Genomic DNA, 144,179 nt, shown 5'->3' with positions numbered 1-144,179 from the left:
TAGATCCACTATGGACTGGACTCTCACACTATTATGTTAGATCCACTATGGACTGGACTCTCACACTATTATGTTAGATCCACTATGGACTGGACTCTCACACTATTATGTTAGATCCACTATGGACTGGACTCTCACAATATTATGTTAGATCCACTATGGACTGGACTCTGACACTATTATGTTAGATCCAATGAATGAAAACTATTTTTTGAATACAAAACATTATGGCCGTTACCGAAGAAACATTTCCCGAATTAGCCACACCGTTTTATAAGTTGTAGGGTTCAAAGCGTAGGAAAAATTTAACGGTTTGTAGTCCGAAAAATACGGTAATAAGTGCTAAATAGTGTGCGCAATTATTAGTGCGCAATTGATAACAATTGCAAAAGTGGTGCAGACCGCCCTATTTAAGTGAGATTTTTTTTGCGAGTAGTATAGCGGCTGTCACCATGGCAACGCTACACATTCATGACCTCACATGCTCCAACGGTCGAACCGAGGCTGTTTCATTGTGTTGTGGAATATGCAGCACACACAAGGAGATACAAAAGTGCGATCTAAACAACAGAACTTATAGCCAAAGGTGCGCTCTGGAAGGCGTGTCTAAAATGATCCAGCCGCAAAAAAATGCATATTGCGAGAAGTTTTTTTCACAAAGCCATTAAAAAGTCACCAAAACTAATCAATTTGTTTTAATCAGCTCCTTAAGTCATTCAGCAGCTATACAATTATACAATGATATTGTTGAATAGACGATATGTCTGTTTTTTTCTGATAATATGTTCTGTAATATGTTCTGTAATATGTTGAAATGCACACAGATGGAGGATTCTCACTTCACCGTCTGTCTGTGCATTGCGATTGGCTCCTTTCTCACAGCCATTTGTGCACGAACGGGCTAATTTCCATTTATTTTTTAAATGTACTAAATAAAGACGCACAACTATGTTATTTATGTTAACGGCCTCTCTTTGCATATAATGTACATTTTCTGCTGGATCTACTCTCTATTTTATGCTGACCTCTTGCGTTGTTTTGCTGCAGCTGTTACATGTACTGTAATATTGTACATGGTAATTGGGATTTTTTATATATATTGTACATATTATATAAAAATATAATATAATATCCTATTTTTAATATATAAGTATATATGATATACTGTATATATAATATGTAAATATTACATATATGTTATATTTGATATTGCTACTATGATACATTGTTAGTCTACTTTATACCTGCATTATCCTTTCCATCCTTACCCTTTCCAACCTTTGTAACTGAGCTACTGTGTGGAACAATTTCCCTTGTGGATAAATAAAGTTTGTCAAAGGGTAAATCCCACCTAACTTTATCCTTGTCCACACACACACAATGGTCGTTTAAGACCCCCTCCCATCCTCCGTCCGCCAGCGCAACGCGTCTTAGTACGCATGCGCGGAAAATGTGCACGTCATAGTCACCTCCAGTGTTGCTTTGTGTGCAAGTTCTTAAATTAAATGTAACTCATCTGAACAATATCCAGTGTTGTGGTATTTCAATTAACTGGAATCCAGTGGGCTGTGGGGCCCTATTGTATGGGGCCCTATTGTAGTGAATCACACCTGAGACATCATAAATTAATCAAATCTTTATTAAACACGTGAAAGTACACAATGTGACAAAGATCGTTTTACAATAATCAATCTCGGGATGTAGATATCTGGTCAGGAATCTCCTCACTCTTTTGCCTTCACCTTCATTGGTCATTCGTTTTTGGTGACTTTATATAATCTGGACCTAGACGTTGAGTCTGCGACATACATGGCGGACAATAACTGATACAGTCTGTTTTGTCAGTCCAAAAGCAATCGCTGTTTTCCGCAGTCTTCCCTCGACGGCCAGGTAATACAAAGCACACGCTACCTTTGTTTAATCACATCCACGGTAGCCCGCATTCTCGTTGTCTCTCCTTCGACAAATGGACAAAGTTTTTCGGTAAGTAGAATCACAGCTGACCTGGACATTCTAAAGTTATCTTGCCGTCTGAGAAGTGTTGTATCCCAAATAGCTGCAATGGCTTTCTCTTAAGGTATTCAGGTGTGATTTCCACAAGCGTCTGGACATGTAGAGGAAGGAGAAACGCGGGCATATCTGGATGACTCACCTCCATACTTCCAGTGGTGAGCTCCGAGCTACGAAACCGCTTTATTATGAAGCTGGCTGTGGCGCGTTCTTTCTGACGTCACTTCCTGTCCAAACTCAATTTGTAAACGATCAATGAGTCCATACAAAGCTGTCATGATCTGTGGTCTAGATCATGTTTTGTTTAGTTATGTTCTGTTTGTTTAAAACTCCATAGTTCCTGTTTTTACGCTCCCTTGTTTGGTCACCATGACATCTGATAAGTTTCACCTGTCCTCATGTGACTCACGCACCTGTTTCAATCATGACATTATTATTTAACCCTTGTGTGGTGTTCATATTGTTGTTACTCAGCCAGTGTTTGTGGGTCTGATGGACCCGTTGCATTTTGTGGCTTTTAATACCTCACAATCAAACACTTTTATGTTAAAATACTGACTTATCCCCAAAAACATCTGTATTGAAGTGCTTCGAGAGGCTGGTAAAGGAATATATTGTCTCCAGACTTCCCCCCACATTCGACCCATACCAGTTTGCTTATCGCCCTAACCGCTCCACAGAGGACGCCATCTCCTCTGCACTCCACCTGAGCTTAGAACATCTGGAAGGAAAGGACACACACGTGCGGGTGTTGTTTCTAGACTTCAGCTCAGCATTCAACACCATCATCCCGCAGCACTTGGTGAGCAAACTGGCCCCCCTTGGATTCAGTACACCCCTTTGCAACTGGCTGCTTGACTTCCTCACAGACAGACCACAGTCTGTGAGAGTGGGCAACAACACCTCCAGTGCCATCTCCCTGAGCACCGGCTCCCCCCAGGGCTGCGTCCTGAGTCCGCTGCTGTTCACATTGATGACCCATGACTGCTGCGCCAGGTCCACTACTAACCACATTGTGAAGTACACGACAGTAGTGACAACAAAGACATGGACTACAGGGAAGAGGTGAAATATCTGGTTGACTGGTGCAGAACCAACAACCTGGTCCTGAACGTCGACAAGACCAAGGAGATCATTGTCGACTTCAGGAAGCACCAGTCCAGCCACGCTCCACTCTTCATCAACGGCACAGCGGTGGAGATAGTAAGCAGCACCAAGTTCCTGGGGGTGCAGATAACTGACAATATAACCTGGTCCCTACACACTGGAGCTCTTGTAAAAAGAGCTCAGCAGCGCATGCACTTTTTGCGTCGGATGAAAAGAGTACAGCTCCCTCCCCCCGTTCTCAGCACATTCTACAGAGGCACTATAGAGAGCCTGCTGACCAACTGCATCTCTGTCTGTACTGGAGCATGCAGTGCCTCAGACTGGAAGTATCTGCAGAGAGTGGTGAGGACGGCGGAAAAGATCATCAGGACTCCTCTTCCTCCTATCCAGGAGATCGCAAAAAGCCGCTGCCTGACTAGCGCTCAGAAAATCTGCAGGGACTCCTCCCACCCCCACCAAGGACTGTTTTCACTGCTGGACTCTAGAAAGAGGTCCGCAGCCTCCGTAGCAGAACCTCCAGGTTCTGTAACAGCTTCTTCCCTCAGGCCGTAAGACTCTTGAACGCATCATAATAATCCCCTCAATTCCCCCAAAAAATGGATTAACTCGCTGGAATATAAAGACAATATAACATACATCCATAAACGTAGATGCATATGCAAAAGTGCAATATATTTATCTTTACAGTAATCTATTTATTTATATCTGCACCTTATTGCTTTTTTATCCTGCACTGCCAACCAGCTAATGCAACAAAATGTTGTTCTTATCTGTACTGTAAAGTTCAAATTTGAACGACAATAAAAAGTAAGTCTAAGTCTAAGACCCACAAACACTGGCTGAGTAACAACAATATGAACGTTGCATGGAAATTTCTCTGCCAGTTTCTGCATCCCACAGGGATTCTTCTGTGTTTCTGCACCTGCGGTTCCCACACAAGGTTGCAACATTGTTTGTCAACACTGTCTGCGCTCATTTTGTCGCACATTTGACCCTCTGATGTTCTGTGTACCTACGCTCTGTCCTCCTCCTGTCTAGGCCTGCTGTGTGTGTGTGTGTGTGTGTGTGTGTGTGTGTGTGTGTGTGTGTGTGTGTGTGTGTGTGTGTGTGTGTGTGTGTGTGTGTGTGTGTGTGTGTGTGTGTGTGTGTGTGTGTGTGTGTGTGTGTGTGTGTGTGTGTGTGTGTGTGTGTGTGTGTGTGTGTGTGGTACACAGAACATCAATTTCCACACTTCTATTAGCCCCGGGTCCAGTGGACCCCGGACATCTTATATGTAATAGAAATGCGTAGGGGGGGTGTATGGTGTGTGTTCATTAAATATGTATTCGGATATATGTTCTTCACAGAAAATGAGCCAAAGCCAGTGAGTCTCAGTTTGAAAAAATAATTAATTGTATCATTTTTCTTTTAATAAAAATCGAAAACGGGTCCCACAGACCCGAACACCACACAAGGGTTGAGTCTGTTTTGCCAGCGAGTCATCCTGGCGACATTACTCTGTTCTTGCTCTTTTCAGGATAGTAACATGCTTGTATTCTTGTTCATAGTTCATGCTGCTCTGCTCATGTCACAGTAAGTGTTGTTTGTATTAAAGGGTTGATGAGGCGTCATGAAGCGTTTCGACACATTGCAAAACTGTATTGATACCGTGTCGATACTGTGTCACTAAATACTGACATCTGCTGGACATTAAAAATCCCTACAGGCAACCTATGGACCGACTCAACTGACACTGATTTTATGACCTAGTATATACAATAATATAAACCAAGTCATTGTATTTCATTTAGGATTATTTCATATCTTCATTTAAATAAGAATATATTGTTATCTTTTTTAGATACAGTCAATAAATAATGTGAACATGTATCATAACATGGAAAACGAAGAGAACATGTTGTGAATGAGGATGCTTGTGGACTGGGGATGTTTTTTTGTTTTTTTTTACACATTTTTATGAAGAAAAAACGGTTTTTCCAACGTATTAAATGATAGACGATTTCTCTTAGTTATTATTTCTCCGGCTGTAGAAAAGACCCGCTCACAGGCAATGTTCCTTCTAATTGTTCATGTGTCTGAGCAAACACAAAAACTCCCTGAGCATTCAGTGGAGCACATGTGAGCAACATCACACGTGGCAATACAAGCAGCACACCTGTCTCAAACCAATCTTTTATAATAACACTCAAATGAGAGGAGTCATTTTCATGAGATTATTTTGTAATATTAGTGATTTGGCCCACTTGTAATGAAAATAAAAGAAACCTTGTTTTTCATAAGCTATGGATTAGTATTGTACAATATGTCTGGGTGGGGGTCCTGCTTTGGAAATTATTTGTACCCCTTTCAGAGTTCACATTTAGTTCCCCTTAAACATCCTCATGTTGCACAATGAAATGTAAGCATGGGATGAAGTGTGCATTCCTGTTACTTTCTCTATAAACATCATTCCATGATTAATATCAATAAATTAACATTGATAATAAATGACAGTAGAATAAGAACACGTATGACTGAGGAGTCATAGTGTAACTTTGTGTGGTGTTTGAGCTGTCCGACTTTTTGTGTGGCCATAAACGCACCAGTGGCTTAGTGGTATGCGTGTTGGTGACAGATGACAAGTTGGTTTTGGCCTGGTTTGTACGGCAGAAAAGGACTAGTTTTTCGAGATAGAAGTTTTTTACTCATGTTTTTGGTGTAGTTATGGCAGAATATAAACAGTTTTGCTCAATAAAGTGATCGATATAATTCCTGTCCTCGAAGCATCTCAATAGACGTTACAATAATTGAATGGTGTTGACGAACACCGTTAGGGCCGTTGTTGTCACTGTCACTCAGAGTTGCATTGCAAAATTACACGGAATAAATGTGTTTATTTTGTTTAGAATTCAGATGGGTTTGATTTGTTGCGCGGCATATATTTGCTGTGCGCAGAGCACGCTTGAGCAGTGCGCAATTGCGCAGGCGCGCACCTTAGAGGGAACGTTGCTCACAGGGCACAGAGGAGGCGGGAGTGCGACACAGTTCGCGTATCGGTCACGTGACCAAAACAGCTCATGATCGGTCACGTGACTTTCTAAAAGCGGTACGCGCACCGACACAGGGTTTCGCTCTATGAGCTTGACGCATGCATCGGTGTTGCCGGACCCATCACTAGTTGTTTGTTTTTCATAGTTTACGTCAAAGTGATAGTTTTGTTTCCTTAGCCAAGTTGTGCCTCCGCTGTGAGCGCTTTTTGTTTGTACCCTTTACAGAAAGATTAAATCATGTTTTTACCTGCAAGCCTTGTCCGGTCAAGTCCGTTTGCGTCTCGGGAAAACAATTCTCGCAGTAATTTGCAAAAAAGTCCACGTCATGACACAAAGCTAAGTGCCGAGAAATACACGGCGCACTTACCCGTGTAAAAAATTGTCTGAGGTGGGTGACCTTAAACGATGGTTTGGAGTGGCTAAATAATTATTTGTTTAAGGGGTGTAGAGGTTGCCCTCTAGTGGGTTCTTCAGACCACCACGCACTGCCAGGAATTCAGGGTATAACACTGTTTTATTTTGTTCTCAAGGTGCGAGCCTTTTGCTTCCCAGCAACAAGTCTTTTCTGCGTCTGCCCAGCAGCACCTCCAACTCTAACTACTCGTCTCATCACGGCTGCTGCTAATCAAGGCGACAGGTGATTCGATAACAAGGTCCACCTGGGCCATCTACGCACCTGTCGCTGTCTTCGAGGCCGGTCCTGGCAACACCCCGTCCCGCGGCAGGCCCGCAGGCCACGCCCCCCTTTACAAGGAGTTATCCAGCTTAGTGTAGACATAGCCTAAGTCTAAGTCTAAGTCTAACAGCAGCCGCAGAACAGTTTCAATCTTGATGAATCACATTGCAAGTGCAAAATCATTATATTTACTCCCAGTATTGTGGGTATTAGCATATATTTTCCATATCCATGAAGACAGACACACTAAATGTATTACACTCTCTATTTTCCTCATTTAAAAGATGCAATCCTCTGCACAAGAGCTTAGTAGATCATCTTTGCGTGTGCTATCAAGCTTGGAAGTATTTTAATACACACAAATCTTTAGTAAATCGTCTTGTTGTGTTATTATTATTACAAAGACAGAATTCAGATTTTTTTTTGTTTTACTAACAGAAACCGAGTTTTACAATGCATCTGATTTTTTTCAATGACTTGATGCTAACAATGATATAGCTTGGAGAATAAATGGTATCTTAAATGTGACACAAAGAAGAGGAAGGAGGGGGTCAAAAGAGGTCATTGCGGGGAGGAAACAGTGACAGGGGGTTTTGCATTGGATGAAAGGGTCATTTGTTTGGGGGAGTGGGTCATGGTTGCTGGAGGTGAAATGCCAAGGTAATGTGACAGGCTCATGAGAGTGATTTCAATGGGCTTTCATAAAAAGTGTAAAAAATTGCCCACAGCGGATGTTTGTGTGGCGGCGGAGACGCCTGCCTTTTGAAATAAAAGGAGCTCTCAAGATGAATCAAAAGCTTTATTAGGTCATTGGTATCAAACATAGAGGCGACTTCATACCATACACACATTGACTTTACTTAGTTGTGGCATGTTCAGCTATAATTAACTGGAAATATTTGTTTTGAGTTTAATCCATCCATCCATCCATTTTCTACCGCTTGTCCCTTTCCAAGATGTGCAAATGGTAATGTAAAAGGGGCCTAGCAGGACCCTATATGTAGATCATGCGCTGTGCGTGGGGACCCATGATCCATGGGGCGCCCAGTTTTGTGTAAATAAGCATATTTAAACTGTAAATGAATGAATGACAGAGCGCTTCATATGGAATTTACTGTCTAGCCACTTCCTGCCTCATCACTGATAAGAATATAACAGCATATTTTCCTGAACTTTTTGTACTGTCCCGTGGCGTGCAGTTTTAGTGCCCGTCTTGTAAACGACCGTACTAGGTTAGAATGCCGGCTGTGTCAGGATGTGCCAGGGAGATATGCAGATTTATGTTAAAGTTGTTATTTTGTAAAAAAAAATCATACTTGCCAACCCTCCCGGTTTTACTAGGAGACTCCCGATAACCTCCCGGAAGAAATTTTCTCCCGATAAACTCCCGGAATTCAGCCGGAGCTGGAGGCCACGCCCCCTCCAGCTCCATGAGGACCTGAGTGGGGACAGCGGCGACAGTCTGTTTTCACGTCCGCTTTCCCACAATATAAACAGCGTGCCTGCCCAACCACATTATAACTGTAGAATGATCGAGGGCGAGTTCTTGGTGTCTTATGTGGGTTTATTGTTAGGCAGTTCCATTAACGTCCTCCCAGCGCGGTAACAACACACAACAACAGCAGTCACGTTTTCGTCTACCGTAAAGCAGTTCGTCTGCCGTAAACAGCAATGTTGTGACACTCTTAAACAGGACAATACTGCCATCTACTGGATAGCCTGCGGAACACTGAAATTCAAGTATTTATTTTATTTATATGTATGATAAAATATATATATATATATATATATATACATATATATATATATATATATATATATATATATATGTATATATATATATATATATATATATATATATATATATATATATATATGTATATATATATATATATATATATATATATATATATATATATATATATATATATATATATATATATATATATATATATATATATGTATATATATATATATATATATATATATATATATATATATATATGTGTATATATATATATATATATATATATGTATATATATATATATATATATATATATATATATATATATATATATATATATATATATATATATATATATATATATATGAAATACTCGAGTTGGTGAATTCTAGCTGTAAATATACTCCTCCCCTCTTAACCACGCCGCCAACCACATATATATATGTATATATATATATATGTAATATATATATATATATATATATATATATATATATGTATATATATATATATATATATATATATATATATATATATATATATATATGTATATATATATATATATATATATATATATATATATATATATATATATATATATATATATATATATATATATACATATATGAAATATATATGAAATACTCGAGTTGGTGAATTCTAGCTGTAAATATACTCCTCCCCTCTTAACCACGCCGCCAACCACCCCCCCTCCCCCCCACCCACCCCACCCCACCCCCCACCCCCCACCTCCTGAAATCGGAGGTCTCAAGGTTGGCAAGTATGACAAAAATAGATACATTATTGAGCAATTTATTTCCCATGAATTTGTTCTACTACAAAACTGTCACGATCCGTGTTAGTTTTGGGGTTGTTTCCTGCTTCCCGTCTTTGTTGACTTGCAGTGACTACACCGCTGTTTCTGAGCGGCGTTCTACAAAACTGCTCTTGATTAGTGATCAGGGCACTCGCCTGCCTGTGATCACTAATCAGGAGGGTTTACATGCTAGTGTCCCTGTCCTTGCTACACTGGTTTGTTGACTAATGTCCACGGTGTGCCTTTTGATTTTTGCCTGCTTAGTGCCTAATTGAAGTACTTTCTTATATTTGCATGTTGCTTACCATCTCTGCATATTGGGGTTCAGTCTCATGACATTAAACATGCATCAAATGTAATTAAAGTTCTATTAAATAAGTACAAAATCCAAAAACCAGTGAAGTTGGCACGTTGTGTAATTCGTAAATAAAAACAGAATACAAGGATTTGCACATGTTTTTCAACTTGTATTCAATTAAATGGACTGCAAAGACAAGATATTTAAAGTTTAAACTGAGAAACTTATTATTTTTTTGCAAAAAATTATTAACTTAGAATTTAATGGCAGCAACACACTGCAAAAAAGTTGGCACAGGGGCATTTTTACCACTGCGTTACATGGCCTTTCCTTTTAACAACACTCAGTAAATGTTTGGGAACTGAGGAGACCAATTTTCCATTCTTGCTTGATGTACAGCTTAAGTTGTTCAACAGTCCAGGGTCTCCATTGTGGTATTTTAGGCTTCATAATGCGCCACACATTTTTAATGGGAGACAGCTCTGGACAACAGGCATGCCAGTCTAGTACCCGCACTCTTTTACTACGAAGCCACGCTATTGTAGCACGTGGCTTGGCATTGTCTTGCTGAAATAAGCAGGGGCGTCCATGGTAACGTTGCTTGGATGGCAACATATGTTGCTCCAAAACCTGTATGTACCTTTCAGCATTAATGGTGCCTTCACTTATGTGTAAGTTACCCATGCCTTGGGCAGTAATACACCCCTATACCATCACAGATGCTGGCTTTTGAACTTTGCGCCTAGAACAATCCAGATGGTTCTTTTCCTCTTTGTTCAGGAGGACACCGTTTCCAAAAACAATTTGAAATGTGGACTTGTCAGACCACAGAACACTTTTCCACTTTGCATCAATCCATCTTAGATGAGCTCAGGCCCAGAGAAGCTGGCAGCGTTTTTGGGTGTTGTTGATAAATGGCTTTTACATTGCATAGTAAAGTTTTAACTTGCGCGTACAGATGTAACGACCAACTGTAGTTACTGACAGTGGTTTTCTGAAGTGTTCCTGAGCCCTTGTGGTGATACCCTTTACACACTGATGTTGCTTGTTGATGCAGTACCGCCTGAGGGATCGAAGGTCTGTAATATCATCGCTTACTTGTAGTGATTTCTCCAGATTCTCTGAACCTTTTGATGATATTACGGGCCGTAGATGGTGAAATCCCTAAATTCCTTGCAATAGCTCTTTGAGAAATGTTGTTCTTAAACAATTTGCTCAGGCATTTGGTCACAAAGTGGTGACCCTCGCCCCATCCTTGTTTGTGAATGACTGAGCATTTCATGGAAGCTGCTTTTATACCCAATCATGGCACCCACCTGTTCCCAATTAGCCTGTTCACCTGTGGGAATTTCCAAATAAGAGTTTGATGAGCATTCCTCAACGTTCTCAGTCTTTTTTACCACAAGTACCAGCTTTTTTGAAACATGTTGCAGGCATCAAATTCCAAATGAGCTAATATTTGCAAAAAATAACAACGTTTTCCAGTTCGAACGTTAAGTATCTTGTCTTTGCAGTCTATACAATTGAATATAGGTTGAAAGGGATTTGCAAATCATTGTATTCTGTTTTTATTTACGATGTACACAACGTGCCAAGTTTTGGGTTTTGTACAAGTATGTGTCAATGAAAGGGCATTTTTGACTGTTCCTCATTTGACTGCATGCAATATTTTATTTTATTGTTATCATTTTATTGCTGTTAGGATCCACTGCCCGGATCATAGTTTGTTTACGTTTTCAAGTCACATGTGTTTTCAGCACCTTCTGTTTGTTTGTTTCTGTTGCCATGACGGCAGATTGTGCTCAGCTGCCTCTGGTTAGTGTTCGAGACGCTCACCTGTTGTCCGGGCACTAATCAGAGGGCTATTTAGTCTTTGCCCTGGCCTCACTCGGTCTGGCTTCCTAATTTGCTTTTACGCAACAGCTAACGACCACTTTGTTTCCTGCTAGCTTTCATGCTATGTTATTTTTGCTTGCTAGCTCCCACGCTAGTCCCTTTGTTTTTTGTCTTCCGTGCTATGAGCACGTTTTTGTTTTTTCCTGTCTGATTTATTTGCTGAAATAAATCATTTTCCTACCTGCACGCTGTGTCCGAAGCCGTCTGCATCCTTGGGAGAACACCTCGCACCACGATGCGACCAGGTCGTTACAGTAGGAAGCCAGCAAGAAAAGGTTCTCCCGCAGCGAGCACGTTGGAGGAGATGGACGAAGGTGCGTGGATGGTGTTGCGAGCGATGGAGGCGGAGACTCTTCGCTATTCCCCCTCGGAGCGCCAGGACCTGATCTGGGGTCCTAACGGTAGATTGGTCCCAGTCAACTCCGTATGGCCCGAGGACATCGCCACACCCCCTCACCACCGGACGCGTCAGCGAAGACGGAAGCCGCCAAAGAGGTCTTCACTTTGCTGCCAAGACGCGCCACTTCCTCAGACTCCTCCACCGGTACACAGCAAGCTACATTCAGCCCAAGATTCCCCTCCTCAGATGTTTGGCAACCCAATTGACCATTTCGCCAAACATTTCTCCGACTGGGCTGTCAGTCACCTGGACAGCAGCGACAATGACGTCATTCCGTTGACGCCCCCTAATGACGCGCTTTCTGAAGACGCGCCCCCGTCCTTTTCTGATGACGTCACAATTCAAGATTATTTTTGTCCATCTTCTACTCCTTTTGGTCAGCCACTTCCTAAGGACTTTAATTCTAAAATAAAACATTATTAGGACATTTTTTTACAAACCCGCTCACCAGGTTTGTCAATGTCCTCCAGGACTCAATCTCCACCCCCAGTGTCTATTGCCCCGCCCACTACACAGACTTTTTTCCCTTGTGCTCCCACCCAATCTCAAGTGGGGGGTGAGAATAGACATTTTGGACATTTTAAAGGGGAGGAGTATACCCCCCTCCTGACCTCCCTCCACCCACCCTTGAAGACGGTTCCAAACCGCAAGGAGCGCGTCTGGTTTCCGCTTCTTGAGGGGGGGGCTAGTGCTGGGAGCTGTGCTAGTGGGGTGGCACAACGACGCTCTGCTAAGCCGCAACCTCCTGCCCGGCCACCGCCACCAGTTTTTCGGCGTGTTAAGCCGCAACCTCCTGCCCGGCCACCGCCACCAGTCCTTCCGCGTGCTAAGCCGCAACCTCCTGCCCGGCCACCGCCACCAGTTTTTCGGCCTGCTAAGCCGCAACCGCCAGCTAGGCCACCTGCACCTAAGCTAGCGCCAAGGCTAAGGCTAGCACCAGCTCCACCACAGGTTCCAGTACCTGCACCTCGGCTGGTTCCCACACCAGTACCTGCACCTCGGCTGGTTCTCGCACCAGTACCTGCACCACGGCTGGTTCCCACACCAGTACCTGCACCACGACTGGTTCTCACACCAGTACCTGCACCACGACTGGTTCTCGCACCAGTACCTGCACCACGACTGGTTCTCACACCAGTACCTGCACCACGACTGGTTCTCACACCAGTACCAGCACCACGGCTGGTTCTCGCACCAGCACCTGTACTACGACTGGTTCTCGCACCAGCACCGGCTGCCACGACAGCGACTCCGGCTGCCACGACAGCGACTCCTGCTGCCACGACAGCGACTCCGGCTGCCACGACAGCGACTCCGGCTGCCATGACAGCGACTCCTGCTGCCACGACAGCGACTCCGGCTGCCACGACAGCGACTCCGGCTGCCACGACAGCGACTCCGGGTGCCACGACAGCGACTCCGGCTGCCACGACAGCGACTCCGGCTGCCACGACAGCGACTCCTGCTGCCACGACAGCGACTCCTGCTGCCACGACAGCGACTCCTGCTGCCACGACAGCGACTCCGGCTGCCACGACAGCGACTCCGGCTGCCACGACAGCGACTCCTGCTGCCACGACAGCGACTCCTCCGGCTGCCACAACAGCGACGTCGACTCCTCCGGCTGCCACGACAGCGACGTCGACTCCTCCGGCTGCCACGGCGACGTCAACTCCTCCGGCTGCCACGGCGACGTCGACTCCTCCGGCTGCCACGGCGACGTCGACGCCTACCGCTTCCACGGCGACGTCTCAGCGACCTCGAGTGGTCCGGCTGCGCAAGCAGCTCTCTCAGAGGTCAGGTAATGGACGCCAGTGGCGCAAACAGCAGCGACACCCAAGATGTTGTCGTAGAACTCTCCGGCTACTGAACTTCTGGCGCCACTCACGCCCACCTTCTCGGTGTCCACAAACATGGCCTTTCCGTGGTCGCCCGCCTCGCCTGCGGCAGCGGCGAATCGCCACCGCCACTTGACTCGTCCCCGGTGGATTCGGGGACACATGGCCTGGCGACCCACCACCAAGTCCTCCCCCCGCCCGCCCTTGACTCGTGAACTATTGCTTGTTTTTTTTGGGTTCCAGTTGTTTTTTTGTTTTCAAGGGACATCTAGAATCTGTCCTTTTAGGGGGGGGGTACTGTTAGGATCCGCTGCCCGGATCATAGTTTGTTTACGTTTTCAAGTCACATGTGTTTTCAGCACCTTGTGTTTGTTTGTTTCTGTTGCCATGACGGCAGATTGTGCTCAGCTGCCTCTGGTTAGTGTTCGAGACGCTCACCTGTTGTCCGGGCACTAATCAGAGGGCTATTTAGTCTTTGCCCTGGCCTCACTCGGTCTGGCTTCCTAATTTGCTTTTACGCAACAGCTAACGACCATTTTGTTTCCTGCTAGCTTTCATGCTATGTTATTTTTGCTTGCTAGCTCCCACGCTAGTCCCTTTGTTTTTTGTCTTCCGTGCTATGAGCACGTTTTTGTTTTTTCCTGTCTGATTTATTTGCCGAAATAAATCATTTTCCTACCTGCACGCTGTGTCCGAAGCCGTCTGCATCCTTGGGAGAACACCTCGCACCACGATGCGACCAGGTCGTTACAATTGCATGTTATTGTATATTTTTTAAATGTAGGTAACCAGGGACTGCAGATGGAAATTATCTGTTAAACTATAATCTGGTGCAGAACATATCTGTCTTTGAGCTGCATGTCTCCGTGCATTGTCCCTTCAAATGAAGACTAAACTCAATCTAAAGGTTGAATGTGGAATCGAAATCCATCCATCCATCCATTTTCTACCACTTCAATCGAAATCTAAATGTCAAATATACATGTTGAATCTAAAGCCACCAAAATAGGAGCGCAAGACAAGAACTAAAACACTACACAGGAAAGCAGAAAAAACTCAAAATTAGTAACGGCGTGATGTGACAGATCGTGACAGTACACCTACTTTGAGACAAGAGCTATATTGATGCATGTTTGGTTATGGTTTAAATTCATATCCAACAATTGCAGCAACGACTTTTTACTGTCAACTTTTTTTAATGATTTCTGCTGGTGGTGTGCCTCCGGATTTTTTCAACGCAAAAAATGTGCCTTGGCTCAAAAAAGGTTGATGAACACTCCTATACAGTATAAACTGGAATTGATTACATAGCCAAAAGCTTTGCATTTGGTATGAGTGTCATGGTTGAATAGATATATTTTGAACTCGACAAATCAAGTTTAAAGGTCGTGCTCACCAGTTTGTGTGATCAAAGATCAATAGGAATAGTTTTTAAGGTCTGAAAGCATTCAATTATACTGCAGGTAACAATGTGAAAATTTAGGCCCGCAACCTGAATGTGCTTGCATGTCCAGACGGAGGCTGATGAAAGCTTTACATCTGAAGGACGGTCAGCAGAGGAGGCGAGCGAGGAGAAGCTATCAAAGGCAGTCCAATTACTTCAGGGAGCTGGAACGCCAAATGTTCTTTAGCCATACACAGCAAACCTTTAATCTCTCACTGCTCCCTGCAAGCTCCTGGTGATATCCCATGAGGGAACAAAAAATAGATTTGTCTAATCTATTCTCTGCCCTCTTTTTAAGAAATGACTGCCCTGCAGAGACCATGTTTTTATTAGTTGGGCTCCGGTCTGAGTGCTCAGAGGAGCTGGAGGTACCGAACAAAGCATGAGGGGGTTGGGCTAACACGGCTGGATAGATGGCAAGGGGGGAAAAAAAAAAAGTGAGAGGCGCATGATGAAAATGAAAAAAAGCTGTCTCGATGAGAAAAGAGAGATGGGAAAGGCTCATCAGTTTTTCTTTCCGTCATGCTATAAAAGAAAGATGGAATCAGAGGGCTGTCAGGTGGGGGGGGAAGAACCGTTACCTGCCTCTTGTAATGGAACCAGGACAGAAGGAGAATGACGAACATCATTTTTCCTTCACTGAAAAAGCTGTTGGCTGTCAAAAGAACAATAGCGACCCGCCTCAATGTTTTGTACGCCAGCGTGCTAACAGGCCTTCTGGAGCTTTTAGTACAAGCTTTCATGGGGATTGCAATGCTCAGAAACATCTCTTTTTTTATAGACAGTCAGGTACACAAGTGTTTGGCATTGGTGTTTTTATGATTTTGCCCTTATTTACACCGTAGTGAATGTGTAATGTGCGCCATTTGCGCCCCCTAGAAATAAAATGTATAAAGCACCATACAATGAAAGGCCTACTGAAACCCACTACTACCGACCACGCAGTCTGATAGTTTATATATCAATGATGAAATCTTAACATTGCAACACATGCCAATACGGCCGGGTTAACTTATAAAGTGCAATTTTAAATTTCCCGAAACACTTCCGTTTGAAAACGTCTATGTATGATGACGTATGCGCGTGACGTCAATGGTTGATACGGAAGTATTCGGACCCATTGTATCCAATACAAAACGCTTTGTTTTCATCCCAAAATTGCACAGTATTCTGGACATCTGTGTTGGTGAATCTTTTGCAATTTGTTTAATGAACAATGGAGACTGCAAAGAAGAAAGCTGTAGGTGGGATCAGTGTATTAGCGGCGGACTACAGCAACACAACCAGGAGAACTTTGAGGTGGATAGCAGACGCGCTACCGTGAGTACAGCTTTGGCTTCCAAACATTTGATCGCTTGCCCGTACGTGCGTGTCGCTATGTGCATGTCACGTACGTAACTTTGGGGAAATATATGTTGCTTGCCGACTCTGATGGCGGCCGGGGTGTCGTCGAAAGCTACAACGGCCGCCGCCGCTGCCGTCCCGTAGCTAAGTTAGCTTCAATGGCGTCGTTAGCAACACCATTGTTAAGCTTCGCCAAGCTGGAAATTATTAACCGTGTATTTACATGTCCATGATTTAATAGTATTGTTGATCTTCTGTCTATCCTTCCAGTCAGGGGTTTATTTATTTTGTTTCTATCTGCATTTGAGCCCGATGCTATCACGTTAGCTCAGTAGCTAAAGAGCTTCGCCGATGTATTTTCGTGGAGATAAAAGTCACTGTGAATGTCCATTTCGCGTTCTCGACTCTCATTTTCAAGAGGATATAGTATCCGAGGTGGTTTAAAATACAAATCCGTGATCCACAATAGAAAAAGGAGAAAGTGTGGAATCCAATTAACCCTTGTACCTAAGTTACGGTCAGAGCGAAAAAAGATACGTCCTGCACTGCACTGTAGTCCTTCACTCTCACTTTCCTCATCCACAAATCTTTCATTCTCGCTCAAAATAATGGGGTAATCGTCGCTTTCTCGGTCCGAATCTCTCTCGCTGCATTGTAAACAATGGTAAGATGTGAGGAGTCCTTCCTCCTGTGACGTCACGCTACTTCCGGTATAGGCAAGGCTTTTTTTTATCAGCGACCAGAAGTTGCGAACTTTATCGTCGTCGTTCTCTACTACATCCTTTCAGCAAAAATATGGCAATATCGCGAAATGATCAAGTATGACACATAGAATGGATCTGCTATCCCCGTTTAAATTTTAAAAAATCATTTCAGTAGGCCTTTAACTGTAAAATACAGCAATTTGCGGACTATAGAACACTTTTAAATAATACATGCACCTGACTAATTTGTGAGCAAAACATTTTTTTCTACATATATTTGCTGCACAAAAAAACATGAAATATTTAGGTGCTAGGTTTTGTTCACAAATGTAACAAAGGACAGTAACTGTAACCGAACATAAAATAGCCTAACGGAGAAGTCATTGAGCGGGGTCTTTGTCCTTCTCTTACTCCTGCTGAAACTGCTGAAGTCATCTTCTTCGGCGCGCGTCAATCAAGCCTTTCAGGCATGTTTACTTTTTCAATGGCCGGGTCGTTTGTCTTCGGCTTTGGGGCTGCGTCTTGTGCATAACGGTGCTTCTTCTCCTTGATAATGGTGAGTCCATAACACGCTAAATGGCTGACGGAATGATTGCGTGAGTGTGTGAACAATTTCACTGGTCCGATGTGACGAGGCTAGATTTATCAGCGGCATGATAAGCCTGAGAATTCGGAAAAATCATTGTATGGCTCGCAGGGTTCAACGCGTGGGGGGAAATGAGCTGCCTATAATCCCAAAATCACAGTACATATTTTCATTCAAGCAAAGAATCCTGCGCATTGATTTGATTGCATATTTCATAAACACATTGTAAAATACTAATTTAAACTGACTTTAAACACTGGAAAAGTCTAATTTGTTATTTGTAAAATGAGACTTTATCATGAAATATAATTATTTCAATCTTTCAAAATGTTATATGTTTACTATCGTACTAAAATAAAGCACATAGATAGGTCACCATTGTGTGGGATTCTTTCCTTGGGCACTCAAATTTGCAGAATGATACGTGAGCAAATTGACTGGTTTGTTACGCCCAATTTAGAGTATGGCTGTACGAGACGTTACAGAAAAACCAGGTCACTTTTTTGTTAAAGTTGGAGTCATACTGTAGGAAAACCGAGGTCCTTGTGTATTTTATCGCGTAGGAGTTTGGCCTAAAGACCAAAGAACGGGAATACAGTTGTACCTCAGTTCACGAGTGTCCCAGCTCACAGGTTTTGGGGATAAGAGCCATGCAGGCTGCGAATAAAAATGTGCGTTACAAGTCTCTGGGTAGTGAGTGTCACAGCGGAATCCTTAAGATCCGACAAAAACTGTTACGTACGGCGGGGGAAGGAGACGACACAACGGCAGGGATCAGTTCAATAGGTTTATTGATACTGATGATGCGTTGGGGTGTGTATGCTACTCTACTTGAATGGTGCAAGACGATGTGTAGAATTAACAATGTAAATGTTACCAGAGGTTGTTGTATGTGCGTGTTGGATGAATCCTTCGTCAGACCGAAGGGGAAAGGCGAGAAGACAGTCCGTGGGCAAGCGAGAGGTCGGGGGCTGGAGAGAGGCGACGAGGTCCGTGTCCGAGCAGGGGTCGAGGCTCGAGGGAGGCAGTCCAGAATCCGGTGGGAAGCCGAGGCACACAGCTCGATCACGGGAAACAGAGGGAACACCGCGGGGAACAATGAGGACATAAGACACAGGCACAGGGAAAGCACAGAGAGGGCAAGTATGCAGAGGGAAGCCAGAGACGGGATGCTTACTACGGAGAGTGAACTACGTTCCGGCACTGGATCTTCGGGTATGCTGGTCTTTATGCCGTCTGCCCTCGTCAGACCCAGGTGCACTGAATGCAGATTGCTTGCAGCCGTGCAGGCGAGCAGGGGCGTGTCCCGGCGCTCTTCTAGCGGAGCTGCCGGCTGGCTGCGCTTGCAGCAGATGATATGCAGGATTGCGCAAAAACATTAGCTCATAGATAAAGACTGACTTAACCTTGGAACAAAGAAAGTGAGTCTGGTAAAGCGGTAAGAGTGTATCCATAAAAAATATGGAGAAGCCGCTGATGGTGTATTTGACGTTTTAGCAGTTCAAGAAATACTGTAGGAATCAGCTTTCCAAGGCATATTCTGTACATTATTATGACATTACTTCATAAAACTACTGTGGTTGTTTTACATACAATATTTTTTTAAACTAAAAGTTTTTTTTTCTAATTTAAAAGCACATTATGTGTTCAAATAGTAGTGTTTAGTTTTTTTGGGCAAGGGGGCAGTATAGAATAATGGCATTTCAATTAATTTCAAGTATTTTGGGTTACAAGCTCTGTCACAGAACCAATTAGGCAAGTAAGCCGAAGTATAGGCCAGGAAAAATACCCAGTAAGAGAAAAAAGTGACAATACATGCTACATATGTAGTGTCTTCAACCCACACAGTAGGGAAAGGCAGAGCAATAAAAAATGTTTCCCCATATTGCATATCCATCCTTCCCGTCTCTCTCTCTCTCACTTACACAGTCAGAAATCACAGCCTCACACCCAGCACCCCCACAAAAGTGAAAATGAACGCTTTCGCCACCTGTGGTGGGAGCAGAACCGGAGAGTGGGAAAGGACGTGGGAGAGGAAGGAAAGGAGAGAAGAAAAAAAAGAGAAGGGAATTGATCGGCGAGTGAGTAAGTCAGGATGCAAGGACTCTTATCAGCGTGCAACACGCAAGGATAAATCAGTTTCATTGCCTATTGGAACACAACACAGTTGTGACGTTGTGTTGCAGTTGGTCATTTTTGACACGCACAATCACTGATGACTGCTGAACTAGTTTGTCATTGTTCTGAGAGCAAGTGGGCGTGTGTGAAATGTGAGTGGAATTCAGTGTGAAGTGAAGCAACCTGCTGTATTAATGCAAAAACTCTTGGAAGAAAACAAGGATGTTATTATGTTTTTTTTTTTTACTAAAGTTATCACAGTTATCATTATTATCACAGTATTGTTGGATATCTTCCAAAAGTACACACACTAAAATCTTTGAACCAGGTTCTATTTAAAAAAGTACAAACCCCGTTTCCATATGAGTTGGGAAATTGTGTTAGATGTAAATATAAACAGAATACAATGATTTGCGAATCATTTTCAACCCATATTCAGTTAAATATGCTACAAAGACAACATATTTGATGTTCAAACTGATAAACTTTTTTTTTTTGCAAATAATCATTAACTTTAGAATTTGATGCCAACAACACGTGACAAAGAAGTTGGGAAAGGTGGCAATAAATATTGATAAAGTTGAGGAATGCTCATCAAACACTTATTTGGGACATCCCACGGGTGAACAGGTAAATTGGGAACAGGTGGGTGCCATGATTGGGTATAAAAGTAGATTCCATGAAATGCTCAGTCATTTACAAACAAAGATGGGGCGAGGGTCACCACTTTGTCAACAAATGCGTGAGCAAATTGTTGAACAGTTTAAGAAAAACCTTTCTCAACCAGCTATTGCAAGGAATTTAGGGATTTCACCATCTACGGTCCGTAATATCATCAAAGGGTTCAGAGAATCTGGAGAAATCACTGCACGTAAACAGCTAAGCCCGTGACCTTCGATCCCTCAGGCTGTACTGCATCAACAAGCGGCATCCGTGTGTAAAGGATATCACCACATGGGCTCAGGAACACTTCAGAAACCCACTGTCAGTAACTACAGTTGGTCACTACATATGTAAGTGCAAGTTAAAACTCTCCCATGCAAGGCGAAAACTGTTTATCAACCACATTCAGAAACGCCGTCGGCTTCGCTGGGCCTGAGTTCATCTAAGATGGACTGATACAAAGTGGAAAAGTGTTCTGTGGTCTGACGAGTCCACATTTTAAATTGTTTTTGGAAACTGTGGACGTCGTGTCCTCCGGACCAAAGAGGAAAAGAACCATCCGGATTGTTATAGGTGCAAAGTTGAAAAGCCAGCATCTGTGATGGTATGGGGGTGTATTAGTGCCCAAGACACATGGGTAGCTTACACATCTGTGAAGGCGCCATTAATGCTGAAAGGTACATACAGGTTTTGGAGCAACATATGTTGCCATCCATGTTGTCTTGCTTATTTCAGCAAGACAATGCCAAGCCACGTGTTACATCAACGTGGCTTTATAGTAAAAGAGTGCAGGTACTAGACTGGCCTGCATGTAGTCCAGACCTGTCTCCCATTGAAAATGTGTGGCGCATTATGAAGCCTAAAATACCACAACGGAGACCCCCGGACAACTTAAGCTGTACATCAAGCAAGAATGGGAAAGAATTCCACCTGAGAAGCTTAAAAAATGTGTCTCCTCAGTTCCCAAACGTTTACTGAGTGTTGTTAAAAGGAAAGGCCATGTAACACAGTGGTGAACATGCCCTTTCCCAACTACTTTGGCACGTGTTGCAGCCATGAAATTCTAAGTTAATTATTATTTACCAAAAAAAATAAATGTTATGAGTCTTGTCTTTGTAGTGCATTATATTGAATATGGGTTGAAAATGATTTGCAAATCATTGTATTCCGTTTGTATTTACATCCAACACAATTTCCCAACTCATATGGAAACAGGGTTTGTAGACTGACACACAATAAACTTTCATTGGCGGAAGAAACATTTAATATTGTTCAGGCATATTATATTTATTTGAGTGTTTAAATAGGTTTGTTTTGTTCCGTTTTTATTCATAAAGGTTTTAAAGTCTTTTTTAATGATACATTAAAAATTACGGGATTTATGTGCATATCCGGTTTACGTGACGTCACGTGAGTTCACTTCCTGTTGTCATTACACCTTTGAGTATAAATAGATCACTTTATTTTTTTGGGTAGTCGCAGTCTGTAAGACAAGGGTGTCAAACGTACGGCCCGAGGGCCGGATCAGGCCCGCGAACAGGTTTTATCCGGCCCGCGGGATGAGTTTGCTAAATATAAAAATTAACCTGATATTTTTGAATGAAATAAACTGCTGTTCTAAATGTGTCCACTGGATGTCGCAATAGCAATTCCTTGTATCTTTGTAGATGATGCTACATATGTACAAAATAAACCACATGATATATGTTTGTTATCTGGATAGATTGAAAGTTAACACCAATGAGTTGACTGATGAACGTTATCACATAATTTATTCAGAAAATATAAATAATGACAAATAAAGATAGAATACTATTGTAAAAAAAACAACAACAGTATGATGTATACATTTTCAGAAAATGATTGTTCTATTTTTAAACAAAGAAAACAATCTGAAGTTGTCTTTATTTTTAAGTTATCGTGCCGTGATTTTACCAGTGCGGCCCACTCGGGAGTAGATTTTCCTCCATGTGGCCCCAGATCTAAAATGAGTTTGACACCCCTGCTGTAGGGTCAACGTACACAATTATAGTAGTTGCTCAGACAGTAATGTGTTTGTATCAGTTTATATTGGGGTATGTCGTTTCTAAATGGGAAAGACGTTAAAGGCCTACTGAAACCCACTACTACCGACCACGCAGTCTGATAGTTTATATATCAATGATGAAATCTTAACATTGCAACACATGCCAATACGGCCGGGTTAACTTATAAAGTGCAATAAAGTGCAATTCGAAATTTCTTGCTAAACTTCCGGTTGAAAACGTCTTTGTATGATGACGTATGCGCGTGACGTAACCAGTGAAACGCAAGTATCGGTACCCCATTGAATACAATACAAAATAGCTCTGTTTTCATCTCATAATTCCACAGTATTCTGGACATCTGTGTTCGAGAATCTTTTGCAATTTGTTTAATGAACAATGAAGACTGCAAACAAGAAAGTTGTGGGTGGGATCGGTGTATTAGCGGCAGACTACAGCAACACAACCAGGAAGACTTTGACTCGGATAGCAGACGCGCTAGCCGACGCTAGCCACCGACCGCACGGATGATCGTGGTGAAGTCCTTCGTCCTTCCGTCGATCGCTGGAACGCAGGTGAGCACGGGTGTTGATGAGCAGATGAGAGCTGGCTGGCGTAGGTGGAGCGCTAATGTTTTTATCATAGCTCTGTGAGGTCCCGCTGCTAAGTTAGCTTCAATGGCGTTGTTAGCAACAGCATTTTTAAGCTTCGCCAAGCTGGAAAGCATTAACCGTGTATTTACATGTTAATGGTTTAATAGTATTGTTGATTTCCTGTCTATCCTTCCAGTCAGGGGTTTATGTATTTTGTTTCTATCTGCATTTGAGCCTGATGCTATCACGTTAGCTCCGTAGCTAAGTTAGCTTCAATGGCGTCGTTAGCAACAGCATTTTTAAGCTTCGCCAGGCTGGAAATTATTAACCGTGTATTTACATGTCCACGGTTTAATAGTATTGTTGATTTTCTATCTATCTTTCCAGTCAGGGGTTTATTTATTTTGTTTCTATATGCAGTTAAGCACGATGCTATCACGTTAGCTCGTAGCTAAAGTGTTTCGCCGATGTATTGTCGTGGAGATAAAAGTCACTGTGAATGTCCATTTCGTGTTCTCGACTCTCATTTTCAAGAGGATATAGTATCCGAGGTGGTTTAAAATACAAATCCGTGATCCACAATAGAAAAAGGAGAAAGTGTGGATTCCAAAGAGCCAGCTTGTACCTAAGTTACGGTCAGAGCGAAAAAAGATATGTCTTGCACTGCATTCTAGTCATTCACTCTGACGTTCCTCATCCACAAATCTTTCAACCTCGCTCAAATTAATGGGGTAATCGTCGCTTTCTCGGTCTGAATCTCTCTCGCTCCATTGTAAACAATGTGGAATTGTGATAAGTCCTTCTTCCGGTGACGTCACGCTACTTCCGGTACAGGCAAGGCTTTTTTTTATCAGCGAGCAAAAGTTGCAACTTTATCGTCGATGTTCTCTACTAAATCCTTTCAGCAAAAATATGGCAATATCGCGAAATGATCAAGTATGACACGTAGAATGGATCTGCTATCCCCGTTTAAATAAAAAAAATTCATTTCAGTAGGACTTTAATGTCTTTGGTATTCCTGTTAGCATTGAAACTAGCTAATGAGCTAGCACTAGCATGCTCCTGAAGTGAATGAGCAGTATCACCTGACTGTAAGTTTTTTCCAATTGTTATCAATCACATATATGTTTGTATTAATGGTCATTTATCGATAAAAGCTAAAGTAAAGTCAGGGGTGCCGCAGGGTTCTATTCTTGGGCCCCTTTTGTTATAAAAAATGTTCCAAATGTTTTTGTTGCTATATCTGAGTCCTGTCTATGGATGACATACATACAGTAAATATTACCATAATAAGTCGGACCTTGAACGTCTAATCAGAAACGCCAATACCACACTGGAATACGCCTGAACATGGTTTCAGATGAATAAACTTTCCTTGAATACAAACAAATAAAACTGTACTTTTTAGAAGAGTCTTTTTAGAAGCTGCTTACTAACAACATAAAAATGAAACAAGTTCCTTGTTCACAATTTCTTGGTATATCAAATAATTAAAAACATTTTCCTGAGGATAACACATTGAGTATCTGAGCAAAAAATGATGAAATCACATGGTATTTTTAGAAAAGGTTTCTCAGTGAAAACCCTGTCTCATGACGCTATATTGCAGCTCAAGAAAGCCATATTGGATTTTTATATTCCTCATACTTTAGGCAGAACATTCAGAGAATATTCTTGAGAATGAATTAAAACGTACTACTCAAGCGTAATCTGCACGGAATTTGTTCCAATAATATGCTTTAAACATGTTGAAGTACAAACCCCGTTTCCATATGAGTTGGGAAATTGTGTTAGATGTAAATATAAATGGAATACAATGATTTGCAAATCCTTTTCAACCCATATTCAATTGAATGCACTACAAAGACAAGATATTTGATGTTCAAACTCATAAACTTTATTTTTTTTTTTTTGTGCAAATAATAATTAACTTAGAATTTCATGGCTGCAACACGTGCCAAAGTAGTTGGGAAAGGGCATGTTCACCACTGTGTTACATGGCCTTTCCTTTTAACAACACTCAGCAAACGTGAGGAGACACATTTTTTTAAGCTTCTCGGGTGGAATTCTTTCCCATTCTTGCTTGATGTACAGCTTAAGTTGTTCAACAGTCCGGGGGTCTCCGTTGTGGTATTTTAGCCTTCATAATGCGCCACACATTTTTAATAGGAGACAGGTCTGGACTACAGGCAGGCCAGTCTAGTACCCGCACTATGAAGCCACGTTGATGTAACACTTGGCTTGGCATTGTCTTGCTGAAATAAGCAGGGGCGTCCATGGTAACGTTGCTTGGATGGCAACAAAAGTTGCTCCAAAACCTGTATGTACCTTCCAGCATTAATGGCGCCTTCACAGATGTGTAAGTTACCCATGTCTTGGGCACTAATACACCCCCATACCATCACAGATGCTGGCTTTTCAACTTTGCGCTTATAACAATCCGGATGCTTCTTTTCCTCTTTGGTCCGAAGGACACGACGTCCACAGTTTCCAAAAACAATTTGAAATGTGGACTCGTCAGACCACAGAACACTTTTCCACTTTGTATCAGTCCATCTTAGATGAGCTCAGGCCCAGCGAAGCCGACAGCGTTTCTGGGTGTTGTTGATAAACGGTTTTCGCCTTGCATAGGAGAGTTTTAACTTGCACTTACAGATGTAGCGACCAACTGTAGTTACTGACAGTGGGTTTCTGAAGTGTTCCTGAGCCCATGTGGTGATATCCTTTACACACTGATGTCGCTTGTTGATGCAGTACAGCCTGAGGGATCGAAGGTCACGGGCTTAGCTGCTTACGTGCAGTGATTTCTCCAGATTCTCTGAACCCTTTGATGATATTACGGCCCGTAGATGGTGAAATCCCTAAATTCCTTGCAATAGCTGGTTGAGAAAGGTTTTTCTTAAACTGTTCAACAATTTGCCCACACATTTGTTGACAAAGTGGTGACCCTCGCCCCATTCTTGTTTGTGAATGACTGAGCATTTCATGGAATTTACTTTTATACCCAATCATGGCACCCACCTGTTCCCAATTTGCCTGATCACCTGTGGGATGTTCCAAATAAGTGTTTGATGAGCATTCCTCAACTTTATCAGTATTTATTGCCACCTTTCCCAACTTCTTTGTCACGTGTTGCTGGCATCAAATTCTAAAGTTAATGATTATATGCAAAAAAAAAAATTTTTTATCAGTTTGAACATCAAATATGTTGTCTTTGTAGCATATTCAACTGGATATGGGTTGAAAATGATTTGCAAATAATTGTATTCCGTTTATATTTACATCCAACACAATTTCCCAACTCATGTGGAAACGGGTTTTGTACATTCATTGTATAAAAAAAAGACGTTGCATTCACACATTTTTCAAAAGTTATTTTTGTTGTCAGCTTGACATTCCTACGCAGGAATAAGTCAGAATAATTGTAATGTATTTCTTTGTCGTCCATCCAGTTATAAATATTGTATTAAAGTGTGTGGTCCCTTACATAGGAATTCCTCAGACACGTTCTTTAAACTTTTACCCAAGTGCACAATGTTTAAGACTGATATGGTGCAGTCGTTCTCACTTAAGGGAATTTGTGTTTTCACCACCTTTGTGTTTGTTTGTTGCATTTATTTATTAATTAATCATCTATTTTGTTTTCTTTTTTTTTTGTTTCGTGAATTTTTATGAAAAAGTATGTGATCGCCATTGCCCATTATCTTTTTTTAGTGCCCCGTCTGAATTAGGATTATGTATCTCCATACACCAGGGCTGCAACTAACGACAATTTTGATAGTCGACTAATCGCCTATCTAAACGATTAGTCGACTAATCGGATAATAAAGTGTGCACATATTCAAGGGCTCTAATTTTTTCACCGACTTTTTAAATGTATCTTAATTTATTTTTGGCATGTGCTTACAAGCAACAAAGATGACTAATTCATTCATAAATATGTATTTATACTGTAACTGTGCTGCTAATTCAGATGTAAAATAACTATTAAAATGTTGTCCATTTGAAAGAAAGGAATGGAAAACAATGGTCCGTGTACCTTCCATTCATTCTAGTTCCAATTTTGCAACGCAAATCAAAAAACAAAGTTAGGGCCGTTTTTCTTTTTTTTTGTTATATATGGCAGATTTTAAAACAAACAAAAAACGGGTGGGATTTTCATTAAATTATTGCCATAAAATTGGATTTTGGGCTGTTTTGTATTTATGGATTTTTATTTTTCCAGACAAACACAAAAATCAAATTTATGTTCATCCAAAATGCAAAAATGTGTGTTTATCTGTGTGATGACAAATTGAACCGGAAGCAGTATTTTAGCTTTCCCTTCGCGTTTAGCATGTTTTTAGCATAACGGTAACACCTTTGTTTAGCAGGAGTCCTATTGTTGTTTTAAAAAAGTGTCATTAAATAGTTGTCCAACTTTTTGTTTCAGAAATGACAATAGAAAAAATTGCCCGAAATTTGTTTTTTGATTTGCATTTAAGAAATCGAAATAGAATGAATGGAAGGTACACGGGCCAACAATCAACCTGATTTATGTGTTATAAAAAAGAAAACAGTTAAAATAGCAGCAATGAAAACAACAAAACTAAAAATCTAACTTCCTCACAAAGATACAAAGCATTTTGTGATGTTTAAAAAGCTGCACATTGGTATTTTGACTATTGGTTAACTCGGGGGTCAGAAACCCGTGGCTCTTTAGCGCCGCCCTAGTGGCTCCCTGGACCTCTTTCAGAGATTTGTGAAAATGGAAAAAGATAAAGAAAAATTTTAATTTTTTGTTTTAATATATTTTCTGTAGGAGAATAAACATGACACAAACCTTCCTAATTGTCAGAAATCCCACTATTTATGTTATACATGCTTCACTGATGAGAGTATTTGGCATCACCGTTTTGTCCTACTAATTTCAGCGATCCTTGAACTCATCGTAGTTTGTTTACACGTACAAATTTCTCAGATGCTGCCACAGAAAGACGTGTTTTATGCCACTCCTTCTTTGTCTCATTTTGTCCACCAAACATTTTATGCTGTGCGTGAATGCACAAAGGTGAGCTTTGTTGATTTCCTGGAGTGCTTATCAGGCATATTTGGTCAATCCATGACTGCACTCTAATCGATGCTAACATGCTATTTAGGCTATCTGTATGTACATATTGCATCATTATGCCTCGTTTGTATGTATATTTGAGCTCATTTAATTTCCTTTACTTATGTCCTCTGTGTATTTAATTTATATTTGCATGTCTCATGACACATTATCTGTATGTAATATTGGCTGCATTTCTCATAGTTGTTTGTGTGTCACATTGTTCCAGACCACAGCAAACATTACCCAGCTTGCAAAGATTGTATTAAATCCATTAGAAGAAGTTTCCTTATACTTGGACACACACCTTTGGCCGTTCTGAGCCAGTCATTTCCAGAAGTTATCTCATCCTGTGAGAAGCCTCCATTTTACTAATGTTTTCCAATGTTGCAAAAATGTGTAGTATAAAAATTAAAATACAACATTTCTGTCAGCTTCAGCCTTTGATAGTAGGCGAACATAGCTAATATAGACACTTACATCATGTGTTGCCATCATTATAACACTTATATGAGGCTTTTAATTATTTGCGGCTTCAGTGTGTTGTATTTTTGGTCCAATATGGCTCTTTCAACATTTTGGGTTGCCGACCCCTGGTTTAACTCTTGGCAGTTTTAACACTCTAATAGACTCAATGTGTTGAATTCTATGTTTGATTAATTCTTAAAATGTTAGCTATTTTAATCTTAAGATACTTCCGCATTGTTGCCAGTCTGTCTCTGTGTGCGTTTGTTAGTGGGCCTTTTTGACGCTGCTTTAAAAAGTACATGAATTGGTGTAGTTTAGCAGGCTGACTTTGGCTAAAATGATAGTTAAAATCATTTTTTCACACAACTTGGTCTCACATTTGGTAGCTAACTAGCTAGGTAGAAGCCAACACTCTTACTGAGGCTGAGTCCGCATCGTCCCTCCAGACGTCCGACATCATGTCCCCGCTTCAGGCGCTCCCCTATCACAGATGTACTGCCATGAAAACAAGGTCCCCTGTGCAAAATGAGCAAGGTAGTCATGTTTTTACCATGAATACGAGGAAATGTTCTTACACTTTGAATGTTATCACTGGCAATGTTTTTGCGAGTGATGACGTCACAACTATCGTCGACAAATACTGTTGTCGGCGACAAATTGTATTGTCGAAAATGTCCACTAACCGTTGCACCCCTACCATGCACAGTGTGCAGCCGCTCCCTTAAAGGGGAACTGCACTTTTTTTGGTGGAATTTTGCCACACTGTCCTTTTGGGACGGCGTGGCACAGTTGGGAGAGTGGCCGTGCCAACAACCTGGGGGTTCCTGGTTCGATCCCCACCTTCTACCAACCTCGTCATGTCCGTTGTGTCCTTGAGCAAGACACTTCAACCTTGCTCCTGATGGGCCGTGGTTAGGGCCTTACATGGCAGCTCCCTCCATCAATGTGTGAATGCGTGTATATGAATGAGTGAATGTGGAAATAGTGTCAAAGCGCTTGGAGTACCTTGAAGGTAGAACAGCGCTATACAAGTATAACCCATTTACCTATAATTTTCAATTCTTACATGAGATAAGCACCTATATAGCCTATGTATCAGCTTATATATATATATATTTTTTTTTTTCTGATTATTATTATTATTAATGTCTTATTATTTCTTTTTTTTGTTTATTTAATTGATGTATTTGTAGATGCAACTTTGTTTTTTTACTGTTTCTTTATCTTTTTTTGGGGGGAGGGGTTGGTATGGTTGGGATATAAACTAGAAATATTTTTGACATTTAGGGCAGACAACAGATATATGATGTACGTGAATATGATGTAATGGATAGGAATGTCTGATGCTGCATGTCAATAAAAATAAAAATAAAAATAAGAGATAAGCACACATAGGTTTCTTTTTTTTTAATGCATTCTAACTCATAAATAGGTCAGCGAACAATTGACTGGGAGTCTATAAAGCACTCTAAAAACCAACCAAACCTCCATCAACACATCAATATGTCATGTACTCACATGCACAGTCATAATAACATGTAATAGTTACATATTTTAGTCATTTTAAGCATACGGTGGCAGATTTCCACAGACGCATCACAATGTTTGCGATTTCTTTCAACTTCATGAGAGACAACCCTAATAAAATGATCACTTACTGTACAATGTCTGCTCTCACTTGGATGTTGACTGATGGGATTTTCCTATTTTCCAGTTTAGATGAAGAATTATTCATAATCCACATGAAGGGTTAAAAAAAGAACAACAATCGAGCATCTTCTTGTCTTTCTCGCCATCTCGGAGTCTAAGCTGAATGTAAAAGTGGACCAATTTCTCGGTTTATGGCAACAACCTTCTACTATTCAGTTGAGAGGCAATTTATAATCTATAATTACGTTTTTAGAGTTTTGTAGGTGTGGAGGGGGGTGTGGCCTGCGGGTCTGCTGCGGAACGGAGTGTGTCCGGCCTCAAAGACAGCGACAGGTGCGTAGATGGCCCAGGTGGGCCTTGTTATCTAATCACCTGTCGCCTATATTAGCAGCAGCCGTGATGAGACGAGTAGTTGGAGTTGGAGGTGCTGCTGAGAGACACGGACGCAGAAAAGACACTTTGCTGAAAAGCATAAGACTTTGCATGATTTGAGGAGAATAAAACAGTGTTATACCCACAATTCCGGGCGCTCCTGGCAGGGTGTGGTGGTCTGAAGAACCCACTAGAGGGCAACCTCTACAGTAGGCAAAACGATTGCTCCCATTAGCACCATTGCTAGCCGATTACAAATTAAAATGCAAAAACATAATAATACAAACGTGTTCTTGTCTCTCATGGTTGTGAATGATAAGCAAAATTAAATTTAAAAAAAAAAAAAAAAGTTTTTTTTTTTTTTTTCCATAAAGAAATACAATCATGTGTGCTTACGGACTGTATCCCTGCAGACTAGAGATGTTATCGGCCGATATATGCGTTAAAATGTAATATCGGAAATTATCGGTATCGGTTTTTTTATTATCGGTATCAGGTTTTTTTTTGTTTTTTTTTATTTATTTTTTTATTTTTATTAAATCAACATAAAAAACACAAGATACACTTACAATTAGTCCACCAACCCAAAAAACCTCCCTCCCCCATTTACACTCATTCACACAAAAGGGTTGTTTCTTTCTGTTATTAATATTCTGGTTCCTACATTATATATCAATATATATCAATACAGTCTGCAAGGGATACAGTCCGTGCTGCTGGTCCACTAATAGTACTAACCTTTAACAGTTAATTTTACAAATTTTCATTCATTACTAGTTTCTATGTAACTGTTTTTATATTGTTGTACTTTCTTTTTTATTCAATAAAATGTTTTTAATTTATTTATCTTATTTTACTAATTTTTTTAAAATGTACCTTATCTTCACCATACCTGGTTGTCCAAATTAGGCATAATAATGTGTTAATTCCACGACTGCATATATCGGTTGATATCGGTATCGGTAATTAAAGAGTTGGACAATATCGGAATATCGGATTTCGGCAAAAAGCCATTATCGGACATCCCTACTGCAGACTGTATTGATCTATATTGATATATAATGTATATATTGTGTTTTTTAGGTTGATTTAATAAAAATAAAAAAAATAAAACATTTTTATTTTTTTTATTTCTTGTGCCAGGCCGCGGCCCAGTGGTTGGGGACCACTGGTTTAGCTGACACAGGACGACTGAGTACGAAAAACCAAAGGATTTACAGTCGTGGTCAAAAGTTTATATACACTTGTAAAGAACATAATGTCATGGCTGCAGTTTCCAATAATTTCTACAACTCTTATTTTTTGTGCTAGAGTGATTGGAGCACATATATGTTGGTCACAAAAAACATTCATGAAGTTTGGTTATTTTATGAATTTATTATGGGTCTACCGAAAATGTGACCAAATCTGCTGGGTCAAAAGTATACATACAGCAATGTTAATATTTGGTTACATGTCCTTTGGCACGTTTCACTGTAATAAGGCGCTTTTGGTAGCCATCCACAAGCTTCTGGTTGAATTTTTGACCACTCCTCTTGACAAAATTGGTGCAGTTCAGCTAAATTTGTTAGTTTTCTGACATGGACTTGTTTCTTCAGCATTGTCCACATGTTCTCAATGGGGTTTAAGTCAGGACTTTGGGTAGGTCATTCTAGAACCTTAATTCTAGCCTGATTTAGCCATTTCTTTACCACTTCAGACGTGTGTTTGGGGTCATTGTCCTGTTGGAACACCCAACTGCGCCCAAGTCCCAACCTCCTGGCTGATGATTTTAGGTTGTCCTGAAGAATCTGGAGGTAATCCTCCTTTTTCATTGTCCCATTTACTCTCTGTAAAGCACCAATTCCATTGGCAGCAAAACAGGCCCGGAGCATAATACTACCACCACCATGCTTGTGGAGACTGACACCTGTGTTCCAGAAGCTTCCAATTCATTGCAGACCTGCTTTTTGGTGGTTCTCGGTTGACTCTTGATCATCCTAACCAATTTTCTCTCAGCAGCAGGTGACAGCTTGCCTTTTCTTCCTGATCGTGGCAGTGACAAAACTGTGCCATGCACTTTATACTTACGAACAATTGTCTGCACAGTTGCTCTTGGGACCCTAAGCTGCTTTGAAATGGCTCTAAGTGACTTTCCTGACTTGTTCATGTCAATGATTAGTTTTTTCAGATCTGTGCTGAGTTCCTTTGTCTTTCCCATTGTCGCGTTTGTAACCGAGTCTAATGACTGCCCTATTTAAATGGGCTCAGAGAAGTCAACCGGTGTTGTCAATCATAATCACTCACATGAAGTTAAAGGCCTATTGAAATGAATTTTTTTTATTTAAACGGGGATAGCAGATCCATTCTATGTGTCATACTTGATCATTTTGCGATATTGCCATATTTTTGCTGAAAGGATTTAGTATAGAACAACGACGATAAAGTTCGCAACTTTTGGTCTCTGATAAAAAAAAGCCTTGCCCCTACCGGAAGTAGCGTGACGTAGTCAGTTGTTCACCTCCTCATATTTTCCTATTGTTTTCAACGCAGCTAGAGTGATTCGGACCGAGAAAGCAACGATTACCCCATTAATTTGAGCGAGGATGAAAGATTTGTGGATGAGGAACGTTAGAGTGACAGACTAGAATGCAGTGAAAAACATATCTTTTTTCGCTCTGACCGTAACTTAGGTACAAGTTGGCTCATTGGATTCCACACTCTCTCCTTTTTCTATTGTGGATCACGGATTTGTATTTTAAACCACCTCGGATACTATATCCTCTTGAAAATGAGAGTCGAGAACGCAAAATGGACATTCACAGTGACTTTTATCTCCACGACAATACATCGGCGAAGCTCTTTAGCTACTGAGCTAACGTGATAGCATCTGGCTCATATGCATATAGAAACAAAATAAATAAATCCCTGACTGGAAGGGTAGACAGAAGATCAACAATACTATTAAACCATGGACATGTAACTACACGGTTAATAATTCTTAGCCTGGCAAAGCTTAACAATGATGTTGCTAACGACGCTGAAGCTAACTTAGCAACTTAGCAACCGGACCTCACAGAGCTATGATAAAAACATTAGCGCTCCACCTACGCCAGCCAGCCCTCATCTGCTCATCAACACCCGTGCTCACCTGCGTTCCAGCGATCGACGGCGCGACTAAGGACTTCACCCGATCACAGATGCGGTTGGCGGCTAGCATCGGTTGGCGGCTAGCATCGGTTGGCGGCTAGCATCGGCTAGCGCGTCTGCTATCCAAGTAAGTCCTTCTTGTTGTGTTGCTACAGCCAGCCGCTAATACACCGATCCCACCTACAACTTTCTTCTTTGCAATCTCCATTGTTCATTAAACAAAAGATTCACCAACACAGATGTCCAGAATACTGTGGAATTATGAAATGAAAACAGAGCTTTATGTATTGGCCTAAATTGGGGAGCCATACCTCTGTTCTACTGGCTACGTCACGCGCATACGTCATATCCAAATGAGTTTTCAACCGGAAGTTTAGCGGGAAATTTAAAATTGCACTTTATAAGTTAAACCGGTCGTATTAGCATGTGTTGCAATGTTAAGATTTCATCATTGATATATAAACTATCAGACTGCGTGGTCGGTAGTAGTGGGTTTCAGTAGGCCTTTAAGGGGCAATGCCATGAAGCTAATTTGATTTGATTGTAACTTTTCTACATCACCAAAATTGATAATGTATGTTGCTGTATGTATACTTTTGCAGATTTGGTCACATTTTCAGTAGACCCATAATAAATTCATAAAAGAACCAAAATACATGAATGTTTTTTGTGACAAACAAAGTATGTGCTCCAATCACTCTATCACAAAAAAAAAAAAAAAAAGAGTTGTAGAAATGCTTAACTGTCAATAGCACTCATCACAATTAAAAATGTACAGTTAATCGGTATTGGCATCGGTCGATCTCACGCATGATTGGTGCTGGCAGCGTAAAACCCTGATTGGCTCATATTTGTTTCATCATTGTGCTTAAATAAACAAATACAAAAATCAGTTCTTGATTTATTAACAATTTTACAATTCTTCCCAGTGCTGACAGCTTTTGCTACATACTTTGGTGTAACACAGTGGGACACAAACCCCTTTTTGTTTTCTGTGGAAAAAGGCTAATTTTGTCATGTAGAAAAACAAAACAGAATGACTCACTCCAGTCTTCAACATGAGCAACACTAGATTCAGTCTCTTGTGTATTTGTCTGCATTTCTCCCACAGGTTTCTGAGGAGAGGCAGGCGTCATTCCACGTCACACCGGCCTGCCAGCCACGAGCGGCCCAACACATTCCAGGAATATCGATAAGACACGAAAGGGCAGAATGTTTCCATTGGTTTAGAATGGACTGACGTTTGCCCGTAGTTAAGAAATCAATGGTGCATTTCGGTGTCCCCCATTACGTAAAAGCACATTGTCATTAAGTTCATGCCTGCTGCAGTGCTTCTGCTGCCAACTGAGGTCCAAAGGGTTGGGCTAAACATTAAACGTCTCCCAAAAAACAAGTCTTCCAAAGAAAAGAAAAAAAAAAGGAGACAGCTAGCACAGACAGAGCATTACACAATAAAAAAAAATCTTATATACACATATGAATGACATTTACAACAAATTGTATCAGTGTCTTGCTGGGTCCCCACAGTGGCACAAATGAGTGGTTGGCCTGGCTGAATCAAAAGCCCACATTATCACCGAGATGAAAGGCCATTTAAATGTTCCGCAATGTCCCCCACTTTGCAGTGTGTTGAGACAATCAGCCCACACAATGTGCTTCAAGGAAAAATCAGTTCAAAAGTTGTCATCTATGATTTGCTACCCCACCCAGATATGTTCTCACAGAGCGGGAGCCAAAGCAAACCTACCACAAGTACACTCAGGACATGAAAATATATATATTTATAATATTTATAGAAAATGTCTATTTAATCCGATATGTACACTTTTCACAAGACGTCTGTGGACGGCGGTCCTCAGTGGTGAAGCGCTGCTTCACTGGGCAAAAATACAAAGAAAACATTTGGAAAAATGCCAAAAAACGTGAACCCACGTTGTAAAAAAAACATCTCCCCTGCAGTGGACATATCCGAGGGCGTATCGTCACTTCCTGATGTCTTCCACCTTGCAGGTGGACGGCGGGGCGAGGGGCCACGAGGACGGTCTAGTAGATGACCTCGTACACTGTGGCCTTCTTGTCACCAGAACCTGTCACGATGTATTTGTCATCCGCTGAGATGTCACAGCTCAGGACAGAGGACGACTCCTTGGACTGCACAAAGAAATAGAACACCGGGTCATGGTTAGCTACGTATGAACGCCAACGTGCAAGGCAGTCAAGTGCCCTGCGGGAGGTTTTAGCGACCGCCCACTTTAGGAAAGAGAAAACACACTGACGTTCTTTTGACTGGTAACTTCTTAACACAGTGGTCCCCAACCACCGGGCTGCGGCCTGGTACCGGTCCGTGGATCGATTGGTACCGGGCCGCACAAGAAATTAAAAAAATAAATACATTTTTTATTAAATCAACATAAAAAACACAAGATACACTTACAATTAGTGCACCAACCCAAATAACCTCCCTCCCCCATTTACACTCATTCGCACAAAAGGGTTGTTTCTTTCTGTTATTAATATTTCTGGTTCCTACATTATATATCAATATAGGTCAAAACAGTCTGCAGGGATACAGTCCGTAAGCACGCATGATTGTATTTTTTTATGACAAAAAATAAAAAATAAAAAAATAAAAATACCATATCCCACACCCCTGGTCCGTGGGACAAATTTTCAAGCGTTGACCGGTCCGCAGTTACAAAAAGGTTGGGGACCACTGTCTTAACATACATCAAGTTCAGCAGTGGTGTATGGCAGGGATGCAACCATTATAGGAATTTAGTCAGAGTAATAATCACGGTTTCATGATTATCCCATTATTCATGCACTGTTTCTTTTTACAACAAAACATTTATAAAATCACATATTCCTTAGAGATATTGATGTGTTATTAATTACTGACGGAAATAAGTTATGAAATAACATTATAATAACAGTACAGTAGAGTTGTTCCAATACCAAAATGTTGGTACCGGTATCAGTACTTTTTGATACATTTCAAAACAAAAGGGCAATGATACCTTAAACATATGCTTCTTCTTGCAATTGAAGAACAATTTTGTCATTAAATAAGATAGTGAACATTCTAGACAACTACTCTTTTAGTAGTCAGTAAGCAAACAAAGGCTCCTAATTTGGCTGCTGACGTATGCAGTAACATAGCGCATAAATTCTGATTGTATTATTTTGTCAAAATGGATTAACCAAAAATATCAAACAAAGCACAAATATGATTCAGTTTAAGAGACTGTTCAAACTACAAGTGTTCACAAAGTACACAGAAGAATAATTATGATGGACATCTTGAACCCTTCTTTTTTTTTTTTTTTGAGATAAAGATTATTTATGTATTTATAATATTTGTTTACTTATGGTACTTATTTATTCACTTTTCTGTTACAGAGCATAAGGACATGGGATAAAATTGCTATGGTATGAAAAGGGGTAGGATTAAATAAGCTCAGCTTCTTCCTACTCTTTATTAATATAGTTGTTAAATTACTGTTAATACCTGGTTATTTTTTGTTTTAACAAGTTCCATCTACACTTCTGTTAAAATGTAATAATCACTCATTCCTTTGTTGTTTAGATACTCATTGTTTTAGGTGATACTACAATTTTTTGGTATCAATCCAATATCAAGTAGTTACAGGATCATACATTGGTCATCATACTTAAAGTTATCCTGTCTCCAGAGACATATTTCCTTACTTTATAAACAATATAAAAAAAAGACAATAGATTTTGTAATAATAAAAAATATCAATGTAATCATTGTAGTATCGACGAGATATGGCTCTTGTACTTGGTATCGTTACAGTTGATGTATCTATAGATCCAGCCATTTGTTTACTTTCAGGAACGCTCGCTTGCTGTTAGCTATTGTATCCTCCTACGGTGTGGAGTGAAGCATGATTAGTTAACTGCGGATGGATGTTATCCGCTAGCTAGTTAGGTCTTAAAGCACTAACTGTAGAGCGGTGCTTTGGTATTTATAGCGTCACATTTACGGCGTGGCGAAGTTGGTAGAGTGGCCGTGCCAGCAATCGGAGGGTTGCTGGTTACTGGGGTTCAATCCCCACCTTCTACCATCCTAGTCACGTCCGTTGTGTCCTTGGGCAAGACACTTCACCCTTGCTCCTGATGGGTGCTGGTTAGCGCCTTGCATGGCAGCTCCCGCCATCAGTGTGTGAATGTGTGTGTGAATGGGTGAATGTGGAAATACTGTCAAAAGCGCTTTGAGTACCTTGAAGGTAGAAAAGCGCTATACAAGAATAACCCATTTATTATTTATTTATCATTATTGTTTGGACGCGTTTTGGCTCAAAAACATTCTGCCTCTTATGTGTCCACACCATGTCTGCTTGTAAGTACTCCGTACGTGTGTGTTGCCGAACATGTGCCTCTGCTCCAGCATTGACGACGGCGTGCCGTAATGGCCATAAAAAAACAATAAAAAATAGTACTGGTATGTTTCAGAGGCAGTATAGTACCGTTTTTAATTCATTAGTACTAGTATAACGTACAACCCTAGAGTACAAAATAATAAATATCAACACAAAATATTATTATTAAAACATTAAAAAAAAAAAAAAAATGTATTATTAATATTGGACTAAAAGGTACTTTATTAGTCCCCCAGGGGAAATTTCTATGACTCAAGGAGTTTTATTTGCCATACTCGTACACATTTGCACATGCCTATTTATTGATTTTTAATCATCAGTTTTATGCTGTGTTAATAAATGGAATGCACACAATTATATCCCACCAGGGTATAGTGCGGATATTCTACAAGCTCCTGAATTTATGATAGTTATTACCCTTGCTATATAGACTTACAATGCCTAGACCAGTGGTTCTTAATCAGTTGATAAAACATTGTCCTTTATATTTATAAAAGCTTTTTACAAAAATCTACTACTCTGCTTGCATGTCAGCAGACTGGGGTAGATCCTGCTGAAATGTATTGAATGAATAGAGAATTGTTTTGAATCGGAAAAATATCGTTTTTGAATCGAGAATCGCGTTGAATCGAAAAAATCAATTTATAATCGAATCGTGACCCCAAGAATCGATATTGAATCGAATCGTGGGACACCCAAAGATTCGCAGCCCTAATCGCCATCCTATGATGTTGTTGGATTAGAATTATGATTAAAATTGGAATCATTCAATGATTTTGAAAATGTTAAACTATCAGTATTTAAATGACCAATAGTGCCCCTTTAACTACTTGGTATTGGATCGGTTCCCAAATTTGTATTATCGCCCAGAAATAATGTTAAGTATCCAAACAACAGAATAAGTGCTTATTACATTTTAACATAAATGCAGACAGAACCATGTTACAGCAGAAAGTAAATTAACAACAAGATTAATAATAGGTTGTAGCGCAATATACAACCACATATGTCAGCAGCTAAATTGGGAGTTGTAACTTCGTTTGACACGTATTTTGATTTACAAGCCAAATAATATATTGTGATATACACTATATTGCCAAAAGTATTTGGCCACCTGCCTTGACTCACATATGAACTTGAAGTGCCATCCCATTCCTAACCCATAGGGTTCTATATGATGTCGGTCCACCTTTTGCAGCTATTACAGCTTCAACTCTTCTGGGAAGGCTGTCCACTGAGTGTCTTTATAGGAATTTTCGACCATTCTTCCAAAAGCTCATTGGTGAGGTCACACACTGATGTTGGTCGAGAAGGCCTGGCTCTCAGGCTCCGTTCTAATTCATCCAAAAGGTGTTCTATCGGGTTCAGGTCAGGACTCTGTGCAGGCCAGTCAAGTTCATCCACTCCATTATCCATGGCATTCTATTACAGTTCCACGCTGGAAATCACTGTGCTTCCAAAAGCAGCCCACTCTTTCACAAATGTTTGTAGAAACAGTCTCCATGCCTAAGTGCTAGATTTTATACACCTGTGGCCGGGCCAAGTGATTAGGACTCCTGGTTCTGATCATTTGGATGGGTGGCCAAATATATTCGGCAACATAGTGTACATCGTTATCGCAAAAGGCTGCAATATAGGTCACAAAGTAGATTTTAGGCCATATAGCCCATCCCTAGTGTATGCTGTTGTTCGACATTGTTTCATACCTGGAATATGCTGGCTCCATAGGGAGTCCTCCATGCGTTCAGCAGGTTGTCCTTCCCTGTGCTCACAAACCATTTTCCTGCAAATACAGAATGAAAGTCATCAGAATACAATCTATAGTCTAAGCACACAATCTTCTTAGAGACTCTTGTGGAAGAACCTTATTGTATTATGACTAAATATCAACAATCATGAAACCCTAATTGGGGGCAATAGCCTGACATAAGTGATCAGAAAGTACATAATGCGGGCTCACACTTTTTCCAGTCAGACAATTATTCAAATCACCTTCTAATTACCCAAACGATTAGTTGGCTTTCGGTGTAATTAATGGTAGCAAAGCCCTGAAAAAGCATCATTTAAATAAAGCAGCTACAGTAGTTTTCGGGGTGGGTCGTGGGTGTTAAACAATAATGAAATATACTTTGTGTGCAGTTATAGTTGGCAACTTATGTGCCCATGAGCAAAGCAGTTTGAAGAGAGGATTATTTTTCTCAATGGGTAAGTCTGTTAAATAACAGCTTCCATGTTAACCCCATGGGCCCCGACAAAGTGATGTGAGCCGTTGATGTGTCTTTCACACGCGCGTGTCACTTTTTTTGTTCCTTCTTCTTGACACTGCAGTGTTAATTGATATTGTGTAATGGGTTCTATTAAGTAGTTCAGTCTCATGATAGCTGCAGCATGCCCATGGTTTACATGGTTCGTTCACAGCTGTAATACTGTGAGACCTGTAGCTTCTATTCACCTGAACCCCAATAAGACCCTAATACTTTGGTGAGTGGCAGAGGTCTACATTGATACCTCGTTTTGTTTGTAAATGTGTTGGGACCAAAAATCAATGTTTAAAGGCCTACTGAATTTTTTTTTTTAAATTTAAACGGGAATAGCAGATCCATTCTATGTGTCATACTTGATCATTTCGCGATATTGCCATATTTTTGCTGAAAGGATTTAGTAGAGAAAATCGACGATAAAGTTCGCAACTTTTGCTCGCTGATAAAAAAAAGCCTTGCCTGTACCGGAAGTAGCGTGACGTCACAGGAGCTAGTATTCCTCACAATTCCCCGTTGTTTACAATGGAGCGAGAGAGATTCGGACCGAGAAAGTGATGATTACCCCAAATTAATTAATACACGGTTAATGCTTTCCAGGCTGGCGAAGGTTAACAATGCTGTGCTAACGACGCCATTGAAGCTAACTTAGCAACTTAGCAACGGGACCTCACAGAGCTATGCTAAAAACATTAGCTCTCCACCTACGCCAGCCAGCCCTCATCTACTCATCAACACCCGTGCTCACCTGCGTTCCAGCGATCGGCAGAAGGACGAAGGACTTCACCCGATGCGTTTGGCGGCCCGGAGACGTAGGAAGTCAAGGTGAGGTCGGCGGCTAGCGCGGCTAGCGCGGCTAGCGCTCCAACAAAGTCCTCCTGGTTGTGTTGCTGTAGTCCGCTGCTAATACACCGATCCCACCTACAACTGTCTTCTTTGCAGCCTTCATTGTTCATTAAACAAATTGCAAAAGATGTCCAGAATACTGTGGAATTATGAAATGAAAACAGAGCTTTTTGTATAGGATTCTACGGGTACCATAACTTCCGTTACTCTGACTTCGTCACGCGTCACGTCATCATACCGCAACGTTTCAGCCGGATATTTCCCGGGAAGTTTTAAATGTCACTTTATAAGTTAACCCGGCCGTATTGGCATGTGTTGCAATGTTAAGATTTCATCATTGATATATAAACTATCAGACTGCGTGGTCGGTTGTAGTGGGTTTCAGTAGGCCTTTAAGATGGACAAACTTTTAAAGAGTAAATCATACACGTAGACTGTCTGCAACTTGTGGACGACAGATCAGACAGCGGACAATAAGGCTATGTCTACACTAAGTCGTTTAACCCCTTAAACGAATAATTATTTAGCCTAAGAGCGTTTAAGGTGCCCCTCCTCGGACAAATTTTTACACGGGTAAGTCAGCTGTGTAATTCTTGAATCTCCAGCACTTAGCTTTGTATGGACTCATTGATCGTTTACAAAGTGAGTTTGGAGAGGAAGTGACGCCAGAAAGACCACGCCCCCACACAGGAAGTGACATCAGAAAGAACGCGCCACAGCCAGCTTCATAATGAAGCGGTTTCATAACTCGTAGGTAACCACTGGAAATATGAAGGCGAGTCATCCAGACATGCCCGTGTTTCTTTTTCTTCTACATGTACAGACGCCGAATCATATGAAAATCGGGGCGTACAAAACCTGAGCTACCACTGTACATGACAAACCTTTTAAGATGTTGCCCAGCCAACCAAACCTTTAGTGTGGTAATAATGCAATAAATAATATTTCGTACCACAGTAGGCAAACTTGAGCGAGAGGACACAGCTTTCGTGCAGATGTAACTGGTACTTGTCAGGCTTGGTGTGGTGCAACACTTCCACATTGCTGCTCTCCATGCCCACAGCCAGCCATTCTCCAGTGGGACAGTAGCCTAGAGAGAAGATCTGAACAAAAACAAACAAAATAGATTTGTTTTAAATGTGTGAAACCTCTTAATTTTTAAATGATGATCAATTTGGAATTTGTTAAAAAAGCAAGACACAACTTTGAAGTTTGAACCGCAGCCATGCATGGGCGGGAGGTCAGGAAGTCGTCCAAGCAGTACGTCCTGTTCCTTCGTTACTCATTCGTTATTAAAATGAACAGTGGTTAACTTAACACTGACGCGACGTTAATAATGTTAACATTCTACTTAAAATGTTCCCTGATAGTTACAGGTTTTATAATGACCACAGTTCATTAGTATGTCTGTTATTCTTGTACTGTATATAACGGATTGTGTTCAACCTTGGAGGTTGAACACAATGAAAAGGAGAGATGAACATGTTTGATTAAGCTTGTCTGTACCTGTGAGGTAAAGTCGTGTTGCTGGAGCTGCCGTCCTTCTCTCAAATCCCAGGAGCGGACTGTGTTGTCCAAGCCTCCAGTCCAGAGCTTGGTCCCATCATGGGAAATGTCAATACAGCTGGCTCCATCTGTGTGGCCCTGGAACTGCCTGGAATAAGACAGGAGATGAAGAGGACGCCTCTACGGTTCTTCTCAATTCTTAAAATACTGTGAGTGGTGCGGTTTTAAGCGCCATAATATGCAAGGCATTTTTATTGACATGTTGGGAGCACTGACCTAACAAGGGTCTGATTATGGAGGTCCCACACAGCTATGTTTCCATCGGAGCAGCAGGAGAAGCAGACCTTGGCATCGGGACTTATCGCCAGTGCGTAGCAGGCTGGGGCAGAGGAGGTAAGCTCCGCCTTAATGCGTGGCGTCTGTGATGCCAAGTCCCAGATGGTCAGCGTGCTGGCCTCGCCACCCACGATCAGGGTGCGGCCGTCAGGCAACAGCTTGCAAGAGCGGATGTAATTGTCCCGGTTCTGAAGCGGAAACAAGTAGTGAGCATCGTCCAGATAAATTGAGAATATTTTCACAATCTAAAAAAATCTAACAGTTCAGAAAATCCATAGAGATAATATGGTGGTACCTCGGTTTTTGTACGTTCCACTTCTAGTCTTGATTTGGTTTTCAACGAACATTTTCGGCTATGTTTTTATCCGGTTTTTGTATAGCGTCTTGATTATTGGTTGACCAAACATTAGGCGTGACATACAACAGTAGTACCCCAACTTACAAACTGGGAGACAGCTCTTAACACAAAACACTTGTATCTAAATGAATTGAAATAAATAACATTTAAACAAATAAATAAATACATTTAAACTGCTTCTACGTCAATCACACCATCAGCAGCTTTTCTTGATTATTTTCATTGATAAATGTCCGCCAATTAGATATTAACATTTTAGACAAAATAGACTCCTGTTTCAGTATGGTGCAGACTAGCAGTGATATGCTCAAATTGCTTCGCCAAGTTGGCGACATGCTCGGTAATTTTTTGATGATTTATTTCTTTATTTCAATGAATATCATCCACATTTTTCTTTTTAGTACAGTCTTTCACACTCACTCCCTTCCATCCCATGGTTGGAAAACAAAGTTATGTCCATCTCTAGCTATAAGCTAATGCTATCGAGTAATACCAGATATTCTGGGCGGATCTTATGGCATTCACTGTAGCATTTGCTATGCCAATTAATGGCAGGGATGTTTTTTTACTGAAATTTTTTCTAGCATCTTCAAGCATAACAAATAGCAGAGAGACCGCTGTTATCTCAAAACACTTATGTTGAGGCACTCTTAAATTGAAGTACCACTGTAGCTCTCATTCTGTGGAATTAGGCGCCCAAACAAAGAATCACGTGTTGGTGATCAGTATCTGTGCTTGATTTATTGTGTACAATAGAAAAATAAGGCAATAATGAGGCGAGGAAAGCTTTGATAAAAAATGTGAGAAACACTATGGAATGCAAGAAAAAACTGCTGGTAGCAACGTATGAAGGTAGTGTGTACGGTTCTCCCCTTTTCCCTAGTCACTCATTGCTGTTCACAATAAAATGCTACAATTATCAATTTCATTGCCTGGAACGGAATCATTTTTTTTTACACCATTTAATATAGGAATAAGTCCTTTTGTTTTCATACGATTTGCTTTCCGCTGACCTTTTGTAATGGATTACAAACCCCGTTTCCATATGAGTTGGGAAATTGTGTTAGATGTAAATATAAACGGAATACAATGATTTGCAAATAATTTTCAACCCATATTCAGTTGAATATGCTACAAAGACAACATCATTGATGTTCAAACTGATAAACTTTTTTTTTTTTGCAAATAATCATTAGCTTTAGAATTTGATGCCAGCAACACGTGAAAAAGAAGTTGGGAAAGGTGGCAATAAATACTGATAAAGTTGAGGAATGCTCATCAAACACTTATTTGGAATATCCCACAGGTGAACAGGCAAATTGGGAACAGGTGGGTACCATGATTGGGTATAAAAGTAGATTCCATGAAATGCTCAGTCATTCACAAACAAGGATGGGGCGAGGGTCACCATTTTGTCAACAAATGCGTGAGCAAATTGTTGAACAGTTTAAGAAAAACCTTTCTCAACCAGCTCTTGCAAGGAATTTAGGGATTTCACCACCTACGGTCCGTAATATCATCAAAGGGTTCAGAGAATCTGGAGAAATCACTGCACGTAAGCAGCTAAGCCCGTGACCTTCGATCCCTCAGGCTGTACTACATCAACAAGCGACATCAGCGTGTAAAGGATATCACCACATGGGCTCAGGAATACTTCAGAAACCCACTGTCAGTAACTACAGTTTGTCGCTACATCTGTAAGTGCAAGTTAAAACTCTCCTATGCAAGGCGAAAACCGTTTATCAACAACACCCAGAAACGCAGTCGGCTTCGCTGGGCCTGAGCTCATCTAAGATGGACTGATACAAAGTGGAAAAGTGTTCTGTGGTCTGACGAGTCCACATTTCAAATTGTTTTTGGAAACTGTGGACGTCGTGTCCTCCGGACCAAAGAGGAAAAGAACCATCCGGATTGTTATAGGCGCAAAGTGGAAAAGCCAGCATCTGTGATGGTATGGGGGTGTATTAGTGACCAAGACATGGGTAACTTACACATAAGTGAAGGCACCATTAATGCTGAAAGGTACATACAGGTTTTGGAGCAACATATGTTGCCATCCAAGCAACGTTACCATGGACGCCCCTGCTTATTTCAGCAAGACAATGCCAAGCCACTTGTTACATCAAAGTGGCTTCATAGTAAAAGAGTGCGGATACTAGACTGGCCTGCCTGTAGTCCAGACCTGTCTCCCATTGAAATAGTGTGGCGCATTATGAAGCCTAAAATACCACAAGGGAGAGCCCCGGACTGCTGAACAACGTAAGCTGTACATCAAGCAAGAATGGGAAAGAATTCCACCTGAGAAGCTTAAAAAATGTGTCTCCTCAGTTCCCAAACGTTTACTGAGTGTTGTTAAAAGGAAAGGCCATGTAACACAGTGGTGAACAGGCCCTTTCCAAACTATTTTGGCACGTGTTGCAGCCATGAAATTTTAAGTTACGGTAATCATTATTTGCAAACAAAAAATATAGTTTATGAGTTTGAACATCCCATATCTTGTCTTTGTAGTGCATTCAATTGAATATGGGTTGAAAAAGATTTGCAAATCATTGTATTCCGTTTGTATTTACATCTAACAATTTCCCAACTCATACGGAAACAGGGTTTTTACTAACAAAATCCGAGGTACAGTATCACTTCAGTACCTCTCTAGTAAACCTGCATTGTGCGGTTTTCTGAAAGACCTCAGCGTGCCCATCATGTTAAAGTGATGTTAAACAGTATGAGCTTTAACAAGAAATACAGGCAGGGACAGGGAACGAGTCAATACTGTGAATATTTTTTGACGAATAAAACAGCACCTTGATTGCTTTATAAGACTGAATTGCACTCTTAATGCATCTGCGGGTGTTTTAGGCCATATGAACAGTATGAAGCCACAGTATCAAAATGAGAAATGGGAGGCAGTTGAGAGGACACAATGAGCTGGGTAACAGCAGACAAGGTCAGCCAATCAGAACATATTTACACAGCAGGACTTTTTTCCTCTGCAAAGGATTATTTCAGCACAGCACAGCCAGGCACTGCTGAATTACTCACAATTCGGTCCAACTAGAATTTGGAGTTAAGCTACAGTTGGATGGGGAAAACAGGCTCAAGCAATGAGCTGTCATACAGAGAGTATATAATGTATCACTGTCGCCTGGAACCCTGTGAAATAAGGCATTCTGCCATGACTTGCAAGAAACAAAGACAACTAATTACCAGACAGTCGAGTTGGGACACAGGGCTCTTGCTGCCCGGTTGGCTGATGTCCCAGATCTTCACACAGCCCTTGCCGCCCGTGTAGACGTGACGTGTGGGGTTGCTGATGGTGACAGCGCACACAACTTCCCCGTGACTCAGCGTGTTGATCTGACGAGCGTGGCGTGGGATGCCTGGGCCTATAAGTGCATCTGGAGGGAAGGGCACAGGCTGCATCTGACCGTCTGCACTCACATGAAAAGAATAAGCCCTGCAAAGGAGTCAGGGGGGAGAGGATAGAGATTAACTTTAGTCTCCTGTCATTTTGACACAGATTGTTAAAAAGATAAAATAGTTTTGTAATATAATGTCATAAAAGCTCAAATACTCACGGCTTTCCTCCTGACATGGAAGTGAGGCTAGTTGGGAGGCCTGGAGCTCTCATGTGGGGATGAGGGTCAAACCCCGCCTGCATAAACAAGTAATGAGTGGCATTAAAAACAAATTATACCGTGCTGATATAAAATGGGATGTTACAATACTCAAGTTAGAAATTATGTCACATTTCATCTGCTAGCACCCTGAAAAATAGTAATGTTTTCAGACAAATCCCTTGAAAGCCGTGGATTCTTCTCGATGGCAGACAAAGAAGCTTTCCACAAGATAACACAACTTGCTAATACTAATCAAAACCTGGGAGATTTTCAAACATGACATTCATTTTGGGAAAGAGCCTTTTTAAGCCTTTAGAATGCTAACTAGGGAACATCAAAGCCATGGGAGGGCGGCGGTTTTTGCACTTTTTCATTAAGTACACAATGAAGAGGAGCAGACATATTCACAACGAGTTATGGAAATACAGACTGAACATTTAAATGCCTCAAAGTCATTTGGTAAATACATTCTACAACAATGAGCTAAGATGGATCATTTACTTGCGTAAAAGGGTTTTGCTACAAGTATATCATGTGTGAAATGGACATTTAGAACCATGAAGATAACATATTTACAATTGGTGAGCGTCCATAAGCAGCAGCTGCAGCAGCCACGCTCATCTGAGGTGAAATAAGGCCAGGGTAGACACCCGCATTGGTCAGGGATCCATTCATTTCATGATGACCCATCATCGCAAATGGGGTGGCGTAGGAACCTGCAATAGACAGCGGTGTGCGAAGGGCAGGGGCAGCTTCAGAGGAGAAAAGATCATTTCAGTTAGTTACATACAAACTTTGTAGACAATTTAACATTTTAAATATTACATTATTTGAGTTATTTACGTGAGTCCATCATTTAATGACAGTTTTGTTGTCTTTAGCTGGACTTTGTAATAAAGTCATGTAGTAAACAGCCAATAATGTGAGCTTCCCATATAGCGGAACCATTTGCAAACTTTTAGATCGAGGCAAATGTGCCTTCATGTGCGAACCATGTCTCTGTGTACGAATTCTTCATTAATTCATTTTGTGTTCCGCCTGCAAGCAAAAAGCTGGGCACAGTATTTTAGTGAGAAGGCGGAGCCCTTCACATTTCTTGCTGCACATTGCATGACATTACCAGTCACTCACTACGGTGTGCCGTTTTTTGACAGGTTTTGTCCATTTTGAGTCCCAAAAACTCAACAGACCAGCGTTGAAAGAAAGAGAAAATTGCTGTGAAGTTAAAAAAATATATATATTTGCGAGGAGTACATTAATGGTGGTCACAAGTATGGAATAATTGACGAGGCAGACGTTGTACTACAGTAAGTTTTAATTGTGATGAGACTGGACTTTTCTCAAAAATTATACCAGAGCGGACTTATTTCACAGTGGAGAAAAAGATACTACACTTTAGTGGCACAGAGCCCACATGCACACCCCCTCTCTCGCACACAACCCAGAACCCGGCCCCCGATCCCACCCACGTCCTTCTCTGTCCTTTTTACTGCTTTCTCCTCAGCTGATTGTCAATGTTAATGTTGGTGGCCTTTCCTTTTTTAAATGTTTATTATTGTAGAAATATTGTTGTTAAAGTTAAGGATTTTATCATTTCGGATTGATTGTGAAACCACCATAGTGACTTTTGTGTGTGAGCGCGTGTTGCCAGAGCAGCGCATACAGCACAGTTCAGTTTGTTAATAAATATTAAAGTTGATCCATCACCCGCTTATGTGTGTTTGATGTACAGTACTGTATAGCACATTATATTCTGTTTAAAGTGTACAAACCTTCACTAAAATATGGACTTTTGTGAAGGCTGCAACCCATTATTCATAATTACCGTAATTTCCGGACTATAAGCCGCTACTTTTTCCCCTCGTTCTGGTCCCTGCGGCTTATACAAGGGTGCGGCTTATTTACGGCCTGTTCTTCTCCGACACCGACGAAGAGGATTTCGGTGGTTTTAGTACGCAGGAGGAAGACGATGACACAATGATTAAAGACTGACTTTTCATATACCGGTAGGCTGGTTATTTTGATAACGTACAGGCGAGCACTTTGTATTACTTTGCACCGTTGTATTATTTGTACTCTGCACGAATGCTGTTCGCCATGTCAAAGATGTGAAAGTTTGATTGAATGATTGAAAGATTTATTGTTAATAAATGGGACGCTTTGCGTTCCCAAACAGTCATCTCTGTCCCGACAATCCCCTCCGTGGTAGCAGGATCCCCTATATACTACGGTAATTACACATCAAAACCCTGCGGCTTATAGTCGGGTGCGGCTTATATATGGAGCAATCTGTATTTTCCCCTAAATTTAGCTGGTGCGGCTTATAGTCAGGTGCGGCTTATAGTCCGGAAATTACGGTACATTGTTTCTTATGGAGAAAATTGCTTCACTGTACAAACTTTTTGATTTATGAAGCCCTTTTAAGAACCAAATAAGTTTCTAAATTGAGGTTCGACTGTAAATTAGTCAAATTGGATAAACTTACACCACTACTATGGATGTAATGATATGAAAAATTCATATCACAGTTATTATGACCAAAATTATCATTGTTATCGCAGTATTGTTGAATGGGCTCAAAAAGTACTTATGCACGCACTGATATATTTAAATTTTTTAGAAAGCCCACTATTTTGCTTGTTTTGTGTTTCTTTTGCTGGCAGGTGTTGTGGTGTCTGTTCAGCGGTCCTTGAATGGGCTGTAAAAACACCCCCTTGTCCAATTCCTCCTAGTATATATATCGATCACTGTGCACAATTTTTTTTTTTCATCAATGTTTCTGTAGCATAAGAGAGAAGAGCCACCTGGAGAAGAACCACAGAGCAGGAGATGAAGGTGCAAGGGCTGTCATGGCAACAACTGGAGCGGAGGGCACAAGACCGAAGGGGATGGAGGAGTTTCATCAATGGCCTATGTTCCTTAGGGAATTTAAAGGCCTAAGTAAGTAACTGTGCACAATTGAATAACTTAGTTGCTTAGACAGCAATGTGTTCATAAAAATTTAAATTGGAGTATGTCGTTTCTTCAAGGGAAATACATTATTGTATCTTGTATTTATGTTAGCACTTAAGCTAGAACGCTAGCGCCAGCATGTCTGTGAGTTTATAAAAGTGTGGCTATCAATCACATTTTTTTGATCATTTTAATTAAAATTGTTTTTATCGCAGTTATAACTAATATAATTTATTGTGACATCCCTAATTTCTACAAATAGATTTGGTACTACCTGTTAAGAATTATCCATGTTAATGCATAGTTGTGCAGACTTTGTTTTTGTTTCCCCAACAGCCACAACCAACCACCACAGATAAATGATAAAGATAAATGGGTTATACTTGTATAGCGCTTTTCTACCTTCAAGGTACGCAAAGCGCTTTGACAGTATTTCCACATTCATCCATTCACACACACATTCACACACTGATGGCGGGAGCTGCCATGCAAGGCGCTAACCAGCACCCATCAGGAGCAAGGGTGAAGTGTCTTGCCCAAGGACACAACGGACGTGACTAGGATGGTAGAAGGTGGGGAGTGAACCCCAGTAACCAGCAACCCTCTGATTGCTGGCACAGCCACTCTACCAACTTCGCCATGCCGATAGATCAAATTCCAGTTGTAAACATTGAACACTCCCAAATACGATGGTATACATGAAAGGTTCAATAATCTGACATCGGTTTATTAAAACTTAGTCAACTAGCAACACCACAGACTTTTTTGTCGTTATGCAAAATATGTTTACAGTTCAGGGGTATGAGAGTGTCTACTACCTAATGCTTCCATTCCAGGAGGTTTGCCCATTGTCAGAGGCCTCAGTCCAGGAGTGGTGCTCGTTCCTGGTGTGGGCGCCTCATTCCTGGGCGTAGGTGTGTTGGATTTCAGGCTCGGTGTTGATGACTTGTCATTCTAAAACAACAAACACCTTTTAGGGGTTTTGCACATTTGTATTGTAAGGCCAGTCAATAGTTCTCAGCGACATGGAAAAGAAGTGTGGAAAATATCAAATGTCCTAAAGGAACACACCTGCCTGTTGAAAAAAAATGTAGATAACAAAAACCTAGGCAGTTGCGAAAACTCCCTCTGGCAAGAAAATCCAGAGTGACAATCCAAACAGACAGCTCAGTGTAATCCAATCTAACACTGACAATTCATTACAGCCATGGTTAGAGTGGTTGGCGTAGGTCGAGGCATAAACCTTTGCTAAGAAGTCGAGCTCGTTAAACATAGCTGGACAAGCTAGATGATGGCCCAAACACATAATTAAGCTCTGTCTTCTTTTCCAAATCAAGGGAAGAAAAGTCAGGGTTTCAACTTGGGGACACACATTAACAGGGCTGTAGAGAAGCTGGATGGGTGGTGAAGTGGAGTGATGTGGTCTACAAACCTCGAATGGCATAGTTTAGTGCTGTGCAATATCACAATATATATCATAGTAAGTACGACATAAATATGTCTATCGTACGATGTAGCTTTCGCTGCCGCTGTTTCACCGCTCAATAAGCTGTCTTTCTATCTGTGTGCTTCTAATTGTTTTACAGCTTTTGTTATTCCTTCTCCAACATATTTTGCAGTCTTATCAAACTTACAAAGCACCCACTTTCTGTTTCATCACCTCAATTTCAGCTAGCTAGCTGCTGAGCTAGAGAATCTAAACTCGTCCCGGTCCGAAGCTACTGTGCTCCGAATACAAGACAAACTTGACTCGGTGAAAGAAAAATGGTGAGTATGGCTTCCTTTTCTTCGTGCACCTTACTCATGGACAGGTTGGCTCTTCTAGAGGGCAGTGTCCCCCAGTTAGAGAAGAGTCGTTACGTAACTTTAGCAAGCTGACTAGCCCAGTTTGTAGCAGCCCTAAGTGGCCTAAAAGCCACTGTGAACCAGTTGAGACGCACAACAGAATTAGGCCTTCAGCTAGTCCTACACCCCTGTTTACCGGACACCACACCTTAATCATAAGGGACTCCATTACCAGGAACATACAGCTTAGTAAACCAGTTATAATTAAGTGTATTCCCGGGGCCCGAGCACCCGAGATTGAATCTAATCTTAGGGAGCTGACTCACAACAGGCCTAGTAAACACAAACGACAGGCTAATCCCACCACTAGCTATGCGAACATAGTTGTACACGTTGGCTCCAATGACACTAGGATGAGACAATCAGATATTACAAAGAGGAACATAACTAGGCCTTGTAATCTCGCTAGAAAGATGTCTCAGCCTCGAGTAGTTGTCTCGGGTCCCCTGCCTGCGAGAGGCAATGATGAGAGGTATAGTAGATTAGTCTTGCTTAACAATTGCTGGCTAGTTTTTGTTAAGAACAGGGACTAACGTTTATTGATAATTGGCCCTTTTTCTGGGGCAAACCGAGCTTGCTGAAGAGGGACGGCCTTCACTTTATCAAGAAACCTAGATTACTCGTTGAGTCACACCTGACTAACTATACTAGGGAAAGCTTGGACACAGGCAATTACAGTGTCTGTCAGCCCGAGTGAGGGGTCAGTTAAGCCAGAACTAACCAGTGCCAGGCTGAAAAATTCCTGCACAAACAGCATTTCTCATAGAATAATATATGACTCACACAATGTTTTTTCTGTAGTGACTGTGCCAGAGGTATACATGCATTCTACTGAGGAGGCAATACATGTATGTAAAGCGTTAAATCTATCGCAGCACCAAGCAAATAATCTCAAGATCCCCACCATATCAATTTCTACATGTGATCAAAATTATTTAAGGCGCACCACGCAAAATAGACTAACATTATTAAAATGAGTATTACAGATACCATTAACAAAAATGCCTCAAAACAACCTACACTGTATATAATGGGCTTTTTAAACATCAGATCATTGCCTCTCAAAGCGCTATTAGTTAATGAGGTCATTAAATAATAGCGTTAACAATCTTAACGCCATTGGTCTCAGTGAGACTTGGCTAAAAACATATTTGTTTTTTTCACTTAACAAGGCATTTCCTAACGATACGAGTGCACATATTGCCCATCCCCTGAAAAGGGGTGGAGGGGTCGCACTGATACCCAATGAAAACCTTAACCTAAGTTCTAAATATAAATCATTTGAGGTGCTTACTATGAGGTCTGTCACACCACTACATCTCCATCTGGCTGTTATCGATCACTTGCCCTGGGCCCTATTTTGGTATCAGTAAATATCTTTAAAGTTTGTTGCTGATCTAATGATGCACGAAGATCATATAATTATAATGGAAAATGTTTATATCCATATGAATACCCTATGAGCGTGGCGCTCCAGATTAGGGCTGAACGATTTATCGTTTTCAGATCGAAATTGCGATTTCAGAAGTCTCAATCTTGAGATCGTGAAGGCTTCGGTTTTAGACGAACGTTATTTAGCTCTCCTGGCTGACATGTCTGTTGTGTATATGCAGCCTGCTCGTGCTACTCTCATGCCTTGTCAAACTCACCAATCAGAAGTGGTAAACTACTTGTGAGCAGGGCATGCCGTCACGCTAACCAATCAGAGGCGGCCATTGACGAGGCTACCGCGTACACGCCCACTAACAACTTTGGTGAAGAAACAAACGTCCTGGAGGAAATGGCTGCTGCCGCCGGGTCAGAAGTGGAGGAGGATTTAGTTTTAATACAGAAGAAGAGCAGCACGTCTGTCATTTGGGACTACTTCGGTTTCGAAACTTCAGATGTGCATCAGAAACAGGTACTTTGTAAAACTTGTCGGGCCAAAGTCGCCACATCCCAAGGCAACACGACTAATTTATTCCGGCACTTGAAAAATCACCACCGGCAGTTACACGACGAATGTATGACCAAAAAGTCCGGTGAAAAGTCAACCCCGAGCGATTCAGCCCATTGTAGCAAACATACCACAATTACAGCGTCGTTTATTACCAGCCACCAGTTCACCATCAGAAAGATTGTTTAGTGCTAGTGGCAATGTTGTCACATGTCAGCGCTCATGTCTTAAACCATCAAAGGTTGACATGCTAGTTTTCTTGACCAAAAATCTGTGAAGAGTGATGTAGAGATGTCAGGGAAGCAAGTATTATTGTTAAAGTACTTTTTAGATTGTGTTTGTTCTGCACTTTACCCTGACTTGTGGTGTCAGTTTTTGTAAAAAAAAAAAAAGATAAATGCTAGTTTTCAGGAATATTATGTTCTATTGTTAACAGAATAGATGTGCAATATTTGGGTGCTGCTAAGCGGTAAATGAATGACCCACCTATTTTAATGTCTGACATATTTTTCAGAAGGGCAGAGGTTGGGTCATTTTGTTTTTGTAATAGTATTTTCTTTATTACCATTACTTTTCAATTTCACTTTAAAATATTGTTCAGGTTTCTTCCAGGGTTGAATAAAGTACTTGAATTGCTGCTATAGATGTTGATAGGCTAGCTCTCTTGAGCCATAAAAGACTGACCTACCTACTTGAGTATAAGACTGTTTACATAAGGTCAGGATCCTTTTTTTCCTTTATTGAAGTTGTTGAATTTTGTTTTTCTTATTATATATTAAGCATTGCTTTTTGTGTTGGAATTGTTTTGTATTTTATTTAACTTAAACTTTTTTATTTATCTTAACATAATTAAGGTTTTTGTACTGGTTTTAGTTCTTTAGTTTTAATAACTGCTGTTGGTCAAGAACTTTGGAGAATGTACATGCATGTTTCTTAATAAATACATGTTTGAAGCAATTCTTACCTTTTAGTATTCATCCTTGCATTACATAGCATTTAATGTTTTCATGGTATATCATTTTTTGTCATGTTTTAAATCTGTTACTGTTACTGAAGCTTGATTTGAAAAGAAATCGTGAGTCAAAATCGAAATCGCAATTTCTGTCAGAAAAATCGTGATCAGATTTTTTCCTGAAATCGTTCAGCCCTACTCCAGATCATAATTGATAGCTTCGGTACAAATAATAAATTAACCCACACATCGCAACGGTAATTCAATAGATCTATTCCTTTTCCGGGGTGTCACCACCTCTAAAGTTATGGTACTCCGGTACACTAAAGCGGTACACTAAAGGAATGTCCGATCACTACCTTGTAAAATTCGAAGTTCTGACTTCTTGTCAACAAGCTACTAATAACCACTGCTTTAGCAGCCACAACATTAATGCTGCCACAATCATAAGTCTTGCTGGCCTACTGCCTTCGGTAATGTCACCATTCCCAAATTGTGCGGACTCTATCGATAACCTCACTAACAACTTTAACAATGCCCTGTGCAACGTCATTGATAGTGTAGCACCGCTAAAGCTAAAAAAGGCCCCGAAAAGGCGTACCCGCTCACAAAAGTGACTAATGATCTATTGCTAAGTACCGTATATTACCAAATAGTAGCCTCTGCGTTTATTTCACAAAATCGATTTTGGAGACAGGCGTTTAAAAGAAGCAGGCGGTTATTTGCACAAGGCTTATATTTATTTTTGCACCAGCCTGCACCAGGCCATTATTTGGTTACAATGGTTACTGTCCAGTATTTTTTTTTCGTACAAAAAACTTTAAATGTATAGGCTATTGTAAACATACAAACAAAAAACCAAGAGATCAACATGAGGTAAGCTATCAAAAGACAAGAGATCAACAAGGCCTCAACATGGCAGTAGTGCAACAATTGTCAAATAGAATACCAATACTAAAAATAAATAAACTTTTTAAATAAAGCAGCATACAGGAAAAATAAAATTATGGTACCAAGTACTCTATAAAACCATCAAAACAATAATACTGCAGCAAACGCAACCCCAGTAGCATTTTAATCTAAATTATGCAAATAACAGCCTATGGGCGGCTATTTGGACATAGGCGGTTATTAGGAAGAGGCGGTTAATTCACAAAATGGGGTCAGACCCCGGGCGGCTATTAGGACATGGGCGGTTATTTGCTCAAGGGCGTTTATTTGGTAATATACGGTATGTATGCTGAAGCGTCGTCCGTGTTGCTGCTACTTAATCTCAGCACTGCTTTCGATACAGTCGATCATAACATTCTATGAGCTTGTATCAAAACACGTATTAATATGTCAGACTTAGCCTTTTCTTGGTTTAACTCCCATCTTACTGACAGGATGCAGTGCGTCTCCCGTAACAACTTAACCTCGGATTATGTTAAGGTAACGTGCAGTGTTCCGCAGGGTTCGGATTTTGGCCGTGCACTCTACAGCACCTACAGTATATGCTGCCGCTAGGTGGACATCATACACAAATAGAGTGTTAGCCTTCACTGTTGTGCTGATGACACCCAACTGCACATTTCTCTAAAGCTGACCAACACACCAGATTGTAGGCATCTGGAAGGGTGTCTTAATGAAATCCAACAATGGAAGTCCAGCAACTTGTTTGCATCTTAACGCTAAGAAAACGGAAATCTTGATTATCGGTCCTGCTTGACACCGGCACTCATTTAATAATACCACCTTATCATTTGACAACAAAACAATTGCACAAAGCGACTCGGTAAAGAATCTGGGTATTATCTTCGATCCAACGCTCTCGTTTGAGTCACACATTAAGAGTGCTACTAAAACAGCCTTCTTTCATCTCTGTAATATCGCATAAATTCGTCCCATTTTGTCCACCACAAACGCTGAGATCATTATTCATGCATTCGTTACATCTCGTCTCGATTACTGTAACGTATTATTTTCGGGTCTCCCTATGTCTAGCATTAAAAGATTACAGTTGGTACAAAATGCGGCTGCTAGACTTTTGACAAGAACAACAAAGTTTGATCATATTACGCCTGTACTGGCTCACCTGCACTGGCTTCCTGTGCACTTAAGATGCGACTTTAAGGTTTTACTACTTACGCATAAAATACTAAATGGTCTAGCTCCATCTTATCTTGCTGAATGTATTGTACGATACAGAATGTCCACCAAAGATCTGTGTTCTAAGAACTCCGGCTTATTAGTGATTCCCAGAGCCCAAAACAAGTCTGCAGGCTTTAGAGCGTTTTTTATTCTATTCTATTCTGTACTCTGCAATGCCCTACCGGTAACAGTTAGAGATGCTACCTCAGTAGAAGCATTTAAGTCCCATCTTAAAACTCATTTATACACCCTAGCCTTTAAATAGGCTGTTTTTAGAACAGTTCATATGCCGTCTCTCTTTTCTGCTCTGCCCCCCTCTCCGGCGTGGAGAGGTTAACAGGCGGCCACAAATCAGTTTCCACAGAGGAGGCACTAGCTTTTTAAGTCGGGACCCGGGATGGACCACTGCTCTATGCATTAGTTAGTTACATCTCTGCGCTGCTGACTTGTCTACATACAAGAGGATCCACTGCTGGCCTCACTACGGACTTGACTCTCATGTTATTTACTCCATCCAATCGGCATCTATTGGACCGGTCACCCAAGAGGGGTCCCAACATCTGCGGTCCCTTCCAAGGTTTCCCGTTGTTCCCAGTGGGTTGAGTTTTTTCTTGCCCTGATGTGGTATCTACAGTAGCTGAGGATGTCATTGTGGCTTGTGCAGCCCTTTGAGACAAGGGTTATATAAGTAAACTTTGATTGATTGATTTATGTCATAATTTTTACGTCTGGGCGGAAACTGTAACTGCAGCAAAACTGCTATTTTGCGGGAACATGGATGTCAACATTGCACAGAGGGAAAGCACAACAAAAGCTAGACTAACACAACCCAAACAAGAACTGGTACCAAAAATAGGAACAAGGAACTGCTTTGTTTGCATTAAAAAAGTCAAGACACCAACCAAACAATGGTAAACTTATTTGCGAAACATGCCTACAATGAGTCGTTGCTAGTGACTTGAACACATCTATTATTTTCTATCATTTGAAAACACGTCATGAACAGTACAGAGTCCGTGTTAAAATGTTACCTCAAAAACACAATGGGATGAAAACACCAAAAAAGCAAAACAGAGTCTTTGTCCAAAGGCACAGTTTATGACAAGATGTCCCGAAGACACTGAGAAATTACAGATGTCATCTCTAAATTCATGTTGGTGTAGTATACACTGTCGATAAGAAGGGCTGGTATTAGCAATACTTTTTTATTGGTTTTTAATTTGGCATATCATTTTAATACATTATGTGTTTTATAAATAAAAGGAGAACAGATAAGTGATATTAGCATTCATTGCATGTGTATATATGTATACCGGTACTTATAAGAAAAAATTACTATATCGTGATGTATATTGTCATCAGGATACATGTTTATATCCATATCATAGAACACGAGTATAGTTCATGTCAAACCAGTGGATCAGGAGAATGTTGGGTAGTAGCATTTCAAGAAAGGAGGAAGAAATGAGAGAAAACAAGGAAGGAAAAGGCAGCACGTCTCGAAGTATTTATAGCCTCAGTGAGGAAGAAACAACCATTTATTGGCTAAGCCATAAAGGCGATTGAGAAGAGTAAGCCACAGGGTTTGATTTCCACAGAGTGCATCGACCCACTGCCCCTTCAAGCCCCGCATAGTAGCTAACTGCTAAGCCTCCTGGATACTAGGCCTGCACACAAACACCCACTTCACTTGACAAATACCCTTTAGTCTGTCAGTTAAAACCTCTTACCCCCCTCCAGAGCACCATCATTTCACCAAGTCGATTTTTTTTTCTTTAGAGTGTCACTCACAGCCATATGGGCGTGGTCCTTTGCTTTGGAGGATGGTGTGCTGCCCGAGGATGCGACAGAGGCAGGGCTGTTGGGTGCTGCGTCCTTTTTGAGGAGCCGTGATTTGTCCAGTCCGTTTTCTGGGGGAGAGTGAGCGGGGCTCGCCCGAGGGGTGGCTGGATCCTACAGAGATAAACGAGACAGACGAGGAGAGCGATTGAGCAAACAGACCAGAGGAAAGCGACTGGCATGTATGTCAAACAAACTGGGGCCTCATGTGCAAACACAGATAATATATAGACTTGTGTGTGCTCAAACGTTCACATATACAAACACTCCTTATTCACCTGCTCCTTGTTATCGTTGTCTTATTTTATGCATGAATGCCAAAAGAATTACAACAAAGAATACTCACACCCTTGCACACACAGCCAACATTAGGACAGACTTATTGGCAACAATGTGGATGGTGTTGATTTCCCCCCCAGACAGCTGTGTTTAGTCTCCATGCACCATTCACACTGTGGAATGCGGCTGAGCAGCTTTGTCCTAACGCAGTCTCACCTCATTGGAAACATCCACCACTAAGTCATCGCTTTTGTCACCGTCACTGTCCTGAAATGAAGACAAGCCAAACACAGGACAAGGTAAACACAAATAGTGTAAAAAACTTTTAAAAATCACTAACAACTTCTATAAAGGAAATAATTAAGTAAATTAAGTTTCAGGGATGTGAGCACCCTTTGAGAAAAAAAAGAGGAACATTTCTATCAGCACTAAGTGCTGCCACGCAAACCCCTAAAGAAAATGTTAAAAATCAAGACTACATTGTCTGCAATTGGGTGCATTTCTACACTACCTTTTACCTTTAAAATTATTCTCATCTACCAACCTTATTTGGCTGTCTTTTTGAAACTTACACGTCCCATGTAATGTACCACTTATTTTCTTGTTTTTTTAGTAGGTATTTTACTAAACTTATTAACACTGAAAACGTAATATTTGAGAAAAACTTAACTTAAAACATGTGTATGCACTTACAACACTTAAGTCCTTTGTATGTAGAATTAAATTATGGAGTGGAGTAAGCAAATAAGTCAAACAATTTAATAATATGATCCACTTTAAGAGGATGTTAAAACTGGAAGTGTTTATCAAAATTACTCTTCTCTGTAATTTGTAAACGTCTTGAACCTTATTGAAAATGAGATATAACCCATCTCATTATGGGAATTATAACTGACTTACCTGCTTATCAGGAGAACTGTTGTATTTCATTGATGTAATTTGTGTTACAATATAAAAATAGGAAGTGATCATATGTGGCAGTAATAGCAATAAATTGAAAAAAGGGTAAGACTAAACACACGTTGCTTCTACCTACTCCTTTTCAGACATGTTAGGAGAAATTAGAAAATATAAATTGTATGATCTAGCATATTGTGACTGCGTACATGTTCGAAATACACTTAAACCAAACCAATGTAAAATTATATAACATGCATGCAAAGAACTCAGAAAAGTAACTCAACTCAACCCTGAAGCCACGCCCCCTTAGGTAATATACTTCCGGTGTTGTGACCTGTGTTTACAATCAGTCACATCAAAAATATACCTTCTTGCTAGCTAATAAAAATACTCTAGTACTACAACTGGTTCGGAACAGATAAGCTAGCTCAATGGTTAAACTAACTAGCGACCTTGTTTTGGTCTGCCCGTCCTGCAACTTAATGTAGCGTTTAGGCTAGAGGAACAGCGAGTACCTGCGGCTGAGGCAAGCATTGAACACATTTCTTTTAGATCGTATTTTATCGATATTTTATAAAAAAAACGCAGAAGTGATACTTGGATGCGAAAACGAATGTTTAAAAATGCGTTTTCGCAGAACAATTCTAATTGTCAACAATTTCAATGTATGTAAAGGGCAATAAGTGAAAATTGTGTTGACGCGATTTATACAGTAGACACCAAAATTATATGGACAAAAGTATGCTTTTGAATTTTCTTAATAGAAACTCGAGAGGGACACTCAGTAGAAAATGGATGGATGGATGGAACATTTAAATCATTTGGGAGTTGGGTTAGTTTTCCTGAAACTTTCCTTAATCTTCATATTAAAAAAATTACTTTGTTGGGAATTTCCAAATGGCGTACAAAGTGCACAAATCAAGGTCCATAAAGACATGCTTGAATGAGTTTGGGAACTAAATCCATGCAATGTCTTGTCTTTTGTCCATATAGTATAGTAGTGGGTAAACGTTACATCCAGGATTTAGCTATTGTCAGTATGTTTAGGTTTTGTTAGGTTTGCGTGCGTTGAGCAAATAATTGTGCTTGCTGATGTTTTGACAGAAGCAAGTACACTCACATATCTGCTCATGCTGTCCTTGTCATCCACCTTGCGTTTCTTGGGATCAAGTCCATAATCTGACGAGCCACGGTGCTTCTCACTTGCTGCCCGCAAGCTGTCCGACGGTGACACAGAATTATTCTGCAAACAAAACACAGCTTTATCAGTGTACACCAAACGATGATGACTCTTTAATTAATTACATGGAAAGAAGGAATAATGGTAAAAATGTAAAGGAACTAACTGAGCCTCTAGTCTGTCATTTTCCTCCACCTTGTCATGAGTGACAAGTAAACACATGAATGACTTTTTGCAAAGGACAGTGCCAGATGCATGGGATGAAGAAAGCGATGCTTTGCCAACTTCTAGCTAACACTTTACTTAAGTCTAGACATGACTCTGGGATGTATTCTTCAGTCAAAGCTGTGGCAATATTGACTAAAGCCAAGTGCACAGAGGCGCTGGAATGATTTGTGGTAGAAGGGGAAGGAGAGGACAGAGGGGTGGCAGCTGAGAAAACCCATCATTTGTGAAAGACGAAAACAGTAGCGCCTAAAGCAAAGCTATGTACAGGACAGATCAAGGTGGTGAGAGCAAAGGAAAACCGAGGACATGTTTGTGTTCAAACATCCTGACTAATCCACAGAGTAAAATATTCGGAGACACGCTTGGAGCAACTTTGGCAAGTTTCAACCAAACAAGGATATGAGCGAATATAGTGGACATTATAAATTTGAGATTTGTAGAACAGTAATATGGAAGTGGCCGGAGTCTCTTAGTTTGAATCCAATAAGTTAAAAACTGTGTGCGTGCGTGCCAGGTCAGAGACAACAGATTGTTAATGGATTGACAGCAAGTTTTAAAAAAAACAAAAAAAACATCCCCAGTGGAAATTAGCGCAGATAAAAAAGGGCCATTTAAAAAGCTACAGAAATGAGTGCATTGTGAGGATACAATGAAGAGGGTGTCACCAACAGGGAAAAACAGAATAAAAATAGGCAACAAAAGGATATGAAAAAAAGAGGGAGAAAGGCGAAAGTAAAATGAAAAGGAACTTGGCAAGTAATGAGAGCATAGCAGTGTGGCAACGGGCTTCTCCCCACTAGTGGGAATGCCCTCATGCACTGGCACTCTTTTAGGAGCTGAAAAAAGGGTTTTTGTAGTCTGGGCATCGTCGGGGAGGCGCAGCCAAACAGGCTGACAGGCATTGATGTAGAAAGAGGAGAGAACTCTACAGCAACACACCCTTGTCTTCATTGCAAAAGAGAGACACACATTAAGTTGTCGAGGGAAAAGTCTGACATAGGCAAAGAATGTCAAATAGAATACGGTGGTACCTCAACTTACGAGTACATAAATTTAAGATTAATTTGAAATACGAGCCGTCTCTTGGCTCTTTGTTATGCTTGAAAAGTTGCTAACATAATTTGAGTTACAAGCCCATTCTACTGCCGGTTACAGTAGTATTTGTCGCAGAATCGAGCCGTTTGAGCAATCAAGAGTTGATATAGTATTACATGTCACTGTACCTGCTTTGTTTGTTTACACAAGAAATATATGTTTTGATTACACAGTACAGTTGACGTGCGTATTTGAGCGCCGATCATAGATCGACACAAACCTGCCCTCCAACTATCAGAATTGAGAAAGTTAGTGCACAGAAGAAGAGAAGCACGACCGAATAAAAGAAACAAGCCATTAAAAATATGTCCCACCGAATCAGGCCTGCCGCCATGTATGCCGTGTTTCAGCTTGTTCTGTTTAGTCCTAATTTAACAAACAGTATGTCAAGCACTACCTTGGTATATAGACATACATACTGTATCTCTTGTAGTCAACACTTATTTGTCTGGTTCGTCACTCAAATACATTCGTATACTACACAAATGATTATCGAGTTCTTTTTGTTATTTTGAAAGAGACACTAACCATATTTTTTGGACTATAAGCAGTTACTTTTTCCTCTGCTTTGAACCCCGCGGCTTATGATATGGTGCAGCTAATTTATGGCCATACTGATTGTATTCAACAAATAGTTTTCATAAAACACAAGCAGAGATATTGGAAAGGTGTGTTAGTGTTGGTTCTATGCCGCCATCTTTTAGGTGAGTTTGCGCTCTGCAGTTGCTGCAGATTTAAAATGTACTTCCTGTTTTGTGCCTTGAATTGGAGGTATATCGCGTTTCATTTACTATTTGTCTATAGCGTTTCTGCTCAAAAAGGATTCTTCATACATCACTCCAAGCAACGTTTGTACATTTTTCAATATGACAAATTTATACTTCCTAAACCGTCCCATGTGTGAAGTCTGTAGGAGTGTTTTCCTGCATATTTGTATGTGCTATCGTAATGTAATAAAGCTAGCGTCGTTAGCCTATGCTGACACAAGTGTCTTTGTTAGTATTATTAACTTACAAGGGCACTCTTTTTGTAATGCTTCAATTTCGTAAATTCACCAAAACGTCACCGTGGAAATATTGAATCTGTTTAGCTGATTGGAGAGCTAGCTTCCGCAGCATATGGGTCCATGACAATGACACCGTTAGTGTTTTTATCATCCGTTTTACTGCCGTGTAACAGGCACTGTTTGTAAACAATTAAGGTATGTACTGTAAATAAACATTTACAAAATCTTTCGTACTGGTATCTACCTGTGACTTATGGTCCGATGCGGCTAATATATGTAAAAATATTGATTTATTCTCAAATTTGATGGGTGCAGCTTAAATGCCGGATAGTATGTTAATGCTGAACAATATTATCATAATATTTCATTAAATATTGCAGCTGTTTTTACCACTATTGTAATGTTTTTAAAAAAATATTTAATATCTAAAAGTTTGTTTTTCTTCTTAAAAAGCATGTTACATGTTAAAATTGTGTTTTTTTTGGGGAGGCCCAAGAACGGATTAATAATTTGATTTCAATTAACTTTAATGAGCAGGGCTGATTTAGGATATGAGTGTTCTGAGTTACAGTATGAGCTCGGTCGTGAGACAAAATGTGTTCGTTAGTTGAGGTACCACTGTAATGCCGAAAGACTGCTGCTTCATGCCAAAAATGGCACATGCTTTCATTAACACTAGCACCCCTCTCCACTTTGCCAGCACACTTCTCCGTCTTCTTTCACAACTAGCCAGGTCTTCATTGGAAATTTCTGCAGCAACTTCTGAAACGAACTTGATTGACAGAATAAAGCCTCTCTTTGTTTGCACGTCTGTGACCTTTAAAGGGGCTGCTTTGACTCAATCACCCTTTACTTTCCACCGAGTCTGGTGTTGGATTACATACAACACACAAGAGAATAAGAAGCCCTGAAGCCTGAGTGGGTGCACACTGGGAAAAAGGTGCGGCAGGATCAGGTAAACCCGCACTGGCGGGTGCTTGTCACGACACAAGATGGAGGCGGTTTGGGATCCCTTCACAAAGGCCAGTCAGTGGGAACCTAATCTGGCCCCTCCAACAGAGCATTACGCTCCAGTTATCTGAGCGTTATAATCCAGTCCAATAAACAAGGACTTTAACATGACAGCTAGGAAGAGAAAACAGCAAGCGATAAGAATGGTAAATTGACTGACTGGTGTATGGAGTTAATGAGAAGTGGACTAGAAAAAATGTTTACAAAGAAAAATGTCAGGATAAAAGTAGCTGAAAAGTATTTTGTATAAATACAGGAGTAAATTCACTAGTTGTAGAGGAAAGAATAGAAGAAAAGTCAAAGTCATTTTTAATTGTAATGAAATTAAAGCCTACTAATCCGCTCCCTGTGATTGGAGTCATTTTCCTTCTGGATTAGATGGTGCTTTCATATTTGGCTGACTTCACCATTTGCTTTCAGTCAGCCAATGCCCTTGTGCAAGAGCACTCTTATACACAAAATGTACATCGGGTGGCAATGGTTTCGATGGAGCCCTTTCGGATAGACGTATTCACCAACAAAGTAAGGACACACACGGGACACAGAAAAAGAGGGAGAGTAAAAACGTACCGTGCTGGACTCACGTTCTTTCAGAGCAATAGCCAAAGGTGAGTGAAAAGATGAGGGGCCAAGAGAGGTAAAAAGCAAAACACAAATTAGTATGGGTGTAACAACATCTCACTGCTTTCATCAGATACATGTAATATAGTATTCAGGTCAAAGATTAAAGTAATGCGCAATGTGACCAACTATGCAAAATTAATTTCAAGACTACAGTCTAGTGAGGCATCATTTATAATACATGCATAGGTGGTAAAAATCATCATTATTAGTGATTAGTTTGTTGTCACTGAATGGACCAGTACCAATGGTCTTTACATTTCTAATTATAGATCATGGACAATCTGTAACCATACCTACACACCATTAAATCTAGTGAACACATTTTCACATGTTAATTTTGAAATCTATTCAATCGGTGCGTGCGTCATGCTGTGCTCCTCACCTCTGTGCTCCAGGTCGTGATGGTTCTTCTCATCCTTTACAGGCAGGTGAGCCTGGCTGCCGAGAGCACCAAGCGCCAGCAGGCCAGAGCCAGCACCAGTCACAGTAGGCAGGCCAGGTGGCTGCAAACCCGAGGGGTGCGGGGGTAGCTGCACAGGGGGTCCATGGGCTGCGTGGGAGAGGTGCTGCGCCTGCAATTGCTGCTGCTACAACAAGTACAGGGAGACAAGAACGAAGAGAAGACAAGTGGGTCGGCTGGGAAGTGAATCCATGAATGACTGTGCTCTATGCATGCATTAGAGCTGGCTTACACCAACATTACAGTATTTCTAGGCCAATCCATTTATTCATAATATCAGGCTGACAGTGACTACCAGCCAGCTGACACACCTCATTCACTAGCATCTTTTACACAGAGATTCTGCTAAATAAGAGCATCAAGGCTGTTACAGTCGGTACAGTATTTATCATCCATTGCTTATTTTACGGAACCATGCAAAATGTCATAATGTAATTGTGTGCACTTTTACACAAGGACACTGAATCCTGCTATCCAGGGGCATTAGCATGTGTTTCAGAATGGAGAGGGACAGATTGATAAGAACCAATATTATTTTCATCATGCATTTACAAGCATTTTGGGTAGTAGTAGGGATGAGTATCATTAACATTTTAACCGATAATCGTACCAAATCCGTACTTAAAAAATGGTCCCAGTGCTTAAATGGTACCTGAACCGGTACTTAAAAAATAAAATAAAAATAAAAAAACACAACACCCTTTTTATTTTCATGAAATTTTGTGACATTCGAGTTGAACAGTCTAATTATTGAAACACTTCAATTATATACATTAAATGACAACTAAGTAATATAATAAAAAGTAAGTAATACAAATACAATCCACAACATTTTTTCATTTTTATTGCAGCAATACAGAACATATAGAAAAGCAAAACACAACTTTTGTAATATTTATGCTGCTCTTCATTCCAGGGGTTTGTCGATGCAATCTTGTTTGCCATAACAGTCATTGGTGCAGAATGAGGAAATGCTTTGTTGTCATTGTGGCTACTGGCTAGCCTAACACGCTAACCGTGTTATACTGTTGGCATGTTAAGGACAGTAATACGTTTAAAAAGAACAGTGGACTCTGTGTGCTTCTGTTGGAACTCTACATTACTTACAAGGCGTTACTTGTACAATATCAATTCTAAGCACTTGTTGCAAGTGGCTGACATCACATTCATTTCACAGCAAAATGAAGCATTGATAGCTATTTTTGGTCCGGGTACTACCGCTTGCGCTGGCAGTGGTACCATTATGGAACTGGGTATCGGTGCCCATCCTTAGGTAGTACAATTTATTTTTGTGCTGAAAAAATTAACAATACAGTGAACTACAGAATTGTAGGTTTTTTTCCCCAAATCTGCCACAAACCAAGCAAAACCCACACAGTTTGCTCTCCAAATTACAAAACACTACGACATACTTCTGCGGTATAAAAGGAGGTAGTAAGTTTATTTGTTGACATTTTATAATTGTTTTGTCTTGTCTACAGCATTATGTCTCCGGGATAGCCTGGAAGAGTTAAAAAAAAACTAAACACAAAAAAAATCCACAAAAAAACGTCCGTCCATCAATCAATGGCCAGTCCAGTCTTGCACACAGCAACACCGTTAAGTCAAGACTATGGCATTGCCATGGTTTCCAGAGTCAAAGCAACTGTCTCACTCAGTACATATCCATTCACTAAATTAGGTCGATTTCTTAAATAGTTCGGCTCTAAATGAGCATTCTGCAACCCAATGGAAATACCTTAAGCCGATCGTGTTTGGTTTCTGAAAAGTTGGACCAACACAGCTGGGTTATGCGATTGGAAACCAGATCTCTCGAGTGGGTGTGGGCTACAGAGGGGACCCGACGTATTGCGAATGCGCCAGTCTCAACACGTGCGATATAACCCGGAAGCAGATACCATTAATAAAGACATAAGCAACAATTGTAATGAAGAGGAGACTGTTAATTTGCTTCACAAATTAAAAGAACAAAACATTTTGAAGTACATCAATGGGAGAAATAAAAGAAACGGAGACTTATTCAAGAAGGTTGCTAAGGAAATGCAGAATGCCGGCTTCATTCGGACTCTCAAATGAAATACGAATGAAATGAAGAGAATGAAGTAGGTTTATTAAACGCAAATAATAAAGCGTGCACAAACCTCTTCACGCTGTATTTATGCAAGCCAACTGAGTAGCAATAACTCTGTATTCCACACAACTGGCAATATAGTCCAGAACAACAGCAACCTTCATCTGGAACAGTATCAGCCAGGGCACGAACAGTCTTTTCCTTTGGATTTAAAACTCCTTCCATCAATCCAGAGAGCCTTATGAATGAACTCTGAGACATTCGAAAGTTTTGTTTCCATGATTCTTCTTCCAAAAATTCCTTTATAAAAATATTCTTCCTCCCGTCTTTCTTTGCTTTGGACCTGTATCCGCTCCGATTCATTCTTGGTAGTAGCGCCATGTTCGTAGCACAATCCAAGATCATTTATTAATGCTGTCTGTTATTTAACATCAGCATAGCCATTAGAGACATATTTTTAATCTGTGCCAATATTACGACAGACGTCAGGTACTACAGCGCTAGGCTGCTTACTTGCAAGGAGCCGCAGATGCCTAGTATGACGTCATAGGTCAATCGGAAAAATAATACATTAACTCGCGCTAAAAGGAAATAAGTGCTCCCCAGACACATGAGGTATGACCAATAGTTGTATTTGAATGTGTGCATAAACACTGGCCCCGTTTACACTGCACAAAAAATCTGATTTTTTTGCCCTCAAGTGACACAGATATGATTTTTTTTGCCAGTCTAAACGCCCCAAAGTGCTTCAAGTCTGATCTTTTGCCATCAAATTCAGGCCACATTAGGAGGTCGTCCTGAATCCGATTGGAATCTGATCATTTAAATGTTACTTCAGTCTAAACGCAATCTGACCTGTATGTGACCTGAATGTGATTTTTTCGTCAGCTTTGGGCAAACTACGTCACTCGTGTGCCCCGGAAAGACGCAGTCGCCAACGGTAATGGATATTTTATTACAACACCCAGTTTCAGTTTCCATTTAAGAAGACCAAATTTGCGCTGCATCACTTGTCAATAGTGCACAAATAATAGGCTATATGTAATATATGAATATATATTTTGATTCCGAAGAAATAGCGATTGTTGAAAGACCAGAATTGACACTTTGGCGCATTTGCTTACATGATAGTTGAAAAAATAATAGATCCACGCTGATGTCCCAATCTCCTCTACATAACAGCCATAAAAAGATTACAACCCTCCCAAATATATTACACTATATAAATCCATTCATACATTATATTACTTTAATTTACTTTCACGTAAAGAACATTCATTTTTAAAGGTTTGCAACTTTTATTTTTATTTTGTAGTATTAGCGACTTCCTCCCGGTCAACTTCCTTTGTTTTTACTTTATCGAAGTGCGCATACAAGTGATGTCGAGGCCACAATGGGGCTACACTGGGCCCTGTGAGCATTTACACTGTAGTCTGATTAGAAGGTTGTCTGAATATTATAGTCCAGGCAGAGTAACTTTGATTGGGATGAAACATAATGCCTAAATTTAAAAACATTGAAAAGAATGCTGTCAGCAGAGAGACGTACGCGTGCAGACAACTCCCAAGAGGCCTCGGATGTCTGGCAGTCAGGGCAGAGAGTGAGTCGATAGACAGGAGTTAAACAGCCACTCAGGCAAGAGGGAGGCAAGTGGTTTAAAACAAGGTTAAATAACACTTATCACATCCATCAACTGCCTCTCAAAAAGAAAAAAAAATACTGCTACTCTGATACTGGATACAACCTCAATTACTCCATCCATACATTCATTACAGTAAATGGGAAAAGGTTATACCGCATATAAATGTTTATTTAGAAGTGGGGAGATATTCAGAATTATTCAGCTCAGTACTTCAAGCTTGAAAAATAAAAGCAAATAAGAAGCAGCATTACTACTCGTCAATATTGTGAAGGTGTGCAGTAGGGCTGGACAATTAGATATAATTAAAATTTCGATTATAGCTTCTAACGGGAAAAAAACAATGGGCGCGCAAAGTCCGGAGCTTGTGACAGTGAAACAAATGAGGAGCGATTGAGTGAAAAAAACTGCATGTCTAAGAGAAATTTGGGATCTCACCATGGTTGCTACTTTTTGACACAACGCTAGTATGCCTAATCAATAATCACTAAACTCAACAAAAAAGTAAGGCATAGGATTTCCGCGTTCACGTAATCGCGGACGGAGTCACATAATTGGCCAATAAAACAGAATCCGCTTATAAACGCAAAATAATATCAGCGAAATTGACGTTTGAGTGAAATACTGTCATTGTAAAGATAAGGAACATTTGTTTGGAAAAATAATGTATCCTGCATTTATCTCCGACACACTCAACCGCCCCACCCTGAAGTAAATTACAGTATGTCCAGATGGTTGAAACAGCGACTAAACTACAAAGCTAAAGCTAACAGGAACAATCCATACACCAACACATCTCATCTGTTGTTGTGAACAAAATCCTCGATGTAAGATCAACGTACAAACAGTGAGCGCAACTTTAGAAGGACTTTATTTCTTTTTTTTCTCGCCTTAAGTGAGTTGCCTCTTTACTCGTCATGCTGAGAACAACAGCACAGCACACTTCCCAAACTTAAGAATAATAGCATGGTGCGCCAAATCTAACAAAACAAAGGTTTCAAAAAAGTACCCTACACAAGCATAATGTACTTAAACCCCTTATTGATACATTTATAAGATTATTATGCTTTGACATAAAATACTGTCAAAATTGTCAAAAGATGTATTGTGATGTATTGTGTAATGTGAGGATTTTTGCATTTAATTATTTAATTGTATTTTACTCAAAATGCACACACTATGGTGGTAAAGTAAGTGTAAATGGTAAAAAACATATTTAACATATTGCTATTGTTATTTACATTCAATGGTAAATAGGTTATACTTGTAGAGCGCTTTTTTACCTTCAAGGTACTCAAAGCGCTTTGACACTATTTTCACATTCACCCATTCATACTCTTGAACGCATCATAACGACTCTTGAACGCATCATAATTATCCCCTTAACTCCCCCCAAAATGGATTAACTCGCTGGAATAAAAAAAGACAATATAACATACATACATAAACGTGGATGCATGTGAAAAAGTGCAATATATTTATCTGTACAGTAACCTATTTATTTATTTATATATGCACCTTATTGCTTTTTTATCCTGCACTACCATGAGCTTATGTAACGAAATTTCGTTCTTATCTGTACTGTAAAGTTCAAATTTGAATGACAATAAAAAGGAAGTCTAAGTCTAAGTCTAAGTCATACACACATTCACACACTGATAGCGGGAGCTGCCATTCATGGCCCTAACCGAGACCCATCGGGAGCAAGGGTGAAGTGTCTTGCTCAAGGACACAACGAACATGACTAGGATGGCTGGGGATCGAACCAGGAACCCTCAAGTTGCTGGCACGGTCGCTCTACCAACAAAGCCACGAGGCTTATTTGTACTAAATTATATCCAGTTTTTTAAAACTATATTTAAAGTTTAGTTTTTATGGTACAATAAATACTCATGTTTTCAAATTAATGAACAACCGTGTAAATAATCGGGATTACAATATCAATCAGAATAATTGTGATTATCATTTCTATCATAATTGTCCAGCCCTAGTGTGCAGGCAAAAGCATACCTTTGAGATGGAAAACAAAAAGCAGCAAAAGAGAAAATCGAGACAGCGAGACAGAATTAATAAATAAAAGAGTGGAGAATGAAAGAGTGCAAGTTTGGGATTCGGGCAGGGACGTTCCTATTCAGTGTGCCTAATGAGGAAAAGCGTGTGGGGATCGTTATCAAGAAGCCTCATTAGCAAGATGTGGTTGGGCAGGCGAGTGAGGGAAAAGGGTGAGGATGGGGTGGGGAAGAGAAGAGAAGATAGGAATGGGGGAGACTGAAATAAATTGCTTCCAATTCAATATTCATGGGTAAAGACCTAGCTTCCTTTTACTCTTATCTTTTTTCATTATGCGTAAATGCCGTTGCAGCTCAAGCAACTTCCACAGGAAACAGGCAATTAAAGTTAACTAGGCAAAGCAAAGCCAACTCCCTGCAGAACAGAGCCGAGCAGAACAGAGCAAGCATCAACACCAGCACAAGGCAGCTGTTAGACTGGCTTAACAAGTGAGACAATGATCACCACATTACCTACCTAAAAACACCTGACTGATGTGATTACACAAGCAGACAGCAAATGTTTGTGCTGATTAAGCTGCTGTGTCATTGCTTTGTAGTTCAATATAATCATATGTTCTTGTGATGTGACCATGTTAAAAAAAGGCCAGAAATATCTAAGCACGCACACACACGCACACGCACGCACACAAGTCAGGTGTTGTCTTTTAGAGTATTTTGAAAATAGATCAATCTTAGGTTGGAAGCAAACCGTTTTAAATAGAACAAGTGATTTCTGACCATCAGGGTGGAAAAGTGAGGCGGCTACTGCTGCGAAAAGATCAAGAAGGGACAGCAAGAAGAGATTCAGGCAGATGAAGATACAACCATGTATGGACTCTGCCATTACCAAGTACATACATTGTTTAGATTTAGATCTCAGGCATGTTGGTTAAAACTCATGTCAAACCTATTGTCGTGAATGTGTGGAAGCATATAACCCCACACATTCGAATAGTATGGTAACATGAGCTCCTTTATAAAAGTAAGCACGCAAAGCTTCCAGAGAGAGATTTGCTGTGCGCAAGAAGAAAACATTTTAAAAAAGAAAACCAATTAAAGTAGTAGCAGTTTCCACAGGCTGGAATTTTCATGAAGTACATGAGGAAATTACTCAGCGATTATCTGAGTACAATCTTGTGCTATGTTCAGGAAGTTAAGTAAATTATGAAAAAAACAGGTGTGACACCACCTCTTTGTTTTAGTGTTGAGCGTTTTAACATTGTTCAACATGTTTGGGTTGCCAACACTACAAATGCATTTAATTTTTGATCAATCAAACTATTATCTTTACAATCATTTGATGAATTATGTTGAAAAATGGTTTAGCAAATTTTTTTTTTCACAAATCAGTTCAATCAGTCTGAAGCTTCAATTCAATACAGGATTCTAACATCCAACACAAATAATTAAAGATCATCCATTAGGATCAATCATCCATGAGGGAAATTGGCCGAAACCGATCACATGCACTTACGCCTGGGCCGATAACAAATTTTGCTTGACGATATATTGACCTACAAACTATTGCAGATAAACGATATTATTGCCATTATTTTTAAGGGACTAAATTAACCATTGATGTTGTGATAATACATACAAATGGATGTATATCCTTTCAAATGCAATAAACGTGTATTTCTCATATATTTTACCATTGTAATGTAAACTTAAATCCCAAAGTTAAGTAGAACAAACACATATTAACAAGAAAATATACTTGTGGGCAAAATGTTGCACTTGAATAAAAATCACAACTAAAAGCAATACAATATGTTAAGGAGGCATTGGGGGGCTCAAATATACACAAATGAAACACTTAACTGACAATTAAGTTAGGACGTTTTTAAACCAAAATTGCAAAGTAACAATATAAACACTGAAGTATAAGCAGACGTAATAACAGTTCATATATAAAAAAAAAAACGGGCAGCTTCTGAGTGAGGAACACCGACATGACATGACAAATGACTTTGCAGTAGTTTTCGAAATGCTAGTTTAATTGACTTATTAACTATCGGCCCAGGCCTACATGTACAAACCGTACATTTTTTAATGTATGTATGATGAGTGCTACTGACGGTTTATCAATATCAAGACAATATTTAAATTAGTTCATTTTTTTATCATATACAAATGTGCCTATATGGATGTTCTCATTCATCCAGGTCATTGCATTATCAGGGCATTCAATCGATCGATCACAACAGGACTGTTTGGTTTGTCTTAGAAGACGTTTCGCTTTCATCCAGTAGACTTCATCTGTTCATGGTCAAAGACTTTGCTATATTTAGATTGGTCAGATCTAGTCAGACTGGATTAGTCAGACTAGATCTGACCAATCTAAATCTATGAGAATATACATGTATCAATCTAATCTCTCTAGTATTGATCATAGGTCCGGGCGATATATCAATTGTATCGATAAATCTGAGTTTTTTTGTTGCAGGTGATTTAAAATAAAAACATTTTGTTTTTTCCTCTGGCATACTTTTTGCCATCATGAGCTTCTGTAGCCCCGGCCCGCCCCATTAGTTCCTTAGCGGTGATTCAAAATATGGCTATTGCTAACACTAACTAGAGCGTTTGTTCCAAAGAAAAGAAAAGTGTTGCCAGTACTTTGTTTTTGCAGAAACAGGCGTGGGACAAGTTCTCAGTGTATAACAGGTTTAGCCTTGTCCTTAAGGCTGAAACGACGCGTCGACGTAGTCGACGTCATCGGTTACGTAAATACGTCGACAACGTTTTTGTGCGTCGACGCGTCGCATATTTACGTCACACTACCGTCATGGCGGAGCGCAAAGCAGACTGTGCGAGCGAGGGGAAAAACGCACGCCAAAAGTCGTCAAAAGTGTGGGAGTATTTCAATACACAGCCTAATAATGTTGTTGTATGCACACTGTGTCGAGCGGAAATGGCCTATCATAGCAGCACAACGGCTATGAACGAACATTTGAAAAGAAAACCATCAACCATCAACTAGTCAATCGTCCGCGTTAGCATACGTTGTCATCATTACACAAAAACATGAATGTGTCATTTGTATCTGCTAGGGGTGTAACGGTATGTGTTTTGTATTGAACCGTTTCGGTACGGGGCTTTCGGTTCGGTACGGGGGTGTACCGAACGAGTTTCTAAGCTAAAGCTAACTTTAGCTGCTAACGTCTTAACAAGTTGCTTTGCTCCTCTGCCTCTGTCTCAGCACGCAGCATTGTCCCACCCATACAACCATCTGATTGGTACACACGCAGCATTGTCCCACCCACACAACCATCTGATTGGTACACACGAAGCATTATCAGCCAATCAGCAGTGCATATTCATAGCGCATGTAGTCAGCGCTTTAGCGTCGAGCAGATAGGTGTTTAGCAGGTGAGCATCAGGCAGCGGACTCTCCCCAAATGATAATAAACACCTCCCAGTCAACTACTAGTAACATCACTATGAGCCCGTTGACCTACTAGAAACTTAAACTGCAGCTCAGCTCGCTCGCAGTCCTGGTTTGAGGTGAAGGCTAATTACCTCTCAGTTCCAGCCACATCGACCCCTTCTGAGCGCCTATTTTCAGCTGCTGGGAATATTGTAAACAAGAAAAGAAGCAAAGCAAGTAGACATGCTAACCTTCCTTCATTACAACTGTTAGTCACTCACTGGAATGAGTAGAATTGGTTATTGTGTACTGTGTTGGACTGGATGTTTATTTTGCACATTTTAAAAGCAATACTTAATGTTTACAGTGCTCCAGAATATTTAGATTGACACTTTTTTGTATTGGATGTTTATCTTTATTTTTGCACATTTTAGCAAATAAGCAATACTTTCACTTTTGTTGCAATGTTTACACTGTTGTTACAGAATATTTCGTTTAGCACTTTTTTGTATTGGATGTTTATCTTTATTTTTGCACATTTTAAAGCAAAATAAGCAATACTTTTACTTTTGAAATGCTTATACTATTGCAGAATATTAAGATTTGCACTGGATGTTTACTTTTATATTTGCACATTAAAAAGCAAATAAGCTACTTTTAATTTTGTTAAATGTTAAAAGTTTTAAATGTTTACATTGTTACAGAATATTTTGTCATGTTGTTGTCAATGTTGACTGAGTGGCCATACTTTTTTTTGTGTAAATAAAAGCCATGCCTTTTGAAAAAACTGGCCTACTTTTGTTTTTTCATCTTCATTTTAAATAAAATAAAATAAAAAATAATCGGTAAAAGGAAAAATAATCTATAGATGAATCGAAAAAATAATCCATAGATTAACCGATTAATCGAAAAAAATAATCTATAGATTAATCGATAGAAAAATAATTGTTAGCTGCAGCCTTACTTGTCCTTTAATAATAATGTACATAATAATGACACTTAGGCTACTAAGAAATGCAGTTCATTTGCTGTAATGGTGGTGATATTATTAGATTAGGGGTGCGGCGCCATACTGTGTATGGAGATACACAATTAGCTGCTAGCTTGTCAGCTGGGGGACTACAGAAAAATACAAAATCAGCCCAAGGGTATCAGCGTTTGTGGTCCATATTGAAAGGCATTCATCTGCAATGGCGATCACATACTTGAACGAAAATCAGTCAATACTGATCGGTGGCCAATAAATCGGCAAACCCCTACACAGAATATAGATGTTTTTTGTGTTGAATAATATAACAATGTGTGCGATGTAAGTTGTGTAAGACACCGCAAAATGTGGAGACAATGACAAGTGGCTTCTCATGCACATTATGGAAAATGTGGCATTTATACACATCTTGTGGCACACCAAAGTCCTTACATGTTGTTAAGGATCTGCCAATCTTTTAATGTCATATCCCACAGTCTCTCTGAAGGGAGATTGATTACCTGCCACATCTGTAACCAAATAATTAGGCTTTTTTTGGTCTGCCTGTGTTTTGTCTGTTCCTACCCATCTGTAATTAAAGAAAGGTCAACCCTGTTGCGGACAGACTGACCCCTTTTCAAGGGGAAATAGGAAGTAATTATCTTTAAAACTGGGGGGTTGTGCTCGTGGCTCATTTAGTTTAATGGAATTGCACTATCCAACTCTCATTAGGCGTGACCCCCTGCCAGTGGGACCAGCTAACCACTGACTAACCTCTGCTACATAGGACTAATCAAAAGGGTCACTTTTACATCTGGGTCCAAGCTGGCTATTAGTAATCGTCTAGTGCTTAAATAAAAGCAGATGGAGGACCACATCAGTAAAAAGGTCTTTTTGACGAGAGCAGAATGCATATTTGTTGGCTTGTAGCTATTAAAAGACCAATTACTGAGGTTTAAAGAGCACTCACTTAAATTGCGCCACATTGAATCAAAGAGACGGCAATAATTTCAGTTAGACAGCAAACACTGCAGTCGATCCAAACAGCACACGTCAAGGTATACACAAAACGTTAAGCTTCAAAACAGCCTCAGCTGTGATTACAATGTCCATCCTGACTTCACTACTCAATTGGGTTGACTATGGAGGAAAGCTACTGAGCTGAAATATGTAACTGTGTGTGTGTATGTATATATATATATATATATATATATATATATATATATATATATATACAGTATGTATGTACTGAACCTTCTAGAACAGGGGTCCCCAAACTTCGGGGGCCGGGCTGTCAAATCCCAGCCGAGTCATACCAAAGACTATAAAAATGGGACCCATAACCTCCCTGCTTGGCACTCAGCAACAAAGGGTTGGAGTTGGGGGTTAAATCACCAAAATGATTCCCGGGCGCGGCGCCGCTGCTGCCCACTGCTCCCCAATGCAGAGGACAAATTTCACCACATCTAGTGTGTGTGTGACAATCATTGGTACTTTAATCTTAATCTTAATCTAAGAGAGTAAGAAAAAAGAAAAAAAAAAAAAAAATAAAATAAATAAAAAATAAAATAAGAGAGTAAGATTGTTCTTTTTGGGTCTAAGGGCCACAGACAGTTTGTCAGACGTCCTGCAAACACTGAATTCAAGCCCCAGTACACAGTGAAGACGGTGAAGCATGGTGGTGCAAGCATCATGATATGGGGATGTTTCTCATACTATGGTGTTGGTCCTATTCTTCGCGTACCAGGGATCATGGATCAGTTTGAGTACATCAGAATACTGGAAGTCATGTTGCCATATGCTGAAGAGGAAATGCCCTTGAAAAGGGTGTTTCAACAAGACAATGACCCCAAACACACCAGCAAGCGAGCAAAATCATGGTTCCAGACAAACAGAATTCAAGTAATGGAGTGGCCAGCACAATCCCCGAACCTTAATCCCATTGAAAACTTGTGGGCTGACACAAAAAAATGCTGTTCATGAGGCAAAACCAAAAAATGCAGAGGAATTGTGGAACGCAGTACAATTGTCCTGGGCTGCAATACCTGTTGATCGGTGCCAAAAGTTGGTCGACTCCATGTGCCACAGATTATCAGAAACCGTGGTTATGCAACCAAATTATAATTAATAATTCTAAGGAAAGTTGAATCTGCAAGCCTTTCTTAGTTTTTACAGTACATTTTTGTTTTATATTTCTTGACTTTCTGTAAAATATTGTCAAATTAAATTACTTTTTTCCAATTTTCTGGCTTTGAAATAGAATGTGCAGTGTCCCCAATGCATTTGTGTTCATTAAAATACAATTTATTTGAAGAATTTTGAGGTTTACTCACCTTTTTGAACACACTGCTATTATTTTGAACATAACTGTGTATATATATATATATATATATATATATATATATATATATATATATATATATATATATATATATATATATATATATATATATATATATATATATATATATATATATATACATATATATATATATATATATACATATACATACACACACACACACACACACACACACACATTTTAAACAGTGTGCTGTATGCTGACCACAGCATGAGCACTGCATTTAAAATACATGGCAAACATTGTAAACTCCAGCCAAAATAAACTACACTAAAGACCGGGGCAAGTCTGCACAAGTGAAGAGGATATTCTGTCCGAATGTTCAAATGCCATTACAGGAAAGGTAAATGAAAAATAATTTCTGATTAATAACACATACATTATTCCTGAATATATTGCCCTTTCCCAGGGTTGTCTTATATACAAAGCAACCTCCAAGGATAATGTAGCACGCTAGAATTGCTACAATCTTTGTGTCTTTAGGGTGCTAGCCCTCCTCTGTGTATGCAGGTTTGCCCCTGTCCTCAGGTCAGATTTTAAAAAAAGATAGAAGAGGGGATATACACACAGTGAGAGGCAGATTGGGAAGTCCACGTACCCCGATGATCGCATTCAGCTCAGTCATTGTCACCTGTTTGGCCCGCTCAACAGCCTGAGCCACCTGCTGTTGATGCTACAAAAAACACAACAAACAGAATCTATCAGTCATGGAAAATACATCTGTATTTTTCTAATCCGTTCATTATATATTTCTGCAGGCTCAAAAATAAGAATGTTGCGGCATATAAGACATTAACTGCCTTAGCCGACTCATGTACTTTACTTGAGTAGATGAAGCTTCTGCAAGATAACATATTTTACCGTATTTTTCGGATTATAAATCGCTCCGGAGTATACGTCGCACCGGCCGAAAATGCATAATAAAGAAGGAAAAAAACATATATACGTCGCACTCGAGTATAAGTCGCATTTTTGGGGGAAATTTATTTGATAAAATCCAACACCAATAATAGACATTTGAAAGGCAATTTAAAATAAATAAAGAATAGTGAGCAACAGGCTGAATAAGTGTACGTTATATGACGCATAAATAACCAACTGAGAATGTGCCTGGTATGTTAACGTAACATATTATGGTAAGAGTCATTCAAATAACTATAACATATAGAACATGCTATACGTTTACCAAACAATCTGTCACTCCTGATCGCTAAATCCGATTAAATCTTCATCCACGTTGTAGCTCCTGGTATGCGCCTCTAGCGTCCTTTCTTTCTGCTGCTCGATCGCCGTTTTCTGCTGCATATTTCACTACGTCCAATTTGTAATCTGCAGCATATGATTTCCTTTTCGGTGCCATTTTTGTTCAGCCCTTCTCAGTTTTTATAAGTTACCGCCAATGTTGATATGATCCATTTTAATAGCTACGGCAGTAGCATATAGCATATAGCAGTTAGCATCCCATGACCCACAATACACTTCTGCCATGACCCTCCCCCGCCGAATTCTTATTGGTTGACGTGTGTGTGACGATTGTTGACGTGTGTATGATGATTGCTGATATTTGCTTCGTCTCTTCTGTGAATTAGATAAATAATATTATTTGATATTTTACGGTAATGTGTTAATAATTTCACACATAAGTCGCTCCGGAGTATATGTCGCACCCACGGCCAAACTATAAAAAAAACTGTGATTTATAATCCGAAAAATACGGTATTCCACAACCTTTGCACAACAAAAAGGGCATTCGTCACGGTTTGCCTGACACATGAATCGTGACGGATTGGACGGTGCAGTCCAAAAGGGATAAGCGGTAGAAAATGGATGGATGGATGGACGTCTACTTCAGCCGCCAGACGGCAGTACAGTGTTGAATATCTTAAAATGTGTTTTGTAGCAATTCAAACTTTGACCACAGCATCAGTTGATATGTAGAGTGGCGCTTTCCATCATTTTCAGCAGACTGCATCGCAAAACGATTAACCCCCTCACCTACCGCTCACGCGAGATCCGCCCAGGAATGGGGCCATATGAATTTTTTCCCAAAAATATGAAAAAGTTCTCCTAAGTGTCTCTACACTGTAAAAAAAATATGAGGGTTTTACAGCATTTAACATTATATTTTCACAGTAAAATACTAACTGACTGTAAAAATTACAATATCCTAAAATTTCACAGCAATTAACTGTTATTTCACAGTACAATACTGTAATTCTACAGTAAATTCAAACTTATTTGTCTCTTAAAGGGTTCCGTAGACTACGTTCCACACTCTTGTACAATATTTGGCGCTATGCTGTTAAAATTAGATAGTTATTAAATATAAAAATAGATTTCTGAAGTTACAGCATTTAGTTCTAACTTTATAGTAATTAAGCGTAAAATCACATCTCCACAGTTGCCGTAAAGCTATTTCACAATAAATTACTGTAAATGTTACTGTGAAAGTAATGCAAGCATTAGCTTAATTAGGGCTGGGCGATATATCGATATACTCGATATATCGCTGGTTTGTCTCTCTGCGATATAGAAAATGACTATATCGTGATATTCGAGTATACGTTCTCACGCAGTTGCTTTTAGCTGCGGGGCATTAAACTGCATGCGTTTCTCACTCTTTCCTGTCTATCCTTCTCACAGACACTTAAAACAAGCGCACCTTCTTACATACGTCACATACTGTCACGTGAGCAACGTCACACACTCCCGCGGAGCAGACAGGAAACGACATGGTAACGCTAGCTGTGATGCTAACAGCTAACGGTGTGGTTTGAGTGGTGATACGAGAGAAAGAAGGTGCGAATCTGGTAACAAATGGAGGAATAATTAATTCCCAAGAAAAACAGCACGGCGTCCATCGTCTGACGGTGGTTTGGCTTCAAGCGGGAATATGTCTTTACATGTCAACATCTCCGTTCGGTGCCACACCAACTAAATGCCGAAGCAACTATTTCCACATCAACACCGTAGGACATATACTATTTGATATGCAGCTCATTTTTATGTGACACTTATTGAAATATCTTGTGTGACATCATGCACAAAAGTGTGCTTTATTTGTTTTAAACTATTGTAGTGGTGTTCTGTACAAAAAGTGCACTTTAATTTAGTGTTGTTTTGAAATGTCATCTTAGTGACATCATTCACAAAAGTTCACTTATAGCTTGTTTTAAAATGTCTCTGACAATGTTGCACTTTCTGTTTTGGAATTGACATGAATGTTTGTGCCACTGCTTAATAACTGTTTAATAAATACACTTTTGCTAAAGTGACTTACCGGTAGCTGTGATTTCTCTCTCTCTGCGTGAAAGTTTAAAATGAGCATATATTAATGCAGTATGAACAAGAATGTTTTAATGTAGACACATAGAATCATCATACTGCTGTGATTATACCGTATGTATCAAGTGTTCATTCAAGGCTAAGGCAAAATATTGAGATATATATTGTGTATCACGATATGGCCTAAACATATCGAGATATTTAAAAAAGACCATATCGCCCAGCCCTAAGCTTAATGCAATTATTAGGTTAAGTGCAGTGAATTTACAATGAACATTTTTCATATAGGTACGAAGAAGGTGATGCAATTACCAAAAGTTGCTATCTGGTAACAGAACTGAGCAAAACATTAATATATTTCAAAGGCCTTATAATGCAAAACCACATTTTCTAACATATTGATACCTGCTTATGTGTGATTTGCATAAGTCCTGAAAATGTGAAATCAAAGCTTGGATGTATTGCAAAGATTTTTTAAAAACAATCTCTCTACATCCTCTAAATGGTCCGTTTGGAATTTGTCAGTCCGGTGACATTTTTCCTGACCTGTGACGTCTATGGATATCTTTAAACAAAAGGAAAAGGCTTACCCAAAGGTCTTTGTGGGAATCCGCCATTTTATTTATCGTTCAAGCATTTGTCGTCCAAACGAGGTACGACCAAGGTACGACACGAAGACTGAAAATGGGTTGTTTTACCCAACTCAGGACACTATTCAAACCTCAAGTCTCATCTGAAGAAGTACAGTCGTGGTCAAAAGTTTACATACACACTTGGAGCGACTTCTTAAAGGCACATTGCCACAAAACAAAAAAGTTAGCCAGGAACTTACAGTCGTGGTCAAAAGTTTACATACACTTGTAAAGAACATTATGTCATGGCTGTCTTGAGTTTCCAATAATTTCTACAACTCTTATTTTTTTGTGATAGAGTGATTGGAGCACGTAAAACACAAAAAACATTCATGAAGTTTGGTTCTTTTATGAATGTATTATGGGTTTACTGAAAATGTGACCAAATCTGCTGGGTCAAAAGTATAGCTACTTAGCTGGAATACTTATTGGGTTACATGTCCCTTGGCAAGTTTCACTGCAATAAGGCGCTTTTGGTAGCCATTCACAAGCTTTTAGTTTTATTTTTGACCACTCCTCTCGACAAAATTAGTGCAGTTCAGCTAAATTTGTTGGTTTTCTGACATGGACTTGTTTCTTCAGCATTGTGCACACGTTTAAGTCAGGACTTTGGTAAGGCCTTTCTAATACCTTAATTCTAGCCTGATTTAGCCATTGTGTGTTTGGGGTCATTGGGGTGTTGGAACACCCAACTGCGCCCAAGACCCAACCTCCGAGCTGATGATTTTAGGTTGTCCTGAAGAATTTGGAGGTAATCTTTCTTTTTCATTGTCCCATTTACTCTCTGTAAAGCACCAGTTCCATTGGCAGCAAAACAGGCTCATGGCATAATACTACCACCACCATGCTTGATGGTAGGAATGGTGTTCCTGGGATTAAAAGCCTCACCTTTTTTCCTCCAAACATATTGCAAGCATATTTTTGTTTCATCCGACCACATAACTTTTCTCCAGAAGGCCTTATCTCTGTCCATGTGATGTCAGATGAAACAAAAATTGAGCTGTTTGGCCACAATACCTAGCAATATGTTTGGCGGAGAAAAGGTGAGGCCTTTAATCCCAGGAACACCAATCCTACCGTCAAGCATGTTGGTGGTAGTATTATGCTCTGGGCCTGTTTTGCTGCCAATGGCACTAGTGCTTTACAGAGAGTAAATGGGACAATGAAAAGGAAGGATTACCTCCAAATTCTTTAGGACAACCTAAAATCATCAGCTCGGAGGTTGGGTCTTGGGTGCAGTTGGGTGTTCCAACAGGACAATGACCCCAAACATACGTCAAAAGTGGTAAAGGAATGGCTAAATCAGGCTAGAATTAAGGTTTTAGAATGGCCTTCCCAATGGACAATGGACAATGCTGAAGAAACAAGTCCATGTCAGAGAACCAACACATTTAGCTGAACTGCACACATTTTGTCAAGAGGAGTGGTCTTTAGTAATGTTAGCTCGGTTTGTTGTGTAGCCAGCTTAGCCTCATAATGTAAGACAACTGTGTCACCGTCTTCCAGCAAAACACAATATACTTTCCTTAAAACTACTTTTTTAATTAGATCAGTGCCTAATGTGTTTGGCAGTGGACAAGTACATTTAAATAATCCTCAATTACGTTTGCGGTGTCGCACGTAATGTAGATGACAGCCGTTAGCCTTTATTTTTACAATTGTATTTTTTTTTGTCATAAAAAAATACAATCATGTGTGCTTACGGACTGTATCCCTGCAGACTGTATTGATCTATATTTATATATAATGTAGGAACCAAAAATCTTAATAACAGAAAGAAACAACACTTTTGTGCGAATGAGTGTGAATGAGTGTAAATGGGGGAGGGAGGTTTTTTGGGTTGGTGCACTAATTGTAAGTGTATCTTGTGATTTTTATGTTGATTTAATAAAAAAATAAAAACATTTAATTCTTGTGCGGCCCGGTACCAATCAATCCACGGACCGGTACCGGGCCATGGCCCGGTGGTTGGGGACCACTGATGTAGACCACAAAGAAGCGTTTTAAATGTAGAAAAAAATCATGATATGACCCCTTTAAAACAATAATGTAAAATTCTTAATTGTCATGTTTATTAATATAAATATTTAAAAATATATATTTTAAATGTATTCATTCATTAATACAATGTTACATTTTAAAACAGATAATGGGCGACTTTAAAGTGCACCCTGGAAACAAAATTGCTCCAGTTGTCCCATTTTAGTAGTTTGCAAGTGAGACTTACCTCTTGTGACAAGAATGGCATGATCTGAGCGAGGATTGCGTTGAGGCGTTTGGCAATTTCAGTCTGCATGACAATGGAAACAAAATATCAGAAAGGCAGTCATGGGTAGACAGTGAGCACAGACTGCAAACAATAAAACATAGTGTGTATTTGTCTATGTGCAAAACAATCTCTGTGTGGTCCAGCTGGATAGACCCGGTACCCCTTAACTAAATTGGGTTTGCCCAAAACAAAATAAAGTCCAACGCTCTCTCGCCTCCATTAGACTGAGGCCTTTATTTAATTAAGAGGCTGAAATATGTTAATGCCATCTGGCTGGAGAGAAACTAATGAGGTCCATACTTCATAATTACTGCCCATAGAGTGCTTGGGGCAGGCTGAAGCAGGCCTTTTAACTCTCTCTCTTTTTCTCTCTCTATCAGCGGCATCTTTGGTATTGACCACAGATTATTAGCTGGGAGAGCAAGACGATGCTGCAGGGTTTCATGCAGCTGGAGTACTTTATAAAGCTGCTTCTGGACAAATGGGCTGCAGTGCCAGCCTAAAGCACTTGGAAGTCCCAAGATATTCCTCCCAAGCCCATTTAAGTTTTTTAATCTTCACTTTCCATAGAAAGGAGGAGGGGATGAAGAGGAGCTGAAAAGCTCTAAAAAGAGGGATAGCAAGAAACTGTGATGTGAAATGCTGTGATTTGACACTAAGGCAATGTGGTTTGACGGAACTGGGGGAGGTGAACTAATTGATTCTGAGAGATTAAGTGTGGAATCCCAGCAGGTGTGTGCGCCGCATTCCACTCATGTTCAACTTTAAACGTGCTTAACTGTGAAAATGGGTGTGAGTAGAAAGGAGGTGCCACTTCAAAACATGTTGTGTCACTCAAGACGAGAACGGCGGAAGAGGAGGGGCAGCAGGGCAAATAATTATCTCTGTTGTCTGCCTGACCTATAAGGCTCACTGTTGTCTCTCTTCATCCAGCCTCCCTTCTTCTGCCAACGCTTGCTCACAGCCCTCCCAGCTAATCTTTACTACACATTACACCCCCAACCCACCCTTCCCCTGCTTCCTCACTTATCCCCCTCCTCGCCTCTTCTGTTGCTGGGACAACGCTATCTGGCAGGGATGATCGTTATGTAAATTAGGCCGGGGTCCTGACCAGAACAGCCTGTAAAATCATATTAGGTGCAGCACAGAGGCAGGTCATTAAATTGAATTTTCAGCCTGTCGATGTGATCGGCACAGGAAATTAATGAGGGATAACAGGGAGTGGGTAAGTGAGAAAGGAGGCTGAAAAAAAGACGACGTGCATGAGAGGGGGCTCTTTGGAGACTCATAAACCATCGTCATTAGCGGGGGCTGCATACAATGACACACAATAGCATGAGTGTTTCACCATCATACCGCTTCCTTGGAAAATGGCTACAAGAGAAATAACATAGGGCATAGCAAACCGCCGCATGCTGACATACTGCACTATCAGAGAAACACCAAGGCAAACACAATGGACATTCATGAGAACCAGCATCGATTTGTTGACCACAACAAAGCGACCATATGGTTCTAAAAGTGTCTACGAATCCATTTGCCATATGCTGAAATAAGACTGCAATGATTCTTCAATTAAATCGATTAATTGCATTACAAAAAAACTTTGATTTGTATTTTGTTGCTTCAACAATTTCTTTAATTAGGCTAATTAATACAAAAGTTAAAAATCCAGCCCACATGGATTACCCGGAAGTTAAAATATGCAGACATTGTTTCTGCAAAAGAGTGCACGAGAGTTATGCACCTACTGTGCAGGTGCTGCGAGTCGCGCTGTGGGTGCGTACTTTCACTGCTGTGGTCTGTTTCATAGTTTAGAACTGGGCTGAAATGATATCAATACATATCGCGATAGACACATAATATCAATATAAAATGCATTCGAAAAAACATTCAATATTAAATGTATATTTTTGGTTGGAAGAAAACAGAATTCATGAAGCAAGATTCGTTGCATAAAGTCACTCGCGCTTTAGGAACCCAGCAAACAGGAAGTGTCACTGAGCAATGGGAGGGACAGGCTAACAGCCAATCACGTAACAGTATCAATTACCAATATTGGTTGTGCAGTCTTTCTGTCTCTCTGTGGCAGCGTGGATTCTCTGCATGGAGTGATATCTTGATGAATCAACTCAATAACAGAAACTTGTCTTTAGTTTTGTTGGTTTTAAGGCAGACAGTGCGGCAACACCCTGACACTTCCAATGTGTCGGTTTAAATAGTTGCTTCCCAAACTACTCTGTGTAGTGTTCAAGAGCTTATACACTACTACCATCTAGTGTCTCAAAACTGAAAGGAACACCAAATTGACTGCATTTATTGTACCACCTTAGCTGCGCTCATCATACCTGGCTACCAGACACCTTCTCCACTGATAAATAGCACCATTAGTAAGTTGGAAATTGCATTACTGTTTTTATTGGCAGGCTTATAAATAAGCCATAAAAACATAATTATCGATATCGATCAATAGAAAAAACGTATATTGTGATAACAGTTTTTAGCAATATCGCCCAGCCCGAGTTTTATGTGGCGGAAACGGAGTGCTGAGAAGCGAAGTGACAAAAAAGATGCCTCAAAGATGTGGGGGATAGTGAGCATGAGCATGGGGACATCGCGGTGAAAGAGAGCTGAGTTTTTTTCACAGTAGCAAAACCTTGATAATGCATTAACAAAAACCACCCTTTGTGTTTAGAGCAGTAAACAAGCATAAACAAAAGTCTAACGCCATCTTATTTGTTTGACTTGCATAACGGCTGTTTTAATAAAACACATGTGACATGTTAATATCTACAGTTTGTATGTTAATCCTAATGAGATGTTTGTCCAAAGATCAAACCCCCCCAATTAATATGTTCAAATATGTATGTCTTAAATGGTTCAACACATTGTCAGTCAATTAACATACGTTCAGAGTATTTTTGTTTAGTTTCGTTCATTATTATCCGTTTATTATATTTCGTTTTAGGCTACATGTTTTTGTAATCTTTTAGTGATGTTTCAATGTGCATTTATAAGAAGAAAGAAGAAATGTGATTAGAAAAAAATCCTTCTTTAATTAAAGTTAAATTCAAGCAAAGACATAAAAGTGTGTTTTGTCGAATTACTCGATTAATCAAAGAAATTAATCAATAGATTACTGGAATATTAAAATAATCAATAGCCGCAGCCCTACTAAAAAGTATTTAAAAATGGATTTGCCATATACTGAAACACATAAGTTTCAGACAGCGCCTTCTTCTATCAGGATCCACAGCACCAGATGTTTGAAGAGCCAAGCTGTATTATCTGTTAAACATTCCTAAATCATTGGCCTTATTCAAATTAATTCTGAGGCTGAAACACCGATTTAATGACAATAACGCCATGTCACAAACACGCTAGCCTTTCAGCTGCTCAATACTGCCATTATATTATTTTACACTCCTAAATGAGCGGCTTCCTTTTCAAATGTAATCACTTTCCAGGCCTATAATTTGAGGTCTGAAGGGTGAATGGCCATGTTTGATTATCACAACAGCCATTTTGAGGGTGAAAACTACTGATAACATCACACTGACACAGCGCTTTTGTGCAGCATTACTCCTACTTTAAATGGGACAACTTTTAATGGTGCTTTTAGCAGCACAGACAGGCACTGGAAGTTTGTCACTTCAAACCATTGAAAACAGAAGCCTTCAGGCTGACAGGTTTTTCAATGCAGCTCCACAATTACAGGTACTCAGGGTTGTTTAGCAGCAGCACAGCATGGAGAGGCTCTCTCTCTATCCATTGCATCCTTCTGTCAATGGTGCGTTGAAAGCCATTTGGCTGTTTGTCGCTGCAGGCATTAGCCCTCAAGTGGAAAGCAGAGTCTCTGACGAGTATTCAATTGCCGTGGAAAACAAGTGGCATATGATGTAGGGGGTTGTTTGGGAATTATCTTCTCAGACAGAGCACAGAAAGAAAGAGGCACTTGGAGCTGTTGTATGTAATCCATTACAAATGCATGAAAAAAAACCTGCATTTGCAGTACTTACACACCAAACTTAAGTGGCGTCCTTGCAGAGGAGCAAAAGAAAGGTGTCTTTATCAAACATATTCTTTTGTTGGCGCTGTAATCATCCTGTAAAAGACGTTTTATGCTATCGCTACTCTGTCAATCTTGTTTATTTTTTTTGTACATTATTCAAAAGGTTCACAAGGGAGAAGTGTCATATATATATATATATATATATATATATATATATATATATATATATATATATATATATATATATATATATATATATATATATATATATATATATAATTGCCGTACCAGAATATGATGAAGCGTATGTAAAACTCGGTTTCACTGTAACCATGTTGGGAGACGAGGAAAGACCGTTGTGTTGGTTCCTTTAATGTTAACAAGCTTACAATGTTATGCAGAGGTATAGTTACAACAATTTTATAGACAAATTATACTATTTATAGTCATAATGGAGAGCGGGGGGGGGCATAACAGAAAATATTTCAGAAGCACTCCCCTAACCAGACATAATTGAAATCAAATGAGAGCAGTCATTTCCATGAGATTATTTTTCAACAGAGATGATTTGGCCCACTTACAATGAAAATAACAAAAACAATATTGTTTTTAATGAGCTACTAGTATTGTAAATCTGGGTGGGAGTCCTGCTTAGGAAATAATTTGTACCCCTTTCAGAGATCACATTTAGTTGCACAATTAGATGTAAGCATGGGATAAAGTGTACATTCCTGTAACTTTGTCAATGACCAGTTTTGCTAGGTAGAAGTTTTTTACGAATGTTTTTGGTGTGGTTACAGATAAATATAAACAGTTTTGCTCAAAGTGTTCAATGGAATTCCTGTCCTCCATAAAGCACAGACGTTACAATAATTTAACAGTGTTGACGATCATTATCTGTTGTGGCCACTTGTCACTCACAGTTGCATTGCAAAATCATACAGAATACATGATGTGTTTATTTCGTTTACAGTTCAGATGGAATTTGATTTAGTGTGAGGCATAGATTTGCTGTGTGCAGGACGCAGGTGCAAACCTTACATTAGTGGTAACATTGTTGTCCAGGTGGAAATCGGGAGAAATTTGTGAGAATGGTGACCCTGGGAGATTATCAAGAGGGGCACTAAAATTCGGGACTCTCCCGGGAAAATCGGGATGTGGCAAGTATGCTCTAATAGCCACGGTCACTGATTAAGTGTAAAACACACTAAACAAGTAAAGACAGGGACATTATTATACAACTTGGATTGTACATAGGAGTGGGCTGATAAAACAATATCAATATATCTCGCTGTCGATTCTTTGCATGGAGTGAGGAGAGAAATAAAAAATTAATGCTGCAAACAGGGCTGGGCGATATGGCCAAAAACTATTTGATTGATTGATTGATATATTTTTATTTCAAATATGCATAAAAACAAGAGCAAGCCTGATCCAATACAGTGCTATAGCCTTAACAGCCATTATAACAAAATGAAAACAAAGGAGAATAAAAAACAAAAACAAATGAGCATTGGACATTTTTTCTTTTTTTTTTTTTTTACATATTTGAAAAGGAGTGAGAAGAAGTTTACACTTATTTAATCCCACCCCTTTTCTTTAAATCATAAATTACTCTGAGCTAAAACTACCTATTCACTCAATGTACAAACGTAATGAACTTGTATATACTGTACATACATCATAGATATATACATACATATGCACACCACACACATACATAGCCACATCATTACCACTAGTGATCATGGAAATGGTATCATGCCACCACAACAACACCACTGCCTCAATGGGTAGCCCCACACTCTTCTGTAACACAAACAACCCAATATCAAAGCCCTTCTTCATCTCTGTACCTCTGGAATACCATGTACTTGTACTTCTTTTTAAACTGGTTTTTGTTTGGACATTGCTTTAACTCATCATTCAAACCATTCCATAATTTCACTCCACAAATTGAAATACAAAAACTTTTAATGGTCGTTCTATAACTAAGCATTTTGAAATTTAAATTCCCCCTTTAATTATACCCGCCCTCTCATGTGATGAACAATTTTTGAATGCTTCCTGGGAGTTTATTTATTTTGGCTTTATACATTATTTGTGCAGTTTGATACAAAATAATATCATTAAATTTCAATATTTTTGACTGTAAGAATAGTGAGTGAGTATGGTCCAGATATCCAACCTTGTTGATGATCCGTACAGCTCTTTTCTGAAGTATAGTTATTGAATTTAATGAGCTTTTATAATTATTCCCCCAGACTTTCACACAGTAGGTTAAATATGGTAAAACTAATGAACAGTAAAGAATGTGGAGTGATTTGTGATCCAGAACCTGCTTTGCTTTATTTATTACTGAGATGCTTCTTGACAGCTTATATTGTACATGTTTTATATGCGATTTCCAGTTAATTTGATCGTCAATTGTAACTCCAAGGAATTTTATTTCAAAAACCCTTTCAATATCCACCCCATCTATTTGTATCTGCACCCTTGTTTCACGTGTCCTCTTTCCAAACAGCATTAACTTAGTCTTAGTCAGGTTTAATGACAATTTATTATAGTCAAACCAAGTTTTTAGTTTACTCATTTCTTCCATAATGACTTCCTGCAATTGATTTAAGTCATCCCCTGAACAAAAAATATCAGTGTCATCAGCAAATAACACTAATTTCAATAATGTAGACACTTTACATATATCATTGATATACAGGATGAACAGTTTTGGCCCCAACACTGACCCCTGGGGGACACCACAAGCAATATCCAAACATGATGAACAGCAATCCCCCAACTTCACAAACGGTTGTCTCTTATTTAAGTAGCTTTTAAGCCAATCTAATACACCTCCCCTGATTCCATACTTTTCCATTTTATTGATTAATATATCATGGTTAATTGTGTCAAATGCTTTTTTTCGATCAATAAATATTCCCATTGCATATTGTTTCTTTTCTATGGCATTTGTGATTTCCTCTATTGTTTCAACTATTGCCATTGATGTAGATCTGTTTGATCTAAACCCATATTGACAGTCAGAGAGTAATTTATGCTTTTCTACAAATGCATCTAACCTGTTATTGAATAGTTTTTCTAATATTTTAGAGAATTGTGGAAGTAAAGAGACGGGTCTATAGTTTGTGAAGTGGTGTTTGCTCCCAGTTTTAAACAGAGGTATAACTTTAGCTATTTTCATTTCATTTGGAAATGCGCCGGTTTGAAATGACAAATTACAGATATATGTTAATGGTTTTGACATCCCTGTAATGACCTTTTTCACCAATGCCATACTAATGTCATTGGAGTCAGTGGACATTTTGTTCTTACATTTGTTTACAATATCCAACACTTCTTCTTCACCCACTGCATTTAAAAACATAGAATTGGGATTTCTCTCCAACAATCCCTCCATATTTTTACCAGTTGTCCGTGGATCTGGGATTTTTTCTGCAATACTTACAAAGAATTTATTGAAGGCATTAGCCACATCTTCAATATTATCATTTTCTTTACCATCATTTGTGAAATACGTTGGATAGTTATTTGAAGAGGTACTGTTTCTTATAATAGTGTTTAATAAATTCCATATTCCTTTGATATTGTTTTTATTATCATCTAGTAATTTCTTATAATAATTTCTCTTATTTAACCTTATAATATGAGTTAATTTGTTTTTATATTTTTTATATTTATTTTCTGCTTCTTTTGTTTTCAATCTTATAAATTCCCTGTAAAGAGTGTTTTTCTTTTTGCAAGCATTTTGCAATCCCTTTGTGATCCAAGGACAATTGGTATATTTTCTTCTACTGGTGCATTCTTTTATTGGGCAATTTTTATCATTAAATGACCTAAATATTCTCAAGAATATATTGTAAGCACTATTAACATCACCATTTTCATAAATTACATCCCAATTCTGCTCCAGTAAATCATGTTTAAATGAACTAATGGATTCCTCTGATCTCGTTCTTCTGTATTGAGTTGGCTTTTTTAGTTTTTTTGTCCTGTAGTTTCCATTAAATATCAGAAAAACTGGGAGGTGGTCAGTGATATCTTTGATCAATAGCCCACTTACGGTCTTATTCTCAATATCATTAGTGAATATGTTGTCGATTAGAGTGGCAGAGTGAGACGTAATTCGACTGGGTCTGGTGATTTTGGGATATAGACTCATACTATACATTGTGTCAATGAAATTATCTATATCTTTATTTTTACTGGGATTTAACATGTCAATATTAAAGTCTCCACAAATGAAGACAGCTTTACTAACGTTACTCTCCTTTGAAAACAGGCATTCCATCCAATCTGTAAAACGTTCAATGCTTGTACCTGGCGATCTGTATATACAACTAATAATGACATTTCTACTTTTTTCCATACAAATTTCAACTGTTAGACATTCAAGTAGGTTATCAACCACAGTTGTCATATCATCCAGACGTTTGAATCTCAAGGTGTTATCCACATAGATTGCCACCCCTCCACCCCCCTTGTTTTGTCTATTCATATTAATAAAATCATAACCATCCAGTTCAAAATCTGTCACTTTTTCACTGTTAATCCAAGTTTCAGATACTGCAATTATGTTAAATGGTTGTGAAAAGGTGTGTAAATAGTCCTTGATGTCCTTGAAATTCCTGTTTAGGCTTCTACTATTGAAATGGATAATAGACAATTTGCCTTTGGTAATAATATTCTGGTTGTACTGTTCATTGGTGTAGTAGCAGCAGTTCTCATCGATATTGAGGAGGAAATTATTGTCCGGGTCTATATCATGTTCCAAGTCTTGTAGGTGGTGCTCAGTGTATTGAGATGCTTTCAACTGTACATTGTCATATTCACTTACCAACTGAATTATGTGGCTAGTGTCATCTTGCGTATTGTCAATGTGTGTCATGGTTGTGTTTAATCGCTTTTACCTTACATTCCAGTTCATACGTCATATTCGTTCAGATCTTCGATGTTTGTAATCAGCAGCATTTTGGCGTTCTCCGGGGTGCCGTTGAGTTTGATGAATACTTTACAGTTCGCAGTTCAAGTTTGTAGAATTTTCTTCTCTCTCCTCATTTGGCGTGCTTTTCGGGCTATATCAGCATTTCGTTTGGTCAAATGGTCGTTCATGTATACGTTTGTTCCTTTTAGCTTCCTTCCCTGTTTTAGCAACGCGATCTTGTGCTTTCTGTTGACAAATCTCAGGACTACGCTCGGATTGTCGTTTGTTCCTCTCCTGGGCAAAAGGTGACATGCTTCGATGCTGTTACAGTCCAGTTGTATGTCCTTGGACTGCATGAAGACCGCCACCTGTCGCTCCATCGAAATAACATCCAACTCCGCCGGCTCCCCTCCATTCGCTGGGGCTACTGCTCGTGCGTAAGACCGGGGTTTCATGCTAAGTCCGGTGATGATCACATCATTGATCCTTGTGTACTGCTCAATATCAGCAACTCTGTTCTCCAGAATTGCGATTTTCTTGTCTTTCTCCAAATTGTCAGCCCTCATTTGATCCAGCTGCACAACAAGGGACATGATGGTTTTCTGCTGCTCCTTGATCGTAGCAACTTCCTCGATCAGAGTGTCAATTGACTTTTTAAGTTCGCTATAATCAGCCGTGGGCGCCATCTCGTCTTTGTAACAGCGCACCGGCTATTTACTCCAGACATTCACTTGTTAAATTAATTGCAAACTTTCTCCTTACATTATTAAACTTAAATGTTTGGAGTAAAATTTGCGAGCGCCGGTTCAGCTACCGGAACAGGAAGTTCAGAATATCAACTGATCATCACATTCCAATACTATAACACAATATAAGTTTTTTATATTGATTGATATCAATAATTGATACTTTTTATGACTTTACTGCAAATAAATACAGTAAAACACTTTCCAATTTACCAAGGGTGCTATTTATCAGTGGAGATGGTGTCTGGTAGCCAGGTACGATGAGCGCAAAAATAAGATATATTTTATTACTAAATAAAATAAAGTAGATTCAAAGGTAGTTGTAGATTTGAGACACCAGATAGTAGTAGTAGTAGTAGTGTATAAGCTATTGACTACTACACAGTATTTTGGGAAGCAAAAGACAACTTTCTGTTATTGAGTTGATAGATCAAAATATCATAGTTTCTCTTCTCACTCCATGCAGAGTATCCACAGTGGGACAGTAAGACGGGTGGCGAATGTGTCGGGTTGTGTCCTGCAGTAATAAGAATAAAGCAACCAAATCGTCACAAATCAGCAGCCTCGTCATTCCGACCCGAAAGTGAAACTTAGCAGACCTATTGTGGGGTAAAGTCAAGGGTATTGCCCCGACGAAAACATCAGCCCTGGAGGGAAAGTTCTCCCTCACCTGCACTCCTCGACTAGGGTCTGGGACTGGCAGCTGAACAGCGGGAAAAGTGTAGTTGATACTGTTATGTCATTGGCTGTTAGCGTGTCCCTTCCATTGCTCAGTGACTCTTCCTGTTTCCTGGGTTCCCAAAGCGAGAGTGACTTCATTAAACAAATCTTGCTTCATAATTTCTTGTTTTTTCCAACCCAAAAATATAACTATATATCGAATATGTTATCGAACACATTATATGTTGATATCGTATTACCGGCTCAGCCCTAGCTGCAGAGAGCGAGGAAATTGTCAATAAAACTTTTAAAACCTCCTTTTTTTTTTTTAAACGGACCGTAGTCCTTTGCGGCCCTCATCTTTTCTTTTCAACCCACGTCCGTTCCCTAGTTGGATGTACGGAAACAACAGGTGGGGACGGTATGGCGAAGTTGGTAGAGTGGCTGTGCCAGCAATCGGAGTGTTGCTGGTTACTGGGGTTCAATCCCCACCTTCTACCTTCCTAGTCACGTCTGTTGTGTCCTTGGGCAAGACATTTCACCCTTGCTCCTGATGGCTGCTGGTTAGCGCCTTGCATGGCAGCTCCCGCCATCAGTGTGTGAATGTGTGTGTGAATGGGTGAATGTGGAAATACTGTCAAAGCGCTTTGAGTACCTTGAAGGTAGAAAAGCGCTATACAAGTATAACCCATTTATCATTTATTTATAACTAAAGTGCAGGACTATATAACTAAAATAAATAACGAAATATAACAAATGTGCTACTTCGAAAAAATTATTTGGTCCAACAATATTTAAATAATAATTACTGCATAACATAAATTCATTTTCATATTTAAATAAGAATAACAGACCAAAATAAATGTTACATCGACACCATAACTTCCTGGCAGTAAACCTACAGAGAATAGTTCTTCCAAGGTTTGTTTGTATACACATATTTTACACTTTGCACTATGTTATTACCCTTTAATAAGCATTTCTTACATATTCCTTATGTTTGCACCTTAATTGAAATAGGTTACTGTTAAGTGTTTATTGTGATTTTAGAATTGTGTGTACATTGATTGATTGAGTGTTTTCCATGCTTGTATTGACATTTACTTTCCTTTCTGCCTTAATAACTGAGGAAATTATCAGAGGAAGGTTAAATTTAAAATAAAATTGTTAACATTTACATTGAATATTATTTTCTCCTGGTCCATATTTTCCGTAGATCATAAAAATATAAATTTTGATCGACCAATATGAAAAACTTATATTGTGATAGTTTTCAGCCATAATGCCCAGCCTTAAGTGTATTCAATACTTTTCTTCCCCTAGTTCCTCCTGCCTGGCTACCAAAATAAAGCATGTCTTACAGAGAACCCTAGTAACCCCATCAACCTCCCTTGAGAGGCAGTCTGTGTGTTCGCGAAGTAAGTTTGTTTTGGCTTACAGCTAGGTCGGCCATCATCACCTTGGCAAACAATTCCAGGAATCCTGGATAAATTATTCATTTGCATAAGCCCACTTTCTGCTACTCTCTGCTTCTCCTCTCACACTTTTCCACTGTCCAGGAAGTCAGTTTTGATAAAGGAAAAAAGAGGCCCTGAAGAGTTGTTAACAAGTCCTGACATGACACACACAGCAAGGCCACCTAGTGTGCAACAGAAGCCACATAAAACTAGCAACAAAACTGTCATCTAAATGTATGCCAAGAATGCAAAAGAGATAAAAATAAAAATAAAGAACATTGGTCATGGAAAAGGAGAGCAACCACCAAAGTCAGCAGGGCAGGCAGGGTTCTGAGACCGCCTAATGAGCTGCACTAATTAAAATCACTTATTGACAGCAAACGAGGGTGATTACCTTCAGCGTGCAGTATCTGCCATCATAGCAGACATCGTCAAAACAAATTATTCCCCACACTGCAGCCTCGCAAGCATCTACTCAGCTCTGCAGCATTACTGAAGCATCAGAATATGTGATTATACGTGTATGTTTGTAATGATATGGGTGGCATTACCATATAAGGGCTACAAGCATTTGTACATATGCAAAAAAGAGTGCATGAACTTATTACTCTGCTTCTCTATCCTGCGTTGTAGTGATAACAACAAAGTGACTTTATGTCTTTTTGCACACTGCAATAAATCTTCCAGCACAGCAAAGTAATATGGCTGCCTACATCCAATAATCCAAGGCCAGAGGCTGTCCATTTACCTCTCGCTGATGTCATCACAAACACCCGCTCATCAAGGATGGGATAAGGGAGGTGGTGGGAATCATGCATTATTCAGAGTGCTCCGTTGACACCAGCAGGCTTATTGATAAAATAAAAGGACACACACATACACACACAGGGACCAGTCGATTAACCCATTTACCCTGAGGCCTCTCACTCCTTTCCTGTATCCTTCCCCACTTAAACCCACTTGTTTTGTCCACCACCACCAGCATGCAGACAGAACAACCACCCCTACATCCCTTGCTGGATAAGTGCCTAACAGACAACACTCAATGTGGGAAGGAGAGGGCATCGAGCTGGTTTATAAAACAAAAAACTTTGTGCGCACAGATACACACAGCACATACCCACAACAATGTCTCTGCCTGATGAATTGTGCAGTAGGCTGCTGTTCCAGCTGGGTTACCCTTCCACTGATGCCATTAACCTTCCAGATCCAAGCGCCGTCTCCACACCTCTTCCGTTTCGCTCTTTCTGACCGCCGTCAAATTGTCATTCATCATATTGCACAGCTAATGATACGAGGGCCATCATTCACTTCACATCAATGGTGAAGTGGGGCAGCCACTAGAGGGACGCAATATAAGCGTATGGAAAGGACGTGAAAATTAGAAGGAAAAGGCGACGCGAAACAGAATGTAACAAGCCGAGAAATAGGAAATAAACAAGAAAAAACAGTTGGCCATCCGTCCCCTTTAAACTATGCTGATTAAATATAATTTAGTTACAGTTTTAGGCCAGAATTTCCAGATTTTGTCATGTGGATCAAAATATTCTCATCACCCATCAAACCAAACAAATATACTTCCATTATGAATGTACTCACTTTCCTAGTTCAGATACAACACCTGAATCCAAACTATACCCACACACACACACACACACACACGCACACACACACACACACACACACATCACACTCACCAGCCGCAACATTAGGAAGATCTGAGCACAATCTAATGAGATCTCATGCGAACTCCGAGCTATATAATATATTCTGCCGTTACTGAAAGTGTCGGTTATTGGGTTATCAAAATCAGTTTGCAATCAAATGTGAGCATTTAAAGACCAATTCCATTTCCTCATTACTTCCATTCTACTGAAGTGAGTCCTTGGCTGGTGTATGAAAGTGCAGATCTCTTTGTCCTTCTCATCTTTAGCAGTAGTTCCCTACAGCAGGATGCCCGGTCGGGTTGGCAGCTGAACTAATGAGCTTTTTGTGCAATTGGCACAAGGGAGGAAGACTTCCCCTGTGAAACGTGCATGCACATACACACAACAGAAAATACAGAGCCCACACTAAAACAGAGTCCCGGACAGTTTGCCAAATACTTCACTTTAATGTTATCAAACCACCCTCATCAGGCGGTGCACCCTTCATGTTGTTGTTTAGCCTGTCAGAATTTTCACTCCAGGAAGCCAGTATTTGTGCCTCCTAAAGGCATCTCTAGATGAGGGTACAAAACTAAGGTCATGTGTGTGTGTGCATGTGTGTGTATATATTCCTCAAAGAGTGGGAGAAAAAAAAAGACTGTTTTGGCTAAACACAGACAAGGGCCAGATATGGCTACATACCTGTTTGTGCATTTCAATGTTGAGCCCGTAGGACATCTCATAGTACTGCAGGTGGAAAATAAGACATAATACATAATTAGTGCATACTAATGGTGACAAGATATAAACCAAATCACTGTATACATACTAATTATGTTGAATTGGGAAGATTGCAAGCCTGGCACATTTACACAAAGACAGCCATATTGACGATATGGTGCTTATGAATACTATGAATAGTCACATTCACATTAGGTTGCTACTTTCCCTTCATGCTTTAAAACATTTCAGTAATAACTAATTTTCTGTTCAAGTGGTTTCCACTAACACAGATACAATAGAACAATTTCAAGAAGTTTAATCAATGATACAAACCTAAAATTACATACATATGGGATCAAAGAAATATCACATTCTGTGATGAGTTTCACATGAGACAGTGGGAAAAATTATCAGATACCCTGATTATTTTGTAAGTTTACCCCTTTTCAAAGACTTGAACAGTCAAGTATTCTTAGTGTAGGTTTAATTTAATATAGAAAAAGAATATCAACAAATACAAATGTGAAAATATTAAAAGGTTATCAGTTTATTTGAATTTGAGAGACTGAATTTGATCTCCTAACACAGTGGTCCCCAACCACCGGGCCGCGGCCTGGTACCGGTCCGTGGACCGATTGTTTTTTTTTATTTATTCCAAGCTGGGAAGAATATGTCTAGACATTCTGAAAGATAAATGGTCACCATTTCCACGGACCGATTGGTACCGGGCCGCACAAGAAATTAAAAAAAATTAAAATAAAATAATATTTGTTTTATTTGTATATATTTTATTAAATCAATATAAAAAACACAATATGTACATTATATATCAATATAGATCTATACAGTCTGCAGGGATACAGTCCGTAAGCACACATGATTGACAAAAACAATTAAATACCATACCCCCCGCCCTCCACCCGGTCCGTGGGACAAATTTTCAAGCGTTGACCGGTCCGCAGCTACAAAAGGGTTGGGGACCACTGCCCTAACAAATCAGCAGAAATTCTGACCCCCACAGACTGTGCATTGTATGTGCCCATGAAGCACAAAAATTAGTAATTTCCTTGGTATAAAAGAGACTACTATTGGCACGATCAGTAGAAAATGGAAGTAATACAAAATAGCAGTCAATCGCCCTCGCTCTGCAGCTCCATTCAAGATTTCAACTCATGGGGTAAGTATGATTCTGAGAAAGGTGAAGGATCAAGAATTACAAGGGTGGAGATGGTTAAAGAGCTCAACAAAGTCGAGAAAAAAACAAGAAAAAGATTGGTAACAGACTTCCCTGTAATGGATTCAACGCCCACAAGGTCACATTGCTCAAGGAGACACATGCACAGGCCCGTCTGAAGTTTGACAATCAACACCTGAATGACTGAAAGCTTAGGAGAATGTGATGTGGCCACATAAAACCATAATTGAGCTTTATGGCATCATCTTAACTCACTGTGTAGGGTGGCAGAGAGCTTGTTGAGAGAACAGATAGTTGTTCAATGCTGATGCTGTATTGACATAGTTACGATGACAGTTCATTCCACTTTGTTTAGTAAAGCGATTGTTGATCGACCGCCTCATTGTCATCCTAAAAACATTTCGGTAGACGTTACAATATCCTATTCATAAAATGCTCATATTTGTGTATTGCGTATTTCTTTGCTGAGACTCAATTTGAGCTATTGTTCCTTTTGTTTTGACTAACTTGTCATTACTTTTGAGGCAGGACAAAACCGAAAGTGATAAAACCCTAAAAAAAATTATCCGACCAGTCGAAAGTCTGTGGTCCGTATCATGGTGGAAGAGCAAGCAGGCAGTTACATTTGGCGTACTGTCAAACATGGAGGTGTAAACATTCAGTTTTGAGGCCGTTTCTCTGCCAAGGGGACAGAAAGACGATAACTCGAACACAAAAGATGGGTGGTAGATGGGTCTTCAGGCATGACAATGACCCAAAACAGAAGGCCGAGGCAACAAGGCAGTGTCTCTGGAAGAGGCACATTAAGATCCTGGAGTGGGCTCAACAGCCACTGGTCCTTAATCCCATAGAAAATATGTGGAGGGATCTAAAACTAAGTTATCAAGCAACAACCTCAAAAGTTTCAGGACAAGTAACATCCGATCACTGTGCTTGCCAACAGGGTTTTCTCAATCAAGTACTAAGGAATGTTTTACCTCAAGATCAAGTACTTATTTCACTCAATAACAAATGTTTGTATATTTTGCTTTTACTGGTTATTTTGTTTATATTCAATTCCACCATAAAAATTGACTGTTCATGTCTTTTTAAGGGGGTAAATCAACAACAGATCAATTAATTACGTTTGTGTTATACTGTTTCTAACTACGCCCAAATTCGGCCACATGGTGTAAAATACCTATTACAGTAGTTGTTTTCATTGTACAGTATTGGAAGCTAAATTAAACGACATGGTGTCTAGTACATAAAATAAATACACTTCACAGCCTGATTTACGAGTTTCAAAGTTGTCTGATGATTAATAGCTTGGCTTATAACTTAAAATATGCAGTACAGTTGGACTGCAATAAATCAATTGGATTATTCCGAATACATCTAAAGACAGACCAGTGACCTTTATTATCTTATGGTCTGATGAAAAACACACCAAGTGCCTCTTATATTTTAGAACCCCCTGGGAGTCAGAAGTGTCCGGTTGGGATAGTTAAAGGAGCAAAAAAATATGAGAAAGCCTTTGATTCATGCACAAAGCCAGCAGAGCGGTCATTAACCCCCAATGGGTCATGCTGGGTGTGTTGAGAAGGGTCACACCAGGTCATAAAGAGGACCCCGGGGCCTCAGAGGGGGGTGGTCACACCCCACAATCAATAGTTGGACATTTGACCCCTGCTCGGGTTTCAGCTGCACCCCCGGCCTGCCGCTTCTTATCCGATGAATACACAGACGTGGTGAGTCAACAACACCATAGCAGGCACGAACACTAACATGGCGTCTGCAAAACATCACAGCTCTGCAACACCTGTGACTGCTTACCTGAGGCTAAAGGGAGGGTATGCCACAATAAATTCAAGTGACACTTTTACAATGTTTGCCCTTACCATGACGTAGTGGCGCTGCATCTCTGTCTTTTCATTGGCCAATTTGTCGTACTCCACTTTAAGACTTTTAAAAGAAGGAGAAATAAATAGTTAATTCTGTGCTCCATCTGTGGAAACCAAAATTAATATTTTGTCTGGCATTGCCATGTAAATAAATGGTATTATGTTTAATTAGCATGGCAGTGCTTTGGTTTATGAATGGGACACAAAACAGAGGCCTCTCTCTACTGTCCAACAGGAAGCCAGTGATGTTTACACGTATTAGGTTCACATTACCTGTGATACTGAGCTTGCAGGAACTGAAATTCGTCTTTGATTCTGTCACATGACTCTGCCACTGTGAATTTGAAGCCCGGCTGCCCTGGCTGGTGAGGTGCCTGCAAAGTGTGGAGATGCCATGGGTGAAAATATCTGTTTGTTTTAATGACCTCACGCTTCTGCCAAACGCTGACGTATGTAGCGTCCTTTAGCTTTGTAAGCAGTCCATTCGTTTTTGTACACCCCACTTTTACTACGATTTGGGTTTCATACGGCAAAGCAGACTGGTCAGTTTGCCCGCGTAACATTCAGCCGAATTGAGTTCTCCCCCAAAAAATATATATGTGTTGGTAACTTAGTTGTTGTGCCTTTTTTTTCTTCTAATGATTAAATATGGCTGCAAAATAATCCATCATAGGGCTAAAGAAAGAAGCTGTTATAAAGAAGCTACAAAACATTGACTTTAAGAAATAATTTGAAGCCAATTACAAAAGGTGCATGTGAAGGTTAAGCAATGACATCATTTATATAATTTTGGCCGACAAAAGACCTTTTAATAATTTAATTGATCTTTATATTGCGATAATGGATGTTGATAACATATTCTGTGTCACGCAAATTTGACAGATCCTCAATGCACAGTAGCATTCTCGCTAGCGGCTAATGTCCCTCCACAGTGCAAAGCTAGTTATAAGTCACTAATGCCCACCCCCACCTCAATGGTGGTAAATGAACTATCTTTCTTACAAGCATCGTCACTGGATGACAAATAATAGCTAAACATGCTATACCATACACTGTAGGAGGATATGCGAACGGCTAAGATTGAGCTTTTGAATGTAAACAGAGGTAGGAAGACCGACACAAATTACAACAGTAACGATACTAAGTATAATATCTGTATATGCTAGAGTGATCAAATCTATATTTTTTTACCATCAGAAAATATTTTGTTGTTTCTGTTGTTGTTAAACTCAGGAAAAGGGTCCCTGGACACAGTAGGTCCTTTAGGGAGAAAGCCAAAGGATTAAAATCAGAGCCAATAGTTGGTAATAAAGTAAATATTAATAAATATTGTTACATTGCCATCCTGTGTTTTCGTCTGATTACAATTGTGACCAAGAATTTCATCATTTATTGATCTTGAAAACTAAGTGTCAGTGTTGGCATTGGTATGACCAATACTGCACCTGTAAATTGTAACTACTTGGTATTGGATTGATGCTTTTGAGCATTTCTAGTATCGCCTTAAAGGCCTACTGAAAGCCACTACTACCGACCACGCAGTCTGATAGTTTATATATCAATGATGAAATCTTAACATTATAACACATGCCAATACGGCCGGGTTAACTTATAAAGTGACATTTTAAATTTGCCGCTAAACTTCCGGTTCGAAACGCCTCTGAGGATGACGTATGCGCGTGACGTAGACCGGCGAACACGGGTATGCCTTCCACATTGAAGCCAATACGAAAAAGCTCTGTTTTCATTTCATAATTCCACAGTATTCTGGACATCTGTGTTCGTGAATCTGTTTCAATCATGTTCATTGCATTATGAAGAAGGAAGCTGAGCAAGCAAAGAAGAAAGTTGTCGGTGCGAAATGGACATATTTTTCGAACGTAGTCAGCCACAACAGTACACAGCCGGCGCTTCTTTGTTTACATTCCCGGAAGATGCAGTCAAGATGGAAGAACTCGGATAACGGAGACTCTAACCAGGAGGACATTTGACTTGGATACACAGACGCCTGTAGAGAACTGGGACAACACAGACTCTTACCAGGATTACTTTGATTTGGATGACAAAGACGCAGACGTGCTACTGTGAGTATGCAGCTTTGGCTTTTTTTTGCGTATGTACGTAACTTTTTTAAAATATATAAGCTTTATGAACCTTGGGTTAGGTGAACGGTCTTTAGGGCTGAGTGATTGTGTGTGTTGATCATGTGTTTGAATTGTATTGGCGTGTTCTATGGAGCTAGGAGCTAGCAGAGGAGCTAGGAGCTAGCATAACAAACACGCAGGTGTTATTATGCAGGATTAATTTGTGGCATATTAAATATAAGCCTGGTTGTGTTGTGGCTAATAGAGTATATATATGTCTTGTGTTTATTTACTGTTGTAGTCATTCCCAGCTGAATATCAGGTACCGTGAGTATGCAGCCTTGGCTGCTAAACATTCGATAACTTGACCGTATGTGCGCGTCACGTACGTAACTTTTTAAAAATATATAAGCTTTATGAACCTTGGGTTAGGTAAACGGTCTTTTGGGCTGAGTGATTGTGTGTGTTGATCAGGTGTTTGAATTGTATTGGCGTGTTCTATGGAGCTAGGAGCTAGCAGAGGAGGTAGGAGCTAGCATAACAAACACGCAGGTGTTTTTATGCAGGATTAATTTGTGGCATATTAAATATAAGCCTGGTTGTGTTGTGGCTAATAGAGTATATATATGTCTTGTGTTTATTTACTGTTGTAGTCATTCCCAGCTGAATATCAGGTCACCCCCGGCTCTCACAGCATCTTCCCTATCTGAATAGCTTCAACTCCCCACTAGTCCTTCACTTGCACTTTACTCATCCACAAATCTTTCATCCTCGCTCAAATTAATGGGGAAATTGTCGCTTTCTCGGTCCGAATCTCTCTCACTTCATGCGGCCATCATTGTAAACAATAGGGAACTTTGCGTATATGTTCAACTGACTACGTCACGCTACTTCCGGTAGGTGCAAGCCTTTTTTTTATCAGATACCAAAAGTTGCAATCTTTATCGTCGTTGTTCTATACTAAATCCTTTCAGCAAAAATATGGCAATATCGCGAAATGATCAAGTATGACACATAGAATAGATCTGCTATCCCCGTTTAAATAAAAAAAATTCATTTCAGTAGGCCTTTAAACTAATGTACAGTATCTAAACAGAGGAATAAGCGCGTATTAAATTTGAACAGAAGTGTAGCAAGAACCTTGTTACAACAGAAAGTAACTAGATGTTAACAGTAACTTAGAAAGCAGATTAATACAAATATGAAATGGCGCAATGTAACCGCATACGTGATCAGCCAAATTGAGAGCCTTTGAATCACGTTTTGAAATGGTTCCTTTTTCATTGAAATACCAAATAATAATTTGTGATATATATATCAATATCGCAGGGAGTTGCAATTTATATCAAGATATAGCTTATAGGCCATATAGCCCATCCTTAGTGCAGGTCTGTTATGGCAGGATTTTAAAGGTAAAGTTCCTAGTTAACACAGGAGTATAGAAAAAGAGTCCGGCCAGTGTGTTCAATGATTGTACCTGCTCTGAAAGCTTATCCTAAAGTTCAATTGAGCAAGTATATAGCTCTAAGTGTGCACTACCCAAAGGAGTCATATGTGTTTTTCTTTATTTAAAACAGTTCCTTGTGGCCCATAACATGAATACAAACATCCACCTTGTCAGCTATGTTGTAGAAATTGGAAATTCCGACTTCCCGGTACAAATGGAACGCACCACTATTGATTACAACTAAATAAAAATGGCAAAATCTTGCAAATCTCTTCGGGTAAACCTTTACCATATATGGAGTTATCCGCTGATGTAACTAAAGCAAAATATGTCACTAAAGTCTCAAATTACAAGCACCTCGTTTGGAGCATGTTTTAAAGAGGGCAAGATTGTTTAATAAATATCTCGGTAATGCCTCCATGGTTTAATTTAAAATCTTCGGGACTTATGGGGATCCCAAATACACAAAAGCAGGTACCAACAGGTAAGAAAAGTTGGTTTTGCATAATAGGACCCCTTTATGGTTACGTTTGTAACAGAACAGCACCCGTGTGGTTCTTCCCTTCCCGCTCTTCGCCAACAAGTCTTTCCCATTATGTAAACCACTCAAAGATAATCGAAGACACCACTGAACACCTGGCTGGTTGTGTAAGAAGAGGGAGACGTGATCACAGCTTACTGCAAGTTTCGGCCATTTTGCCTTGTTGTTGTTGCACGCACCGTTACGAGTATGCATAGTTTTACCCGTCTTTATCAAAATATAATGTAACTGTAGAGCTCAACATTGTGTATGTGCTGAAAGCTTCATTTATGATTGCTGCCTTTGGTAAAGCTTAACTCTTTTAGGTTTTGCTTAATTTTTATTTATTTTATTTAGACTCGCCAAGTTGGTGGTTTACAAAACATTTGCAGCAAAAATGTGTTTTAAGAACTCCGAAACAAGATGAAGTACAAATAATACCAAGATAATACTTAAATGAGAAATACTAAACATTAAAAGTATATTAAACAAACATTTAATGGTGTGATTACTGCAAACTTGTGCATTCTTCAACTCTGCTCTCTTGGACTAGAAAGCTATATTTGAGAGCCACTTTTCTCATCGTCGTTTCGTAAAATTGTGCATTCTTTCGCCTTCATGATTACCTCTCGAGGAACTCCGAAGAAACTTTTATCTTTTTCGCGATTTGAACGGTTCCAACACCCTAAAACAACGCAAGCATTGGGCATTTTTCTTCGAGAAAGGCAAAAAGCCGCCCTGAACGCTTTGACAACAGACGCTCACTTGACCACCACTTCGAGCCTCGGATATTTAATGAGCCGGACGTGACATTAAGGTGAATACAAATAATAAGGTAAGAAAAGGAGATTTTGCATAATAGGACCCTTTTATAGTTAGGTTTGAAACAAATTTGAGCAGAACAGCGTCCACATGGTTCTTCCCTTCCCGCTATACGCCAACAAGAGTCTTCAATAAAAGGTAAAGGACATGTTAAAGTTTATTTATATGTATTGCACATTATTTCTGAACATTAAAATATTTGTAGTTGTCTGGAACAGATTCATCCCACCAGACAAGGGACATTCAGTGCGTGTCCATGCACCAAATTAGTCGGATTTCTCGAAAAAAACTCTCTCCCGCCAGTCTTTCTTTGCTCCGGACCTGCATACGGCCCGATACATTCTTGGTAATAGGTCATGTTCGTAGCGCATTATAGGATTATTTCTTGATGCTGTCTGCTATTTAACATCTGCATAGCCATTAGAGACGTAGAATTTCTCATCTATGCCAATATTACAGCCGACATCAGGTACAATGGAGCTAAACTGTTGATTTGTAAAGAAACGCAGATGCCTGGTGTGACGTCATAGGTCAACCGGAAAAGCAATACATGTATCTGCACGGAAAGGAAATAAGCGCCCCCCAGTGTACAGAGAGCCCATGATGTATAACCAATAGTCGCTTTAGAGAGTGTGCATGGACACTAGGACTTCACAATAGGTGTGAAAGTACAAAAAAAGGAACTATTTGAAAAATCTGACTAGGACACGTACCGAGTAAAACAATGTTCAGAACTTGTTGAATTAGGTCTTGACGTTGAGCAACTCAAACTTAATGTTGGAACAACATGCTTTTTAATGTTTAGTCAATGTCAGGTTGGGATGTTGATTGGACCATTGAATTTTGGTTATTTCCCAACCAATAACGTGGATTCAACGTTGGACAACATTGTCTCAACTTACAAATACAACTATTTTGCAACATTGTTTCGAAATCAGCTTTAAATGACACATATGTATAATCAATATATCAATGTCTTGTGTCTGCAAAGATTGGATTTGCATTATTTCTTATGAGGAAAATGCTTCGGTTTTCGTACAATTCGGTCTTCGTCAGACCTTTCGGAACCATCCATCCATCCATTTTCTACCGCTTGTCCCTTTTGGGGTCGCAGGGGGTACTGGAGCCTATCTCACAAAAACCTGAGGTACCACTGTACTTATAAAACAATTAGGTTCCTAAACGTGTTAATGCTCTATACCAAAACCTCACTTCTGGTCTCTCCACACTAGGGTTGTACGGTATACTGGTATTAGTATAGTACCGCGATACTAATGGATCATATTCAGTACTATACCGCCTCTGAAAAGTACTGATCCGCCACCGCCCCCCCGTCATCGTCACGTTGTGTAATTGCTGGTTTACGAGCAGATGAGCATGTTCGGTAGCGCACAATCACGCAGTACTTACAAACAGACAATGTGTGTAGACAGAAAAGGGAGAATGGATGCATTTTGGCTTAAAAACTAACGATAAAGGTGAAGTTATAACACTGAAACGCCCACCGAAGGAGGTGCTTTAAGACATGGCTAGCTAGCAGCTAAAGTCCAGCCCCAGTCTGCAGTGTTTTAGCTACTCATGAATCACTAATCCTCGCCTCCATGGTGACAAATAAAGTAAGATTCTTACAAGTATATTGAGCCACAACAAACTTCATGTTCATAAAGTTCAGGTCTCGCAACTACGGTAAACAGCCGCCATCTTTTTTAAGCAGCTGCCCCCGTAGAAGAAGAAGAAGTGCGCGGTGCATGCTGGGATATATGACGTTCCATTTCCATTTGTGTGTTTATGTAAAGACCCCAAAATGGCTCCTATTAAGTGTGTTGTCTGTCTAATTATAAATAATGCAGACGAGGCGTGTTGGCTGAGTTCTCAACGTTTACTCACAGCGTGCTCATAACCACATTCTAACTGCCGGCATACAACTACGATTCTCAGGGCTACCGCGCATGCTCGTCACTCCCGTTGCATGCTGGGTAGTGTAGTTGTTATATTCGCTAGCTCATAACATCACATCAATAGACACGCTTCTGCGCTTAATTCAATACTCGCCGTCATTCCGGGTGGATTGACAAAAGAACTCCAGCCGCTAGATATTGGTGTCAACAGGGCATTTGAAGCTAGACTGCTATCTGCGTGGGAACAGTGGATGACAGAAGGCGAACACACGTTCACCAAGACGGAGACAGCGCCGGACGACATACGCCACTATCTGCCAGTGGATCGTAAATACCTGGACAGATTCAGTCTCAACTGTGGCCTGAGCTTTCAGGAAGGCAGGAATTGTCACTGAACTGCTAAACAGCAGCGACACTGACTGACTCCATTAATGACGACTTCGACGAGACGGATGTTGGATGCCGTATTCGCTCAACTGTTTAATTCTGACACTGAAGAAGAAGAATTTGAGGGATTTGTGAATGAGGAATAACTTCATAAAGTGAGCTTTACATGTGTATTTTGTGTGTTGTGTGACATTAACGTTTGAGCAACGTTGAATTATTGATATATTGTTATTGCTCTGCACTATTTCGAGTGTTACTACATTGTGATAGCACTAACGTTCGATTTACTGTAACACGAGTAAATCAGCTGTTTATTCATTTTGGGAGTGAACAGAGTTGTCAGAACGCTGGTTTGTAATCTATTAATAAAGTTTGACTGACCTGACTGTTTTGTTGACATTCCCTTTAGCGCAGTTCCATCTAATGGATGCATAGGTGCGCCTTATATATGAACAAAGTTTTGAAATATGCCATTCATTGAAGGTGCGCCTTATAATCTGGTGCGCCTTATAGTGCGGAAAATACAGTACTCCACACTTAACCACATCTAGTGTGTGTGTGACAATCATTGGTACTTTAATCTTAAGGAGGCCAGTTTACAAATCAAACAACTACTTACCGGATGACGGCCTTGTGGATACATATCGGGTCCTTCACGCTGGGGAAAAGTCTTATTTTTTCCTTAAAGTAATCCAGGTGTAGTAAATCACCACCGCCGCCACCACCCCCTTCCCCAGGTCGCACAGGATGGCGGAGGACAAAGCACCGTTAGCGGATGCGACGAGGCGCTCAATCCACGGACATCGAAGCTTCTCCTCCTTACACACCTAAAAACACAAACACGCAACAAAAAAACAAAAAACACACACCAGTGAGAAGGTGGTCGTAAAAAATGGGATCCATACATTCCCATTGTTGTGAGTTACTGCAAAACAACAACTCCGGTGTATAATAAGTTGATGGTTCGGATCACACCCTCAGCAAACACGGTGCTTGTTTCCTCGTAAATGTAACGAGTTGTGAGCCGCCGGACGTGCAAAGAACACACACGGTGGCTTGTTCTGGTGGTCCAATTCCAAACACCAGGAACAAAGTCGGCTGTCATCACACACACACACACACACACACACACACACACACACACACACACACACACACACACACACACACACACACACACACACACACAAACGCCACCCTTGTTAGCGGCTCTGTTCGTGTCGCTCGCGTTACCTTTGTCTCCACGGATATTCCCCGCGTTCTCCCTCTCGCACGGGTTAAATCGTAATATCCACACAAAAGCCGCAGTAGTATCCTTCACTTGTAAAAGTCGCCATCGAAAAGTGGGGAAAATATCCAACGTCGTCTTCCCCCCCTTTTGGACTCCGGAGGCGGCGGATGTCCTCAGTTCGATATATAACCTTTCTTAAGATTAAATCCAATGTCTTCCGCTGAGTCCCGTGTATGAATGTTGTGAAAAAGCAGTGGTTGATAAAAAAAAATAAAAAACAAAATGTAAAAAAAAAAAATGTCGCTAGTTGTGAAATATGGCAGGAGCTAGCTTACAGCAGGTTCCTCCGTCGCGCGCTCAACCACACGCACACACAGACTGAGCGCTGACACGCGGACGCGACAGCCTCCAGAAGACCCCCGAACCAATTGGGTGCTTCGGCCAATCAAAACGCGTCGCCCCCACGTGGGAGAACAGCCGTCTGATTAGTGGATGAAGACGTGACGTCACGCGTTCGCCATTTTGGATCCCGGGTGACAGTCGGGGAGCGTTCAACAACTTGTTCAAAAAACGCAAAGGCAGTAATTTATATCCGTAGGCTCTCCCGTGTCGAATTTGCGCTTCTCTTTCTGACTGTACGTACAAGAATTATTTTTATGTTTTTAACACGAGTGAGACTCATTCAACAAAAAAAACACACCATGAGTTGTAATAAAACGAAGATTAAAATGCATCCCCCTTATTCCATATCCAGAATTGGTCGACCTATTTCGAAGACCACAAGCTTTCTCTGCCAGCCAATCAGTAAGCTACTACACGTCCGTGCTTGAGCGCCTCAGCCTATCACGTCTTGCTTTCAAAGCACAACCCCACGTGGGTGCGACCGCCCCCTAGCCATAGACTTTAGCCAATGGCGTTCCGGCTTTTTTTCTTCGTGGCTTGTGATTGGCCCAGAGTAGGAGAAGCTGTCAGTCAGGTCCCAGGGACGTCAATTAAACCCACGTTGGGTACGGCGCTGACAAATGCCGGCGCTCCTCTCTCCCTGCTGCCTGCGAATAGAGGCTGGAATGGCTGCTTAATTAGCTTCGAATGGCTTTTCCTTTCAGCTCAAACAATCTGTCACTACCATGTGGTAAAAAGAGCTTTGCATAAAACAAAAGCAGGGGGAAAAAAAGCCAGTAGGGGCTAAATATCAGTTTGATTCCCCCTTCACTCCATCACCCCCATAAAAACGAGTGGTGTAAAACACATCTTTTTACCTGACTGTAAGGTTGGCCTGTGTCCTCACTTTCATCCTAAATGCTGTATTTATTGACATACTATGTAGATTTTTGTGTTAATTTATTATTGTTGTTATACATTCCATAGGCGCCGATCCCGTGGGTGCTTCGGGGCCCAAGCACCCACGGATGCCGAGCACCTACGTGGGATTGATGGCGACTTTCAATCTTTAAATACATTTCTGAAAAATCGATCTTGTGGTTGGTAATTTTATGGCGAGTTTGGTCCGTTTTACATAATAAAAAAGTCCTAAATCAATAACCAAGATTTAATCGTGCCAAAAAAGGAATTGTTGACATAATCATCTTGACTTTGAGCAGAGCTACAAACTATCGAATGAAGGGCATACTTAGTCAATAGCCATACACGTCACACTAAGAGTGAAAGTATGAACAACGCCAACACTGTCATATACATGTGCCATATAGTGAGACCATACTAAACAACAACGACAAACACATTTTGGAAGAATATTTGCACCGCAACACAACATAAACGCTACAGAACAAATTCCCAGAATTCCCTGCAATTCCCCGGGACGCTACAATATAAACAAACGCCATTGGTGGATCTATACGTAACATCAGCTGTAATGGCACCACGTACAATAGCGTATATAGTCAATACTACTATGATTACATCGATATTTTTTAACATCACAAAATCTCCTTACGTTTTTTAAAAATGTATATTATGTTTATAAATTCAGGAAATATGTCCCTGGACACATGAGGACTTTGAATATGACCAATGTATGATCCTGTAACGACTTGGTATCGGATTGATACCCAAATTTGTGGTATCATCCAAAACTAATGTAAAGTATCAAAGAAGAGAAGAATAAGTGATTATTACATTTTAACAGAAGTGTAGATAGAACATGTTAAAACAGAAAATAACCAGATATTAACAGTATATGAACAAGTCGATTAATAATCCATTCATACAGTTTGTCCCTCATAATGTTGACAAAATAAAAGAATGATAAATGACACAATATGTTACTGCATATGTCAGCAGACTAATTAGGAGCCTTTGTTTGTTTACTTACTACTAAAAGACAAGTTGCTATTTTATTTAAGGACTAAATTGCAATAAGAAACATGTTTAATGTACCCTCAGATTTTTTTGTCAAAATAAAGCCAATAATGACATTTTTTGTGTTGCCCTTTATTTAGAAAAGTACAGAAAAGTACAGAAATACTTTTGGTACCGGTACCAAAATATTGGTATCGGGACTACACTAATACACACACACCGAGCACCCACTGGCAGAATAGTAGATCGGCGCCTATGATACATTCAGTACATCCACAGGCTCCCATGTCTTTTTTGAAATTACAGTAAAAATATGTTTTAGAGAAGGGATGTATTGGAAAATATTCTGAATTAATAATATACTAATTGTTCATTGTAAATTGCATTATGGCTAATAAGGGGAACAACTTGGCTAATTTGTGTACGCCGCATGTATGTGCCACAAAAAAAAGGTTTATGATTTCTAATCTGATACTTTTGGTGGGGTTGTAGTTGGTATACGTATATGTCGGGGGTCAGCAACAGGCGGCTCTAGTGGCTTCCTGGACCTCTTTCAGAGATGTGTGAAAATGGAAAAAGATGAAGAAAAAACAATTTTTTTTGGTTTTAATATATTTACTGTCGTAGAACAAACCTGACACAAACCTTCCTAATTGTTCGAAATCCCACTGTTTATGTTATACATGCTTCACTGATGAGAGTATTTGGCAAGCACCGTTTTGTCCCACTAATTTCAGCGATCCTTGAACTCATTGTGGTTTGTTTACATGTACAAATTTCTCTGATGCTGCCAAAAAAAGACGTGTTTTATGCCACTCCTTCCTTGTCTCATTTTGTCCACCAAACGTTTTATGCTGTGCGTGAATGCACAAGGGTGAGCTTTGTTGATTTTATTGATTTGCTGGAGTGCTTATCAGGCATATTTGGTCAATCCATGACTGCAAGCTAATCGATGCTAACATGCTATTTGGGTTAGCTGTATGTACATATTGCATCATTATGCCTCGTGTGCAGGTATATTTGAGCTCATTTATTTTTCTTTACCTATGTCATTTTATATTTAATTTATATTTGCATGTCTCATGACACATTCTCTGTATTTAATATTGGCTGCATTTCTCATAGTTGTTTGTGTGCCATGTTGTTCCAGACCACAGCAAACGTTACCCAGCATGCAAAGATTGTAATAAATCCATTAATAGAAGACAGCCTGCCGTTTCCTTAAACTTGGACACACACACATATATATATATATATATATATATATATATATATATATATATATATATATATATATATATATATATATATACCTTTGGCCATTATGAGACAGTAATTCCCGGAAGTTATCTCATCCTGTGAGAAGCCTCCATTTTACTAATGATTACCAATGTTGCAAAAATGTGTAGAAACATTTTTTAAATACAGCATTTTTGTCAACAAAGATTTGCGTCAGCCTTTGATAGTAGGCTATTGTAGCTAATATAGACACTTACATCATGCGTTGCCTTCATTGTACCACTTATATAAGGCTTTTTAATTTTTTGCGGCTCCAGACAAATTTTTGTTTTGTATTTTTGGTCCAATATGGCTCTTTCAACGTTTTGGGTTGCCGACCCCTAGTGTATGTGCTTAAGGGCGTAAGGGTGTATACGCACACTAGGCCAATTCTACACGTGCTGCACCCTAAGTCTGGCATGTTTGGCTCGTGTGAGTGCGGATCAGAGCACTCACACTTCCCCTCGTTGGTGTGATCGCTCCACAAAGGTTATTTACAATATCACACATATAGGAATAAAATACAATAACTCAAAATGAGGTCAGCACGCTCAGTCACCTATGCACCAGTGTTTCTTAACCACTGTTGGGCCACCAAAAAAACATCTGTTTCTCAGCGGTACTCAGTTGTAATACACTTTTCCACCACGTATGGCAGTAATGACAATCTCAAACAGAAGTCTGGAGCTAAAGTCATAGAGAAATTTCTTAAGCGCAAAAAATATGACTAAAGTAGTGAAGTTGTATTTTGATTTCACTTTAATTTTATTGACAGGGCCTTAGTGGCTACATGCGTGGACAGCACCTTTAAGCTCTTATTTCCAAAATTGTGTACACTACTGAATTGGGGTCTTATGCCGACATATGGACACTTATACTGCTATCTGGTGGTGTTAGAAGAGTATAACATACAATTGAATTTGGAAAAAAAAAGTGTAAAAATAAAAATGTGCTTGTCACTACACATGAAGTACACGTTTGTGCACTTATGGACTAAGTACATCATATTAAAAGATGATTTTTAGTTTTTATTCTAATTAGGGTCCAATAAGCCCAAATAGCAAAGAGAAATAAAAAAAAACATGTAAACAAACAGCTTGGGCCTTAAGAGGTTAAGACACACATTTATTATTTCTTTACTTTAAATATTTTAGCAGTGATTGCATGTAAATTTCAAATATTTGAAGTATATTAGATTAGTAATGTTTTGTCTAATCAGCCTAATAACCCATGCCTAAGGTTTATGTGTTAAATAAATAACAATCTTTGTAATTAATGCATGGTTTCATATTTCATTCATTTATGGTATACAGGTACTAAAAAGCTACCACAGTACTAATGAATTAAAAAAGGTACTATACTGCCTCTGAAAAATACTGGTTCCCTTTTTTTTTTACGGGCATGACAGCGCGCCATCGTCACGTCGTGACATTGCTTGTTTTATGAGCAGAGGAGCATGTTCGGCAACGCACACGCACTGAATACTTACAAGCAGACACGGTGTGTAGACAGAAAGGGAGAATGGACGCATTTTGGCTTAGAAAGATGAAGCGATAACATTGAAACGCCGCTCAGCAAGAGGTAGTTAAAAACATGGCTATAGCTAGCAGCTAACATCTATCTGCAGTCAACAGTGTTTTAGCTACTTCTGAATCACTAATCCTTGCCTCCATGGCGGCAAAGTACGTTTCTTACAAGTATAATCCCTGCAGGACGAAGAACAGCTAATCATGCTTCACTACACACCGTAAGAGGATACAATAGCTCACCGCTAACAACAAGCTGGCTCTCCTCAATGTAAACATATGCCATGGGTTGGATCTACACCTGACATCCACTGTAATGATACCAAGTACAAGAGTGTATCTAGTCGATACTACACTGAATACATCAATATTTTTTATGGTCACAATATCTTTTTTCCCTTTTTTAAATGTATATTAAGTTTATAAACTCAGAAAATATGTCCCTGTGACCAATGTATGATCCTGTAACTACTTGGTATCGGATTGATGCCTACATTTTTGGTATCATCCAAAACTAATGTAAGGTATCCAAACAACAGAATAATAAGTGTTTATTACATTTTAACAGAAGTGTAGATGGAAAATGTTAAAACACAAAATAACCAGATCTTAACAGTAAATGAACAAGTAGATTAATAATCAATTTTCTACCGCTTGTCCCTCATAATGTTGACAAAATAATAGAATGATAAATGACACGATATGTTACTGCATACGTCAGCCGCCAAATTGGAAGCCTTTGTTTGCTTATTTACTACTAAAAGACAAGTTGTCTTGTATGTTCACTATTTTGTTTAAGGCCAAAATTGTTCTTTGATTGCAATAAGAAACATATGTTTAATGTGCTGTAAGTTTTTTTGTTAAAATAAAGCCAATAATGCCATTTTTTGTTGTCTCCTTTATTTAGAAATGTATTGAAAAGTATTGAAACGTATCGAAATCCATTTTGGTATCTGTAACAAAATATTAGTATCGGAACAACCCTAGTTTGTATCATTAGGCAAGGTTTATCCTGTTAAACCATAAGTAGGTTATTGAATAAGACTAAAATCAAGAGTAAGATTTCTAATTCAGTGTTAATATTTTAGTGGGCCCCGGGCCCCTCTGTAGTGGAAAAGGTGGGACCAGAGGTCAAAAAGGTTAAGATCCCCTGCCTTACAATACATTTATGTGCCTAATAAAGTCATCCATTGATGAAATCACTTGCCTATCAATGGCAGCTGCCACATTCCGCTACATAAATAATCATAACGACTCAAAATGAGACTGAAGTCTGCAGTTCCAGAGTCCAAAAAGAGCAGCAATCTCATGTGCACCACAAACAATACTCTTGTCACTTGGTTGATACAATGACATGTGGAGGGTAATCATTTGGGAAACCATTTAGCTATTTGGGTTGTATACATTCTAATTGCAAGTTCACAAGGGATGTGTTCCTGGCAGCAGGGAATCGAAATCAGTACTCAACGATACCAATTTGTGGTAATTCTGTGTGTGTCCATGTGTTAATAAATGGCAATTTGTTTAAAAAAATAAAATATATTTTTGAAATTTAACATTTAACAGTGAGCTGATAATGATGATTACTGTGCTGTCCAGTTGTTATATCTTGATTTCTTACTCTGTTCTGAGTCTCATTTGCAGGTATTATATAATAGACTTTGCACACAGTTGCAATTCCAAGACATTAGATGGCATTACTGTATAGGCTACGTTGTTGCCTAGTCAGGGAGTAGTCTTTGCCTGTAAGATGAATCTAGTCTTTTGTTGGTGAAGCATTTAGCTGTTTGGGTTGCATACATTCTAATTACAAGTTCAGAAGGGATGTGTTCCTGGTACCGGGGAATCGAAATCGGTACTCAACGATACCAATTTCTGGTACTTCTGTGTGTGTCCATGTGTTAATAAATGGCAATTTGTTTAACAAAATAAAATATATTTTTTAAATTTAACATTTAACAGTGAGCTGATAATGATTACTGTGCTGTCCCGTTGTTATATCTTGATTTCTTACTCTGTTCTGAGTCTCATTTGCAGGTATAGTAGACTTTGCACACAGTTACAATTCCAAGACATGAGATGGCAGCACCGTATAGGCTACGTTGTTGCGTAGTCAGGGAGTAGTCTTTGCCTGTAAGCTGAATCTAGTCTTTTGTTGCGTCCTAAAACGTGTTTAAACTGTAAGGACAGGGGTGTACTTATTACACACCAGCTGTTTTTGGAGGTGTTGAAATCGCCATGTAAGATCTTTAATGCTAATCAGTAGCATGTATATGGCAAATCCAATGTAAATTAGCATTGAGCTAGTGCGTTTTGAAAAGTGGAGTCCTACTGTGCGTTTGAGTGTTTTCTGGCATGGAAAATTGGAACATTACTTATAACCTGCTCAGTGGCCTTGTGGTTAGAGTTTCTGCCCTGAGATCGGTAGGTTGTGAGTTCAAACCTCACCTCCCAGGGGTGGAACAAGGGGATGGGTCAAATGCAGAGGATCATTTCACCACACCTGGTGTGTGTATGACTAACAGTGGTACTTTAACTTTAACATTAAGGCAGTCCGACTGGGTTCTCTCTGACTGCAGCTTGAATGCTTGTTATCCCGCCAAGTGTTTGAGCCGGCCGTGTCTGCAACCTAACGTAACAAAGGTATCAAAATATGGTAGTACCCAGTAGTATACCGACACAACTTTGGTCCGTGCCTATAAAAGTATCGAAATCTGTACCCATCCCTACAATTATGTGTAAATTGATTTGATTTGGTATGTCACATTATATGTTTTGTGCTGATGAGGATATTATATAGCTAATAATAACAATGTGTTCGATATTCTAGACTCTTGAAATTTCTGCTGCCCCACAGCAGACATGATCTTATATTCCAGCTAAACAGTAAATTGCTGTAAATTACTAATGATGAGAAGGATTAAAAAAGAGGCAGTAGTGGCTGCTTAATTGTCCTCAAATGTAATTTTCTTTCAGATGAATTCACACCCAAAAACAAACAACATCCATATTGGTGCCTTCGTTCAACTGCGACCGAACCATCATTAAAAGTCATGAAGTATATCGCGTTTGGAACATAATGTAGCATGCAGCAAACTGCAGTTGTTGCTAAGCAACAAATGTATCTCTCCCAGTGTGCAAGGATATGCACTGGGGGGGGCATATGCTGGAAATTTGACAGCTCTTATTTTTGGATCAGGGTCTCCAAAGATGACGAGAACTGAATTGTAACTGTTACAAACAACACATAAGCTTCTGCAAACACATTTTTGCTTCTCACAACACAAAAGAGGTTGTTTGGCTATATACTTAAAAAGGGGAACTGCACTTTTTGGGGCGGGGGATTTTGCCACTTATTTACAATGCCAATGTGAGACAAGAACTCATATGACTTTAAAAAAAAATGTTTTCTAATTTGTAATATACAGCATTTGTGATGTAGCTACAGTAACAATGCAGCTAAGGCAATGCTTCTCAATTATTTTATGTAGCGCCCCCTAGGAATAAAGTATTGCCTTCCCTGTCTCCACTGCGACTATCTATCCATCCATCCATTTCCTACCGCTTGTCTATAAAATTGTTATGAGTGCACCTCTGCATAACATTGTATCCTTATTAACATTAAATAAAACAACACATTGGTCTTTCCTGTCTACCACCGTAGTCTCAGCTTTTTTTCTTCTTACCAATTCCTGGTTTTCCTGAAATTCCAGGAATTCCGAAATACCAATTCTAAATTCGAAGTGTTACTACGTCAACATTTCTCAACCGATTCAAACATTTCCTACACCAACCCATTCATATCCATCCATCCATTTTTTACCGCTTGTCCTTTTCGGGGTGGCGGGGGGTGCTGGAGCATATCTCAGCTGCATCTTGGACTATTGTGCTGTATTTAAAAAAATCCCATTTTTTTAGAAAGTTCCAAATTTCAATGAATAGACATTTTTAAAGTTCCGCAATGCCCAAATTTCTCAGATTTGTGTGCTATATTTTTTACCCGATTCGGACCTTTCAAACATCCACACACACTACTCACGCTGGATTGTGAAGGCCAAAACATGTTTTCCATTTCCCCAAATTCCTGGTTTCCACAGAATTTCCAGGAATTTCTCCCCATTGAAAATTAATGGGCAATATACAAACTTCTGCGTATCCCAGATGTCTCATCTGATTTGATCCGTTCCACCATGCACACACTCCACTCCCCCTGGACATTCAAGCCAGCATGTTTCCCGGTTCCCAAAATTCCCTCATTACCTGGAATTACCAGGAATTTCTTCCCATTGAAAATTAATAGGCAATATACAAACCTCTTCATATCTCACATTTCTCAACCGATTCGACCCATTCCAACATCCACACACTCCACTCACCCTGGACATTCAAGCATTTCAGTTCCACTCATGCATATAGTCGACCCATAGGGCATTCACCCGCAATTCCTGCTGGAACTGCAAATTCCAGTTATTTTTGTAGTTTGTATTTCTTGTTTAGCATTTAGTGCTACTTGCTGGATCTATTTAGCACACAGCTTCTAAGACTTGTAGCTCATCCATTTGTATATTCAGGATGAATAATATAAGGTTCTGGATCATCATTTGTCCCTAAGTAGTCGTTGTTGTCTCTCATGAAGTCTGCCATGTTGCTGTTGAAGGAAGTAGCAAAAGTTTTGATGCGTCTGGGAAATTAATGCACCACTGTATGCTCAAAATGAGCAAAATACGGAAATATTACATGTTATTATGAATATGCTTGTTACCACAATACAAATATACTTACAACGTGTATGTAAAATGTTGTTGGAGGTTTTTGGGTGTTTTAAAAAAAAAACGCTTTATAGACGGAATAGAGCAAATCCCATTACTTCCATTATTACCGGTAGTTGAAATTTTCTAGCTTTTATTTACAAGTTAAAATGCGCAAAAAAGAAAAAAAATGTGTCTGATTGTCTCACATAATTCTGATTGTAAAAGATAATCAGAATTCCAAAAAAATTGCAGTTCCCCTTAAGGAGTACATGCCACAAAACTCAGATCATCCGTTAAAACGTCAAAACCAGTCCTTATCCAGGGTGTACCCTGCCTTTCATCCTAATTCAGATGGGATATGTTGGATGGAATCAGATACTGTACATAGAGTTCATGGGACAATGACAATATTTTCCTCATGTTTCCTGTACTTTTACTTATGTAATTTCATCTGAATAGTATTGTCTCTAATGGAAATGGGAATGGTCGACGATAAGATAATAAGCTCCAGGGTGTCAATCAAGTCAGGCATTTCCTTCACAGTGGCATAGCTGCAGGGGCGTGTCTAGGGGGTGGCCTGGGGGTGGCATGTGCCAATATCCGGGTGGCGTGCATTCTTTTTTGATTGATGATGACCGATGATGAGCAGACAGGTTCCAGACGTCCGTGATCCTTCACTAAACGTAAGTCATTTTAGTTATATTTTTTTTTACACAAGCGTGTTTAAAGTGTTTGCCTGCCAACACAAGAACAGGCGCATTCATCTGTTTTGATTGTAGTTCTACTCAGTCCAGGTCATTTATTTGTTGTGCAAATACTCTTAAAAGCACACTATTTGATATTTTAAATGATTCTGTTGCCAGCAATTTAAAGAGTGGATTTAAATGAGGACCTAATCTGTTTAAGTTTAAATAAAGGTTTATGAATGTTACAATTTTACCAGTGGTGTGTCATCAGGGCCAGCAAGGCCTTCTCTGCTGGCCAAACATAACCAAAAATCATGATCATAATTAAAGATAAAAGTATTTTTTAATTTACTTTCCCTAAATATCTAAAAGTATTCATATTCTCTTCATGTCATATTATGCTCCTTTCATCACTGTTGTTTTTAGGTTATACAGTTTTTATCCAATCAGAATTCAGCTAGTTTATGTTGCCATGCTGTACGGAATCTGCCAGAGGCCTTCAGAATCAACAATGCGGGCGTCCGTGCACTTTAAGTGAACGGGCACAAACATTTGACAGACAGTTGCTATAGCCAATCAGATCACGAGTTGTTGTCAGTAAGGCCTTCTAGCTGGCCTAAGGCAGATATGTATTGTGATGTTATGAGCTAGGTAACATAAGAACTCCATTACCCAGGATGCCACAGTAGTGAAGAGCATGCGCAGTAGCCCCGTTTAGCCATGGAGATGTTCAGGATGTTTAGGGATATTTTTGATGAGCACGCTGTGGAGTAAACTTTAAGAACTCAGCCAACAAGCCTCGTCTGCATCTTTTATGATTAGACGAGACAACACGTATATTTGCAAGGCCATTTTCAAGAAGGATATTTAAAGAGAAACTACATCTTGTGAGACGATGTCGGCCAACCCCGGAAGCTCGAGTGGGTTCTACAAATTGTGAGTACAGATATTTAATTTCTTTATTTTTTCACATTTAATATGTTTTTTGCAATTTTAATTTTGACAGTACCACATAAGACTTGTTTTAATTGCTGATGCGGGTTTATTCATCGTTAAATGCGCCACAAAATAACCAGTTTTGTACAATGTTGGTGGTGGTTCAATGCACAGTAGTGTGTAAATGTATTCCTGTATAGTATTTCTCCAGCAATGGTCATGTGGTGACATAAATTATGGTATTTTGAGAGATAATCAGTGGACACAGGACATCATTGAAGGCCTAGGTGGAAAACACACGGCCTGCCACTGAATTTTACTATATGAAAGAAGATATTTGACATACTGTATTTGTATTTTGTCTGACGTACTGTAATAGCTCAATGTTTTGCAATCTTGTTTAATGTCAGCAATTGTCTTAAGGTTTACTCCATACTTGGTGGTGGTAACCGTGGTAACCTACGATAGTAGCTCCAGCTGCTCCTAGGGTAGACTGACTGTTATATGGGGGCCACCCCTGTAAAACTAGGTGCCACACCTGTGCCACCCTTGAAAAGTCTGGTCATGCCACTGCATAGTAGTTAATATATCAGCCTCAAAGTCTGGATATCCGTATTCGAGTGCACCTCTGCATAACATTGTATCCTTATTAACATTAAATAAAACAACACACTGGTCTTTCCTGACTACTGCCATAGTCACAGCTTTTTTTTTCTTACAAACTCCTGGTTTTTCTGAAGTTCCAGGAATTCCAAAGTACCAATTTTCAATTAAAAGTGTTACTACGTCAACATTTCTCAACCGATTCAAACACCAACCCATTCATATCATCTTAGACTATTGTGCTATATTTAAAAAATCACAGATTATTTGAAATTCCCAAATTTACGGGAAATTTCAATGAATAGACATTTTAAAAGTTCTATAAGGCCCAAATTTCTCAGATTTTTGTGCTATTTTTTTTACCCGATTCGGACCTTTCAACCATCCACACACACTACTCACCCTGGATTGTGAAGGTCAAAACATGTTTTCCATTCCCCCAAATTATATACAGGACATCAATGAAGGCCTAGGTGGGAAACGCACAGGCCGCCACTGAATTTTACTGTATTAAAGAAGAAATTTCACATACTGTATTTGTATTTTGCGCCAACTGTTGCAAGTTGTCTGACGTACTGTAATAGCGCATAAGGCAGTTTTGGTCCCCTAGACTACACTATCCATAACTGTCCAAAGATAAGGTTGCGGTTTATTGAACTGCAATGATTAACATGATTAACGTCGAATGCGGCGACGAGCAGTTAGATGCAGGTGGAGAGACGAGTTGGCCTCCAAATGGCAATATTAATCACAAGCACGTAAACGAATGAACAAATCGAAACAAGAGTAGACTTGTGCTTATTTTGAAGGTGGTTATCTTGTTGAATGAAAAAAAGAAAACAGTTGCATAAAGACTTCTGCTGTCACCGCTAAAAGTTTCCACACAGTCTGTCAGTCCCTGGCGGCACAATGGTGCATGCACACACCTTTTGTTGCAAAGAATTACGGTTCGATCCTCAGCCGGGGGCATTGGAGATATAAACATTAAATGAAATCATCTTGAAAAACTGAATAGTAAAGTTAAAGTTAAAGTACCACTGATAGTCACACACACACTAGGTGTGGTGAAATTACTCTCTGCATTTGACCTATCCCCTTGTTCCATCCCCTGGGAGGTGAGGGGAGCAGTGAGCAGCAGCGGTGGCCGCGCTCGAGAATTATTTTGGTGATTTAACCCCCAATTCTGGCCCTTGATGCTGAGTGCCAAGCAGGGAGGTAATGGGTCCCATTTTCATAGTCTTTGGTATGACTCGGCCGAGGTTTGAACTCACGACCTACCTTGTGCGGACACTCTAACCACGAGGCTCAGTAGTTTAGAGTGTCCGCACACAGTAATTGTTTATTGTACTTTGTTATTATATATTATATGTTAAAGCCATGCCCCCTTTAAGCCTTGAACCCCATACACAAGCCAGTTATGTCCCACCCACATTTAAATTCAAAATGTCATCCTTGCTCCCCGTGCTTGTGTGAGTTTTCTTCACAGCATTTAACAGTATTATTTTACAGTAAAATGCTGTAATCAAAAGCCTCAGTAATACCACAACACATTACTCTAAATTCAAGCAGGGGTTCTGTAGACAACAATGCACACTCTTGTGCAATACGTGGCTGTTAAACGGAGAGAGTAGAACAAAATAACACTGGGAAAATAAAGTTGCATTTTTTGCCACAGTAAATATTACTTGTATTACATATAGTATAATCCATCCATCCATCTTCTCCCGCTTATCTGAGCCGAGGATGTCATCATAGCTTGTGCAGCCCTTTCAGACATTTGTGATTAAGGACTATATAAGTAAACTTTGATTGATTGATTGATTGACTGACTGATCCGAGGTCGGGTCACAGCCTAAGCAGACAAATCGAGATTTCCTTCTCCCGAGCCATTTAGTCCACCTCCTTCCGGGGGATCGCGAGGCGTTCCCAGGCCAACTGGGAGACACAATCTCTCCAATGTGTCCTGGGTCTTCCCCGTGGCCTCCTACTGGTCAGACGTGCCCTAAACACCTCCTTTCGATGTGAAGGAGCAGCCGCTTTACTCTGAGCTCCCTCCAGAAAGACAAAATCCATCCCATGGAGATAACTAATTTCGGCTGCTTGGACTTGTGACTTAACATAGCTTGACCAGTAAATTGAGAGCTTTGCTTTACAGCTCAGCTCCATCTTCACCAAAACAGACCAATACAGGATTCGCATCGCTGTAGACGCTGCAGCAATCTGCCTGTCGATCTCACGATCCACTCTTCCCTCAGTCGTGCAAAAGACCTCAAGGTTCCTTCAACTCCTCCACTTTGGGCAGGATCCTGTCTCCATCCCAGAGATAGATAGATTTTCAGATAGATTTTCTGTGCGAGAAACCCTGGACTTGGATGTGCCGATTTGTATTCCAGTCGCTTCAAAATCAGCTGCAAACTGAAGATCCTGGCAAGATGAAGCTAGCAGGACCACATTATCTGTAAATAGCAGAGACCTAATCCCCTCAACACTCTGAGTGGGCCTAGAAATCCTGTCCATAAAAGTCACAAACAGAATTGGTGACGAAAGGCAGCCCTGGCGGAGTCCAAACCTTACTGTAAACTGGTCCGACTTACTGCCAGCAATACCGACCAAGATTTGACACGATCATATAGGGAGCGGACCGCCACAATCAAGTGGACTGAAACCCCATACTCTCTGAGCTCTCCCCAAGGGACTTTCCGAAGGACACGGTTGAATGCCTTCTCCAAGTCCGCAACCAGTGCCAAACCAGTCTACATATACAGTACAGGCCAAAAGTTTGGACACACCTTCTCATTCAATGTATTTTCATCGAGAGAATGCCAAGAGTGTACAAAGCAGTAATCAGAACAAAGGGTGGCTATTTTGAAGAAACTAGAATATGAAACATGTTTTCAGTTATTTTACCTTTTTTTGTTAATTACATAACTCCACATGTGTTCCTTCATAGTTTTGATACCTTCAGTGACAATCTACAATGTAAATAGTCATGGAAATAAAGAAAACATATTGAATGAGAAGGTTGTGTGTCCAAACTTTTGGCCTGTACTGCTTACTTAGTATCAAGTAGTACATCTGCAAGATGTTTGTCTCATGTACATTTAAATGACAACACCATGCAACGTTTACTTAAGTAAGCTAAGTATAGCAGCACAACGATCTTATTGTGACGTTATATGAGATTTGCACTCGTCACTTCACCGTGAGGAGGAAGTTCACAACAATAACTTGGATAATAGTGGTGAACAGAGGATAGAGGAGGATGAATTATTTGGATTCAGCCACCATGCCCTTAGAATAGAAGTGTCCGACATAAGTCTGTGAGTATAAACTGATGAAACCTGCTTGAATGAGGGGTAAAGATTGTTTTCAAAGACAATCTGAACAATCCAGTCGGGATTGATTAAATTCCCCCCAAAATACATAAGAATATTAATTGATTGGATAGATGGATCAAAGTGTTTTAGAGTGAAGCCCACCATTTAGTAGCATCATGATCAGTGATGGTGGTAAGCTACCCTTGTAGCAACAGCTGCCCTGAGGTATATACTGACCAAAATGTGGCCTGCCAATTTGTGCCAAAAGCCTCTACGACCACCACCAAACATTTATACCATACCATACCAACTGTATTCACATTTGTACACCAGTGTGGGTGGCACTTGGAGCAAGCTTGGTGAAATATCTTGCGCTAGACAAAGCAGCAGTGACTGGGATCAAGGTAGCTGGGTTCCAACCATAAACCCTCCAGTTTCCTGACCTGAAAGAATAAGAATATTCACAGGCAATCACTATAAGCCAAATTTTGATCAAAACATTATCAGGGATAATTTCTTGCAATTCCTATATCCATTTTACAGGAACACCAATTACCCTTTGAAGAATTAACAATAAAAGTCCATCTGTCTTTTTTTGGATAACCATCTGCCGTGGAATGTTAACAAAATAGGAATGAGAAGAAACAAGTACACACCCTGCAAGTGGCAATTGTACCAAACCAAACTGTATCCCTAGGTGGAAATGTGGCTTTGCCAGGTAGTGGAGGCACCAGTTTTAGTAGGGAGGCCCAGACTTTCAGGTCTCCTGCAATTCTTCAAGTTCCACCCAGTAGCTGAGACACACAATCCCTCTCCCATTTCCTAGACCTACCCTAGGCCTCACCAGGAGACTTCCAGGAAGTATCTGGACTAGATCAAGCCACCTCAACTCGCCCCACTCAATGGTGAGGAGCAGCGGCTCTATCCTGAGCTCTTCCTGAACAAAATAGCTCCTTACCTAACACTTAGTCCAGCCGCCCTACAGAGGAAACTAATTATGGCCGCTTGAATCAATGAGTTTACCTACCCAAAGCTCATGGCCATAGGCGAGGGTACAAACATACTGTAGATTGACGGGTAAATCGAGAACTTTGCCTTCCTGCTTAGCTTTTCGCCACCATGCCACTTCAACAATTTAATTAGAATGGGAACATTTTTCTTACTTGTTTTGAAAAATATAATGGACAGATAACAGATAACAATTTTTGGTAATACCGACCAAAACCCAAACCGACTGCATATACTGCAATACAGTAAGGATGTCAGGCCAGTTTTTGCAACAGCATTGGCAACTTATTATCAAATGCATTTTCCTTGCTCAAAAAGGCAGTCATTGTGTAAAAGAGCAGTCAACACATTACAATTGTTTTTATCCATGTCCAGGTGAAAACCCACTTCAACAGTAAGCTACTATGGGTGCATTAGCTTGTTTGAAAACCAATTAGACTACAGTTTGTACCACGTGTAAGACGACCCTCCAGCAATATTGCTCCTCAAACAGGAAAGCCACCGACTCATATGGCAGACGTGCCAACATCTGTCAGTTTGCGCAGTACTAAGGTTTTTGGGATTGTTCTGTGTGTGAGATGTCAAGGATGTGGATTAAATGAGCTGTCAGACCTTGGCAGTCTGCACAGGTCTGTGATGCGGATTTGAGAATCCCATAAAGGCAGACGATGGTGTGTTATCTGATCAGCTCTCAATGAATGCCCTGATTAGGCAATAACAAAGAAGCAGGCTTTACCCCACGGATAAGAGGGGCTTCGACTTTATGAGACCTTTGCACTGTTTATTTGCACTGAAAACCCAGACTCTGTGAAATTCTCACTCGGAGACACTAAGCAAATATTAGAACTGTTTGCAGAGGTGATTTTAATTCTTTACAGAGCTATGATTGGTTTGTTTCTTTCCCATCTCTGCAAGAACTTGGCAAATTAATTATTTCAGCCTCCTGGCTTCCTTTACACCAACTTGCTCTATAATAAATAGAACTGAGGTATATTTCCAATGGCTTTGGAGGCCACTAAAGACTCACATCTCATTTCTTCTGCTTATGGGATCACATTCTCAGCTTAAACAAATTTTCAATGCTTAAACCTCAGCTTCTACAGCGACCAGGGAGTGGTTTTCAGCTCCAGCTGTCTGCAAGGAGCCTGATACTTCCTGACTGATAGGGGAAACCATGTTCACTTACCTTCTGGAGGCCGGCAGTATGAAAACACAGGGAGCAAGTAATGAGGTTGTTTTTAAAGTATTATGTATCTTGCGTAAAGTTTAAAGGACCAATATCCAGATGTCCCAAATTTCACTAACATATTCTCTTTGTGTATGCTTTCCTCCTTATAAAATTAATCGTGCAGTCATTTCCCACAATAACAATCAATTTTTGACTCGTCGGTAGATAACTAAATATACTTGGTACCCTCCCTTTCCAACGCCAGGCTCGATATGCTGCCCCCTCTTGGTGTGACGTCATCTACAGAAGTAGATAATATTTTCCCGCATAGACAGTGTATATAAAAATGTATATAAGACCATGATTTTAACCACATAACTGGAGGTTTTTGTCAACATAATCATTGATTACTTCAAAACTGATATGGTTAACATCATGAGAAAAAAATATATCTGTAAAAGAATCACCATTTAAAGACTTCCCTGCTCTTCTATCTCCTCTTCCATAGACACCACAGCCTGTATTTCACCATACTCGTTCAGCAATTTTTTAATTTTTATTTCATACATGCACGGGTTAACAAAAATCAATCAACATAACATATAAATGAATGAATGAAAAAGAGCAAAAAGAAGTACAACTAATAATATCTGCCCCCAATCATACAGTTACAACAATTGTTGTTCAAATCAGAAGACTTTTTAGGCAATATTTCTCTATTCATTACATTCATATTTTATAACACAAAACAAAATAACTAAACATGGAAACAATCATTTACTCCAAATCATATCTTTTCATCGTCATGATTTTTTCATTTTGTTTAAATACAGTAGGAGATTAACATTGTTTTGTTTCACTGTCAAGTTTGCTCTGTAAACTGACACCTTTGACTGAAATGCTTCTTTCTATTGAACCTGTTCTAAATCGCAATTTATTAAAAACCTTAGTTTCTTTTAGATCGTAACTACTTCCTTTTTTAACAAATATGTTTTGAAGGTTGTTTGGTAGCATTTTTGTATGTGCTTTGTACATGATTTCTAGGATATTATACTTCATTAAATTTCAGTAAGTTTAACTGTTTAAATATTGGGTTTGTGGGTTCTCTGTATGCATTTCCTCTTAAGATTTTTACCGCTCTTTTCTGCGAAAGGAAGATTGGATTTAAATATCTTTTACAGGCACTACCATGTTGATTAAAACATCAGTAGAAGAGGACACAAAATATAGTACAAAAAACTTATCTCTTTTTATCTCGTTTTTGATTGTTGTTTTTCATTCTCCTTTTTTCCGCGGGTTGTGACACAGTCTATGGTCCCCTTCAGGGTGCTGCTGACTTTCTAAACTGTATTTGGCTTGAGAATCATTACACTCCTCTCGTTTTATTTGTGCCATTTTGCGCGAGTCAGTTTGACTGGAGAGGTCCACTTTTCTCATATTCCCATCACTTGAAAATGTATGCATGCTGACCCCTTCTTTAGTTGTATTGCTACAACTTGCAACAATTTATCTGGTGGCCATATTTACTAATTCCTTAAATTTGTCACAAAAAATATTTTTCTCCGGGAAGAAGATGCTACCAAAACATGTACTACGCAGTATGGAATTGCCTCCAGTCTTATGTAGGTAGGAGCGTTACGTGAGTGTTGCAAAATGTGCTGAAATAATTCTAAATTCACTACTGAGTCTATTTTGTCAGTGCCAATGGTATCAGTATTAGAGGGGCCCTTATCTTTAATTGATAGTCTTTTCCCTTTCTGTGTAAAAAATGTGTAGAAAATGTATATAATCCAATTAAATTGATTTCAATGGGAAACGTTGATTTGAGATATAAGGGTTTTCAGTTTAGAGCTCCGTCACAGAATCAATTAAGCTGGTAAATTGCGGTACTACTGTGCATTAATTCAGAGTAAATTATATCACAGGCTACAACTGGCTTGTATTGGAAAGTTGTTTGAGATTCTAGCTTCCCTTCCATAGTTTTACTCCACGTATACTGATGCACTAAATGATTTTTATCTTTTATCTTGTGCAGGCATACAGTATAGATCAGGGGTTCTTAACCTTTTCGACCTGCCCGGCCAGGGGTCCACTAAAATATTATCACTGAATCACTGAATTAACATCTTACTCTTGATTTTAATCGTATTCCATAAACATACATGTGAAGTGAGGTGAATGGAATTATGTTTATATAGCGCTTTTCTGTAGTGACCCAAAGCGCTTTACATATTGCCTTTATTACAGTTTACAACCTTGTCAAATGATATGAAACCATGTGTTTATCGCAAAGATAATTATTTATTTAACACAGAAAAATAAGTACTAGCAAAAATACACTGCATAAAAAGGGACTCATAAATAACTGATGAAAAATAAATAAACTAAACTGTCAATAAAATTAAGGTAAAAATTAAAATACAGCTTCACCACTTTAGTCATAACTTTGGCGCTTTTAAAACTTTTCTATGACTTTGGCTTCAGACTTTTTCGGTTTGTTTGAGATTGTCATTAATACCTCAAGTGGGGAAAACGTGTTTTACATCTGAGTACTTTTTTGGCAGGTGGTTAAGAAACACTGTCAATATGTAATTACCGTATTGACTCAAATATAAGATGGTGGTGTATCCCTATCATCCTATAATCGGGTCTGGAAGTTTATATATCCAAACCAACAGACCCCCAGTTAGGGATGGATACCGAATCTGGTACTGTTTTGGCCGCAACCAAATCCCACCGGTCCTACCAGGCACCTATTTGTGTAAAATCCAACATTGCCAAGTTTCGGTACTTAGATTGCCCATGACGTCCCCCGGTTGCCGATTTAGCTGCGGACTCAGTGGGCTCTTTGCACTCTGGCACTTGGCGATTACTCCAGTAGCACTGACAGCTGACTCAGCTAAACTACCTCTCGGTAAAGTTGCTATTTTCAATGCCAACAAAGCAACTGACACAAAAACGCTCCAACGTAAGTTAAGTAAGGATCCACTTTTCCACAAGCGTGCTAGCCTGGTGCTAATATACATTGGCTTTGCTATTCACATGCTAGTGATTAGCATTGTAACTTCTCCATTTCAACACTTTCGCATTTGTTAATGAAAACTAATGAACTAAGATGCACATTACAATCAAACAGCTGGTGCATAATTATTACAATACTTACAGTGTTAACACTTTGTAGGGAGCTACAGACAGAAATGACTGAAATTCCCAACACACTATAAACTACACACTACTGCAATCCAATGTCTTGGACTTGCAACCGCAGTTGCAAATTAGTGTCATATTTACAAAAATATACTCGGAATTTTGATAATGAAACAAGATAGAACAAATGGACAGCAGTTATCATAATTAGCTCATTTTTAAACATTGCAATAACATATATTTTATTAACAAAAAAAAAAAAGACTTATTAACACTCACAAAATACCGAAAATACGGTTAAGTACCGGTATCAATTCCCAGGTACCGGGAATCGGTACCGTATTGATTCAAATGTGAACGAGACCCACCCTTATTCTTAGTGCTGTCTATTACGCACATAGAGGGACAGAGCAGACTAAGCATTTATTCTTATATATATAGCGTATTTTTCGGACTATAAGGCGCACTTAAAATCCTTTAATTTTCTCAAAAATCGACAGTGCGCCTTATAACCCGGTGCTCCTAATGTACGGAATAATTGTGGTTGTGCTTACCGAACTCGAAGCAATTTGATTTGGTACATGGTGTAATGATAAGTGGGACCAGTAGATGGTAGTCACACATAAGAGATAAGTGTAGACTGCAATATGACGCCAGTAAACAACACCAAAACTTTAAATGTTCCATTGAAAATATAGAACATTACACGCAGTGCTCAAAAATCTGTCAAAATGTTTTAGTATGACTTTGAAGCCGCACCGCTTGATGGATTGTCGGCCCATTACGGCTACCGTAGTCAGAGATACAAGTATTACTATGGTGTGTGTATAAGGACCGCAAAATGGCACCCATTAGCAGACATATTATTTGGTGTTTTGTTTCACAATATAATGCAAAACCAACTTTTCTTACCTTCTGGTACCTGCGGATGTGTAATTTGAGATCTGCATAAGTCCTGAAAATGTGCGCAGGTCCGCCACTGTAGTCCGTGGCGATGCCAGAGTCCACAAGTTTCTTCTTTTTCTCTATCTTCTTGTTATGGGGCATTCACCCTCTGCTGTTGCCATTTCTAATATAAAGTGGCATAAAGTTGTAACTTATATCTCGCTATGGAAGCGCTAAAAACTACTAGTGTAGTGGGTTTACATAATTTACCCACAAAACTTTAGTTATTAGAGAGTTCTGGTCGGACGTTTTTTCACGGGACACATTTCCGGCGTGGTGGCATTAGTGAGGAGATGAGGAGATGCTGCTCTGTTGTTGACAGTTAGCTCCATCTTTTGACACTTCCACTCCCGTCCTTGCACGCTGTTGAAGGTGAGCCACGTAAATAAGACCGCCCACAAAACGACGCATCCTGAAGCGACTGTCAGAAAGCGGCTTTAAGATGATATGTAAAACATAATCTATGCAACATTTTGACCAAAGAACCACCATTACATGTTCTGTAGACCACAAGGAAGTGTTTTAAATGTAGAAAAAAATCATAATATGACCCCTTTAATGCGCCTTATAATCCGGTGCGCCTTTTGTATGAAAAAAAGACCTGAATGGACCCGCTCATCGGCAGTGCGCCTTATAATCCGGTGCGCCCTATGGTCCAGAAAATACGGTAGTTGTAATTTCAAAGCATTTCATTTTGGAATATTCTAGTTTCATCCTAAAAATAAAATACAAAATCTGATTCACCATGTCCTTATTTCATCCTTTTATATTTTTATTTTCTACGGCAGCCCTTGGGCCTATGAAAAACTTAGTAAACAACAGAGGATGAGTTATGGTGCTACTTTTAAGATAATGCTGATCGATGAAGCAGAGTCTTTAAACAACTGTCTAGCAGCTAAGACATGATTTATCAAATATGCTGAAGGGAATAAGATTCAACACATGATTTTATTTGATTTTATCTTAGTAAATATACAGTCACGGTCAAAAGTTGACATACACTTGTAAAGAACATAATGTCATGGCTGTCTTGAGTTTCCAATCATTTCTACATCCCTTAATTTTTTAGTGATAGAGTGATTGGAGCACATACTTGTTGGTCACAAAAAACATTCATGAAGTTTGGTTCTTTTATGAATTTATTATGGGTCTACTGAAAATGTGACCAAATCTGCTGGGTCAAAAGTATACATACAGCAATGTTAATATTGGCAAGTTTCACTGCAATAAGGCGCTCTTGGTAGCCATCCACAAGCTTCTGGCAAGCTTCTGGTTGAATTTTTAACCACTCCTCTTGACAAATTTGTTGGTTTTCTGACATGGACTTGTTTCTTCAGCATTGTCCACCCGTTTAAGACAGGGCTTTAGGAAAGCCATTCTAAAACCTTAATTCTAGACTGATTTAAGTTAAAGTTAAAGTTAAAGTACCAATGATTGTCACACACACACTATGTGTGGTGAAATGTGTCCTCTGCATTTGACCCATCCCCTTATTCCACCCCCTGGGAGGTGAGGGGAGCAGTGGGCAGCAGCGGTGGCCGCGCCCGGGAATCATTTTGGTGATTTAACCCCCAATTCCAACCCTTGATGCTGGGTGCCATTTGTATAGTCTTTGGTATGACTCGGCTCACAACTTACCGATCTCAGGGCGGACACTCTCACCACTAGGCCACCGAGTAGGTAGTAGGTTAGCCATTCTTTTACCACTTTTGACGTGAGTTTGGGGTCATGCATACTTTTGACCCAGCAGATTTGGTCACATTTTCAGTAGACCCATAATAAATTCATAAAAGAACCAAACTTCATCAATGTTTTTTGTGACCAACAAGTATGTGCTCCAATCACTCTATCACAAAAAAATAAGACTTGTAGAAATGATTGGAAACTCAAGAAAGCCATGGCATTATGTTCTTTACAAGTGTATGTAAACCTTTGATCGCGACTGTATATATACTGTATTTTTTAATGCATCTTAAAAAAACCTTATGCGTGTCAATACTTCCACTTTTTCAACCATGCAAGTCTACATGGAAAAACAGAGTGCCAGTTCTGTACTCCTCTTTTTGGTGGGATGGCCACACAATACTGATAAACCACCCACTGACTAAAGATTATGGACATGCTTTCAGGGAGTTGAGGCCATGCATGGAGACATTGTTCGTCTCAATGGAACCAGCTAGTTTGTGCCATGCAGGTAGGAGCCCTAAAGAACGTCTATCACGGCAACCCATCAGTCTTTTGTCAATGCAAACATGATGAAAGGGCCTCCTCATCAAAAGAAAAACAGAGACAAGGCAATCGAGCTGAAGTCCTGCTTTTGTTTGTCACAGTGGCTGTTGTGTACATGCTTCAAATTATTGGTGAGTTCTGAGGAGATGCGGAAAAAAGCGCTACTGTCTAAATCAGAGCTTGTTATTTTCTGGAACCTGAAACATCATAAAAGTACAAGTATACTTGAAAACAAAACAAAAAGCAGTTGAAAAAACAACTCAAGGCATAGAGCACTGAGAAAATGTTACATGTTTGATGCAGTGCTACCTCAGTTTCTAAAAGGTCAAACAAAGACTGAATTGTACAAAAACCAAAGCATTTTTTTCCCCATTAAAAATAATGCAAACCTAGTCAATAGGTTAGAAATATACAAATACAGAACCCATTATTAGAGCATAATTCTAGTTTTACACACGGAAAATAATGCAAATACATGTAAATGATGAAAAACGATAAAATAGCATTTAATATATAACTTTTATATTTATTGATGACTAATCATTGAAGCTTGTTGGCAAAGACAGCGATGAGCGGAGAGTATGGGAGAGCCTCGTGATCGCCATCTTTAATTAAACGAGTAGAACAAATGTTAATCACATCAAATATTCACTAATTACTTTCTAACATGCCGTAAAAGCAGTCAGTGACACAATGTGAGTAGTTATGCGTCTCAACCCCAGTGAACCAAATACTAACCTGCTCAGTGGCCTTGTGGTTAGAGTGTCCACCCAGAGATCGGTAGGTCGTGAGTTCAAACCCCGGCCGAGTCATACCAAAGACTATAAAAATGGGACCCATTATCTCCCTGCTTGGCACTCAGCATCAAGGGTTGGAATTGGGGGTTAAATCACCAAAAATGATTCCCGGGCGTGGCCATCCTTGCTGCTCACTGCTCCCTTCACCTCCCAGGTGTTGAGGGTGATGGGTCAAATGCAGAGGATAATCTCACCACACCTAGTGTGTTTGTGACTATCATTGGTACTTTAACATTTTAACTTTAACTAATGCTAACAGGCTAACCTAAATTCGATGTGTTCGTGTTGTCGCCGTGAGATTAACATTTATTATTTATGTATTGTTATTTACAGCTAAAATTGACTATAAGGATGTGGAGGGAGATGTTGCCAGCGCTGCCTGCAGGAGCAAAGGTCACCGCCTCTGTCCATGGTGCTGTTAATGTACACAGTATCAGTGTACGTTTGTAGAAATATACTGCACCACTCAATCGTACGTCATTAGCCAGATTTGTACAAACTACCCTGAAGTGTTATATGCGGTGGAAACACAAACCAATGTCTTGTCTGCTGGCCTAACATAAATCATGATCATAAATTGATAAAAGTCAATTTAATTTTTTATTCACTTTCCTAGGTTGCCACACGTTGAACATACCATATTCACCTCCTATGATTGGATACTCACTTGTGACTCACAAGTGAGTGTCCAATCAAAAGTTGTGAGAGCAGGAAGTGCTATGTAAATCAACCTAGCTGCAACGGAGCAGAACCCGACTAGCAGAACATTCTGATATCTACTCGCTTTTTCAACCCACAGCACATTACCCCTGTACTGTGTGTATATGTATATTAATGTATATTTTCTGCTGGATCTACTCTCTATTTTATGCTGCCCTTTTTTTTGCTGCAGCTGTTACATATACTGTAATATTGTACATAGTAATTGGGATTTGTTATGTATTGTATATATTATATAACAAATATAATATAATATAATAATATAATATATCAGTACAGTATATACTATAAACTGTATAAATAATATGTAAATATTGCATATGTGTTATATTTCATATTGCTACTATGGTAAATTGTTTGTCTACTTTATACCTGCATTAACCTTTCTATCGTTACCCTTTCCGTTCTTTGTAACTGAGCTACTGCGTGGAACAATTTCCCTTGTGGATCAATAAAGTTTGTCTAAGTCTGAGTCTAAGTCTAATGGCCTCCCTTCATTGGCTCTAAGTTACTTTTAGAATTCATTTTAAAATTTGACTTAGTGTTTTGCACCAAGTTGCCCCGCCCTATCTTATTGAGCTGCTGCAGCCTTATTCTTTGAGCAAGACCCTGAGGTCTTCAGACCAGCTCCTGCTGGCTGTCCCTAAAACTAGACTCAAAAACAGAGGACACAGAACCTTTTCAGCGGCAGGGCCGAGACTGTGCAACAACCTTCCACTACATATTAGTTCCTCCAAGTTTCTTAGCCAATTTAAATCTTGGTTAAAAATATATATTTTACTCTGTGGCGTTCAAATCCAGTTAGGCAGGATATCTTGGTCGTTTTAATTCTTGTTTTATAATTTTTTTAATTTATTTATTTATTAAATGTTTGTATTTTTAAGTGATATATTTTTCACTTCTTTTAAGGTATATTTCATCATTGTATTTTATTCATCCTTCTATGTATGTAAATGTGACACTGTGTGCACTATTTTTTGCACTATTTAAGCTTGCTTAAGGCTTCCGATGGGTGCTGCAAATTGTGAGTTCAAATATTTTCTTTCTTTTTTCACGTTTAATTTGTTTTTACAATCATCTTAATTTTGACAGTACCACCTAGAGATATGTTTTAATTGCTGATGCGGGTTTATTGATTTTTAAATGCACTATTGAGGTGATTCAATGCGCAGTAGTGCACATGTGTGTTTCTGAATTATATTTCTCCAGCCGTGGTTACGTGGTAACATAAATTATGGTATTATGAAAGGTATTTATTAAAGTTGGACTAAGTAGGACATCACTGAAGTCCTAGGTGTGAAATGCACGGTCCGCCACTGTCACGGTTTGGTTGCAGCTTGCTGCGAGGTTTGTTCTCCCGGGATGCAAACGGACTATTCCGGACAAGGCTTGCAGGTAGGAACATATTTATTAATCTTCTCAAAACTCAAAAACTAAAAACGGAAAACAAGGCAAAGGCACAACGCGCTGATCGCACTTTGAGCTAAACTAACACTTAGCATAAACTATAACAAGGAAAACTTACTAGCTGTGGCATGAACAAACAAAAACTTACGTATACAAGGCATGAAGCGAACACTTGGCATAAACTTGGAATCAGACATGAAGCGAACACTTGGCATAAACTTGGAATCAGACATGAAGCGAACACTTGGCATAAACTTGGAATCAGAGATGAACCAAACAATGACGCCAGGCTGACTGACTGGCAAAGGCAGGTTTAAATAGTGTCTCTTGATTAGAGCCAGGTGAGCATCCCGAACACCAGCGGCAGGTGAAAATCATACACAACCATGGCAACCAAAACAAACAAGAGTGCACAAAAAACAGGAACTATCAGAGTTAAACTAACAGAACATAACGAAAACATGATCCGGACCACGGATCATGACAGCCACTGCAAACCACACACTTCTTCTGGAACTCAAAGTTCCTTAACTTTTGGTGGAAAGGGGCTATTAGTTCTAATTAGTCAAGACAAACATATATTAGCATACATTTCAATCAATCAATCAAAGTTTCTTTATATAGCCCTTAATCACAAGTGCCTCAAAGGGCTGCACAAGCCACAACTTACATCCTCGGCTCAGATCCCACATCAGGGCAAGAAAAAAGTCAACCCAATGGGATACAATAAAAAACCTTGGAGGGGACAGCAGCTGTGCCCCCCCCCCCCCCCTGGGCGACCGGTGCAATGGACGTCGAGTGGATCTAGCTAATAGTGTGAGAGTCCAGTCCATAGTGGGGCCAGTAGTGGATCATCTTGAGTGGAGCGCAGAGACGTCCCCAACTGATGCACAGATGAGTGGTCCACCCTGGGTCCCGACTTTGAACAGCTAATAACCTCTCCAGGCAGGAGAGGGGGTCAGAGCAGAAAGAGACGGCAGATCAACTGGTCTAAAAGGGGGGGTCTATTTAAAAGCTAGCGTATAAAAAATGAGTTTTAAGATGGGACTTAAATGCTTCTAGTTTAACTTAAATGTATTACCTGATGCATTCAATGTCAACTTTTAAAATGAATTCAGTTGTCGTTCAGACAGTATTGAGTCATTGTTTTTTTTTCCCATTTAAAAGCTTGCCGGGTTTATTGAGTCGAGAGTGCATTGTGTGATTAATAAGCTCATCGAACACTCACTGTGACCTGTTCTCGCTAAAAGGCTGTTTAAAGGCTAGTGTCATTTTCTGTGATTTCAGTTCGAGTGGCTGCTATAAAAACCAGGTAAACATAAACACCTTATCATGTCCTTGAGCTGGAGAGTGAAAGATAACCCACCAGTGATGGCGAGGCTCACTCTGCCATGACTGGGTGAATGGCAATGTGCAGGGAATGCTGGGTACCTTGTAGCTACCATTGCTACTGTCTCACATGTTCCTAATGGCGTGGCTCCGGAGGTTAGGGAAATGCACGATAGAGGAAAACGGCTTGTACAAGGCGGCTAAAAAGGCAGGTAAGGGGATTCATGGCTTCCACCTATAAAACTTTCTAAAAAAAACATCCAAAAACCGCCAACAACACACCATTTACATGCCGTGACCTGCATATTAACCAAGCTATTGCGACATTGTTAGTGTAAGAGCTAACACAGAGGAACTACTTTTCTGGCATCGTGACACATCGTCTTGCTTACACTGCTCCTCTAACTACTAGCGAGTTGCCAGATACTCTCTGGCTTGAGCTGCTTCTGTATTGCCTTTGAGTCAGGAAAAGTTAATGCTGGATTATACATTTTACATCTCACCTGGCAGAGAAGTTGGCCAAGTTTGAAAATCCACACACTACCAACTTGATACTACAAAACCCAAAACCAGTGAAGTTGGCGGCGTTTCTGGGTGTTGTTGATAAATGGCTTTCGCTTTGCATAGTAGAGTTTTAACTTGCACTTACAGATGTAGCGACAAACTGTAGTTACTGACAGTGGTTTTCTGAAGTGTTCCTGAGCCCATGGGGTGATATCCTTTACACACTGATGTCGGTTTCTGATGCAGTACCGCCTGAGGGACCGGAGGTAACGGGCTTAGCCGCTTATGTGCAGTGATTTCTGCAGAGTCTCTGAACCTTTTGATGATATTACGGACCATGGATGGTGAAATACCTAAATTCCTTGCAATAGATCGCTGAGAAATGTTGTTCTTAAACTGTTCGACAATTTGTTCACGCATTTGTTCACAAAGTGGTGACTCCCGCCCCATCCTTGTTTGTAAATGGATGGAAGCTGCTTTTATACCCAATCATGGCACCCACCTGTTCCGAAATTAGCCTGTTTGCCTGTGGGATGTTCCAAATATGTGTTTGATGAGCATTCTTCAACCTTCTCAGTCTTTTTTGCCACTTGTGCCAGCGTTTTTGAAACATGTTGCAGGCACCAAATTCCAAATGAGCTAATATTTTCAAAACATAACAAAGTTTAACAGTTCGAACGTTAACTACCTTGTCTTTGCAGTGTATTTAATAGAATATAGGTTGAAAATGATTTGCAAATCATTGTATTCTCTTTTTATTTACCATTTACACAACATGCTAACTTCACTGGTTTTGGGTTTTGTATATGGCTCTCAACAAATGGAACACAGCATAAGACAATCATAGCATTGCTAGAAAAAGGAGTACGGATTATTCGGAATGTATCAGCTCAAGAAGAGCACGTGTGCTGAAAGATACAACCGTCCCACCAGCTGGCATCCACGTAAGAGCAGACATTGTAAGTCACTGTTTGAAGTCCTTATTTAAAACGTTTAGCAATAATGCTACATGTAGAAAACACAGAAAGTGCTCTCAATGTTGTTGGTGTTGACGGAAATAGCATTCGTTGCTACTGTATGCACTCTGTGAAATTGTTGCGTCCAGGAAAGAACTTACGGCAATACCTAAAGTGACCAAAATACTGTAAATTGTACATGTTATTACAAATGTGCCTGTTACTCCATTGCATATGTACTTACAGCATGTACATAAAACTGTGTTGGAGGTTTTCTTTTACAGTGCATTATAGGCGGAATTGATCATAACCACATTACCTACATTGTTAGCCGCCTCTTACTAACAGTTTTTTTTACTATTTAGAATGCACAGAAAAGGAAAATACATGTGGACTTGTCCTGGATGATGGTCAAAATCACCCTCCCCCCCAAAAAAAGTGTAGTTTCCCTTTGGGTGTGTTATTCACAAACTGGGCAGTTCCTGGTTTGAATCCCACGTCCTCCTTCCGGAGATTTTAACAGTAATCATAAAGTATCAACTTAAGGTTTACTTATTCCACAGGTAGTTTCAATTACTCAGTTATTTCCTTAGCAGAGATCTTCATCTAATTTTATTTTTAATTTTACATTGTTACATTATAGTTACGGATCATCTTCAAATCTTGGTTAACATGGAGCCAATAATGATCACGGGTGATTCGTCCATGTAAAAAAAAACATTTTTCACACAAGACAAGGCAAAGTTAGGATACATGTGCTCACGCTGTACCCACAGAGAGAAAAAAAATGCTAATCCAAGCTTGAGCGAACAGCATTATAACTTTGTAATATTTCAAATGTCTTCTCTGTGTAATGATCTTTTTTTTCATCAGCCTCTCAGCAGGCAACTTTAGAATGGAATTCATTTTGGAGAAGAGAAAAATATGGTTTCCAAGGGAACGAGCCCCTCCAAGACTGTAGGCAAGATGATGTGTTTGCACTCGTGTGTGCTTGCACTGGCAATTGTACAGCGTTTATGGATACTCATAAAGAGTACAAACTACAAGTGCCGCACCTTACACATATTTTGAGATGGGTGCCAGCTTCACATACCTCCCTACTTGGTGCAATGAATACCACAGTGAACCCTGTAAGATACGCCCAGCAGTTGTCTCCACACTCAAAAACGTTGCAGTCGCCAAGGGCCCTTGAGAACAGCAGCACACGTCAAACCTTCACAATAAGAGTGATCTGCACAACATCCGGGCTGACTGCGCAAAAAAAGAAAAAACAACAACAAATAAAGGTTAAATAAACAAAAAAGGTTAAATAAACAAAAAAAGAAAATTAACAAAAAAAAAGTTTAAATTTTTTAAAATTTATGTTACAAAATTATTGGATGGATGGATGGAACCTTATTGTCATTGCAATTAAAAAGTACAACAACATTACATTTTCAGTACAAATCCATCCAAGAACAGACATACGGCTATGGCAAGCCTGGGCAATTTTTTTTGCCTCGGGGGGCCACATTTTGAGAAAAGAATGTGTCTGTGGGCTGGTACATCTATTTTTAGGAACACTGATACAAAACCTCACAATAATGTCTAAATGCTAAAAAAGTTATGACAGACCGTCTTAAAAAACGGAATGGAATTTAATTTTTTTTTACTGAATGAGACACCCAGAATGTACATTCAAATGAAGAATGTAGGATTTACAATATTAACTATGAATGGTAAAACACTGAATATTGACAACATATGAAAGTCACACCCCCTCTCAATCAATATCTGATATATCACAAAGCTTTAGAACTTTGTTGTAAAAATCTCCTTCCGCGTCTGTCCCTGACACCCGCATTTCAGGCTGACACTCTGGAAACACTCTGTGGAAACGCTCCCCACCCACACTGATTTGTGCCTCGTCTGAGCTGCTGTGACTTAGATTACCATAGTAACTAATTAGATTACCATAGTAACTAGTATATCATGCAAAAGCGCAGATTCCAACCATATAAATACTTTGTATAGTTCAAGACTTACAGTAATTTGAAAACATCCCTGCACATCATAATGGCGACTACTGTTTCAATCTTGAAGATCTAAAAAAAATATTTGGGAATGTCCGGCGGGCCACATTGAAAAGCTTGACGGTCCGCAGGTCTGAGCTATGGGGTGTACAGAATGGGAACACTGATCGGGTCGACGAAAATGTTCGAAAAATGGTAAACATGGGGGAAGGAAGAGGAGAAAAAAAGTAAGTCCCAAACTAAACTCCTGGCCGGAGGGGCTTAGTTTGGGACCAGGAAAAAACCTCTTGCAAAGCACATGTACATACTACAACATGCAACTCCAGGAGGAGGGGGCTTTGACTTAAAATACTGGCCAAAAAGGTCTAGTAATGATTTTTGCATTTTATTAAAGAAGGTTTATAAAATGTTATTTATGACACAAAAAGCACAGACTCTGGGGTGGTAAAGTAAAAGTCATGAGCTCACATGCTATTAGTTTCTGGTATTTTGTTTTCGTTCCTGTCCAGCGCTCCTATTTTTGTTTCCACTTCCTGTTTGCTTCCATTTGCCACCACTTCCCCTCTGGTCTGAGTGCTGGCTCCCTCACCTGGCAATCAGGACACACCTGTCTCTGGTTGCCAATCAGATAGCCTCTTAAGCATCATCAAGACCATGTATGCTTTGTTCCTAAATGTGCATAGCTTTCCCTTTGCTTCCTGTACACTTCTCCATGTTTTGATTTGCAAAACCTTTTCAACCTATATTCAATTGAATAGACTGCAGAGACAAGATATTTAATGTTCAAACTGAAAAACGTTGTTATTTTTTGCAAATATTAGCTCATTTGGAAAGTTGAGGAATGCTCATCAAACACTTATTTGGAACATCCCACAGGCTAATTGGGAACAGGTGGGCGCCATGATTGGGTATGAAAGCAGCTTCAGTCATTCACAAACAAGGATGCGGCGAGAGTCACCACTTTGTGAACAAATGCGTGAGCAAATTGTCCAACAGTTTAAGAATAACGAGCTATCGCAAGGAATTTAGGGATTTCACCATCTACGGTCCGTAATATCATCTAAAAGTTCAGAGAATCTGGAGAAATCACTGCACGTAAGCGATATTACGGACCGTAGATCCCTCAGGCGGTACTGCAAGATATCACCACATGGGCTCAGGAACACTTCAGAAACCCACTGTCAGTAACTACAGTTTTTCGCTACATCTGTAAGTGCAAGTTAAAACTCTACTATGCAAAGCCAAAGCCATTTATCAACAACACCCAGAAACGCAGCTGGCTTCGCTGGGTCCGAGCTAATCTAAGAATGACTGATTCAAAGTGGAAAAGTGTTCTATGGTCTGACGAGTCCATATTTGAAATTGTTTTTGGAAACTGTGGGCGTCGTGTCCTCCGGACCGAGGAGGAAAAGAACATCCGGATTGTTATAGGCGTAAGGCCAGCATCTGTGATGGTATGGGGGTGTATTAGTGCCCAAGGCATGGGTAACTAACACATCTGTGAAAGTACCATTAAATCTGAAAGGTACATACAGGTTTTGGAGCAACATATGTTGCCATCCAAGCAACGTTATTATGGACGCCCCTGCTTATTTCAGCAAGACAATGCCAAGCCACGTGTTACAACAGCGTGGCTTCATAGTAAAAGAGTGCTGGTGCTAGACTGGCCTGCCTGTAGTCCAGACCTGTCTCCCATTGAAAATGTGTGGCGCAATATGAAGCCTAAAATACCACAACGGAGACCCCGGACTGTTGAACGACTTAAGCTGTACATGAAGCAAGAATGGGAAAGAATTCCACCTGAGAAGCTTAAAAAATTGGTCTCCTCAGTTCCCAAACATCTACTGAGTGTTGTTAAAAGGAAAGGCCATGTAACACAGTGGTAAAAAGGCCCCTGTGCCAACTTTTTGGTAATGTGTTGCTGCCATTAAATTCAAAGTTAATGATTATTTGCAAAAAAAAAAAAAAGTTTCTCAGTTTGAACATTAAATATCTTGTCTTTATAGTCTACTCAATTGAATATAAGTTGAAAAGGATTTGCCAATCATTGTATTCTGTTTTTTATTTACGAATTACACAACGTGCCAACTTCACTGGTTCTATGGTTTTGTAAGTAAAACGGTACAGCGGATATGGGCATTTTCATGAAAAACATGATTTGCCTGGGTGGCTGGGCAGGACATTAAAATAAATAAATAAAACGGAGAAAAAAAACCTGATTTCATAGAGCCCAAAAATGCTGTATATTGTTATTATATACATTATTTGATAAAAGTATGGTACTGTAGTTTTTGGTAGCATATTCTACTGTGTTGTTTTTCATACAATTTTTATCTAGAAGTTACTTTTTTTAATTAAAAAAGGTATGTTACATGTTAAAGTTGTGATTTGTTTTTGGGGTGGGGGGTTCCAGCGCTTTTTAATTGAATTTCCTTTAATTTTGACGGTGGAAGATTGATTAGAGACATGAGTATTTTGAGTTACAAG

General features: G+C 39.8%; 1 protein-coding gene across 5 annotated transcripts; it reads right to left on the bottom strand.

Moving 5' to 3' along the window:
* Positions 1–34,894: 34,894 nt before the first annotated feature.
* tle3b (TLE family member 3, transcriptional corepressor b) lies at positions 34,895–110,443 on the bottom strand. 5 transcript variants are annotated; one of them, XM_062031852.1, is made up of 21 exons: positions 110,057–110,443; positions 109,443–109,650; positions 101,939–102,039; positions 101,663–101,726; positions 98,567–98,611; positions 84,363–84,425; positions 78,787–78,891; positions 65,685–65,888; positions 65,248–65,307; positions 61,278–61,400; positions 59,474–59,524; positions 58,931–59,092; positions 51,095–51,230; positions 47,901–48,076; positions 47,283–47,359; positions 46,912–47,161; positions 43,290–43,537; positions 43,014–43,161; positions 42,460–42,610; positions 40,110–40,186; positions 34,895–36,151 (listed from the first exon to the last, which is right to left on the bottom strand). In XM_062031852.1, exons 2-21 carry the CDS (start codon positions 109,464–109,466, stop codon positions 36,044–36,046), a joined length of 2,373 nt encoding a protein of 790 aa, XP_061887836.1. In that variant the 5' UTR covers positions 109,467–109,650; positions 110,057–110,443; the 3' UTR covers positions 34,895–36,043. The 5 variants fall into 5 exon arrangements, with proteins under 5 accessions (XP_061887836.1, XP_061887843.1, XP_061887851.1 ...); XM_062031859.1 differs by having other exon boundaries at positions 65,685–65,885; XM_062031867.1 differs by having other exon boundaries at positions 78,817–78,891.
* Between the last annotated feature and the right edge of the window lie 33,736 nt (positions 110,444–144,179).

This window comes from Entelurus aequoreus, linkage group LG02 (assembly GCF_033978785.1).
Source record: "Entelurus aequoreus isolate RoL-2023_Sb linkage group LG02, RoL_Eaeq_v1.1, whole genome shotgun sequence".
NCBI lineage: Eukaryota > Metazoa > Chordata > Actinopteri > Syngnathiformes > Syngnathidae > Entelurus > Entelurus aequoreus.
This window is presented reverse-complemented; position numbering and strand designations above follow the sequence as displayed.

Bases quoted from the DNA above. Each gene is read 5' to 3' on its own strand.
- tle3b (XM_062031852.1), bottom strand. From the start codon at position 109,466: ATGTATCCACAAGGCCGTCATCCG. The intron at 102,040-109,442 runs GTAAGTAGTTGT...CACACTTTGCAG, and splicing joins ATCCACAAGGCCGTCATCCG to GCACCTCACCAGCCAGGGCA. The intron at 78,892-84,362 runs GTAAGTCTCACT...TGTTTTTTGTAG, and splicing joins TGCCATTCTTGTCACAAGAG to CATCAACAGCAGGTGGCTCA.